The sequence below is a fragment of the Tasmannia lanceolata genome, unplaced genomic scaffold (assembly GCF_043159265.1).
Source record: "Tasmannia lanceolata isolate RefF3 unplaced genomic scaffold, GAP_Taslan_0.1 ptg000023l, whole genome shotgun sequence".
In the NCBI taxonomy this organism is placed as follows: Eukaryota; Viridiplantae; Streptophyta; class Magnoliopsida; order Canellales; family Winteraceae; genus Tasmannia; species Tasmannia lanceolata.
In genome coordinates this window covers 19,340,691-19,482,050 of record NW_027518700.1, presented here as the reverse complement: position 1 = coordinate 19,482,050, position 141,360 = coordinate 19,340,691, and the positions used below count along the sequence as shown (strand labels likewise).

At 38.1% G+C, this 141,360-nt stretch overlaps 3 protein-coding genes across 6 annotated transcripts; all 3 read left to right on the top strand.

Annotated features, from left to right (window-relative positions):
* The first annotated feature begins 55,469 nt into the window (after positions 1-55,469).
* Positions 55,470-72,435, top strand: LOC143856251 (glucan endo-1,3-beta-glucosidase 6-like). Its single transcript, XM_077366414.1, has 2 exons — positions 55,470-56,765; positions 71,182-72,435. Exons 1-2 carry the CDS (start codon positions 56,437-56,439, stop codon positions 72,293-72,295), a joined length of 1,443 nt encoding a protein of 480 aa, XP_077222529.1. The 5' UTR covers positions 55,470-56,436; the 3' UTR covers positions 72,296-72,435.
* Positions 72,436-80,867: 8,432 nt separating this feature from the next.
* On the top strand, positions 80,868-93,085 carry ACOS5 (acyl-CoA synthetase 5). The gene is made up of 7 exons (XM_077366614.1): positions 80,868-81,313; positions 81,476-81,715; positions 87,207-87,788; positions 90,063-90,261; positions 91,386-91,531; positions 92,479-92,546; positions 92,652-93,085. Exons 1-7 carry the CDS (start codon positions 81,128-81,130, stop codon positions 92,911-92,913), a joined length of 1,683 nt encoding a protein of 560 aa, XP_077222729.1. The 5' UTR covers positions 80,868-81,127; the 3' UTR covers positions 92,914-93,085.
* A 2,992-nt stretch (positions 93,086-96,077) lies between these two features.
* LOC143856348 (squamosa promoter-binding-like protein 3) lies at positions 96,078-132,937 on the top strand. 4 transcript variants are annotated; one of them, XM_077366546.1, is made up of 6 exons: positions 96,078-96,232; positions 97,531-98,420; positions 98,515-99,485; positions 99,917-100,053; positions 116,745-117,138; positions 132,734-132,937. In XM_077366546.1, exons 3-5 carry the CDS (start codon positions 98,812-98,814, stop codon positions 117,086-117,088), a joined length of 1,155 nt encoding a protein of 384 aa, XP_077222661.1. In that variant the 5' UTR covers positions 96,078-96,232; positions 97,531-98,420; positions 98,515-98,811; the 3' UTR covers positions 117,089-117,138; positions 132,734-132,937. The 4 variants fall into 4 exon arrangements, with proteins under 4 accessions (XP_077222661.1, XP_077222662.1, XP_077222659.1 ...); XM_077366547.1 differs by having other exon boundaries at positions 96,081-96,232; positions 97,193-98,420; positions 98,767-99,485; XM_077366544.1 differs by having other exon boundaries at positions 96,082-96,232; positions 97,193-98,420.
* The last annotated feature ends 8,423 nt before the right edge of the window (positions 132,938-141,360 follow it).

Below are 141,360 nucleotides of genomic sequence, written 5' to 3'. Positions count from 1 at the left end.
AGATCCGAATTCCACGGGAAAAGAGAGGTTTTCAGATTCACCACTTAGGTTAGGGCCCAGGACCCATGATCTGTATTTCTAGTGAATTTGGGATAAGAATCCGAATTTCAAGAGAAAGGTAATAATTGACGTTGTCGTCTAGTTTGAGACCTTAGCCCTTGATTAACTCTGTTTTCAGCATGGTCTTGTCAGAAATCTGGGTAAGGGATATGTTTACATGAGGGGAAGGTGTTACGCACCCCTCATGCCCGGAAAACCCGGTCTCTTGACTTGAATTGGTGGATGTTATGAAAACTTTAACAAAATTGATTTTAAAATCTTTTTATGACTAAGCTTATTCTTGAGTTGGATTTCAAACATAATAAAGGGTAAAAATAGTAAGAAAAATGGGGTCATGTGCTTATTGTTGAATATAAATGCGTAAAGCAGTAAGGAAAGCAAGTAAAATGAAAGAAAGCTCTTTTGGATTTATTTTATACAGAAAAGTAAAGGGTTTTCTTTAATTCAATCTTCGACGAACGATAATGCCCGCAAGATTGAGATTGCCCCTAAATCTACTTCTTAAACGTAAATCCTCTTGAACAAGTCAAAGGAGCACCTAGAAGTGGAGGCGATCTCAAGCTAGTCAATTACGGAAGCCGAAGAGTGAGAATTAAAGAAAAGTCTTTATGAAGGATGAAAAGGGTTAATTTATTAAACAGTGAAGGGGCTTCTTTAATCTAGTGTGTTTATAAACAACAATACAAAAATGATTGAGATAAATGTCACTTCGGATTCCGGACATCGGGGGGATCGAGGCCCATGCATCCCCGTATCACTAACGAATACTGAGAAGAACGGTCTATCGTTAATCAGCTTGTTACGAACAAATAACCGGATTTAAGGAAGTGGCCTTTATTTAGACTTTATAGACATTAAAGGGGACTCCCTTAATCTAGTGTACTCATAGCCAACAATACTAAAAATGATTGAGAGGGTCATGCACCACTTCACTCTAACCATCATTAGGCTCCTAGATGCATGCATCTCCTCTAATCATTTTGATTGCTGAGAACAAATAACCAAAATTAAGGAAACATCCTTTGTTTAGACTTTACAGACATTAATGGAAACTTCTTTACTCTAGTGTGTTTGTAGACAACAACAATAAAATTATTGAGATAGACGCCATTGTGGATTCCAGGCATCAGGGGGATCGAGGTCCATCCTTCCCTGTATCACTGACGAATACTGAGAAGAATTGTCTATCTTTAATTAGATTTTTTGTTGCATACAAATAACCTTATTTAAGGAAGTGGCCTCTATTTAGACTTTATAGACATTAGAGGGGACTCCCTTAATCTAGTGTACTCGTAACCAACAATCCTAAAAATGATTGAGAGAGACCATGCACCGCTTCGTTCTAATCACCGTTAGGCTCCTAGATGAATTGATCTCCTCTAATCATTTTGATTGCCGAGAAAAAATAACCAGAATTAAGGAAATGGCCTTTGTTTAGACTTTACCAACATTAAATGAAACTTCTTTAATCTAGTGTGTTTGTACACAACAACATTAAAATGATTGAGACAGAAGTCGTCGCGGATTTCGGACATCAGAGGGGATCGAGGCCCATGCTTCCCTGTATCACTTACGAATACCGAGAAGAACGGTCTATGTTTAATCAGATTGCTTATTGTGTATAAATAACCGAATTTAAGGAAATGGCCTTTACTTAGAAAGGAGGAGAAGGAGGGGATGTATACTAAGGGTTTAGAGCCAGAGGACCCCAAACCCTATAGCTACCCACAACCTATTTTTGTGAAAGAAAGTGCAAAGAGCTATAAAAAGTACCTATTTTAGGGTTGGTACTGCTTTAAATCTTCAGAAAAATCGGCAGAACTCCGACGTCTGGTGGTATATCAGAGGGAATTTCGGCAGAACTCCGATACCCAGTGACACAACATAAGATATTTCAGCATAAACTAGTTCTGGAAATATCTTCAAGTTTCTCTCACTTTCTCTCTTTTTCTCTCTTTCCCTCTCAGAGTTTTCTAAAACCAAAGGAGAAAGGGGGTGTGAATACCAAAGAGAGAGGTGTGCTAAATCTAAAAAAGGGGTCTACTAACCAAAAAGGGGGTACTAATGTTAAATGGGTGTGCTAACCAAAAGATAGGTGTAAAAACCATAGGAAAAGCAAATTGAGTGAATAAGGGATGACAAATGAGAGCGGGGAAGTCCCCTTTTATAGATTTTTTTCACGAAAAATCACAAGAGAGAGTCCCCTTCGATTTTAGAGTCCCCAGGGAATCATCCTGGGGACTCTATAATCGCAGGGACTCTCCCTTGTGATTTTGGGGGTGGGTCCCAGCTCCTGATTTGGCTCCTAGTTTGTGCATATTGGGTTTCGGGGATTCGGAATGTGGTTCTGGGCTTCCAAGAGTGGATTTTTAGGTGCGAGTGTAGACACCCCATTTTTAACCGAACCCCTATTCACTTTGTTTGACCAAAAATCCAAGTAAATCAATGATCTAGTGTCCCAAGTTTGTCCCTAGGCTAGCTTAGGGTCCCACCAAGGTCCCTGCAAAATTTCGTCGAAATCCGAGCACGTTTGCCTAGCGAACGAGCCGAGATAACTGTTACGGTGCAAGTGCAGAAGTGGGGTGCATTATCCTGTACAGTGCAAATCCGGGGTCAAATAGGACACGATTTATCCGCGTGCCTTATCAAAATCTGCGCAACCGTGCGCTCATCAAAACCAGTAGTGTCTATATCAATAGCCCGTTAAGCCTATAAATATTCATTTAACCTTTCATTTTGAGGGATTGGAGATCTCTCTCTTTGGACTTTAGCCAAAGAGAGAGAGAGATTCTAGCCTTCTTCTCCGGCGATCTCGCCGGAGATCCAACCGCCATCGCCCTTACCTCCATCTCTTGCTTCTATTGCAGCCAAGACGGGCTATCATTTTCTGATTAGCTCCATCTCCACCTCATTTAAAACATATTTCTACCCTCAAAACCCTATATTCGGCCAAAACCCATTTTCTCCTGCGAGCTTCCATGGATTCCAGCAAACCTTGCTGACCTCAGACCTCCAACAGATCTTTACCCTCAGCCACTCCGTTCTTTGCCTCACTGATTTCTCCCCAATTTTTCATTTTTTTAGATAAAAGGGCTGATTTGTTAGGCTTTGAATTGTGTAAAAGAAAAGGAAAGCAGAAGAAGAAGGAGGCTTGAGATCAATCTCTATCTTTTGGATTTGAGAAAGAGGGATCAATATCTCATTTGAGGAATTTCAAAATTTTTTTATTAGGGTCTTGATTTCCAAAGACAAAGAGAAGAATCAGAAGCTTTCTTCTATCCCATCTATTCTCCCTGCGAATCCCTATAGAGTATCATCTTCTTGTGCTGTGGAGATCGTCTCCGGATCGGCAATTTTGCGTGGCATTGGCAAAGGGCTTTTTCGGAATTGGCTTTGATTCTACCTTGGTTGGCGCTTTAGGTAACTTTTGTTCTTCTTAATTCATGTTTAAAACATAAATCTATGTGATTTGGATTGATGAATTCATCTTTTGCAATTTCTCTTTGTATACTAGTAGTTTGGGGTATCTGTGCTTGTCATGTTCTCATATAATCTTGTATATTGGCTTCTTAGTTTTTTTTTAAGAATTGCAATGACTAATGATTGCTGTTAGTAATAAGGGATGTAATGGTTTAGTGCGATTATCGAGAACATGGGTCTCGTGATGTCATTTCCCTAAGCTAACTATAAAGGACCGATATCTGTACTATCCTTGTTTACTGATGGCATGCCTTTCACCATTTTTCCTTCATTTGATCAGTCTATAATGAATATTTTAAGCACAGCCTTCAATGGAGAAATGTCCCACTGATTTAGTATTTCCATGAGTAAAATGTTGTAGTATGGGTATCCGTTGTTGGATTCTTAACACTGACATCAATAAATTCTGATAATCGCATGTAACCAACTAAGTCTCTGTTATTCCAATTGATCCTGCGTGATTTGCAACTAGCAGCCATATTAGATAGCTATGCGAACTTTGCTTGTTTTGCTCATAGTTACTTTCTTTCTCTACATTCGTTCACTCCGTCTCGTTGCTTGGTTTGTGGTCCTATGGCTATGTTATCTGTAAACGTTAGAATATCAAGTTGTCTTGTAAGCTGAGGTTTAGGTCGTGAAGATGCTTCAAGAAACATGATTAGATCATTTAACAGGTTTTGTCTTAATCAAGATCGTTCAGCGGTTGTTTAACTAATGTTTGACTTCTCTCTTTTATACTTTGTCTTTTGCACACTAATTTTACCCAGTTCATGGTGACTTCATATAGCTTTTTCTTTTCATTGCTGATATCTAGGTAATAGGTGAATTGGGTCAATTTTCTGTGAAATAGTATACTCAAAGGGGATAATGTTCATACCTTTCTGTGTAAAAGTTCAAGACAAGTAAGGGTGATTTATTTACACATAGGGTAGTATACATTCCTGAAGCCGTGCTACCACCTTTAGATAGTGCCACTTAACTGATTTGGTTGCCATGTGTAATCATGACAATAATCGGTTCGATTGAATGATTCACAATGTAAAATGTTTAGTGTGGCATTGAATTTCTGTTGGATGTATAGGTGTACTGATGATAGTTCAAAGCTTTATTGTCTGAAACCTTAACATGTTGTTTCATAGTAGTTGCTTCTTGAATGGAACATAATTTGATAGCATTCTAGTTATCTGTAGAGTATCGTTCATCATGTATGCTGATTATGTGGTTTCTATGGTAATCATTACGTGGATGAGTGCAACCTGATCATTTTAAAATATTCTTGAGCATGACTAGACAAGTTCTGTTTCTTCATATCTTCCTTAAGGTTTAGTAGAATAATACTCGAATTTGATTCCAGGCTTCTAAAGTTTTCCTTTTGTAGTCAAGAACCGTTTTAGAATCTAAGATTGTCGTGAGCATTTGATCTTTCTATCATTCTTAGGGGACTTGCTCGATCCTAGTAGCACTCCTCTCTTTTATTTAGTAGACTTTCCAAGTCTTTTAGATACCTTTAAATATTTGTTTCCCTCATTGGAAGGGCAATGAAAGAGTCATCTAGAGCCCCACTAGGAGACACACTATGTCTCATTAAGGTGATTCTCCTTTGGAGACAAGCCTTGTCGTTTAGAGCTTATCCCTTAGGGAGTTTACGTTGGCCACATTAGAAAGCTACTTATAGGAGGCATGCTTGGCCTCATTTATAGAACCTTTTCTAAGTTGTACCCCAACTTATGCCCCCTACTAGTTGGAGACCAACTTGGTCTGTTAGTCATATGTATCCTTATTTATCATTGCAAGGGCGATGATAGGGATACTTGGAGCCCACCTCTGTGTCTAGGAGACTCACCCAGTCTCACTAGCACCCTTGTATATCTTTTATATGTTTATCTGACATGTTTTAACCTAATAGCACGCTTTCATAGAGTATTTAGAGAGTCTTTGACTTATTTACCCATTTATTTTGGTAGCGTTATTAGCGAGTCTTTGACTTGTTTGCCTCCTCTTTAGTAATGTTTGATTAGGAGTCTATCCTATAGGCTAGGAGTTTATTTTTTTCTTAGCCAGAATGTCTATCTTTTAGATTGGAGCTTGTCCTTTAGTATTGTTGTCACTCCTTTTATCTTAGAGACTTGTTTGGTCTTATTAGAATCTTACCTGCTTGGGATCTTAGATCATTTTTCATATTCTTGGGACACTAGTTTACTCGTTTTGAAATCATTTCAGTTTTAGTGAGTTTGTTTGTTTCAGGTTTTCCCCTTTAGCCCTAGGGTTTGGCCCTAGTGTGCTGTTTGTGTGTTCCCTTTTTAAGGGTTTAAAACATTTTAAAATCCCAAAAACACTTGAAATCATTTTAAAATCCAAAAATATTAGAAAACCTTTTAAAGTTCAAAAACATTTAAAAATTGGAACATTCTGAAATGTCAAAAATTTAGGAGTGTAGTTAGGAAAGCTTGTTTCCGAACTACGTTGGCTTGATCCTCTTCCACGAGTACCTAGGCAGCTTGGGAACCACATCCCAAGTCTAGTCAAATTCTATAAATAAACTATTTAACTCTTTTTAAAAATACAAAAATCTTTCATACAAAATATTTTTGAAAAGATTTTCTTCTAGAGTTAGGAGTTTGTCCTAGATAGAGTGTTTTGGTTGTTGTGTGTTTGTTATAGAGTTACGAGATTGTCCTAGCTAGAAACGCCTCCGTCCGGTCAGTTGGTGATCCATATCACCGACTGATGACTAGATTTAGGGTGCGTTAGATAGCCCATTATTTTCCTTAGGACACACAGCCTAGTTGCACATAGGATGTAGGGCCCACCTACATTAGTTTAAGGCTAACCTGCATTAAGTTAAGGCATATAGGGAGTCATAAAATTCACAATCCATTTAAATTTAAATATCGCTCAAGAATCTTTAAAAACCAATCCGGTCTTATAGGATTGAGTCTAGTTTAGTAGTCTAGATGTCTTAGGCATCATAGTTTAGAATAGGCGCGAAGAACTACGTTGCTTTGATTCTCGTGGAGGCGGGGATACGTAGGCAGTTTTGGATGAATACCAGACTATCCAAAGAATCGGGTGAAAAGTTTAGAGTTTTAGGGTTTGTTATTAGTGTTTTAGGATTTGTGTTTGTTGTTATCATTATTTTTAACTTATAATTATGATTATGTGTTTTATTTCAGATTGTGATCATCTCTTCATTTGTTTTACAAACATGCTTAGATGTACCTCTCACATGTTTAGCTATAGTTCTTTACTGCTTATTTGTATACTGTTTACTGCTCATATGCTTAGCTTTAGCTATTTATTATTGTTAATTATTGCTATCATTTTCTGACGTTTGTTCCTTGCGCAGGTACATCGTGTTTAGTTTTTATAGATATGCATGTGTTTGTTTACTACTTACTAGATGTGTTGGTTAGGATTAGATGTATAACTAGAGGCAGATATCTGAATTATCTGATATTAGAGTAGCATTAGTCTTCGACGCCTCTCTACGAGAGACGACGGATTCTAATGTGTGTTCTAATAACAGATGAAACTGATGTTAGCTCTCTTTAGGTATGAACGTTAGATGGATGTGCTGAGATAGATAACAGGGTCATTTGTTATGGAATTAACTCTAGTTTTCTCCATCTCTTTAAGAGATGATGGATTCTAGTGTCTATTCCCATGTCAGGTGCTACTGGTATCACTTCTCTTTTGGATTTGGATGTTTTATTTTCTTTTGCCCATCCCTGGGTCATGCATGTTTAGGTAGATGTTTGCTCGTGGATGTCCGTTCCCATTTCACATGATTTTTGCCCAAAATTCTTCGAAGTTAAAAAATAAATGGCATAAGAGACTAAGTGCTCGCACTCGGACGGATTGAGATGCTCTTCGGACCTTCCTCATCCGTAATCAAGCAAGGACCCACATATATTTCTGGTTATCCATTGCACAGAGGATTTGTTTTTTATGGGTTCCAGGGCTGACTTCCCTGGATGGCGACTCTGAGTTATTTTAGGTACGTCTTAGTTTCGAGCTTTGGCTCTGGATCAAGAGGTATCCGAGCTCTCATTTATGTGGAGATCTAAAAGGACCAACGGGAGACTCGTTCCTCGCCACCTCCTCAGGATCGGGGTCCACAGCGGGAAGGATGGTGTACCTCAAAACAGTTGTTTCGGTGACCCAAACTGGTCTCCAGTTTTCAAAAAATGGTCCTGGGCAGTGAAAAAGTAACTTTTGGTAGTTACTTTATGGTTTTTGGTGACCGAAACGAGTTAATTTGCTCTGGGTTGCTAGTAAGTGGTTTCTGGTTTCCAATTAAATATCTTTGGTAGTCAATGTGATCTTTGGTTCCCGAGGAGTATTTCTTGGTAACCAAGGGTGGTTTCCGGTTCCCAAAAAGTGGTTTTTGGTGACCAAAAGTGGTTTCTGGGTCTTGGAAATGGGTTCTGGTTCCTTGGAAGTTGGTACTGGGTTCTTGAATTATGGCTTGGATTTTTGGGTCGCTTGACATGTGGCCTTTGGCTCTATGAAGGTTGCTCCTGGTAGCCAAAGTGGTTTACTGTTCCCAAAAAGTGGTTTTCGGGTACGGGAAATGGGTTCCAGGTCCTTGGAAGCTGGTACCGGGTTCCAAGTCTTTAGTGTTGGTTTGTGAGTTGTTTGAGAAGTGATCTTTGGCTTTAGGAAGGTTGTTCGTGGTAGCCAAAGTGGTTTCTGGTTTCCAAAAGGTGGTTTCTAATGACCTATAGGTGGTTTTGGTTCCTAGAGATGGCTTCCGATAGAGCTTTTGCGGAGTTTTGGTGTTTGGATCTTCAGGATATTGTGTTTGCTGTAAAAGCGGGTGCCGAGCTATCAGGATTTATCCTTGGGATCTTTGTTTGACCATTTCAAGGCTCTTTCAAAAGGTTTTGGTAAACTAGGAAGGTTCTGGATGCAAGCTTGGTTGCAGGTGATCTTGGGTATTGGGTATCTGGGATGTTTGGATGGTTTGTGTAACTTTGTGTCTTGGAAAAACCTAGAGAAATACTAAGAGAGATGTCGAGAGAAAGACAAGAAAAGCTTCCAGACTCATCATAGGATCCATCATCGCATCAACCTATCATTAGTCCTGTCTTGACAAAATGGGGTGTCTACAATATTACAATTTGTAAAATCGCAACTCATATAAATTACAATTTGAAAATCGTATTATAATTGGGTTCGGAACTTTTAGATTGTAAAGTGCGAGAATCGAAACTAGTTAACATCCTAAATGGAGGGATTTTCTTCTAAAATCCCATTTGTTTTAGGTTTTTCTTCATTCCAGCTTCTCCACCGTTAGATCCTTGGTTTCCTTCAATTTTTGGTGTTCTTTGCATTGCTTTGATCTTAAAACATGACACAACGACGAAGAGGTTGAGAAGTCGAACAAGAAGAGTAGATTTCCTTGTTGGATGACTAAAGAGGAGGTGAACAAGAAAGGAAAGAGGTGTCACCCATTCCCTTACTCGGATGGTATCATGGACATCTACTGGAGCTAACCAATCAACACTTGTTGAACCAATTTCCCATAGGAATGGTAAGTTTCAACAAAAAATCCTCTTTTGATTTTTTTCTTTTATTTGGTTGCATCTCATTTTTATTGTTTTCATTTCATTAAGAATGTTAGATTTAACATTAGGAGTGATTTTCCCTTGGATTTGTATGATTTTTTGTATTTTTTAGGACCAAAAAATTATTTATTAAAAATCAAAGTTCGATACTCTTTCATTGTAAATTATGACCGTAGCTTTCTGAAAGTTAAGATGGAATTACAAATCTTATGATATGTCCTGTCGTAACATTTGAAAGCTATGATCCTAAATCATCTGAGTGCTACGATGCTTTATAATCGTAAATAATAAATGTTACGATATTCAAATCATAACATTTGACATTTACGATTTTTCCAATCATAAATTATACTCATTTTTCATTCCTTTCGATTTTGAGGGGCTAAAGATGGTGCGTTACCAGAGGATCAGCCTTTGTGGCACAGACTTTATGGAGCCGGCTTCCACAGCCGGTAAGAGTGCTGATGAGACATTCAAGGCTGCATGTTTTGGTTGACTTAGACCCCCGCCACTACAAGGGTTCATCCTGGCTTTCGTTGAGCGATGGTGGGACGTCACATATACCTTCCATCTCCCACAGGGTGAGGTAGGAATGACTCCTCTCACATTCTCTGCACTTTCTGGTCTTTAGATGTGAGGGAGGCCGGTTGTCTTCGAGACCGTTACTAGAGAGAAGGCTCTACAGATTATGTGTTTATGGTGTCTGTAGGTCCTTTCTAAAACAGAATAACCTAGTTTGCATTCTGCAATACAAGAATATAGTGATGTAATTGTAAAGTATGTGTAGACACCCATTTTGATCGAACCCTAAATCTTTGTGTTTGAATAAAAATCCCTTAAACTAGGAAATTAGTGTCCCAAGTTTCGTCCTAGAGTAGGTTAGAGTCCCAGGTAGGTCCCTGTGAAATTTCATCAACATTAGACAAGAATTGCCTAATAAGACAAGCTGAGTTTGTAGTGTAGTGTAGTGCAATAGGGGAGTGAAATGTCCAAACTGGGTGTGTCAATACCAACTTTGCATCCCATAATAATAAGAGCCAAGTGTCCTCCCTTATCTATTTCCCAGACCACCCCTTTGTTTAAAAAGGGTAACCAAGTATCACAATGAAGGGTTGTCCAAGGTAATGAGAGGGGTGCAAATTTGATACCTATCTATAAAAACCCATCGATTAGGGCATTTTGAGGGGCTCTCATTTTCGTCAAACAGAGAACGAAAGAGAAAAAAATATGGTTTCTTCTTCATTCGTCTAGCTTTTCCGGCAAATTTTTGCAGGAATCAGGCTAAACTCCTTCCGATCTCAAGCTATTTTCTTTTCCGCTTTGATGATTTCAGCACTATTGTCTTCCTGTCTTACTTTATCAACCTTAGATCTCTACTCAAACCCTAGGTCAAACCCTAGAACTTTTTAGATCCAACTTTCGAATTCAAGATCCGATTGTCTTTACCTTAATCAAAGCTATCTCTACCATAGATCCGATTCATTGAGCCTTAGATACAACCTTGAAAGAATCAAATTAGGTATGTAACATCATCAGATCCGAAGTTTTTGCTTGAAGAAGAAAAGAGAGGGTTTCTTCATTTCTTCCGACAAAGATTCCGGCTGAATTGTCAGAACTCCGCTCATCTTCCAGTCATCCAAGCTTCAATTTTACTTTCGTTTGAAAATTTTTAGAGGAATTATAGAGATCAGAAAGTAGAGAGTTGCAGCGAGCTTGAAAGAATAGAGAAAGTGAGAGCAGGTTATCTTCTTCCTTCAATAAGGTAATAAAAGCTTTGGCCAGCATTCATCTTTAGCATTTCAGGTAATTTGTTTCTATTTCTCTTAAATTCTTGTTTAATGATCAGTTCATGTTAGTCTGGATAGCATATGTTTGTATACTGTTTGATCTTAACCCTTGTTGATAGTATGAATCATCTGGTTTATCAAATTTAATATTTGCCTAATTTCACAAAATCAATAGGAACAGGTTTCACATTAGATCCCACCTTTTTAAGGTTCAAAGTTAATGTTAAAGCCTTATTTTAGAGATTAATATCAGTATAATTGTGCTTTAAGAGTTATATAAATTCAATTCATGTTCTCTGCTCTCATTGCTCTTTCTTTAGTTCAGTTTGGGGAGTTATGATGGCAATAGTTAATTCTTTTGTTGAAATCAGTTCATACGAGTCTGTTTGATAGCAAGAAAATATGTTAATAATGTTCAAAAGAGGATTTATTTTCATGGCTTGTGGTTGGTCTTATTAAGGAAAGGATTCACCAAGTTGTACGTGTTGTTATACTTATGAAACTATGGGTTGAGGTCACATGGTTTGACTTAAGATTCATTGCTGGCGTATTTGTAATGGCATGGTTCCTTTTCGTTATGCTCATTAAATGACAGAATTCAATTAAATTAGCATAATTGTCCTTGGCTTCTTTTGGTTGCAAGTAAAAAAAATTCCGTTGAATTTTTGTGGAAAAAGGGGGGAGACAAGGCAGGGGACAAGCATTAATTAGACAGATATGGCATTATGAGTGGAGAGAGAGGGAAGAGATAGAAAGAGAGAGAGCACCATTCCCTAGAAAATTACATGGGAGACTTCTAAGGTAATGCTGATGTCACCTCCCTTTTTCGACAAAAATCCAATGGAATTTTGTTTTTTACTAACAACCAAACGAAGCATTTAGGAATTGATAGTATCCCAACCTGACAACTCTTGTTTCCACATTTTTTTAAGACTCTGTTTCTAGGATAGTTTGAATTGTCTGTGGAATCCTACTTTTGAGGTATATGATTTGTTCATTTTAGTAGTGAATCCTTGATTTTTTTTTAGGGTTTAAGATTCCTACTTGAGATAAGCTTGGACAGACATAGCGATTGATTTGTTATGTAAACCCGAATGTCACGTGATTTTGGAGGGAGGGAGGAGTGGAAGAGAGTTTTGGTTTTTAGGTTAGAAAGCGATGAGGGAGGGCAATTAATATCAACCTTACCATGTTTATAATTGTATTAGAGTACTATAGACCTTGGTTTTTAATTTAGCCTGTTGACTCATTTCTTCTACTAAAGACCTTGGTTATATTCATCATTTTTCCTTGATCTCTGTCCCTGTATATAATTAGAGATACTTTCTTTTGGTGTGGAAATTGACTTGTAGTATAAGGTTTGTGTTGAAAAGGCTTATATCAATGACCTTGTAAGAGTACTTGTTATCAATTTCTATCATATTCTATAATTTTTGAGAAGATTTATTTCTAAATCCTCAAATATATGAAGAAGAAACATCAGTCATTTCTCTATGTTTGCCTTATTGCTTTCTCTGCTCATTTATACATGGATTTGAGGTCATTTGATTCCCACATGTTACATGCTTGATGGAAACCGTAATTAGTCAGGTTAAGAGAGGGGATGGAATTAGATTAGTTAGGTCATTTTTGCCAAAATCCAAGTGGTTGCTGAGAATAGGTTATTGGAAGTTAATATTAGAACCAAAGAAGAATCAGTGAACATATTAAGTGTATGTGGGGATGCTTGTGATAGCCTTAAGTTCAACCAGGATGGAGGATGCATCCCCTGTTGTTGATGATTATTGAGAGATGGCATTCATGATGTGTATACGGAGTCACATAGTATTTTCTACGTGTGTAATTTAGTATAATAAAATAAGTAAGCCTACTCAATTTGGAAGTAGAATATCCAAATTCGACCATGCTATGAGATATTAGTCAGAACATGTTAATTCAATTTCTCATCTCTTGTCTCATTATATATTCTGTACTACTTATTGAATTGGGAATTTTGTAATGATTACAGGACTTTTCCTATGCTTGCATTAATTTTTAGTTAGGAGCACCTCTACCTTTAAAGGATCTTGGCTTGAGGATTTATCATGTCCCAAATTTTATTTACTAGTCACGTTGATCTAATATATAAATATATCTTTTTTATATAATTTACCTCAAGTTATTGAAACTTATTCTTTTATCATTGTCATACAGTCTCCAAATTTTGGTTATATGTATACATATGTAAAGCTATTTAGTTATTTAGCATGATAAGAAGTTATGCGTGTTTGGTGTGAAGACTCCTTCAGGTAGGATCATCTTAGTTATTTGTTTCAAATAATTAATTCTAGTGGCTAATTTCATTGCAGTTAAAAGTGATAGTGTAGGTAATCTTGATTTTTTTTAAAGAATGCTAATTCGTTGCTGTTAAAGGTAAGATTAATTCTTTTATAATTTAGTTATATAGTTCTGTTACTCATGAAGGATGGATGTAACTTCAAATTTATAAGACCTCTAGTGATGTTTTTTTAGGAATTTTTCATAGATCAAAGGAATGAAAAAGCATAGGAGAAAGACAACAAGACCTTTGATCATATTTTTAGGATTTTCTAATTGAAATTGACATTCAGGTTAAGTGGTTATCCTTCTAACAGTAAAAGAAGACAGATGTGATTCTCAAATCCATGAAATGCAAGACAAAATTATTTGGAATTTTTTTATTTATCTTCAGGTTTTATGATGATCAAATTTTATATTACTTCATATTTTAAGGTTAGTGGTGGTATTCAATTTGTTCTTAGCCCTTATTTTTTTTAGGGAGGCTTGCCTAGCCTCATACATCGAATATTCCTCTATTCTAATTAGGAATCAACCCAGTCATTTAGTTATCATCATTGCGAGGGCAATGAAGGAGTCATCTAGAGCCCAATCTTTAGGGGACTAGCTTAGTCCATATAGCATTTCCTTCTCCATTCTTTTCCTTTTATAGAGACTTACTTAGTCTTTTAGATGTTTTCCCTAGTCATTTGTTAGTTCTTGTTATATCAAGTGTTAGTCCAAGGGTTCCCATGGGTTAATCATTCACCTTACCTTCTTGTTTTGATGCTAGCAAACCAAATTGATTAGCATTTATGGACTAATGTGTGCTTTGAGGTGTTGTGTTCTATGCATGATTTTCATGTCATAATCGCCATTACACAACTCATTTCAACACATGACTTGTGGATCAAGAAGCAAAGGAACCAAGAGCCTGCCCCTACAGGGAAGACATCCTTATTTGAAGATATTCAAGTCAAGAATCTCGAATATGAAGATCCCACAAGTTCCTAGCAAGTGTCAAGAAGGAGCATGGAGTTGAACATGCAATGGTGACACCACATTTACCATTCAACATGCATTGAAGATTAGAGGAGAAGTCACATGAGCCATATCAAGTTGAAGATGTTCACTCAAGCCAAAGAAGTTCAAGGAAGTGCAAAGGAGCTGATACAATCTAAGAAGACTCATGGAATACATTTTTAGATTGTAATTAGAGTTCTCTTGATTTTATGTAAAATTGCACTTTCAATAGGTTTTCAAATGATTTTCATACCTAAATTTTTATATTTTTGGAAATCATCAACACACCCAAAAATGTGTTTGAAAACCTAGGACTTAAGCCCAAACACCATGGCCCAAAATCCCCTGATCTTTTAAAATTAAAATGGAATTTTACACAGGACCGGTCGATAAAGGTGTACCGGGAGACCGCGGCAAGGTAGATGGAAATCCAACACTTGCAAGTAAATAGCGAGCTGGTCGACTGGGGTGAGCCGGGGTACCGCGGAAATGGTTCTGTGGAATCAGGACCATTCCGTCATGGGTTTGGGCGGGCGACAGCCATGGGTCGGTCGACCGCGATAGGTTTTTATGCTTAAATGTTGAGCGGACAGGTAGCCCTCGCCGGGCGACTGCCATGGGCCGGTCGACCACGACGGTAAGAAATTTGAAAATAAAAAAAGGGCGCCCGATAGGGGCGGATGACCGCAGTGGCTCGGTCGACCTCTACGGTCGGGCAAACTAGCTGTTAGGGCCTGCGCAGGTTGACTTTTTCAACCCTGTTTTTTATAATTTTGCCCCCAAACGGTCATATTTTCAAATACACTATATGTACATCATAAAAACCTATCTAATCAAGCTTTTGAACATTTGAAAAAGATCAAATCCCATTTCTTTGAGCCAAAACCTTCTTATCAAAAGCGCAAACCTCTTTGAACTTGCATTTGCACATTCTATCAAGAGGAACTCCATAGGCTTTATATTTTATTCTTTCTTGGAGTGTTTGTGAGCTATAAAAGTTTGTAATCTGCCTATTAAGAGGCAAGAGAGTTCTTTTATTTTTTATTTTCTTCATTGTATTTGAAGGTCTACTCTTCGGCCCGTTAAGAAAGGTGGAGACATTGAGAGGGTCTACTCTTTGGCCTGTTAAGAAAGGTGAAGACATTGTAAGAGGGTGTGACCCCTCGCCAAGGCTTCGTGCAGAAAGGGTTTGTTCCCTTTGGAGTTGGAGGAGTTGGGTGTACGGCTTGAAGATTCACCCTATTGAAGAATCTCAATGTTTTAGTGGAGCGCCCAAGGAGATAAACTTGGAAGAGTGGAGTAGGTCTTGTGATAGACCGAACCACTATAAATCTTGTGCCTTATGGATGCTTTCTCTCCTTCTTTCCTTTGCACATTGTGGTGATTGGTAAACTCTACCATTTTCTTGTATTTATATTTTATTAAAACAAGGGTTAGAGTGTATAGGCTTAAAGTAACATCTAAACCCTAGATTTCACTATATTGATTATTTTAACAAGGGTTAGATTAATTAGTGCTTAATTAGTAAATTAACTTTAATAATCCACCAATTAAGCCTAAAAATTTTAATTAACCAATTCATCCCCCCTCTTGGATTGTCACACCTACATTTCAGCAAGGCTATGATGGCGCTATCCGGAGCCTCCCCTTTTAGGAGAAATACTTTATCTCAATGAGTTGTCACACCTTTAGGAGACTATCCAAGTCTCAAGTAGACCGCCTTATAAGTTACAGACTAACTTAGTCTTTTAGACACTTATTCCTTTTTATCATTGCAAGGCCAACGATAAGGTTACTCTGAGCCCCCATAGGAGACATGCTTTGTCTCATTAGAGTTAGTTGTTTCCTCCATAGGAGACATATATTGTCTCATTAGTAATGGTTGTGTCCTTTTTATTTGGGAGACTTGCTCACTAATACGTTTGTTTATCTCTTCTTCTTATAAGAGACATGTTTTGACTTATTTGCACCCTCTTTAAAGAGTTGTAAGACATGTTTTGACTTATTTGCACACTCTTTATAGAGTTGTGAAACATTCTTTGACTTATTTGCACCCCCTTTATTGAGTTGTAAGACATGTTTTGACTTATTTGCACTCTGTTTTAGAGTTGTTAGTTTAAGAGTTTATCTTATAGACTATTAGTTTGTCCTATAGCTAGGAGTCTGTTCTATAGAGTCTACCTTTATAGGTTAGGAGTTTGTCCTTTGCCATAGGTATTTCTCCCTTTTCCTTAGACACTAGCTCAGTCTTATTAGAGTTTTACCTACTTAGGATCTAAGCTTTCATAATGGGACACTTGTTTACTTGTTTGTGGATTATTTCATTTTCTTGGGACCCTAGTTTACTCATTTAGGGTTTCCCCTTTAGCCCTAGGGATTTTTGCCCTAGTGTGTTGTTTGTGTGTTCCCTTTGGCTAAAAGAGTAAAATCATTTTAAAACCAAAAAATAACTGAAACTTTCATAACTCAAAAACATCTTAAACCAGAAAACATCAGAAAATATTTAAAATTCAAAAACATCTGAAAATTCAAAAGATATTAGGAGCGTACTAGGAAAGTTTGTTTCCAAACTACGTTGGCTTGATCCTCTTCCACGAGGTACGTAGGCAGCTTGGGATCTTCATCCCAAGTTCAGTCAAACTTTTGTAAAAAAACATTTTAAACTTTTTAAACAAACAATTTCAAAACCTTTTCAAAAAGATCTTCCTCTAGAGTTAGGAGTTTGTCCAAGATGTATAGAGAGCTTTAGAGTTCGGAGTTTGTCCTAGAGTTACGAGAGTCTTAGAGTTAGGAGCCTCTATCTGGTCAGTTTGATTATACAGTTTGTTGCATAGTCAATTGATGGCTAGATTAGGATTGACTTAGATAGCCTATTTTTCCTTAGGATACAGCCTAGTTGTACATAGGATGTAGGAACCACCTGCATTAGTTTAAGGATAAAAACTTGCATTTAGTTAGGGCATATAGGTGTGGACCCCGATCCGAGGACGATGAGGGAACGAGTCCCTACATCCTCTGGATCATCCACGTGTGAAGGAGAGCTCTGCCAAGGAACTCTCAAAACGGATGCCACCCTCATAGCATAGCACGAGTGGCGATATAAAAAGAAAGAGATATGTCTTGATCCGGAGCCAAGGCTCGAAACCAAGACATACCTAAAATAAACTCAGAGTCGCCATCCATGGATAAGCCATGGAATCCCAAAATCAAATCCTCTGTGCAATGGATAACCAGAAATATATATGGGTTCGTGCCTGATTACGAATGGAGAAAGTTTGAAGAGCACCCCCAATTCGTCCGAGTGCAAGCACTTGGTCTCTTATGCCATTTTCATTAACTCCAAAGAAGTTTGGGTAAAAATCGTGTGAAATGGGAACAAATATCCCCGAGTGAACGTCTACCTAATCATGCATGACTCGGAGATGAAATAATATGCACACATAAAGTAAGATAAAAAATGTGTCACCTAATGACAACTAGGTTGTGAGTGACATGCCTAACCGGTGTCTAAGTTCTAGTGGACATACACATACAAGCTACAGCTAAAGGTATAGGATTAGTACAAGAAAGTAAGAAAACATAACAAAACACACAGCATAACAAATCCTGAGACTCTAAACGATTTAGCCCGAGTCCTCGGATGGTCTGGTATTCATCCAAAGAAGCCTACGTATCCCCGCCTCCACGAGAATCAAGGCAACATAGTTCTTCGCACCTAGACCTCTATCTTAGACTCGATCTAAAAGACCGGACTAGTTCTTAAAGCTTCTTGTACGATTATTTAAATTCCAGTGAATTGTAGATTTTAGGACACCCTATATGCCCTAACTAAATGCAGGTTAGCCCTAAGCTAATGCAGGTGATTCTTACAACCTAATGTGTAACTAGGCTGTGCTTCCTAAGGAAAACAAGGGGGGACTAACGTATCCTACTCTAGTCATCACTCGGCGATATGGATCGCCGACTGACCGGACGGAGGCGTTCCTATAACTCTAGAACAAACCCTTAACTCTAAAACAAATACACAACAAACAAACAAACAAACAACCTATCAAAAGAAATTTCTAACTCTAAAACTCTCTAACTAGGAGAAACTCCTAACTCTAGAGAAAGAAATTTTGAAAACAAGGTTTTAAAGGTTGCTTATTCAAAAAGGTTTTAAAATATTTTTTTAGAAAAGTTTGGCTGGACTTGAGATATAAATTCCAAGCTGCGCTACGTACCTCTTGGAAGAGGATCAAGCCAACGTAGTTCGAAACAAACTCTCCTAACTACTACTTCTAAAACACTCAACACTTCAGATTTTTTTTAAGATTTTCAAATGCTTTTTTTTATATTTTAAATTTCTAATGTTTTTGAGTTTTAAATGTATTCAATGTTTTTGGGTTTCGAATTTCTAACTGTTTTCACCCTTTTGGTCAAAGACCTAAGGAAATACACAAATCAACACCCTAGGACCCAAACCTAGGGCGAATAGGGGAAACCCCTAAACCCGGTAAACTAATACCAAAGACAAGGAAATAAAATAACATCAAGAGGCAAAGCTCTAATGAGACTGTGCTAGTCTCCAAAGAAGAGAAAAGACACCAAAACTAAGGAGAAACTCCCTCTAAAAATACTACCAAAAGCGAAGGTAAATGAGTCAAAGACTCTTGAATAATACTCCTAAAAGGACAAATGAGTCAAGGACTCTCTAATAACATCGCTAAGAAAAACAAATGAGTCAAAGACTCTCTAGCAAGACCATTAAAGACAACTGAGTCAAAGACTCTCTAATAACACTATCTAAAGGTCGAGTGAGTCAATGACTCTCTAATAAAAATCACTAAAGAAGACAAAATGAGCCAAAGGCTCTCTAATACTACAACCTAAAGGAGGAATGAGTCAAGGACTCTCTAAAAGGAGTTGCTCTGATATAAGGCTAGGTAAGCCTTTTAAAAAAGGAAACCCTCTAAATGAGACAAGGCTTGTCTCCAAATAGGAGGTCCAAAAATGAGGCAAGGCATGCCTCCTAGGGGTACACTATCTGCTAAAATCAAGGCAACCTCCCTGAGGGTAGGCTCTAAATGAGGCTTGACTCCAAAGGAGCATGGCCTAATGAGACAAAGCATGTCTCCTAATGAAACTTGCTAATGAGACCATAATGGTCCCCTAAATGAGGGGAAAAAATCTATCTAAAGGTGTCTAAAAGACTCGTAAAGTCTATTATACAAAGGAGGGGAGCTCTACTTGGACTGAGCGAGTCCCTTAAGGATGGGCTTGGGCTATCGCCTTCATCGCCCGACAATTCTCTATACATTTAATTCTCTAAACATGGTGCAATATCTGCCAGGTTTATAACACAAGCTTATCAGTCGTGATCAATAGCATACAACAGATAAAAAGGCTGCCAACTTTAGGATTCTTATAAACAATCATCTTTACAAATGAAAATTTATGAGAGGCACTTAACAGATTGACACCAAAATCATTTGCAAATGAAAGAAACCATTTATTGAATTCAAAGCACTTAGCACTTCAATGAAAATCATGATATAAAGCAACCAGTAAGTGGCCATGATGAAATCGTCTAAAGGAAATCATTGGTTTTCAATAAAAAGCATTTTACAGACTTAAAACTCATCATGCAACACAATGAAAATCATAAGGGAAATTACTTGCAGGGGGAAGAACTGGTCCATAAAAGCTATAAGGGAACAATCATACAATGCAAGTCAAAGCAACGAGAGCTGTAATTACTGAGATCAATAATCTATGATCACGGATTGGTAGCAATTCCTCTTCAACTGGAAAATAGGCATCCTCCAAAAGGTCTTGAATATAAATAGAGAGCAGATGACTTCTTGATTCCTTAGAAATCTGTTTGGCAATTTTTCAAAATACTCTCTGGTACAGGCACTAATTCAATTTGAAGAGGGATTTCCAGCATTTAAGAGCTTCAATATTTCCAAATGACTAATAAGGAAACACTCCATTTCCCATGTAATACTCACACAGCATGCACATCTGATCTATGGTATTGAATTGATAAATAGTGAGAACTAACTCCATTAAATCAAACCAATGAAGACTATTAAATGGCTGGGCCTGCTCCCATCCATTAGGATTTACGAAGAAGGATGCAAAGCAGAACTATAACCATCGGCCAGCAGCATAAGACAATGGATGAGACGATACTCAAACAAATGAAAATCATTGGGAGGTAAAAGTGCTACCTGTTTGGAGCAAGGTCTCTTCAGAGCCTTTAGATGCTAATACCAAAAATGATAGCCGAATGCTTGCAATAGCCCAAATCAATGGATATTAAACAAAATTAAGGAGGATGGGGCTAAGCACTACAAACAAAAAAAATGATCTCTTGACTAGCTTTCCTTTCTCTCGATTTGCAGACTAATGAAAAGCTCCTCATATTCATCTTCTTCTTCCACTTATTCTAATTTCCAACCACAAACTCCCTTTCTCATGATTCTTCAACTTCTAATTTTCATCCCAATCTGAAGGAGGTGGAAAATGAGGAAATAATGGTGGAGGCAGTCGAAATCAACAGCATTCCGGCAAAGCTTGCCGGAGATTGGAAAGATTGATGGTTGAAATGGCCTCAGATCTAGATTTTCTCAAATTGATTAGGGTTTGCAGGTGAAGGTAATGGTAGATCTTAGAGATGACAGATCTAGAGGGAGTTGAGATGGATCTTGGGGTTTGAAAATTTGGGGATGATGGAGATAGAGAAGAGGGTTTTGGGGTTGAGGTGATGGTGGTCGGAGGTGGAAGATGGAGGTGAAATGGGGAAATTCGAAGGTAGAGGGATGGAGGTTGTTGGATTCCGGTAGGAGCGAAGTAGGTTTGGTGGTGGCTTAGATGGTGGAGGAGATGAGGGGAAGAAGAACAATAATAAAAGGATGGTGGCTGTGATGAAGCATCGGTGGAGAAATAGAAGCAGAAAATGGTCGGAGGAAAGGGGGATTGGCCGGAGAAGAAGGAGTTAGGGAGGTTAAGCTCTCTTCCTCTCTCTGTTTATCTCTCTCTCTGATTTTCTCCTCCTCCCCTTGCTCTTCTCCTTAATTTCTGAAAATCTTAGATCCAGATCTGAGATTTCTCCTTCTTCTTCTCCCTCTCTCTCTCTCTGAAAATCTTCTAGCGAAAAAATGAGAACTCTCTCGTTTCTCATTGATTTTTGGTTTTTATAAAAAAAAAAATCAATCACTGATATCGGCACTACCCTAGTGATGGGCGCACAAAAATGATAATGCGCACGAATCGGCCGCGACAAAAACGGGCTATTTCAACCCCCATTTTGTAACAAAATGATATATTTGCTTCTCTTTCCCGCGAACAACCCCCTTGCTAGCATATTTGGTATTCCCTTTCATTCCCTGGACAGCCACCTTTAAGATGATTCACTCCCCTTGCACCACACACAATATATACACTACGACACTCGCTTGTTAGGCAAACGACCACGGATTTAGACAAAATTTTGCAGGGACCCTAGTGGGACCCTAACTAAGCTTAGGATGAAATTTAGAGTCCTAATTCATTGGTTTGGCGAGGTTTTGCCCAAGCGACGCGAACTTGGGTCCGGTCAAAATGAGGGGTCTACAATAGGGAGTCTTAAAAATTTATAATCCACTTTAACTTAAATAATTGCATTCGATAAGCTTTAAACACAAGTCAAGTCTTTTACGTCGAGTCTAGTTTAGTGGTCTAGGCATTGTAGCTTAGAATAGGCCACAGAACTACGTTAAACTTGATTCCAAAAAGAGGCTTGGATACGTAGGCAGCTTAGACGACTTGGACAGCCATTCAGGTCCAAATCATACTGTTGCACATTTTTTATTATTATTTTAGAGTTTTAGGAGTCTGTGGTTTGGTACTTGTTATTGTTTATTGCATAGGTACATGATAGTGTGTTTTTTTCTTTATTTTGATTGTTTTCATCATAATTGTATTTCTTGTATAGTTTTACATATTATTTGTTATATATTGTTTAGTTCACATGCTTAGTTATAGCATTTACCTACTTTCTTTATTTTATTTACATGCTTATGTCGTCTTCTTTACTTGTTTATTAAATACCTGCTTAGCTGGAGTTTTACATGATTAGCTGCAGTTATTTACTGTTTTTCTTGTTTATCTTATCTCATTTCATATCTGTTCATATATCTGCCATTATCTGCTTAGCTGTAGCTGTGCATGTGTATGTTTATTGCTTTCTTAGATGAAATGAGTTAGGATTAGATGTGATGTGTGGAGACAGGTAGTAGGATTATCTGTTAATGGATTAGCACTAGTTTTCTCCGCCTCTTTGAGAGATGGCGGATTCTAGTGTTCATTCTAATGTCAGGTGATACTGATATCAACCTTCCATAGAACTTGGATGTTTTATTTTTCTCTGCCCATCCCGGGGTCATGCATGCTTAGGTAGACGTCTTCTCGGGGATGTTTATTCCCATTTCACATGATTTTAGCCCAAAATTCTTCGAAAATAATAAAAATGGCATAAGAGACCGAGTGTGCTCAGGCGAGTGGGGTGCCTAACACCTTCCCTACTCGTAACTAGGCACAGACCCAATTATCTCTGGATTTATCCATTGCACATAGTATATTTTTATTGGTTCCATGGCCTTAATCCATGGATGACAACTCTTTTCATATTTTAGCACGTCTTGATTTCGAGCTTTGACTCTGAATCAAGAGGTATCTTATATATAGCCACTCATGCTGTGAGGGCACTATTTCGAGAGTTCCTTGGTAGAGCTCTCCTTCACATGTGGAGATCCAAAGGATGTGAGAGGGATCCGTCCCTCGCCATTCTCAGGATCAGGGTCCACAGGCTGGCGATTCTGCTGGGGATCTTTTGAAATATTACCTAACTCTATAAAAATGCCATTTTTACTAATTTTGAAGAAATTTGGGCCAAAATCATGAAGAAATGGAACATTATTGTTAGAATCCAAAGGCATCAAGTAGGTGCGTAATAAAACAAGAGCTCCACACTTCACTTCACTTTATGCATTTTTATTTTGGTTTTATTATTTATATATATGAGTCGGCCTCGGGGTAGATACGATCATGCATGGCAGGAGGTGATGACCTGTACGGGGCAATGGTTGAGATCTATACCCAAGCTATGCAGCCAATGAGCAATGATCCATTAACTCTGTACATTACTTAGGTATTCGTGATGTACAAGAGCATAGATCAGCATAGTTACCCATTTAGTGTATATTGAGGCCCTATTTTGACACAATTATAATATATATGTATATAGGACATACATGTGCGACTAGAACATGTGAGCTTAATTATGCCCGGTCTTGACCCATGTAGTGTAGAAGAGTAGTTCGCCTTATCCAGCTACTCGCTTTGTCTTTTAGTACTCACCAGTCAGTTATGAGTCGAGACTTTCTTGACTCCGCTAGATTAGAATTAGGGCTAATGTCCCTAGTTAGGATATATATATATATATATATATATATATATATATATATATATATATATATATATATATATATATATATATATTGATTATTAGATTAGGACCTACTCCGTAGTGAGGTTTCCTTATCTAATTCAAATCAATTATATCCATTCATTATTCATATCCGGATCTGGTCTATGGCTCTTACTTGCCATCATCATGGCCCTGGTCTATCTGATCCTCTGATTATTAGATGAGAACTTACTCTTTAGTAAGATTTCCTTATCTATCCTAATCAAATATATCCATATATTATTTTGATGAAGATTTGACAGGTGGCTTCTATTTGTCATCATCATGGCCATGGTCTATCATTTGATCCTTTGATTATATATCTTACCCATATCCTATATTGTTGAGTTATATCCTACATGTTGATTATTGGATAAGGACTTACTTTTTGATAAGATCTTCTTATCTTTATCAATCAAATATATCCATCCACCCTTCAGATTTAGATCTGGTCCGTGGCCCTTACTTGTCATCTTTATGGCCTTGATCTATTTTCTGATCCTTTGATTAAACTTGACCCATATCCTACCATTTTTTTTACCTTTTGGATCATGATTGCACTTATTGATGGAAATTTTTATTTTGCCGAGTGTATCCATACCATCATTACATGATTTATTATCGAGATTATCCCTGTATTTACCTATTTAGGGTTGACCCTTTTTCTCATCATTCTATTTTATTTGAATGTCAGGAAGATAATCATGTCGAACAACTTATTGAAGCGTTGGATCAACCAAAACCCGTGGAATGATGGACCCTTACCTCTAAACGACCCTGTTGATCAAATCAATGACATGTTCCATTACCTAGACCTCTCAAAGGTGGAATGGGAACTCCTCCATGTGGCTTCTAAATGTTGGGATTCCGCCCTACATGTTTTCTATTTTGGACCATATGAGGTTTGTCCAACTTTTGAGGTGTTGTGTGCCTTACTAGAGTTTCCCCATACTGGTCCTTTGATTCGACCTACAAATGTGAACTCTCGATATTCTGTGTTTCGTAGGTTGTTAAACAATCCTTTTCTTGATATCTCCTCTTGTTTCAAGTGTGATAAAGTGGACATTACTAAGATTATTGATATCTTTGCGAAGGGCCATAAGACTACCGATCCTCATTTCAAGAAGTGTGGGCGAAATACTCTCATACATAGTGTCTTTGCTCGTTTTCTCATTCGTTGAGATCAGAACAATGCTTCTTCAGTTCTTCTTGACCTAGTGAATCAGATTAACCAAGGAGGAAACCCCGTGCCCACAATGTTGGCAGAAACCTTCTTCGGACTAGATTGCATTGCAAACAGGGAGAGTGAAAGTGCCTATACCAGATGCATTAAGTTGTTGTCTGTGTGGCTTTGTGAAAAATTCCAAGTCTTCAAGCCACCAGCGAACAATCTAGCTTCTTTAAGAAAACTCTCCCAGCGGACACGTTTGATTGAGCCCAAAAGCGTCAAAGAGTGGTCCAATTGGCTGCAAACCATTGATGAAAATCAAATTAATTAGCCAACCCTTTACCGAGATGTCGTCACTAGTACCCATCAACACCAATATGTCCATTTTTTGGGACTAGATAAGACCTCCTACATCATCGGTAGAGTTCTTCGACAAATCACAACTCTTTAGTGTCAACCTAAAGATACACCACTCTTTCCTTGCAAAGTCCTTAAACCAGATATCATCAATTCCATAGCAGCCACATGGGAAAGGAGAACCATTGAAAGAAGGATGGCCCTGATATCAAAGGTTCGTCGAGAATTGACATCAAATCCTCAATTAAAATCTGCTGATGAACCAGAGGAGAGGGAACCTAAGAAGGCACGGATTGAAGAGGAATCTTAAAGGCCTTCTTGTAAAGAAAAATCATTTTCATGTCAATTTGATCTGTGTAAACCTGACTATGTTTAGTTGTTATCTTTACCGTTGTAATGCAAAATCAAATTCAATCAATGAAATGAGTGTTTTGATTATTCTTATCTCTATTTGTACAGAATATTATTTTATCTCAATTATCATTGTTTTCTTAATCTAATGTGTTAACTTCCATTTTAGGATTCTGAAAGAGAGCAAACATCGCTCCCAAAAAGCACATCCAAGTTAAACCTACTTGGTTTAGGCCCTTCTCTGTGTTTAGATTTATTTTTCACTTTGACTCTCCTGCTACAGCAATAGTACCCTTACTCTCTTCCTTAGAGTTACCCAACTCACCCGAGACTAATCTGATGGCTGACTCAGTTGATCCCCTGGTAGGCATACAAGAGATGCTAAAGAATATTACCCGTGAGATAACAAGCATGAAAGAAGAGATGACACATATGAAGATTCAGATTAATCACAAGGCCTCTACTTCTAGAAGACCAACACCCCAACCTCCTCGAGTTGCATCTCCTGACTTGAACATACCTATTGTTTCACCATTTGAAATCGACTTAGAGGATGAGCAATACGCTGAAGATTATTGCGCACCCATGGTCAATAAAGAGAAAGAGATGCATGACAAGTTAGAGAATGGGAGGTATGACAAGTTCGGAAAGTTGGCCCAAGATATAGAGAATATAAAATTTCAGGGGCCAAAGAAGTTCGACATTTCTGAGTTTATGATACCCCCTGAGGCTATTCTGCCACCCAACTTCAAAACCCCTGACTACGACAAGTATGATGGAACTGGGTGCCCTAGAAACCATGTGATATGGTTCATCACTCTTTCCCAACAGCACAGCCTTAACCGTGAACAAATGGCACAGCTGTTCCCAATCTCTCTAGTAGGAATTGCAAAGAATTGGTTCTTAAGGCTGAAACCAGAAGAGGTTAGAACTATGGAAGACATCTCTAACAAACTTGTCGAGTAATTTTCGATGGAGGAAGGAATAGAAGTCACAAAGAGGGATTTGAAACAGTTGAAACAAGGTCCTCAGGAGACCTTTACCTCTTTCATCAAGCGATGGAAAAGGAAGTCAGCCCAATTAAGCTGATTAAATTGGGGATCAAAAGTTTGTCTTCACCGTATTTTCATTTCATGGCACCTCAGCACTACGCTAGCTTCGACCATCTAATCAAAACCAGGACCAAAACTGAAATGCTTTAGCAAAAGGCCTGAGGGCCAAGACCTTACCTGATATCAAAGAAGGGAAAAAGCCGATGGTAGCACCCAAGGAGGTTCATGTCGTTAACTATGTTAGGCCAGCGGTTGAGACAGTAACCGAAGTGGAGGAATCAGCAGAAAAGAAAATGAGACAGTTTGATCCATTTTCGTACCCGTTATCCCTTATTCTCAGGAAATTACTCGAGGACAACAAGATCAAATTGCCAGAACCCAGAGTGCTACCTAATCCTCTGCCTAAGAATTGGAGGAAGGATATATATTCTACATATCATCAAGGATACTGATAAATGTTTTACTCTGAAAAATAAAGTGCAAGATATGATTGAGAAAGATGATCTCACTATCAAAAAGCCTAAGGTTACCCTAAAGCCTTTGAACACTCATGCAGTACCTCCACCAGTTTCAATAAATGCCATTTCCACCGAAGAGCTAATCTTGGATCCTACATCCCTCATTCATCCTATTTCTGATACACCACTTGTCCCACCAAATACCCAGCCTGTAAAGGAATCTGTTGAAAAGGACTATGCTTGTTAGAATGGAAAATTGGATAGTCAAACTCTTTGGTCAGATAGCTATGCTAACTGAGGAAGTAAGAGAAATGAAAACTCAGATGTGATACTTGTCCACCAGATGTGACTCAGCTCCCAAGCAGTTTGTTGATATGGGCACTATGACAGAAGAGGCCTCAGTTCAGAGTTTAATCCTTGAGAGATATGTTGACTTACATAGTAGGAATAAGCCTTCCATTGCTCCAAAGAAGGTTAAAATGTTGGACCTTCTCGCCAACCTCTTAAGAAGCCAGTGGTAGTGGAAGAAAAGACGAGTCAAAAAGTGAAGAGAGAATTCACTCAGATGCCATGTTCTCTTGTAGTCATCATGAAGAAATGGGTCAATAAAAGTTGTTTGAGACATCCAGATATTAAACATGTGCCTAAACCACTCCCCAAACATTGGAGGTTAGATCAGTATTGTGAGTACCATGAAATACTGTCCGTATAACGGAAGAGTGTTTATCTTTGAAACACGCAATCCAAAACCGGATAGAGAAAGACTCTTTTGCTCTTGCCAAACTCCGTGCTTTTGTGAATTAGACACTTGATAGAATCGTTCAACCCTCCAGAGATCCCATCACTTATGTCACATCCCAGCCGGGAAAGGGAAAGATGGCAGAGTTTGAATCTCCTAAGAATGTTAAGGCAGAGAAGATATTGTCATTAGCGGGTTTTCAAGAGCAGTTTGATCCAGGTCAACAAAGCTTCAAAGGATCACCTCTTCCGAGATTCCTATACCAGGGTCGAACTCATCATCAGCAACATCATGGAGAAAAGCGTACTACTCATGAACTTCAGTGCCAGTTCCTTACCTCTGTTTAAATGTCATGTTCCAAGTGTCATGTTTCAAGATTCGGTTTTTGTCAAATGTATACCAACTCCTGTGTTGAAAGTTGGTGAGTCTTGTAGTGTTGACGTCAAAAAAATGTCATGTTTGTCAGTCGTGTTCATTCAGAGTCAGTGCTTTGTCTTCTGTTAAATCAAATGTAGAGCCCATTAAGGCGTGTCCAAGAGTCATCAATGTACTTGAAGTTTCCAATTCAAAAAAGATTTAATTTCATGTGTTTGATATTCTTTTATTCACTCTTAGATCTAATGTCTAAATAAATAAAGACACTCTTCTCGGATGAGAATGCAGACGAAATTCCCCTCTGAATATGAAAGATGGTCAAACGAAGGAAGAGCGTCTAGCATGGCCACTCAAAGAATAAATCAAAGCTATCGATGGTGGTATTGAAATTCAAAACTCGAGAAAGATGGATTGGCAAAACTTTACCTCCCGAGGAACGCGAGGAATTGATAAACCTACTTAGAAGGGTTCAGGATAGTTTTGCTTGATCCTATAAGGATAACCGGGTGAATGCCTTGTTGTTATGCAAAGCGAGACTCCATCAGCTTTAGACCTTAAGTCGAAAAGCAAAATTCTAGAGAGATGAGCATCAGACATCCAGGGGGTTGATGAAAATGTTGAGAGGAGACTTTCAGACAATAAAGTTGCATTCATAGAACTTGATCCCCAAAAAGAACACTTGGGTTGTACATTTTGATGGGATTTCAAGTCATATTATTTAGGGAGAAAGGACAGTTCTTATGTCCAAAAGAGAAGGAAATCATGAGAAAGACAAAAGGAGAAGGGAATGTGTCTCTAAGACAACTCCTTCGGAATATCATAGACCCATATGATAGAGTAGATGAGATAGATTGAATATGTGAATCGCCTTCAGCATTTGGAGACTAATGAGAGTTGTAGAATCTTGAGCATAATATCAAGATCTATGAGACTAGTATAAGTTTGAGTGGAGCATCGTGGTTGAAGTCTTGCCTGCAAATACCGCCAGACTTCTCGACAAAAACATTCAAAGTCATTTAACCTCATCCATATAAAAGAGCTTGCACGTCAAAACACCTGGAGGCCATCCTTGGACGTTTGAACTTTTATAGCCAAAATCCTAACGTCATAACATCCATCTGTGAACCCTTTGAGCCAAAAGCAAAAATCAAACTTTTCTTTCAAACACATAATAAATCAGGGGCATTTTTTCACCCAAACTACGTCGGACCTGATCCCCAGCTCTTCAGAGGTACGTAGGCAACCTGATTAATACAGGTTCGGTCAACCTTTGGGATAAAAGCAAAATTATTTATTTTCAATCTTTTGAAGCTAAAAGATAAACCATTATTTATTAAACCCAAAAAGGGCAAACTACGCAGACCTGATGCTCCATTTTTGGGGTACGTAAGCAATCGGCTAGACCATATTCGGTCCAAATCCTTAGAACCATAGAAATATCCAACCCCTTTGAACCCAAGCCCACCTAGAAAGTCCTGGTGAAATAAGCAAAGGTTCGAGGCAAACAAAAGTAAAAATAGAAAGAAAAGAAAAAATAAGAGTTTGAAGACCCGCTAGGTTGAAAACCCGAAATGGCGGCCTAGATAAAGTCATGTACTTGCTAAGTCAATAACCAAATGTGCTAGCTTATGCAAAAGCAAGGTAGCAGTTGCTAGATTGAAAACTTGAGAAGGCAATCTAGACAGAGGCAAAGACTTCCCACAAAGAGTGAGTTGAATAGAAACAGAAGGAGTTCCTCAGTTATGAAAAATTTCAAAGTATGAGTAGTATGAGAATTCCAGGCAAAAGTTGAGACAAGTGGTCTGTTAGACCAGAAACCTCGAAGGCAATAGTTATGACTTCTTACAAGGAGAGTCAAGGAGATGGAGAAACAATCTCTACAGGAGGGTAGAATCCCGGAATCCGATTACTGTCAGCAGGACTTACTTTGATATCTTTCTAAACTAGAGGCATCAAAATTGAGCAATCTAAAGGGGGTAATAACCATGATGGAAGTCCGATGGAGGAGATTAGAACCTCTTGACATGGTTTTCGAGATTACTCTGAGAGCGGCTAGCCTTACCATAAAAAATAACATATTTGATCTAAGAGTGAATCAAAATTGAGTTGAGTCCTTTTAAATAATGTAAATCTTCTTTGATAGAGTCTTTGGAATTCTGTTCCTCATTCATATTCATTTTGTTTCAAAGTCCAAAGTTGTCTTGCATTGGAAGAGCGAGAGTACATCTTTCGAAATGCGAAGAAAATTCAAAGTAGATCTTGGTTTGGGAATCAAAGAAGGGTAAGAGACTTCTTATTCAAACGTGACTAGACCTGGCAAACGGGCAGGCTGGGCCGGGTTTGACCCAGCTCGTACGAGTCCGGGTGAAACGGGCCAGATCAAAATGACCCAAAAAAATTTATGGGTCACTAAGCTTGGACCAGAACCCGACCCGTACGGGCCGGGTCGACCCGCGGGTCACCAGGATTTTTGACATATTTTCTATTATTTTTTTCCTTTTTTTATGCAGACACAACCACACTATAATAGGATGATCCAAACCGTCCATGTGATGAGGAAATGGGGCGATCTAGTAGTAAAGCAATAAAAAGTGATTGATAACACCTGCAAAATGATTGATCCCATTTGTCTTTTTTATTCGTCAGTACCTGCAAAGATGAGGAAATGGGGCGATCTAGACCATCCATCTAGTGAGCCACTATGAAAAGGCCAGATGAGTTGACAAGTCCATCTGATTTACCTTTTCTCTAGTGATCTACAATTGGTGAAGTGTTTGCCACGTGACACATCATCATATGACCCACAGATGGACGATCTAGATCACCATCAGCATGTCCTTTGTCTAGTTGTATTTCTACATGTGGAACAAGTCAACAACTACCCAGAGAGAGAAAGAGAGGAATAAAGCAGTAACTTATATACCCTTACTTTATGGTCAAATTTTCAAATCAATAACATCTTAAAAACGCTATCCAGAGCTGTATTGGCTAAAAAAACCCTTTTCTATGGGCACCCACGGGTCCACCCGGTTCGGCCTAGTTTTGACGGGCCGGGTGGACCCATGGGTCACTTTTAAACGGGTCACTAATTATTGACCCGGACCCGTAATTTACAAACGGGCCTGGTGGACCCGCGGGAGAACCCATGCATACTTAAACTTTCTTACCTATCTTGGTTCTGCTCCCCTATGAATCCTGTCATGAAAGTACATCATACTAGGGGGCATCTTTTATAATTTGCGTCATAAAAGATGTCAAACAAACAAGATAATTGAGATAGATATTTTCAGCAAATAGAGATAAGAGAAGCTTGAACACATTCTTTTGAGTTAAATTCCTCAATCAAATTCATTCTCCAAAAGAGTCAAAGTTTTAGAAAAATCCAATCCCCAACGGAGTCTAAAATTCACTCAAGTAATCTTCAAACCCCAGCAGAATGCTTTTCCCTTATTTAAAAGAGTCAATTACTGAAAATCATTTCAAGTTACTCGAGTTTGGTCTTCAGCAAAGATCATGCACTCTCAATTATTCTCGGCAAGAGATAACTATTCCATCAGTGAAATCGATATAAGATCGATAAATCCATCAATCATGTAAAAAGTCTCTCTTTTTGGAGTCTAGTCGGTGAAATGCCTAGTGGTGGTCTGTCTAGTCGTCCTGGCAATTAGACAATGAAATACCAAGTAGTGATTTGTCTAATTGTCGCCCGGTGAAAAGTAGTTTCACCCCCGTATTGAATGTTTGGGTGAGAAGTAGTTTCCCCAAATATTTGAATACCCAAATGATAGACAGTGAAATGTCAAGAATTGACCTGCCTAATCATCGCCCGTGGTAATTAGGCAATGAAATGCCAAGTAGTGGCTTGTCTAATTATCGCTCTGTAATGTATCGCTACCTAATGGGTTAGGAAATCAGGTATATCTGCGTGGATTTATATGGTGCCTTTCCACAGGACTATATAAATCTGGGATGATCTGCTACCTTGAAAATAGGAGTTAGGATTATCCGGATAGCTAGTACAGATGGATTTTCAGCAATGGTCTGTATAGCCATCACCGGGTGAAAAGTAGTTTAACCGTGATCTCGAAGATTGGATGAAAAGTAGTTTCTCCTTGGATTGGAAGATTGGGCGAAAAGTAGTTTCCCTTAGATTGGAATATTGGGAGAAAAGTAGTTTCTCGTGGATATAAAGGATATGGAGAAAAGTAGTTTCTCATAAATGGAGATATGGAGAAAAGTAGTTTCTCATGGATATAAAGGATTTGGAGAAAAGTAGTTTTCCATGGATATGAAGAGACAAAAGTAGTTTCTTGTGGAATAGAAGGTTGGGTGAAAAGTAGTTTCCCTATGAACTTGAGAGTTTAATAAGAAGTAGCTTCATCAATATGATATGTTTTACCGAATTAAGAGTCGGAGAGAGGCTATCTCACCAATGCTTGCAAAGTTAGAGCCTTGTTGAAAATTCATTTTGCTATTTTACCCTTGTAAATACCGTTTCAAAATCAAAAACCCAAAATTTTAATCTTTTCAAAGCCAGGTCGGCCAAAATGTGTTGTCTTGTCAGCTTTGACATTTGTGTGACAAGCACACTCTGCCAAAGAGGGGCATTTGTAGACACCCGTTTTGACTGAACCCTAATAAAAGTGATTTCGTAGTGTAGTGTAATAGGAGAGTGAAATATCCAAACTGGGTGTGTCAATACCAACTCCGCATCCCATAATAATAAGAGCCAAATGTCCTCCCTTATCTATTTCCTAGACCACCCCTTTGTTTAAAAAGGGTAACCAAGTATCAAAAAGAAGGGTTGTCCAAGGTAATGAGAGGGGGTGCAAATTTGATACCTATCCATAAAAAACCCATCGATTAGGGCATTTTGAGGGGCTCTCATTTTCATCAAAACAGAGAACGAGAGAGAAAAAAATAGGGTTTCTTCTTCATTCGTTTAACTTTTCCGGCAAAATTCTGCAGGAATCCGGCTAAACTCCGGCCGATCTCGAGCAATTCTCTTTTCCTCTTTGATGATTTCAGCACTATTGTCTTCATGTCTTGCTTTACCAACCTTAGATCTCTGCTCAAACCCTAGTTCAAACCCTAGCATTTTTTTCGATCCAACTTTAGAATTCAAGATCAGATTGTCTTTACCTTAATCAAAGCTATATCTACCATAGATCCGATTCGTTGAGCCTTAGATACAACCTTGAAAGAATCAAATTAGGTCTTTAACATCATCAGATCTGAAGTTTTTGCTTGAAGAAGAAAAGAGAGGGTTTCTTCATTTCTTCCGGCAAAGATTTCGGCCGAATTGTCAGAACTCCTGTCATCTTCCAGTCATCCAAGCTTCAATTTTACTTTTGTCTGAAAATTTTGAGAGGAATTATAGAGATCAAAAAGTAGAGAGTTGCAGCGAGCTTGAAAGAATAGAGAAAGTGAGAACAGGTTATCTTCTTCCTTCAATAAGGTAATCAAAGCTTTGGCCAGCATTCATCTTTAACATTTCAGGTAATTTGTTTCTATTTCTCTTAACTTCATGTTTAATGATCAGTTCATGTTAGTCTGGATACCATATGTTTGTATTCTGTTTGATCTTAACCCTTGTTGATAGTATGAATCATCTGGTTTATCAAATTTAATATTGCCTAATTTCACAAAATCAATAGGAACAGGTTTCACATTAGATCCCACCTTTTTAAGGTTCAAAGTTAATGTTAAAGCCTTATTTTAGAGATTAATATCAGTATAATTGTGCTTTAAGAGTTGTATAAATTCAATTCATGTTCTCTGCTCTCATTGCTCTTTCTTTAGTTCAGTTTGGGGAGTTATGATGGCATTAGTTGATTCTTTTGTTGAAATCAGTTCATACGAGTCTGTTTGATAGCAAGAAAATATGTTAATAATGTTCAGAAGAGGATTTATTTTCATGGCTTGTGGTTCGTCTTATTAAGGTAAGGATTCACCAAGTTGTACGTGTTGTTATACTTATGAAACCATGGGTTGAGGTCACATGGTTTGACTTAAGATTCATTGCTGGGGTATTTGTAATGGCATGGTTCCTTTTCGTTATGCTCATTAAATGACAAAATTCAATTAAATTAGCATAATTGTCTTTGGCTTCGTTTGGTTGCAAGTAAAAAAATCCATTGAATTTTTCTGGAAAAAGGGGGGAGACAAGGGAGGGGACAAGCATTTATTAGACAAATGTAGCATTATGAGTGGAGAGAGAAGGAAGAGATAGAAAGAGAGAGAGTACCATTCCCTAGAAAATTACATGGGAGACTTCCAAGGTAATGCTGATGTCACCTCCCTTTTTCCACAAAAATCCAATGGATTTTTGTTTTTTACTAACAACCAAACGAAGCATTTAGGAATTGATAGTATCCCAACCTGGCAACTCTTGTTTCCACATTTTTTTAAGACTCTGTTTCTAGGATAGTTTTTTGGCCTAATTTCATAAAATCAATAGGAACAGGTTTCACATTAGATCCCACCTTTTAAGGTTCAAAGTTAATGTTAAAGCATAATTTTAAAGATGATATCAGTATAATTGTGTTTTAAGAGTTGTATAAATTTAATTCATGTTCTCCGCTCTCATTGCTCTTTCTTTAGTTCAATTTGGGGAGTTATGATGGCATTACATGATTCTTTTGTTGAAATCAGTTCATACGAGTCTGTTTGATAGCAAGAAAATATGTTAATAATGTTCAGAAGATGATTTATTTTCATGGCTTGTGGTTCATCTTATTAAGGTAAGGATTCACCAAGTTGTACTTGTTGTTATACTTATGAAACCATGGGTTGAGGTCACATGGTTCGACTTAAGATTCATTACTGGGGTATTTCTATTGGCATGGTTCCTTTTCGTTATGCTCATTAAATGACAGAATTCAATTAAATTAGCATAATTGTCTTTAGGAATTGATAGTATCCCAACCTGGCAACTCTTGTTTCCACATTTTTTTTAGGACTCTATTTCTAGGATGGTTTGAATTGTCTGTGGAATCATACTCTTGAGGTATATGATTTGTTCATTTCAGTAGTGAATCCTTGATTTTTTTTTTAGGGTTTAACATTTCTAGTTGAGATAAGCTTGGACAGACATAGCAATTGATTTGTTTTGTAAACCCGAATGTCACGTGATTTTGGAGGGAGGGGTGGAAGAGAGTTTTGGTCTTTAGGTTAGAAAGCGATGAGGGAGGGCAATTAATATCAACCTTACCATGTTTATAATTGTATTAGAGTATTATGTCTCACCTAATTTATGCTCAGTTGTGATTTTAATTTTGCCTGTTGACTCGTTTCTTCTTCTAAAGACCTTGGTTATATTCATCCTTTTTCCTTGATCTTTGTCCCTGTATATAATTAGAGATACTTTCTTTTGGTGTGGAAATGGACTTGTAGTATAAGGTTTGTGTTGAAAAGGCTTATATCAATGACCCTGTAAGAGTACTTGTTATCAATTTCTATCAGATTTTGTAATTTTTGAGAAGATTTATTTCTGAGTCCTCAAATATATGAAGAAGAAACATCAGTCATTTCTCTATGTTTGCCTTATTGCTTTCTCTGCTCATTTGTACATGGATTTGAGGTCATTTGATCCACACATGTTACATGCTTGATGGAAACCGCATTTAATCAAGTTAAGAAAGGGGATGGAATTAGATTAGTTAGGTCATTTTTGACAAAATCCAAGTGGTTGCAGAGAATAGGGTATTGGAAGTTAATACTAGAACCAAAGAAGAATCAGTGAACATATTAAGTGTTTGTGGGGATACTTGTGATAGCCTTAAGTTCAACCAGGATGGAGGGTGCATCCCCTGTTGTTGATGATTATTGAGAGATGGCATTCATGATGTGTATAGGTAGTCACATGGTATTCTCTACATGTGTAATTTGTATAAGAAAATAAGTAAGCCTACTCAATTTGGAAGTAGAATATCCAAATGCGACCATGCTATGAGATATTAGTCAGTACATGTTAATTCAATTTCTCACCTTTTGTCTCATTATATATTCTGTATTACTTGTTGAATTGGGAATTTTGTAATGATTACGAGACTTTTCCTATGCTTGCATTAATTTTTAGTTAGGAGCACCTCCGCCTTTAAGGGATCTTGGGTTGAGGATTTATCCTGTCCCAAATTATAATTACTAGTCACGTTGATCTAATATATAAATATATCTTCTTTATATAATTTACCTCAAGTTATTGAAACTTATTCTTTTATCATTATCATATAGTCTCCAAATTTTGGTTATATGTATACATATGTAAAGCTATTTAGTTATTTAGCATGATAAGAAGTTATGCGTGTTTGGTGTGAAGACTCCTTCAGGTATGATCATCTTATTTATTTTGTTCAAATAATTAATTTCAGTGGCTAATTAATCATTACGGTTAAAAGTAGTGTAGGCATTATTGATTTTTTTGAAAGAATGCTAATTCATTGCGGTTAAAGGTAAAATATTTTAAAATTATAAAACATCTGAAAATTCAAAAGATATTAGGAGCGTACTAAGCAATTTTGTTTCCGAACTACGTTGTCTTGATCCTCTTCTACGAGGTACGTAGGTAGCTTGAGATCTTCATCCCAAGTTCAGTCAAACATTTATAAAAAATATTTTAAACTTTTTAAACAAACAATTTCAAAACCTTTTCAAACAGATCTTCCTCTAGAGTTAGGAGTCTATCCTAGATGTATACAGAGCTTTAGAGTTAGGAGTTTGTCCTAGAGTTAGGAGCATCTATCTGGTCAGTTTGATTATACAGTTTGTTGCATAGTCAACTGATGGCTACATGAGGACTCACTTAGATAGCCTATCGTTTCCTTAGGATACAGCCTAATTGTACATAGGATGTAGGAACAACCTGCATTAGTTTAAGGATAAAAACTTGCATTTAGTTAGGGCATATAGGGAGTTCTAAAAATTCATAAGTCACTTTAACTTAAATAATTGCATTCAATAAGCTTTAAACACAAGTCAAGTCTTTTAGGTCGAGTCTAGTTTAGTGGTTTATCCACAAATAGGCATTGTAGCTTAGAATAGGCCACAGAACTACGTTGAACTTGATTCCAAAACGAGGCTTGGATACGTAAGCAGCTTGGACGGCCATTCAGGTCCAAATCATATTGTTGCATTATTTTTTATTATTTTAGAGTTTTAGGAGTCTGTGGTTTGGTACTTGTTATTGTTTATTGCATAGGTACATGATAGTGTGTTTTCTTCTTTATTTTGATTATTTTCATCACAGTTATATTTCTTGTATAGTTTTACATATTATTTGTTCTATATTATTTAGTTCACATGCTTAGCTGTAGCATTTACCTGCTTCCGTTATTTCATTTACATGCTTATCTTGTCTTCTTTACTTGTTTATTATATACCTGCTTAGCTGTAGTTTCACATGAATACCTGTAGTTATTTACTGTTTTTCTTGTTTATCTTATCTCATTTCTTATCTGTTCATATATCTGACATTATCTGCTTAGCTATAGTTGTGCATGTGTATGTTTATTGCTTTCTTAGATGTGATGAGTTATGATTAGATGTGTTGCGTGGAGACAGGTAGCTAGATTATATGTTATTGGATTAACACTAGTTTTCTCCACCTCTTTTAGAGACAGAGGATTCTAATGTTAATTCCAATGTTAGATGATACTGATATCAACCCTCCATAGGACATGGATGTTTTCTTTTTCTTTTGCCCATCCCAGGATCATGCATGCTTAGGTAGACGTCTTCTCGGGGATACTTATTCCCATTTCACATGATTTTAGCCTAAAATTCTTCGAAAATAATAAAAATGGCATAAGAGACCGAGTGTGCTCGGGCGAGTGGGGTGCCTAACACCTTCCCTACTCGTAGCCAGGCACAGACCCGATTATCTCTGGATTTATCCATTGCGCAGAGTCTATTTTAATGGTTTCACGGCCTTAATCCATGGATGGCGACTCTTTTCATATTTTAGTATGTCTTGGTTCCAAGCGTTGACTCTGAATCAAGAGGTATCTTATATATAGGCACTCATGCTATGAGGGCACCATTTCGAGAGTTCCTTGGTAGAGCTCTCCTTCACATGTGTAGATCCAAAGGATGAGGGGGATCCGACCCTCGCCATTCTGAAGATCGGGGTCCACAGTATGTAATTGTGAAGTGTGCTCATCCCTAATGTAGGGTGCAAAAGTATAAATTTGCAATTCCTTAGGATATTACAATGGAAGTATGTTGGTTGTTTTCAAATACTTTTATTTAAATATATAAAAGTATTTTTCAAAAGATACTTTCTTTCTAAAAGGGTATCTTTGTGGTCATAGGAGATCTAAAGCGAGTCAAGGTGCAACTTGAGGAAATCTTGATATTGCTCGAGAAGGGGGTATTATTAGAGATAATACTAGTAAGGTAAAATTTACTTTCTCTCATTTCTATGTTGTGAATATATACAAACATGTTCACTGAAGCTAAAGCTACGAGAAATGCTCTTCACTAGAATGCTGCTTTAGATATTAATAAAATCTGAATTAAATGCGATAGTCTTGTCCTTGTAAACATTATCAAAGGTAAAAAAAAGATTCCCTTGATGCATTCACTATATTATGATTGAAATAAGGAATATATTACCTACTATGGATTTTTTATTACTTACATTTTTAGGGAAGGTAATCTCATTGCGGACAACTTGGCCAATCATGCTTGTGTAGTTTTTTCGGATTGGGATACTCTCTCAAAGAACACTATAGGAATTGTTAGATGCGACCACTTGAGCATTCCTTATATTCTCCCAAAATAAATGTCGCATGTTTTTCTTTGTGAATGAGTTTTTTTCCTCTTGTATCTTGTTGGGTGATTGGCAAGTTTCTATGTCCTCTTGTCACAATTTTTCTTTATTAATAAAATTTAAGGTGTTGCCTCAGGTTCCAAGATAAATTCCGGATTGAAAATAATAAAGAAAAAGATATCTGAAAGCCTATCAAATGGACAACTTGGATTACACAAAGCTGGGACCCATATTGGGTGAGTCACATTATAATACAAATTATAATGAGGTCGTGCCCTACAAAGCACTCCTATTTGTTTATAGTTTTTTTTATATTAACATATCCTATTACTCAAGAAAGGAGAATGTATAGAGGGACGAGAAGTCCCGGAATCACAGAATTGCCTCGTATACAATTCAAATCATGTAGGGTGGCTACAACAAAGGCCCCAAAATATCAGAATAGGTTATAATAACAAACGGTAAAGATACACCCACTTTCGTAAAGCCGTCCGCCGTGGAATTCACTGATCTTCGCCTATGTACGATTTGGAGATGTAAGATATGCACCAAATCACAGATTTTGTCCAAAATATGGAAGATACACCATGGTCCTCCACAGCGATTGGATGCCCATGCTATGACGCTAGAATTGTTGGAGAATTGATGGTCCCTGTTGGTGGTGAGAGAACAAAACGGTGTTGCTTCAAGGCATGATATCACTTTCCTTAAGACAAAATTCGCCCCCACCAGAAGTGTGCAAAGGGGATCCGCGAACTGTCTCTAAGATACAATGAATCCTAGTAGGAAAATCCTACTAATGTTTGATGATGCCTCGCACAAGCAGAATCAAACCCAAAATTCCCTTCAGAAATTTCAAGCCTTAGAGAAATTTCCAGATACTGTTTCTCGAGAATAAGTGTCTAAAACAGTAAAAAGAATAAGACAGTATGTAAAAACTTGGGGAATTTTGAAAGAAAATTGAACTGTGAATTGGATCTATCAGGAAAGCACTACAAAGTTGCCAATTCGTTTCTGTGTTAAAATGACAAAGATATGCTCTTTTTATAGAGCCTCTAGTGTCTTTTCAGTGTGAAAAGCACCTCTACATGGCAACTTTCTAGATTGGTTTGAATTCTGACCGTTAGATCGCACCTATTCACGATTCAACGGTCCTGATTGATCCTGGAGTGACTGTTGGTTTGAGTAAAACCTCCCTCCAACCCCGCAATAGCTAGATCAATTCTACGATGCAGATTGCAATCCTTGGGCTCTTGACCGTTGGAAGGATGGGAGACAACCAAATGGATAGCACCCGCTGACTGTTGGAGCGCACTGGGCCCGCTGGGCCGACCGTTCGGCCTAACTAGAAGCTCAACTCGACCGAACCATTCGGCCTACCCACTTGACCAATCCACCTTGATCTAGATCCAACAGTCCAGATCTAATCTAAAAAAATTAAAGGCTCCAATCGCTCCTCGCGACGATGCGTATGTGGGAAGTGTAAAGTGCGCCTAGAAAAGCGCCACTAGCGCCCTACAGCCCACTACCCATGCCGCGCGTGCCCGAACAGTGCGTTGCACCATCTCGCAGGTCCACCCATGGCTAACCCTTGTGCAACAAAACAAATAAGAGATGTCGGTAAAGCTATACAAACATATCTCTTTCCTTTTTCACATCCGATGTGGGACTATTTTTCTCACTACACTTCTACATCCTTTGCAAAAAGCAACTTTTTTCAAGAGAACTTTTTCTTTTTCCCAAACAAGTTTGAAAAACATTTTCGAAAGTGCTATTTTTCACTAAAAACAAAGATTTTAAAAATCAAAAATCTCTAACAATCCCCCACCATTTTCAAAATCAAGAAAAAATCTTTCTCATCAGGCTGGAAACTTTATGCATAAATGAAGGTATCTTTCGATTTGAACCTTCACTTAGTGATAACACATTTAAGTTAACCAGAATTGCATAGTAGACGTATCTTTGAACTAGCGATTGTATTTGGTTAATCGGGCATATTTCACACATAAGATTTCACCTCTTTGAGCAATTTCTAAAAACTGACACGTGTACTGGCCTTGTGTCTATATCTTGGTTTCATGAGCGCTCTATAGAGTAGCCAAGTCTCATAGGAAGCGGCACCACTCTTACACTCACATAGGTAGGCTTATCAAGAGTGTCCCTATAACTAAAACACTCCAACACTATGTTATAAGCCTATTAAGAGTTTAAATACTCAATCTTCTACTTTTAAACATTGCAGGTACCAAGCACTTTACCTTGGGATGGCAATTAAAACATATTATAGTGCTTGCAATCACTCCATATGATATACTTGGACTCATTGAACTCAAGACTTGATGTTTATTCAAGCATTGAGTTGAGGTTCCATCATTGGTTACTATAGGTTAATGGCCTCAACCCCATCCCTAATGATGTTTTACGCATTAGATTTCTTGCTCGATCTCACATAATCAATAGTTACTACTCCATTAGTAAGTAACTCTCCCACAGTACTGTGCCTAAGTCCTATATGTCTGGACTTAACATTATAAACATAATTATATGCCCTTGATAGTATGGCCTGACTATCACAGTGGACATAAATCGATGGCATTGGTTTAGGCCATAATGAATTTTTCAATAATAAATTCCAAAGCCATTCAACCTCTTTACAACAAGCAGCCAATGCAATGAATTCTGCTTCCATGGTAGAAGTTGTTATGCATGTTTGCTTCTTAGACGCCCAAGAGACTGCTCCCTAACTAAGGGTGAAAATCCACCCACTGGTTGATGTATGATATATACACTCAGTTATCCAACTGGTGTCAGTGTATCCCTTCTATTATATTTGGATACCCACTATGACATAAACATAGTCTGTAGTTTTCTTTAAGTATTTTAATACTCTATAGACTATATTCTAATGAGAAAAATTAGGATTACTGTTAAACCTACTAAATTTACCTACAACAAATGTTATGTCTGGCCTAGTACAAGTCATAACATATATAAGGCTACCAATCACACTAGCATATCCTAGTTGTGAAATAGTCCTACCAGAATTAGGATATAATTTCACATTTGGGTCAAAAAGTGTTGAAATGGGTGAACAATCAAAATGGTTAAACTTTTTGAGGACTTTCTCTATATAATGTGATTGGGTTAGAATAAAACAATTATCTTGACTTATGATTTTTATACCCAAAATCACATCAGCTTCACCCATGTCTTTCATATTAAAGTTTTGGGATAAAAATGATTTAGTACTTTGAATGCTTTCAATATTGGTACTAAATATTAACATGTTATCAACATATAAGCATATAACAACACCTTTATCACCCCTAAAGTTACTATATACATATTTATCTGACTCATGTATCCTATAACCATTTGACACTAAAACTTTATCAAATCTTTCATGCCATTGCTTAGGGGCTTGCGTAAGGCCACATAAAGATTTGACTAATTTACATACTGTATGCTTTTAGCCTTGCAGAATAAATCCTTCAGGTTGTTCCATTTACACTTCTTCATTAAGTTCACTCTATAAGAATGCGGTTTTAACATCCATCTGATGAATGTGAAGTTTGTATATGGAAGCAAGAGCAATAAATAAACTAATAGTAGAAATCCTAGCAACTAGTGCATATGTGTCAAATTAATCAATACCGGATTTTTGAGTAAATCCTTTGGCAACTAACCTTGCTTTAAAACTTTTTCTATGGTTCCATCTACCGTGATCTTCTTCTTGAAGATCCATTTACATCCTATAGGTTTAAGCCCAGGTGGTAGGTCAACCAAAATCCAAGTCTTATGACCCATGATAGAATTCATTTCGTCATTAATGACTTCTTTCCAAAAAGCAACATCTTGTGACTTTATGGCTTCTTCATAGGTTTGAGGGTCACTTTCTACGCTTAAGTTTAACAAGATGGAAGTTTGGAGTTTTTCTTTTGTCCCTTCTACTAGGTTGGTTACAAAGTCAGGGCCAAAACTCCTCTCTCTTCTATCAAGACTTCTTATTTTACTAGGTTGTGCACTAGGTTCACCAATTTCTATTTGTGGTTCTAAAGGTGGTTCCATAGAAGTTGTAGGTTTAACTTCTTTAGGGATTGAAGTGAACCTATTTTTATAGAAAATGGCATCTCTAGACTCAATTACAGTATTAACTTCTATGAAATCATAGGTTCTGTACCTAAGAACCTATAGGCCTTACTGTGACTAGCATATCCCAAAAGGATACACTCAATACCCTTTTCACCTAATTTTCTTAACTTAGGTTAAGGGACTTTGACTATCGCCCTACAACCCCAAACTTCAAGGTAACCTAAGTTTGGTTTCCTTTTCTTCCACAATTCATAAGGGGTTATATTAGATTCTTACTTGGTACCCTATTCAAAATGTGACAAGCCATAAGTAAGGCTTCACTCAAAAAACTCTTATTTAAACCAGAATTAATAAGCATAGCATTAATCATTTATGTAAGAGTCCTATTCTTTCTTTCTACTACACCATTTTGTTGTGGCGTATAAGGGGCGAAAGTTTCATGGACTATGCCTACTGATTCACAGAAATGAGGAAAGTGATATTCACCACCCCTATCTAATCTAAGGCATTGAATCCTTGTTTCACATTGGTTTTCGACTTCTGTTTTATAAACTTAAACTTTTCTAAAACCTCATCTTTATGGCCAAGCAAATACACATAACAATATTTGGAATAGTAATATATAAAAGTTCCAAAATACTTATTTCCTCCCTTAGTGGGGACACTATGTATGTCACATACATCACTATGTACTAAATCTAACAAGTTTGTATTTCTATCTACTTTAGGAAATGACTTAGTGACAGTCTTAGTTTGCATGCATATTTTACATCTATCTACTAGGTCATTTCCATATTTAGGAATTAAGTCTAACTTAACCATATTAGTCATTTTCCTTGTATTTACATGCCCTAAGAGACTATGCCATAAAGATAAAGAGGAATCAAGAACATAAGCAAAGACATTCACTTTATTGATATTCATTTTGAACATTCCTTCATACATATATCCCTTCCCAACAAAAGTACCCCCCTTAGAAAGAATGAACTTGTCAGATTCAAATACAAGTATGAAGCCATTCTTATTAAGAATGCTTCCAGACAATAAGTTCTTTCTAACTTTTGGTACATGATAGACATCGGAGTGAGTCGCTTGCCAGATGTGAACTCAAGTTCCACCTTTCCTTTTCCTTTGACTTTTGCTGTCGGCGAATTTCCCATGTATAACACGCTTCCATCTTCAACCGATTCATAGGCTGAAAATAGGTTCCTGTCTTTACATACATGCCTCGTCGCACCCGAGTCAATCCACCAATCATTTTTATCTTCAAAGACATTTGCCTTGAAAATTATGGCCACAAACTTATCTTTGTCTGTTGGTGTACCCGATTCTTATCCTTAAGAAGTCAAGACTCACTCTTGTAATGGCCAGGTTTGCCACAGTTGAAACAAGCACCATTTCTTTTCTTATTAGACTTCTTTTCAAAATGATTGTTTCTCTTTCGATTGCCTTTCCATTGTTGGTTCGAATTCTTGACATTTTCCACCAAATGAATTTTCCCTTTCTTTTCCGATTCTTATTAGACTTCTTTTTAGGATGCTTGTTTCTCTTCCGATTGTCTTTCCATTGTTAGTTCGAATTCTTAACATTTTTCACCAAATGGATTTTAAAGGTAGAAGATAGAGGTTCAAGCTCTTCTTTCTTGTCTCTTATTCTTGACTCTTCCTCAATCCTGAGGCATTGAGCTAAGTCTTCAAGAGCCATTTTATCTCTCTTGTGTTTGAGACTTTTTCTCAAGTCTTTCCAAGTTGGAGGAAGTTTGTCAATTATCGAAGGGACAATGAAGGAATCATCAATAAGACAGTGAATTTCTTGCTACTACCATCTTCCACCAAGTATTTGGCTTCAAGTGCATTCCAAATTTTGCTTGTTGATCCCATGCCTTGATATATGTTGAATAGTGTATCCGACATAGCGTTGAGAATGTGCCCTTTGCAAATGTAGTCATCTTGTTCCCATTTCATCCTTGCACTAGCCTCCGCCAAAGTCTCATTCTCATTTGCTGCCAACTTTGGAGTTGTGAGACAACGAACCACCTTAGGTCATTTGACGAATCGAATAGAGCGCCATTGAAACAACATTAAGATTGTTGGACAATTGATTGTTCCTGTTGACGGTGAGAGAACAAAACAGTGTTGCTTCAAGGTGTGATATCACTTTCCTTAAGACAAAATTCGCCCCCACCAGAAGTGTGCATAGGAGACTCACGAACTACGTCCAAGATACAATGAAGCCTAGTAGGAAAATCCTACTAATGTTTGATGACGCCTCACACAAGCGGAATCAAACCCGAAATTCCCTTCAGAAATTTCAAGCCTTAGAGAAATTTCCAGATACTGTTTCTGCAGAATAGCAGTATCTAACAATAAAAATAATAAGACGGTATGTAAAAACTAAAGGAATTTTGAAAGAAAATAGAAGTGTAAATTGGATCTGTCAGAAAAGCACTACAAAGTTGCCAATTCGTATCTGCGTTGAAATGATAGAGATCTGCTCTTTTTATAGCCTATGGTGTCTTTTCAGTGTGAAAAGCACCTCTACATGGCAACTTTCCGTAGCGTACATGCAAAGTGCAAAGTGGGCCTAAAAAAGCGCCACTAATGCCCAATAGCCTACTGCCCACGTCGCACGTGCGCGTGTACGAACGGTGCATTGCACCGTCCTGCGGGTCCACCCATGGCTAACTCTTATGCAACAAAGCAAATAAGAGATGTGGGCAAAGCTATATAAACCTATCTCTTTCTTTTTTCACATCCGACGTGGGACTATTTTTTCCCACTACACCTCTACATCCTTTGCAAAAAGCAACTTTTTCCAAGAAAACTTTTTCTTTTTCCCAAACAAGTTCGAAAAACATTTTCCAAAGTACTATTTTTCACTAAAAAACAAAGATTTTAAAAATCCAAAATCTCTAACAATGAAATCCCAATAAGCAACCCAAGAGGGGGATGAATTGGGTTTATAAAAAAAAATCCCTTTTTAAGTTGAATAGTTAAGGACTTAAAATAAGATCACAAGTGTAACACTTAAAGAACAAGGAAAAATCAAATAATTCAGTTATGAAGCAAACCCTTGTTAATTTGCAAATAAGAATATAACTACCCCTTGTTAAATTAAAGATGAAAGAAAATAAGGCAAAGTAGAGAGCATACCAATAGGGAGTGAGAAAGAGTGAAGAAGATGAACACTAAGATTTTTATAGTGCTTCGGTACTAAGCACTTTGCTAAGCCCTACGTCCAATCTACCAAGACCTTCTTGGCGCTTCAACTATGTGATCCTCCTTTCTTAACGAGCCGAATTAAAGAAAACATCTTACAAGCTTGATTCACCTTTCTTAACGGGCCGAATTGAAGACCCTCTTACAAGATTGATTCACCTTGCTTAGCGGGCTGAATCGAAGACCATCTTACAAGCTTGAGTCACCTTTTTTAGTGAGCCGAATCGAAGACCCTCTTTACAATGTTGAAGAAATAAGAAGAATATATAGCCTCTATGTAGGCTTGATTACAAGTTGAAGCTCACAAAAAAATTCTCCCAAAGAAGATTACTAGTAAAGCTTAATCAACTCTCAAAAGTGTTTAATCAAGATCAAGGTACAAATGAGGTCGAGAGAGATGTTCAAGGCAAAGAGGATTTGTAAGTGTCTGTATAAGCTTAGATATATTGGAAAACCTTTTTCTTGAGTTAAAACGTAAGTTTAAACCCATATATAGCCAAAAGTTAAAACTAGCCTTACAGGGGCAAAACGGTAATTCTGTGCAACTTTTAGAACTCCAGGGGCAAAACGGTATATTTTTTAAGTTGCAGCAAGCTTCATGAAACTCCATGGGGTTCCACTAAATTCCGTACACGAAAACTCAGTGGGATCCCACAGAATTCCGTATCTGGATTCTAGATTTCAGCTCCCAACTTGTAAAATTCATATCTCCTTGTTTCTTATTGGATTTCGACGTTCCTGTATTCGATTTGAATGAAAACAATGAGATCTTTCTATTAAAAATATTTTCACAAATATTTGAAAATGTTTTGGACCATTTATGATAGGATTTATGTGTTGGATCCATTTTTCAAATGTTAATTTCATGTCTTTCTATTTTGAAACTTAACTTAGCACTCGGGCTTTGGGGCCACTTGGTTTTGGGTCCCTTTTAAAAAAAATTTGGGGTATTTTTTAGTTTGCCTTGATCAAGAATAAGTCCTAAGAGAGAGGGATATACACTCTACCATTATATGCACTCTCTTGATTGATTCTTAAACTAGCCTCCATTTAATCTTCATTTGAGTGCAAGGCTTGCTTGTGGTATCTTCAATTAGAGCTTCTTACTTTGACATCTTCCATGGATGATGGCACTATTGTGTTCAAGCTCTTTTCCCTTTGTGCATGTTGATCCTCAAGATTTGATCTCAAATGATGTTCCTTTGAATGTTCACTTGCTTGGGATGCATGAATTTGAGCTTCAAGGAATGATGGTCCGAGTCTGTTCCAGCTCCTTTGACAGTTGAGTGGTTCATCCTCAAGTATAGGCTATGTATGGTGGTGTGCTAGCATATGTCACCCTCTGAAACTTGTCTATAGCACAACACTCATGGCAACTCATCAGTTCATAAATGACTAATCAATTTTGGTTTGTTAGCCATCAAAACAAGGTGATTAGTTGAACCCATGGGGAACCCTTGGGCTAACAATCTCACCCTTTTTTATGATGATAAACCAAATTAATTAGATAGGTGGGAGGAACATCTTAAGATGACTAATATACAAGATAAACTTTATCACTCCCCCTCAACATATGCATAACTTAGATTTAACAAAATCTAGTATAAAATACATATGAAATATGGACATCTAATCAATTCTACAAATTCTCCCCCTTTTGGCATCACCAAAAAGGGCAGACTAGCCAATTAAGCACAATACATATATAAGAGATACTCAATAAGCACTCCTCCTAACTTCTTATCATAGATGCTAGATAAACAAGTTATTAGTGACATGATAAGAGCATAAGAATATAAGAAATGAGATGAACTAAGACAAAGCAATCCTATGTTGAAAAATCAAAGAGATATACCATTTTAACTTAGTTTTAGAGTGTATATGAAGATATCTAATGTTAAGTAACCCTATGACCCATTCAATTAGAATAGATATGACAAGTTAAAGTTCATTGTATACTTATCATGAGATGAAATAGTGCAAGTGTAAAGTATAGCATAATAAGGCCCCAATTTTTTTTGAATTCCTTTAAGAATCTTATCATAATGTGATGAGTAGATATCATTTGAAAACACACCATGATAAGCAAGTATAGATGATTTGTAAGTTAATAACTCCCACTTAATTACTTATCACAAATACAAAATAATCAAGTGAAATTACCATGATAAACATATTGAATCATGGGAATGGAGATGTGCAAGTGTAATGCAATCTAATGATTATAAAGATCGAATGATATATAGATGAAGTAAACTACTCCCCCTATGTACTTGTCATAGGCCTTAGATGAGACAAAAGAATAAAGGCATGACAAGCAAGATAGCTAATGATATGACAAAAACAGCTCATCTTGGACAAACTTATCATGAAGATCCATGAAGATAGCTTCAAGTGAACATGATAAGAGTGTAAACTCATAGGATATAAGATACTCAACTAAAATAATATCCTATGGAATGGAATTCTAAGAGATTTGGAGGATAAGGGTCAAAACAAGGTTCTTATCAATGGGAGAGGCGATATAGACTACGAGGTCATCCAAGATAAGTTTGAAATTTAAGAAGTATATGGAATTGAAGCACAAATTTGAGTCTTTTTCTCTATATTAAAAAATGAGAGATGTTTTCAGAATAAGTTCTCAAGACAAGCCGAAGTGAATTAATGAAACTTCAAATAAGATACTTATTATATATGAGGAGATACACATATTTAGCATTATATGCTAAGCTAAAAATGACAAATTTAACATTTAGCTCCCCCTTTGTGGTGACTCAAACATTGTATGAATCCAAAGGGTCGTCCTAACAGGGTCTCCAAGGGTTTAGAGAGTGATTGGTTGGAAAACAACCCTTGGGCTACAATTGTATGTTTGCTAATAAAATGAAATCATGGGTCGACTATGCAAGACACGCTCCCCCTGAATATGTGCATACAATATATACAAATATAGCAAAGCAAGACACATCATACTGATCATGGTTTAGATTCTAGCCATTTTTCAATGCTAATCATTTTTCAATCAAGACCAAGTTGTCTCTTTTCAATTTTTCATTTTCTTCAAACTCTTTTCTTTAATCAATAAATTATTGAATTTTTTTTCAAGTTTTCAACCTCTTTGGAAGTAGAAGCAAGTGACTTACTAAGAGTTAGATTTTTCAACATTTGTTTGTGGGATATTTGATATAAATTTTGAAATGCTTCTTGGAGTTCATTATTTACGTTTGTTCATTTGAAAAATCATTATCTTTTTCTTCTAATGCCATTAAGCAAATGTCTTTGTTGAAAGAATTTTCAATTAAGGTCCAAATTTCTTTGGCATTTTTACAAGATGATATGTTATCATGTGTATTAGGTGGTAAAGAACAACACATAGCAATTATAGATTTTCAGTTTAATAAAAATAATTTATTATCAATTTTAGTCCAATTTTTGGAAGGTAAGGTAAACCCCTTTTCCACTACTTTCCAAAGCTCAAAATCTAAAGCCTTAAGATAGACTTTCATACAGGTCTTCCAAGAACCGTAATTCGATCCATCAAAAGATGGAAGACTAGATATTTAGCGGCCTTGCTCAAATCCCATTTTTCTTAGGTTGCCAAAAGATGATCTTTGAACTCTAAACCAGTTAGGGTTGCAAATCTAGAGCCCAAGCTCTGATACCAAATGAAATCCCAATAGGCAACCCAAGAGGGGGTGAATTGGGTTTATAAAAAAAATCCCCTTCTTAAGTTGAATAGTTAAGGACTTAAAATAAGATTCCAAGTATAACACTTAAAGAACAAGAGAAAATCAAATAATTGAGTTATGAAGCAAACCTTTGTTAATTTGTAAATAAGAATACAACTACCCCTTGTTAATTTAAAGATGAAAGAAAATAAGGCAAAGTAAAGAGCATACCAATCAAGTGTGAAGGAGGGAGTGAGAAAGAGTGAAGAAGATGAACACCATGAAGAAGATGAACACCGTGATTTTTATAGTGGTTCGACACTTAGCATCTTGGTAAGCCGTACATCCACTCTGCCAAGACCTTCTTGGCGCTTCGACTATGTGATCCTCCTTTCTTAACGGGTCGGATCAAAGAAACCTTCTTACAAGCTTGATTCACCTTTCTTAGCGGACCGAATCAAAGACCCTCTTACAAGTTTGATTCACCTTTCTTAGCGGGCCGAATCGAAGACCCTCTTATAAGCTTGATTCACCTTTTTTTAGTGGGCCGAATCGAATACCCTCTTTACAATGTTGAAGAAATAAGAAGAATATATAGCCTCTATGTAGGCTTGATTACAAGTTGAAGTTCACACAAAAATTCTCCTAAAGAAGATTACATGTAAAGCTTAATCAACTCTTAAAAGGGTTTAATTAAGATCAAGGCACAAATGAGGTCGAGAGAGATGTTCAAGGCAAAGAGGGTTTGTAAATGTTTGTGTAGGCCTTAGATATGTTGAAAAACCTTTTTCTTGAGTTAAAATGCAAGTTTAAACTCTTATATATATATATATATAGCCAAAAGTCAACACTAGCCGTTACAGAGGCAAAATGGTAATTCTGTGCAACTTTTAGAACTCCAATGACTATATTTTTTAAGTTCCAGCACGCTTCACCGAACTCCATGGGGTTCCATGGAATTCCGTGCATGGAACTCCGTGGGATCTCATGAAATTCCGTACATGGATTGCCGATTTCAGCTCCAAACTTGTAAAATTCATATTTCCCTCGTTTCTTATCGGATTTTGATGTTCTTATACTCGATTTGAATGGAAATGATGAGATATTTATGTTAAAAATATTTTCACAAATATTTGAAAAAATTTTGGACCATGTATGATAGGATTTATGTGCTGGATCCATTTTTCAAGTGCTAATTTAATGTCTTTCCATTTTGAAACTTAACTTAGCACTTGGGCTTTGGGGTCACTTTTGAAAATATTTTGGGGTATTTTTTAGTGTGCCTTGATCAAGAATAAGTCCTAAGAGAGAGGGATATACATTCTACCATTCTATGCACTCTCTTGAATGATTCTTAAAGTAGCCTTCATTTGATCTTAATTTGAGTGCAATGCTTGCTTGTGGGATCTTCAATTAGAGCTTCTTACTTTGACATGTTCCATGGATGGTGCCACTATTGTGTTCAAGCTCTTTTCCCTTTGTGCATGTTCCTTTGAATGTTCACTTGCTTGGGATGCTTGAATTTGAGCTCCACCTTGATTGTACCTTCAAAGAATGATGATCTGAGTTTGTTCCAGCTCCTTGGACAGTTGAATGGTTCATCCTTAAGTATAGGCCATGTATGGTGGTGTGCTAACATATCTCAGCCTCTGAAACCTGTCTATAACACAACACTAAAGGCAGCTCATTAGTCCATAAAGGACTAATCAATTTTGGTTTGTTAGCCATCAAAACAAGGTGATTAGTTGAACCCATGGGGAACCCTTGGGCTAACAAATAAGAAGAATCCTCTTCAATGATCAAAGGACCAATGTTGTGCTAAACATACCATTTTAGCATGAACACCCCCCCCCCCCCCACATCCTCGCGTGTCTGCTTCATTTGCGTCTTAGGTACCAGCCGTACCCAAATATGACAAAATCATGCAACCTTCCGACTGACGGATTATGCCCCCAAAGCTGGCCATCCCAGGATTTCTCATCGAACTGCCACAAAAGTTAAGCTTGCACCAACCTTCTGAGGGAGGACACCAATGTGGTGAAATGATTTCTTGTACCTTTCTTTCTGCCGTAATCGATTTTTGATATCGGAGCGCGGTTCCTGTGGAATATGGTAGCACACCCTTAACTCTCGACCATGCGATTATGTCTAGTTTGGTTTGTAAAGCAATAAGATTCCAAGGTTTCTTAGGAAAATATCATATTACTATGTTCCTTCCGCGTGTGCCAAATGATGGCATACAGTAACGACGTCCATGGGCATTGTCCCAAACAACCATGGTATGCTCCTCTCCAATTCAGCATGTAGGGAATTTAACCGGAAAGAACTCACCCGTAAAAGCTAGCCATTAAAGGGAGGGTGCATATTCCCTTATAACCCATCCACATCCTTTTTAATTTACCGATGCGAGATAATTTGCTTTTGCGTGGAACCCCAACAATCTTTCCCTCCATGCGGAAGCAACGTGGATAATCTCTCTCCTTCTCACGGCAACAACGTGGACACCACGAGATAACTACACCGGGATTTCCGAGATCTTCCTCGAGGGACATTTTCGCCTTCGAAGGCAAATTGGGGTTACCACGCCTTGAACTCTGGTATCATTTATAGGGAATTTAACTGGGTAAAACTCATCCCAAAAAGCTAGCCATTAAGAGGTGTCATTCCCTCATAACCCATCCACATCCTTCTCAATTTACCGATGTGGGATAATTTGCTTTTGCGTGGAACCCCCAACACTTTAGATATGCTCATTTGAGTGAACCATGTCATTCCGAAGAAACGCATCATTTTAGACGTGCTCTTTGTTTATAGTTCCATCATGGTTGGGCGAACAGGGCCTTAACTTTGATGACAAGGAAAGGAAGTAGGTAAGGACAGCTCCCAACAAAATTCATTTGGCTTAGATTAGAGAAGAATGCTGACTTTTGTGAAAGGGAGCATTAATAAAACAAAACGCCTCCCCTAAAACGTCCATTTTTTATTTTCAACGGATCCGTTGGTGCATCCCATAGCACTTTCCATAACGTTTACGTGATCTAGTTGAAGATAGATGACTTCTTGAAAGGAACTTAAAAATGAAATTTCATAAATTCAGCCCCCTAAAAGTCCCCATTGCCCCTGTCGTTTTGGATTTTGAGTTCAAAACTGACTATTTGACTGAAATGTACGTTTAATTTTGAGTCCAAAATTCTGTCTTGGACTCAAATTCGATTTATCAAAGTCCAAAACGAACAGGGCCTTTTGGGTGTCATCCATGCATGCTATTATTATTTAATCTCAATCCTTCGAGAAAAAGTTAGAGGCTGATTTTAGTACAACAGATCTACCTTGCGTAGGAGCTTATATTACTTTTCTAAACTATTCACGTTGGCCCTTTTAATATATGACAATCTGGCAAATAACGTTTGATGGTCCGGACATATACTAAGTTTTGGTAAAGGGGGACCGACCGACCACACCCTTTTGCTAAGAAATAAATGGAATGAAAAATTTGCCCCCTTTTCTTCCCTGGACCAGCTCCTTGTAGTGTAAAAAAGAGGATCATAAATACACAGGAGGGGGCTGGCCCGGGGAAGAAAAGGGGATGAATTTATCACCTCCCTAAATAAATAAGAAAGCACCACCAAATTTTAATTGACCAAAATGCCCTCAAAGATTACTTCAAGACCATCACTTGCAACATTGGGCCTTTTAAGAAATATACCAGCGGCATCTTAGTCATTACAAGTGAGTGTGTCAAATTGCTTGATAAATAACAAAGTTAAAAATGATGCCTTTAGATTAAAGTGGAATTAACATTTGCTGATTGTACCTAAAGCTTCAATGCTTTTTATTGCGTGATTAAAGTATGCTCCTAAAAGTTTATGAAAAAGTAAAAACAACCTCGAGAGATGGTGTGTGAAATCTCTACACTATCGGAAAGAAATTTACACATCCACCTTCCTCACAGCCACTTTTAGGGCCACATATTTGCCATGTGGACTTGATCGGGTCCATTGGTCCGACCTGTGAACACAAGTCTAGTCATTGCCATTGATCACATCATGATCGGATGATCCTAGCCCTTTGATACATCAAGCATTGTTAGGTTACTGTGAAGAAAATCTAAACCATTGATTTTTCTGATCTTATGGATGAGGTGGTATCAAGACTGTGGTTGCCTCATGATGGTATACAAGTCTAGTCCATTTTTAAAAATTCATGTCATGGTGTTAAATGGACATCACATGTCTGAAATTCGTATGGAAAACTGTATTGGTCAATGGGTGGTGCTATCGAGCAAAAGGTGGGGACCTTATTTTTAACTCCCCGTGCTTTTCATTTGGTGTTTTCTCAAAAGAAGACTTCTGCTTTGCTTTATTTGCAAAAAGAGTTCTAATTTGAAAATTTGCATACGGAGTCGTCCTGTTTGAGTGAATTTTGCAAATCAGGTCATGTGACCAAAATACCCATAATAGATTTTTTTTCTCATTTAAAAAGACCAATATGTCCTTACATTGAAAAGAAAAAAAGTTACCTTATAAAAAGACAAAAATTTCCATGACAACCAATGATAAGTTTTGAATCAAGGGTGTGGGAATATCATTTCTACATATACCAGCTTTCTTATTCATGTTTGTTAAAAAAAAAAAACGGACCCACCCCATCAAGCACACGTGTAAAATTGCGGTTCCCATCATACAATGGCTCTAGTGGAGATTGTGGGACATACACCATCAAATCATGGGGCAAAATGGTGGGCTCCACCCAATGTTTGGGTTCGAATTGAGTTGGTGGGGCCCACCCAATCAAAACATATCAATGTGAATCATGGATATTTTGGTCTTTTACAAGTAATTTTCATCTTTTCACATATAAGGACATTTTAAACTCTTTAAACCCTTTAAATACTACACGACAAACAAGTGGAGCGCATGTTTATCGAAACACTTGGCGCAAATATCATTCCCCTAAGGCTCTGTTCACTTACCTTCTTGAGAAAGGAAAGGAGAAGAAAGTGAGCCAAATTTTCCTGTGATTGGACATGATTTGACATTTTTCGCCGTTCACTTGTTTTCTCGGGAAAGCGGAATTACACAGGTGGAAAATATAAATAATGACGTGGAAAACCAACTTTCTTACACTTTCCTTCTAAATTTTCTCACCAAAAGGATGGGAAAATCACTTTCCTGAGAAAACCACTTTGCCTGCATACTTTCTTTTCCTTTTCTTGGCCAAGTGAACAACAGAATTTTCTCACAAAAAGAATTTTCTCACAGTTTCTTTTCCTTTCTTTTCCAGTGTTCCACGTCAGATTCTTTTCCTTTATTTTCTTTTCCTGCAGCCAGAAAACAAGTGAATAGAGTTAATGTTTTTTGTGAGGAAAAAAAAAAAAAAAAAAACTAACATGGGTATTTTGGCCATAAATTGATGGCATGACCTGACTTGAAAATTTCTTTCAAAGGTGATGACGCTATTTGAAAAGTGTCAAATAGAATACTGTTTTTACAAATAGAACAAAGAAGAAGTCACAAAGAAGAGGACTTCTTCTGTAGAAAACCTTTTCATTTTAACATGTTATTATATGTTATGTTGAACCTTTTGGTTTTGTTTTTGTTATTATTCATTTTTTTTTTCTCTGCTTGTTTTTGTGCTGATTCTTGAGCTCTCTGTCCACTCCACAACAAGATCCTTAACTTCATTGCTTCGTCATTTCACTTCCGTTTTTCTTACCCCCTTTACTCATTTTCTACCTTTTTTGATCCCCTTTACTCATTTTCTACCTTTTTTGAAAGATCCCTTTTTAAATCTATAATCCAGCTTGGTATTTGCAGGCTTCACCTGGTACTTGGTCCACCTCTACAGCTTGAAAAATAAAACCAAGTTTTGTTGTCCTTTTTTGATCTGTTTCTGGTTTTAAAAACAGTTTTAGGGATTTAGAGCATGCTCAGAGTGATTTTTTCGACTGCCTTGTCTCAATTTTAAGTCTTATTTTCTTTATTTTTTCCCACAACCTTAGCAGTTCCTTTCATTTTTCGTCTTTTATTCTGTTTTTTGTACTGTCCAAGCTCCTTTTTTTTAATCTTTCTATATATTTTCCAGCATCATCTAAGCTATGATTATAAACCCATTTTATTTTTGACTTGGGTTTTCTAATCTACAAACCATTTTGGGATTTCAGAGGAGAATCAAAGTGGGTTTGCATTTGCTTTCATGGGTTGATTACATTTTTTTCATAATCTCTTACTCCTTTTAAGCCCATGTCATTCAATCCAAGCACTAGTTTTGAACCCATTTCAGTTTTTGGTTAGGGTTTCAAATTTGTTTTAAGCCCATATCATTCAATCCAAGCACTAGTTTTGAACCCATTTCAGTTTTTAGTTAGGGTTTCAAATTTGTTTTAAGCTCATGTCATTCAATCCAAGCACTAGATTTGAACCTATTCCAGTTTTTGGTTAGGGTTTCGAATTTATAATCTGTTTTGGAGTTAACAAGTCATGGGGTGTTTTTCTATAATTTTTGCGGTGGTTTGTTGCTTTTATTTAGTAGTTTCAGTGAGTGGTATTGGGGCTAATTTGGGGACTCAGACAAGCCACCCTCTACCACCTGATGTAATAGTTCAAATGCTACAGGATAATAGGTTTCAAAAGGTTAAACTTTTTGATGCAGATTCAGGAATTTTAGATACCCTTAGCAACTCTCCAATTGAGGTGATGGTGGGGATCCCAAATGATATGCTTGCCACTCTTGCAAGCAGTGTGAACGCAGCACAAACATGGGTATCTAAGAATGTCTCTTCACATATTAAGAAAGGTGTGAATGTCAGGTGGGGGTATCTCTCCTTACTCCCTTATATCTTTTAATAGATTGAAAAAGTTACAGATTGTTTTAAGGGTTTTGCTAACTCGTTAAGGTGCATTGGAAACTTGATTTTACTCATGTTTTGAGACTTTTTTTAAAATCAAAACATCTGTAAAAGTCACAAAACATCTGCAAAATAAAGTTTCCAATGCACCTTAACAGGTGCGTTAGGGTACTAGTTAGCAAAAGCCTTGCTTTAATAATGGTTGGATTTCTAAAATATGTTATAAATTGTTCTGTATGCTTATGTATTTCATTACTGCTCAGAATGGCGTGGAATGTGATAAATTGAATAGTATTTTATTTGGAATGCTAGAGTTTGATGACATTAATTTACACATCGTTTTAATGGTAGCTGGATTTCTAGAATATGTTGGATTTAGGGTTTAATTTGCTGTACTAAAAGTTGGTTTCTGTTGTTAGAATCCGTAGGACTTATTATTTGATTAATTTGGTTCAACTTCCCTTAAAAACATTTTCCGATTGCAATCGGGTACTATTTTAGATGGAACATGAATCATAAAATTCACCCATATATGGAAAGATTTAAGCTTTTCTCATTCTTAGTGCTTTTAAGTTTACTTTTTATCTCGTGGATTGATGAGAATTAAAAAGATGGACTTATTTCAATAGATTGTTCTGTATGCTAATCCAGTTCATTACTGTGCAGAATGGTGTGGAATGTAATAAATTGAATAGTATTTTATTTGGAATGCTAGGATTGTTGTGGGGTCCAGCCCATGTAGGCCCCATGCTCACCCACCGAATCCTATTTAGAATAGAAAGTATACTTTCCTAGTTGAAAAAGGAAAGAGAGAGAAACGGTGAGTTAGTGTTGACATTTTTGTAAAACGTTTAAAGAAAAGGAAAACCCAATCGTGGGTTGTGTGCCGTGGAGTGCAAATAGAAAGAAAGAAAGAAGGAAAAAGAGAGAGAGAAAAAGAAGAAGAAGAAGAAGAAAAAGAAAACAAGGGTTTTTCTTGAGTGCTCTTTTTGGGGGTTTTGATTGGGATCAAAACCTAAGTTTTGGAGCGTTCTTCTTGGAGATTTTCACCACGCCGTTGGATCCTCTTGTTGCACAGAGACTTCGTGAGGATTTGGCTTTCTTTGACTTGAAGATCGAAGTGGGTATTTTTTTGTGAAAAAGTGGATTTTGTTGTTCGCAACGAGGTAACCCTTTTATCTCTCTTATTTCTTGTATGGTCTCAAGTTTTGGGTGAAAAACTTGAGAGAAAGACGTTGTATTACTTATTTGATTAGTGGATATTTCGTCGAATTCGCCCCGTGGTTTTCCTTCTTCGTTGGAGGGTTTTCCACGTAAATCTCGGTGTTCTTTTCGGCGAAAGACCCAACAAGTGGTATCAGAGCTGTGGTTGTTTAGAAGCATAGTTGTTTCCGTGGATTGAGATGGAGAGTTCTTTAGGAACCATGATCAAGTTGATTGGATCAAATTGGATGATTTGGAAACCAAATATGGAAGATATTCCTTATTGCAAGGATTTGTACATTGAAGGTGATAAAGCTAAGCCGACTAGCATGTCTGATAAGGATTGACAAAATTGAATAGAAAGGCTATCGGACATAAGGCAATGGTTGGATGACAGTGTGTTCCACCGTGTGTCTAATGAAACATCCGCACGTTCTCTTTGGACAAAGTTGGAGGGTCTTTATGAGAGAACGACTGCTGGGAACAAAGCTTTCTTAATTCGAAAGCTTGTAAACCTAAAGTTCAGAGAAGGTGGTTCAATTGCAGAGCATTTGAATGAAGTTCAGAGCATACTGAACCAATTATCTCCAATGAAGATGGTGCTAGATGATGAGTTGCAGGCATTGTTACTTTTGAGCTCGTTACCTGACAGTTGGGAAGCTTTGGTTGTGTCACTTAGTAACTCTGCTCCAGAGGTGTACTTAGTATGAGCCAAGTTACTAGTAGCTTGCTTAATGAAGAAACTAGAAGGAAATCAACGGGTACAGATCATGCACATGCTCTTGTCACAGAGAACAGGGGTAGAAGTAAAAGCAGAGGGTCAAAAAAATTATGACAAATTCAGAGAAATGTCGAATTCAAGAGAGAATAAAATATGCTTCCACTGTGGCAAAGAGGGCCATATAAGGAAGAATTGTTGGGTTTATAAAAGAGAACAAAAAAAGGTAAAAATAAAAAAAATGTTGATGATAAAGGCAATACGGCTATCGTGTCTGATGAAGAAGTGATAATACTTCCTTTTGGAGAAGAAGAGTGTTTGCATGTTGCAGATCAGAGTATAGAGCGGGTTGTTGATACAGGTTCTTCTCACCACGCTACTCATAACAGGGAGTTCTTCACTTCATATAAAGCAGGGGACTTTGGTATGATGAAGATGGGGAACACTAGTCTCTCAAAGATTGTTGGAATTGGTGATGTGTGCATAGATGGGTTGGTTCTAAGAGCCCAATGGCTTGGCCCTTTCCACCTTATCTTTTTGGCTTATGAAGCATCTCATAACATAATCTTCAAGATCATCCCCTATCCTGTGCCAATAATTGCCCTATTCCAACAGGGCAAGTGCACAGTGAATCCTAGGGTGCCTCACACATAGGGTGTCATTGCACTATTTGAGTCTTAGAAATTTCTTCCTTAAGTCCCCTACTTGTGGAATATCTAGACGGCTCCACTTGGTTACCAAGAAGCCCTCATGAACACAAAAAACGTGTCTTTTTTTCTAACGCTTCACGAATGTGATCATGCAGTATGCTCTTAAGTTGGCTCACGGAATTTCATTCCTCCAACAACAAGGCATCTAACTTGGCCTTCTGAATTAGTGCATCTGCCACTTGATTTGATTAGCCCTCTTTGTGTGTGAGCACCATATCAAATTCTGCAGGACGTCTTACCAACAAGCTTGCTACATAGATAACTTCGTTTGTGTTTGCAAATAACCTGTGGCCAATTTGTCCGTCAACGAACTTTGGAGCCAAGAGATAGTGTCTCCACACCCTCAAGTATTTATTATCACAGTCATTTCCTTTTTCTTACACTGTATACCTCTATTAAGTGCCATTCAATTTACGACTCTCATAAGCAATGATGTGCCCTTCATGCATGATCACACCATCAATGGCATAGACCAAGGCGTCCTCCTGAACCTCAATGGGCAGGAATGGTTCGACAACTATTGCATTGGCTCCTCCATTACAAAGTTCTTTAGGTCTTCAAATGCCTTCTCACACTTCTCTAACCACATCTGCGAGCGATCATTCTTTAGTAGATCCTCTCAAGGGATTGCTTGACTTTAGCACTTTTTTTAAATGGTGCTTGACTTGAGCACTTTGTTATGAAACGTCGATAATAGTTAACAAACCTTAGGAATGATTAGAGTTTCTCCACCTTATTTAGGCTTTGCCACTCTTGTATGACACATACTCTCTCTTTGTCCATACAAATTTCTCCCCTACCAATCTCATGTCACAATAACATGATACACTCTTGAACAAAGAGCACTTCTCCAACTTCACATAGAGCTGATTCCTCCTGAGCGCACCAAGAACTTTATTTATGTTGTGCAGATGTCTTATATTTTGGTAGTGATTTAGCTCCCTGACGGACTAATGTGCACGATGCACATTCAGGTTGAGCTGCGGGATCAACTCATTGGGCTGCGGGGGCAGTGTGCCCCTATCAGAGTTTTTGGGACAACGCCCTGAAAGGAATGTGATATTTGTTCTTCAGAGTTAGCTTGTTCAATTTCCATTAATCAATGCACAATCATACACTCCCATGATCCCATCATGCTTATTTTGAAACAACATGGAACTACCAAAAGGGGCTTTGGATGGCCTAATGAATCCTGATTCCAACAGCTCATCTAGTTGCCTCTCAAGTTCTACCAACTCAGGAGAAGCCATCACATGAGGGGGGCTCGAGCTGGGGGAACACTCTCAGTCCCAAGCTTAATCTTATGGTCCACTGCCCTTCACAATGACAACGTTCCAGGTAGCTTTTCTAGCATGACATCCTTAAAGTCAATGTAAGACATTTTGGATGTCCCGAGGAATAGGGTTCTCCCACAACAATGTTTCTGCAATCTTTAAGGTAGCCTCCTCCCCAAACACGAATAGAGAGTTGGAATTGGGCATTAGCACAACCTTGTTCGGAAACCCCATCCGCAATATGACTTGGAAGTCATCATGGGTTGCTGCCATGAATATGGCGCTCTTGGCCATGTTCCAGTCTTAATTGACATACCCCTTATTGAGCCAACAATACAACATCATGTTGAGTTCACTTCTTGCTTCAACTCCAACTGCATCGCATCATGGTCAGAGCAAGATTGTGAGTGACCCCTATGTTGATTATGGCTCAGGTTATCTCGCCACTGATGCATTGCTCAACATACATCAAACCACGCACCCCCCCCCCCCCCCCCCCCCCCCCCCACAAACCCACCCACCCACCCACAGCCCAAGCTGGGGTCTTCTTTGTTGTATGCCCCTTGATAGCATTGAGTAGTCATAGGGCTTCTGTCCTTGGTTCCTCATCTTCACCTTGTGTCTCAGGTGGAGTTGCTGTGACTTGTAGAGCACTGAGGGCTTGTTTATGAGAGCAATTGGCCATACGATACATCTCTTTGCATATGGTACCCACCCTCAGGTGCAGAGTTGGATGTCTCAATGTTCTTATTAGATCCATCCTTGGGGTGAGGCCTCTTCTCACTACCTTATCCCTTCTCTTTAAAGTTCTTGGAAGGTTTGGTTTTTGATTCCTTCTTCTTTAAGCTGTCATTCGCAGCGTAGTCAACTAGTCTTTCATCAGCAATTTGCGCCATTGCGAGTTCCTGTACTCCTCTCCACTAGAGCTCCGCCTAAGCCCAAGGTTTCAGTCCCACCATCAATTGGAAGAGCTTGTCTTCCTCGGACATGCTCTTGATATCTAGATTCAGTGAAGAGAATTACTTCACATGCTCCCTAATTGTCCTTGTGTGTTGGAGACATCTTAGATTCTTCTGAGAATGAACTCTACATTTTCAGGCAAGAATTGGGCTTTAACTCTCGCTTCAAGTCCTCCCAAGTATCGATCATTCAATGCCTTGCCTTTATATGCTCATAGCAAGTTCGCCACCACAATTTGGCATCTCCTGTCAGGTAACATGGTGCTGTAACAACTTTGGCCTCCTTCTCAAGGCATGTGACATGGAAGTATTGTTCCATGTCAATACGAAGTTCTGGAGCTCCTTGGCCTCATGAGTGCTGTGAAGCATCAAGGTTCTGGCACCCGGACCCTACTTATATGCCCCTCAACAATAACACTCATGCCATTACCGATAGTCCTCATGAGTAAAATTCGCCTTGCTGGTGAGACCGTGAGAGTTTAGATCTGGGTATGTAGGGCCTTCTGTTACCCCTAATCTCATTGCTAAGGGTCTCAAATGATTTAGAAAGACTATTGTTCATGCTCCACCACTTCCACTCCTAAAGGCTAGGAAGTCGTTCTTCTTGTTCAATTGCTGCTCTATGGTTTCCGCTAGTGTGAGCTCTCCTTGAACCGGACTGGACTCGGGGGGGGGTAGGTTGTGTTCCGCATCCACCTTTCGTCCTCCTATGACGTTAATGGTTGCTTCTTTGGTGAGGGAACTCTGGGCTCTGATACTAACTGTCATGGGACTTCAGTCTCACGACTAGGTCCGTGCGGCACACGACAAGGGAAGTCAACCAAGCAAGGCTATAGGGCTTAAACCTACAATGCAAGAATGAGAGGGAAGCTACGTTCATAAGCACATAAGAAAGTGAAGGGGGCAAAAGCAAAGCAAAGGAAAGCAAATTATATTTATTGTCGAACTCAATCAATGTACAATATACAAGTAAATAAGGCTACAAACTTCGAGGAGACCTGGTCGACCATTTACTAGAATGGAGTCCTTGCTAAAATATGTACTAGCAAGCACTACTCTATAGCCAAGCTTTTAGGTTAATAGGGAGAGGCACTTTCCTAGCGTAGGCAAGAGTGCCCACCAAAGGTGCTACATTTACATACTACTTTTTTGGTAATATGTACACACATGCCCCAAATTGATTCTGACACCCTATTATGTAAAAGTCATGGGCCATAGGCCATGCGAACAACATTGGAACAAATGACCTTGTGATACTAGGTGATGCAGGACAATAGCTAGAATAGGGAAAACTCTACACTCCTAATGGGATTAAGACTTTAGGACAATTTAGGGCTTACGTGGAAAATTAAAAGAACACTTAACAACATACCTAGGGCCAAATTAATGCCTAATTAATCTATGGGTAGTAGCAATAATGAGACTTAAATAACATAAATAATTATAAAGATCATAATAAGCATGAACTAAACCTTATACAAATCAATCAAAGCGATAATGATTCGTTAAATGAATTGATAATAGAAAGATTAGTCCGAAGATAGGCCTACGCGTGCAACCAATTAAAAGAACTAAAAAACTAATGCAAGTACCAATGAAATAGATGTCACACAAGCATGAAAATAATAATATCTAATGAAGAAAAACAAAAAAAAAGTCCAGTAGCAGTAAAAAGCTTAAAACGGTCCAATTTTGGGTTGTAGGGGTATTTTGGTAATTTGGCAGATCTGGAAGTTTGGTTTAATACTGCTGTCTAAGTCTTAGGTTAAGGTATAGAAGGTAAAAGAAATGTTAATCTAGGATTTAGGCTCTGATTTGATGGTAGGTTAAGCTATGGATCTTTAAAATGGGTTTTCGGGCTTGAAAATGGTGCAAATTTTGAAAAGGGTGCAAATTTTCAATTAGGCTCAAAAGGAATTTAAAGCTATGGTTCTTGGGTGTTTAGGCTAAGGTTTATCATAAAAATAATCCTTCAAAGTCTCGAAACGAGATCTTAAAGAATGAGAGAGATCTATGGATTTTGGGTTTTTGTATTTTAGGGTCCAAGAACAAAGAAAAAAAAAGAAAATCTGATTTACTAACCTTCTTTGTGCTGATTTGATTGAAGAAATAGAAGATAATAGAGGAGAGGAGAGGAGATGGTTCCAAACCACCAAGAGGAGAAGAGAAGAAGGAGTCCAAGCCACAATAGCTCTCACAAAAGAAAATCCCAATTCTATTCAATATTCAAAGTCCCTTACTTTGTTTTCATACGATGTATTTATAAGAAAAAGAAACCTTAGAAGATGACCTAAAGTTAAGCACTAATCTCAACCATTCATCTAATCTAAAGCAAAGCTAAATAAAGATAAAAACTTACCAAAAATAGTAATCCCGTAATTGACCTATACCCTTTCCTAAAAACACTCATAAGTTGCTCAAATCGCATCCAAATCATATGATCTTGGGCCCATTAGATAGGTAATTGAAAAACATTTCTAATAATATAAAAAACACACCAAACGGGTGAGATTTGATGCCTAAAAAGTAGGCTACAAATAAAATGACGAAAATAGAAAGTAAATAATTTTTAAAAAAAAGACGGCAATATCCGTGGCCCATGCTAGAGTGTACACCATCATTCTCGTCCACGTCTGCGCTTGTAAACTTTGAATCCACACCCGTTGTTGATGTCCCCATCACTAGGCATGGTGACTGAGAGTGACTAAACGCCAAAACATCTTTATAGACTATTGTAAACACCTCATTTTGTGCCTGACAGACCTTGCACTCACCCCGAGATCAAATCCATTATAGATGGAGCCTCTATGATGTATTGAGAATCAAACCCTATGAAACTATTCAGACCTAAGGCCAACTATATTTTGATCCATCTTTTGAAATCACCAACCCTAAGAACCTCATTGAACTATAGAAACTCTAGTGGACCTATGATTTCCCACAAAATCCTAGAAATCGACTAATAACCCCTAGAAATCTTAGGAACCCTTAAGACACCTTATAAAGACTCATGAGCCCTATAAACCACTTAAAAAACCCTTGAAAAATGACATAAAACCCAAAAAATCTAGAAAAATGAAGGTCAAGTATCTATCTAATTGATCAATGGGACTTAGACCGATAGGCTAGGGCGTGACCGATCAGTCAGAACCCCTACCAATTGGTCGACCACTTGGAGTTGGATAAGATCAAATTTAAAGTTTGAGTTCTATCCTCTTCTAGCTAGTTCAATCCGTCCTTCCTATGCCCCCTTTACCTAAAAAACTTATAAAACTCCTTTTTAATGATCCTAGCCCTTCAAAAACCTCACCACAGGATTAAAACCCTAATTTTAGTCCCACATTGGAATCCAACAAAAGCCCATCCCTGACTAAGTCTATAAAGAGGGAACCCCATTCCCAGTTCAGAGCACTAGAGTTCCCTCCAAGGAAGCCCTGAAAAAAGTTTAGAGGACTCTCTGGAAGTCAAATAGTGGAACTAGGCTCTGGTAAGACTTTCCAGCATGAAGAGTCGATCTGAGAGAGCTTAGGGTTTGAACGGACTTAAGGTTTTCTAACAACCTGCAGTAAGTCTTCTTGCTCTCTTTACCTTTCCCTCTTTCCTCCAGTCTCCACGCAGACATGAGCCCCTGCTTAAGTCTATAAAGAAGGACCCCCATTCTCAGTTCAGATCACTAGAGCTCCCTCTAAGGAAGCCCTGAAAAGAGTTTAGAGAACTCTTTGGGAGTCAAATAGTGGAACTAGGCTCTTGTAAGGCTTTCTAGCACGAAGAGTTGGTGTGAGAGAGCTTAGGGTTCGAACGGACTTAAGGTTTTGCGACAACTTGCAGTAAGTCCTCTTGCTCTCTTCACCTTTGCCTCTTTCCTCTAGTTCCCACGCAAAGGTGAGCCCATGGGTGAGTGGAAGGAGAACACTAAGGATTCCTCTCTCCGGATTGTTGGGTATACTTTCTTCCTGTCTTTTTCTTTTCTTTTCTATATTTAAGTCACAAATAGCAAGGCCACGTTAGATATGATTTCTTAGAATAGAGTTGATCTAAATTTTCTTCAGCATGCCTAATTAAGGTAATAATGGTAACATGTTTAGACAAGGTGCTTACGCTTTTTTTCTCGAGAATATACCAAGCATTGTATTGAGATTGATGTTTGATTAAAAAAATTTAGAAATTTGGATGTAATTCACCTTGAATCATTCATCTTGGCTGATCAGTTGGCATCCCGAAATCGGTTGAGCCCAAACCTATTAGTGTTACCCCCCCTCCCCAACCGATTGGCCGACCCTAGATGCAGAGACGGAGCCAAGGGGGCCTGAAATTCAGAAAATTTCCAGTCTATAGTGGTAAGAGTTTTTTCATAAAGTTGCCCCTCTTCTATGAAAATCCGGAATCTTCCCTATCTTATAGGATTTTGCCAACTAAATTAATGCCTTTTTCCACCTAGATTAACTCTATCCGGAATCTTCCATATATTATAGGATTTTGTCACCTATTAATGCCCTTTTTCCACCTAGATTAACCGTCTCTCTCTCTCTCAACATCCATCAATGCCCCCTCTTTCGTTTCAACTGATTTGCTAAGGGGAATCGCGCCTTATCTGCATGATTGTATATGTAGGCCTGTATTTGAAAAACAGTACACCACAAGACGATCCAAACCGTCCATTTGATTAAGGGAGTCACAAGATTTTACATGGTGTAAGCCCGTATTAGAAAAAATGTATTGTACGGGCTGCACCACAGGATGATCTGAACCGTCCATTTGATGGGCCAAGACGAAAACAGGTTGTGCCCAAAAATTCATTTGCCTAGTATGATCCCACCAATCTATGTGGGAACATAATATGATGTACACCTCTATATATTAGAGGGCTAGGATCATCCCATGTAAATGAATTTTTGGGAACAGCCTACTAACGTTGTGGCGCATCAAATGGACGGTTTTGATCATCCTATGGTGCCAGCCCATACAATAGTTTTTGAAAAATACTGGACTATACTGGTGCACACCATGTGAAAACTCTCTAGTCTCTACTAATTAATTATGAGATTTTATATGTTGTATGCACGTAAAGTCAAGTATTTTTTAAAAAGTAGGGCCCAATTCATAAGATGATCCAAACTGTTCATTTGTTGCGCACAATATACCGCCTGCACCCCGTAAATCATCTCCATAGGATGATCCTAACCCTCCGATCAAAGTAGAAAGTGATCCGCTTGGCGGGGTTTGGGGGGCGGAGGGAGGCGGGGTCTTGGAATTTATTAAATCACCAATATTCTTGGGCAATGCATAGTGGGCCCTACTACATCAAAATTTGAGGTGTAAATTGTGGTCTCCACCTTATGCATCAGTTAGGGGGAGATGGTGGGCCCTACCTATCAAACATCAAGTGTAGAATCGTGGGCCTCAACATGCTATAACAACCTTCTTTGCGACGCGACTTTGCCCCTCTAGAGCAAATTCCTGGCTCCGCCCCTGCGGCGAGATGGGTGTCTTCTTTGAAACTCATTCTAAGCTTCATTTTTCTTTGTTTGCCTTTTTGTATTTTTGCGTATGATAAATTAGCGTTGCCTAAATCCTTATTTGATCACACTTTAAATCATCTAAAAATATTGTCAAACGCACGAGTAGAAACCGGTTTTACCAGGCGGGTTTGGTGCCTAGCACCTTCCAAATCCCATAATTAGAGAACGTATGCTTGCTTCTCTACCAGGTAGTCTCTGGGCTCTAGATCCTATCATTCAATTCTAGTGGCAACTTTCAGAATAAACGAATGGCAAGGATTAATGGGCAAAGATGTCTGTCATCCACGTATTCTAGGATGCTCTTTGTTCTCTCAAGAAACTGTGGAGGAGAATATGTGAAAGCTAAATTTCTTCTCTTACCATGTCCTCAACCCATGCATGTGACCTGCGTTGTTCGTTCGTCTTTCTTCACTGGTCGTGGCGTCTTCAACTACAGACATAATAGAATATAATGTTAATAAGTAAAACCATCCACAATGAGGAATATAAAACTTCCTAAAACAGGCAAATTATAAAAATGTATAGAGTCATGTCCATTGTCTCAGACTTAGCTGGTTCAGGGAAATAGTTTCAGTTTCCGAATTGAGGACTGCTTTGAAAAGAAACTGTTGAGGTTACCATTTGATCTAATTCCTAGTTTGTCCTTGACTCCTTGCATTCTATTGTTTCCTTTTTTTCCGTTGAAAAAGCCATTGTAATTTCCTATTTCTAGGCTACACGATCTCATATTTCCTTTGCCCCTATTTCTAGTCTACACAAATTCCTATTTTCTAGGAAATGTTCATAGCCTCTTTGGATACCTCTAAAACTTATTTGTGTATAATCTCATATGCAAATAGTTTTGAAGTTTAAGTTTTATTTATTTCAAGTACTGCTTATAATAGTTTTGGAAATACGATATATTTAATGGCTTCCAAAGGGGCATTGATGTCCCATTTACAAATAAGATAAAATTAAGATTATCTTATTTGCAAACAAGGTGTTGCATTAGAAGAGGCCCTTATTAGACTAAGATAATCTTATTTGCAAACAAGGCATTGCATTCGAAGAGGCCCTTGAGAGGCTTGAAGATGCCGTCTAGTTTTCCTTAACATGAATTGGGACATGCTATTAGTTTTCAGCTTCTATAGATAGACAAATGATATGTTACTTTCTATTACATACCGATTCGCTTTCATTATTTAACCGTGTTTGATGCTTTTCAATGCTGCACTAACTTTGGTTTACTTTATATACCATTGAATTGAAAAGAGTTTATGAATTAGAGCTAATGAATGCGATTCGCGAGCCAAACAGTCTACAAGCGTATCAACTAGCACACACTATCTAGGTAAGGGGCCCTTCAAACGAATGGTTTGGATCACCACAAAAATGTGGACCCACTCTGTTTTGTGCACTCGAGAGCATATAAGCTTATATGAGTCGAGCGCACAAACAGCCCCCCCCACCACAACACACACATATTTATTTATGAGCTATAAGATTGTGCGCTCAAACATGCGTTATATATGAGCTTATATGCGTTATAAGCTTGAGGCATTATAATGCCTCTCATTGGTTCTGCTATGTGGGACCCAAACATTTAAACCAATGTGAGGCGTTATAACGCCTCAAGCGCACCAACACTTTTCTCTTTATATATATATATATATATATATATATATATATATGTGTGTGTGTGTGTGTGTGTGTGTGTGTGGTTTGTGAGCAGCCCCCCACCACCACCACACACACACACACACAAATGGTTTGTGAGCAGCTGCTCAGATATGCTTATCTGAGCAGAGCTCACAAACCATAGGGGGCCCACATTTGGGGGGTCATCCTAGGCATTCATTTGGAAGGCCCCATCATGGATGGGGTGTGTACCAAAATCAGCTCCATTGGATCATCTTATAGTGTCCATTTGTGGAGGAAAAAATGGACAAATATTGTTTGTCCACAAATCTGCTCATTTTCCCCCTCCACAAATGGAAGGGTTAGGATGATCCAATGGAGCTGAGTTTTGGTACACACCCATCCATGATGGGGCCTTCCAAATGAATGCTTAAGATGACCCCCAAAATGTGGGCCCTCCTATGGTTTGTGAGCTCTGCTCAGATAAGCTTATCTGAGCAGCTGCTCACAAATCATTTCCTCATATATATATATATATAGCAGAAGAGGAGAAAATGAGAGAATTATTTGAATTTCTCCCAAAATTCTATGAGAATTACACGTCACTTTTTTTTGACTTTTTTTAACAAAGGCACCCATTAAAGCTACATAATTTCAATCCTACCCCCCTCCTTGATGCTTTTTTAATTATGGAAACCTCTATAGATTGGAGAGCTAGGATCAGCCTATGGAAATGATTTTACGGGCACAACCTATTTTTTTTTTGAGAAGGTAACTATTTCATTTCATTTGTAAAAATTTACAAAATGACACACGGGACAAGCTGTCCCTGTGACTGTACAAAAAAAGGAAGACTATAATCTTATGTAATAGATATTTCCGTGTCTGATCGGAATGCACCCGCCTTTGCTAAGACGTCCGCCATTGAATTTGTTGTTCGTCTCCTATGCGTTAATGATGGGTGGATATCTCGAACAAGGTCTCTAATCTCTTCCACAGTGCTTGCTAGTCTCCATGGCCCAGCACGTCTGCCCCCAGCCCACGCAATAACATTTGTGGAGTCCCCTTCTACCATCAGAGGACCCATATTGTGTGACTTATACCATCTCAGCCCGAAGAGTAATGATTTTGCCTCAGCCTCATTTGCATCACACAACCCAACCGGCCCTGAGTAAGTCATGATGACTACCCCATTTGCGTCACGGAGCGCGCCCCCGATTCCACCCGGGCCTGGATTTCCCAATGAGCTTCCATCAAAATTTAACTGATAAAATCCGTCAGGAGGTGCGATCCACCGCATGGACGGTACGGGCACAACCTATTGATATTGTGTTCCATCACATGGACGGTTTAGATCAACCTATGATGTGGTCCGTACAGTTCTTTGTCGGCTAGTGCATCGCACGGGGTTTTTTACTAGTGTGTGTGTGTGTGCGTGTGTGTGCGTGCGCGCATGCATACACTACTTCTCTGCCAAGTAGTGAACTATGAAGTATGAACCATGGACTTACACTTGCCCGTACTGAGCGTACCAACAAACTACGTAGCTATGGTTTCATGCGTGTATGACTCATACTGACATGGTTTAAAAAACTAAGAACATTTTGTCCTTGTTACATTTATTGGAGGGATCTTCTGGTTAGTACTTCCACTTGAGAATCTTGCAATTCCTTCTTTTCCCCACAAAGGAGAAAGAATCATGCAATTCCTACTTGATTTGGGCCCCCAAAAGAATTTTCTAATTACTTTTAGTTGATGTTCCTGCTCCTGCATCTTTGAATGTTTAAATTTCAGAGGTCCATGTTTTATCCGGTTCTCTGTGAGCCAGCTCTGTAGCTCTTGCTCTAAGTCTCCATGAAACTATAAGATCGATATAATAGAACAGGACCTTTAGAGGACCTTGGCCAAGACTTCATCTGGTTCATGGGTCATTGATGCCATATGAATTTGTGTATTGCAATATTATCCTCTATCAGAACAAAATCAAATTCTTTTATGACCCATGTGTTAATTTAATCTTCATTAATCTCAAAAGCTAGAAATGAATAAGATCCATACAAGTTGGAAATATACATGCAGATTTCTAAGCACCTTGTATTTTCCTTTTGAATTGTTACGTTGAATGCTTTTGATTCTTCTGCTCACTCTTATCTTCAAAGCTATGTAGCAGTCCATGAGAAAATCTGTCTTTTTTCGTATGATAAAAAATTAGATCCTTTCACCAATGCCATGAAAGGAAGAAAACGTAAATGATCCAGATAGAATGGAAATGCAAATCCACTTGCAGATTGAGCTCTACATGATTTTTAGAATTGGAATATCTTTCATAGTTTTGACTTTTGAGTCTCTTCTCAGTCTATATTCATTCTTAAAACAGGTATGTAGCTGTTGGCAATGAACCATTCCTAGAGACCTACAATGGAAGCTTCCTTGGAACAACATTCCCAGCTCTCCAAAACATCCAAAGTGCCCTAACAAATGCTGGCTTGAACAGCAAGGTGAAGGTCACCATCCCCCTCAACGCCGATGTCTACCAATCCTCCACAGGCGTCCCATCGGGAGGTGACTTTCGCTCCGACATCCATGACCTCATGGTCGCCATCATCAAATTCCTAAGTGACAATGGCGGCCCTTTCACCGTCAACATCTACCCCTTCATAAGCCTTTACCTCAATCCCGACTTCCCAGTCGACTATGCCTTCTTTGACGGCACCGCCACCCCAGTAAACGATGGAGGAACCATATACAACAACATGTTTGACGCAAATCATGACACCCTCTTATGGGCCTTGCAGAAAAATGGCTACGGAAATCTACCCATCATCGTCGGAGAAATTGGGTGGCCTACGGATGGAGACATGAATGCTAATTTGCTTTACGCACAGCGATTTAACCAAGGTTTCATGAGACACATACTAACTGGTAATGGGACCCCAATGAGACCTGGACCCATTGATGCTTATCTATTCAGTTTGATCGACGAGGATGAGAAGAGCATTGCACCAGGGAACTTTGAACGGCATTGGGGGGTATTTTACTATGATGGATCAGCTAAGTATCAGCTTAATCTTGGGACAACAAACTCGGGGACTTTGGTTCCCGCGAAGAAAGTGAAGTATCTGAGCAGGAAGTGGTGTGTACTCTCTCAGTCGGCGAGCCTTAGTGATCCACAAGTGGCACCAAGTGTGAGTTTTGCGTGTGCGAATGCTGATTGCACTAGTCTTGGATATGGGACGTCCTGTTCAAATTTGGATACCCGAGGGAACCTTTCATATGCATTTAACAGTTACTATCAGAAGTTTGATCAGGATGATAGTGCATGCAAGTTCCCACACCTTTCTATTGTGACAACGAAAGATCCGTCCACCTCAAATTGCAGGTTTCCGATCATGATCGATCTGAGTCAATCTGGAAGCAGTCGGAAATTTTGTTTCAGAAAAGTCGTGGTTAGTTTGGCGGTTGGTCTTCTCTCTATGTTGACAGTTATTTGAATTTTGAGAAATTTTCTTTGAATTTTTATATATAGAGAGGGAGCAATGGTACTATCATTTTTGGGTCCCACATGGGGATATTTGTGTGTAATCAATACCTTTGATCTTGTCGACTATCATGAAGGACCCACATGACATAATGACCGAGAGCCTTTTGTTTTTGGTTAAAACTGTGAGGGCCTCAAGCATCCACACTGATAAAGCAAAAAGCGAATGTTATCAGGGAGCGACCGATGTCTAGAATATTAGCAAGGTGAGTCTTCTTCTATGGAGGATTTGTTCAAATTTTCAGTATCATAGTAGGACACATAACGGAGTGTATGAAGAAAAGAAAGTTTCATTGATCAAAGGAGGTTAAGGGGAGCATTGCACTAATCAAAGAAAAGTTATGTGCCGTCGTTCTTAGCATTGCCAAGTTCTGAGAAGCTCTTCACAGTAGAGTGTAATGCATCGAATGTAGGCATTAATGTTGTCATATCATAAGAGAATATGCAAGTAACCTTTTTTTTTTTGGGAAATGATATCTGCGCCAAGGTGTTTTGATAAACACAGGCTCCACTTGTTTGTCGTGTAGTAGTTAAAGGGATTTCAGAGGATATTACAGTTCTCAAAAAGCTCTTTAAACCCTTTAAATACTACACGACAAACAAGTAGAGCACATGTTTATGGAAACACTTGGCACAGATATCATTTCCGGTTTTGTTTGTGCGAAATAAAAATTACACTAGTAGAAAGTGGTCGAGCTATGAGTTAGAGCAAGCATTATATGATTCCGAAAGAGTTTGTTATTTACACTAACAAGCTTAAAATAACGATCTTTACACTATGTGTGCCTAAATCGTCTGAGGAGGAATTATTCATAAACTTTATGTTGGGCCTTTCGCGAACTCAAGGAGATGGATTCTGTTTTCGTGGTGGTTGAAGACATGAATATCTTTCTAACTTTCAATGTTTCAGACTAAATTGGATATCATCCGCTCGATGAGCCAGCCTATCTAGAGCTTAACTGGAGGTGGAGTTTTCTAAGGGTCCGTACCAATCAACATATAAGACTCGTAAAACAATCTTGTATGTTCTTTCGGATTTTTCTGTCGGTTCGTTTTGGCTTAAACTGGGTTTTACATAGTAAAAGCACTTTGAAGTACATAGTAAAAGTACTCCCCTCGAACCCAAGCCCCTAAGCAAATTTGGGCTTACATCAAGGAGCACAAGAGAAGTACATAGAACTTTTGAATTAAGCCTGTTAGAGAAATAATTATGTATCTGTTGGAAAGAAAAAAGCAGTAACTAGTTTGGTTCAAGGCGCGAAATCGCTTTCCTTAAGACAGATTTCGCCCCCACTAGAAGTGTGCAAAGGGGATCCGCGAACTGCCTCCAAGATACAATGAAGCCAGTAGGAATGTCCTACTAATTTGACGACGCTATGCACAAGCGGAGTCAAATCCGAAATGCCCTTAGAATCTTACAAGCCTGAGAGAATCAGTCTAATTTCTGTTACTGCAGTATAACAGTAATTAGATAAACAATAAGAAAATAGTTTAGTAAAACGAATTTTGGTGGGAGCAAGAAAGAGAGTATAATGCACTAGAAGTCTTAAGAATTTATCCAGAAATGGGTAAATTCGATTGTCCTTTGAAATGGTTGGGTTCTGCAACTTTTATAGAGCCTCTGGTGTCTTTTCAGTGTGAAAAGCACCCCTGTACGGCGTGCGAAGTGCAAAGTGCGCCTAAAAAAGCGCCACTATGCGCCCTATAGCCCATTGCCCACGCCGCGCGTGCGTGTGCGCGTGCGCGTGCGCGAACGGTGCGTTGCACCGTCCCGCGGGTCCAACCATGGGTTCAACCCAATGTGCAATCAAACAAGTAATAGAAAAGTGTAGTGCTTTATAAGCCCTTCTCTTTCTTTTCTCTCATCCGATTTGGGACTATCTTTTCAACTACATTACACTATTCACTTTCTCTTGCAAAAAGCAATTATTTCCAAAGAAAAGTTTTTCTTTTTCCAAAACACACTTAAAGAAAATATTTTCCAAAAATTGTTTTGACCAAAAACACTTGATTTTGAAAAATCTTTAACAATCCCCCACCATTTTCAAAATCAAAAAAGATTTTCTCATCAGGCTTGGAATTTTTATGCATAAATAAAGGTATCTTTCGATTTGAACCTTTACTTAGTGAAAACACATCAAAGTTAACCAGAATTGCATAGTAGACATGTCTTTGAACTAGCGATTCTATTTGGTTAACCGGACACATCTCACACATAAGAATTTATCTCTTTAGGCAATTTCTAAAAAACCGACACATGAATTGGCCTTGTGTCTATATCTTGGTTTCATGAGTGCTCTAGAAACTAGCGAGGTCTCATAGGAAGCGGCACCACTCCCACACTCACATAGGTAGACTTATCAAGAGTGCCCCTGTAACTATAACACTCCAACACTTTGTTATAAGTCTATTAAGAGCTCAAATGCTCAGCCTTTCCCTTTTATACATTACAGGTACCAAGCACTTTACCTTGGGATGGAAATATAATATATATTATAGTGCTTGCAATCACTCCATATGATGTACTTTGACTCATTGAACTCAAGACTTGATATTTATTCAAGTGTTGAGTCGAGGTTCCATCATTGGTGACTATTTGGTAATGGCTTTAACCCCATCCCTAATGATGTTTTACACACCATATCTCTCGCAAGAGCTTTAGTAAATGGATCAGCCAAATTTTGGCTTGATCTCACAAAATCAATAGTTATTACTCCATTAGTAAGTAACTCTCTCACAGTACTGTGTCTAAGTCCTATATGCCTGGACTTACCATTATAAACATGATTATATGCCCTTGATAGTGTGGCCTGACTATCACAGTGGACATAAATCGATGGCATAGGATTAGGCCATAACGGAATTTCCAATAACAAATTCCGAAGCCATTCCGCCTCTTTACAACATGCTGCCAGAGCTATAAACTCTGCTTCCATAGTGGATGTTGAAATGCATGTTTGTTTCTTAGAGACCCAGGAGACTGCTCCCCCACCAAGGGTGAAAATCCACCCACTGGTTGATGTATGATCTATACGCTCAGTTATCCAACTAGCGTCAGTGTATCCTTCTATTACAGTTGGATACCCACCATAACATAAACCATAGTCTATAGTTTTCTTTAAATATTTTAATACTCTATAGACTGCATTCCAATGAGAGAAATTTGGATTACTGGTAAACCTACTAAGCTTACCCACAGCAAATGCTATGTCTGGCCTAGTACAGGTCATAGCATACATAAGGCTACCAATCACACTAGCATACCCTAGTTGAGAAATAGTCCTTCCAGAATTAAGATATAACTTCCCACTAGGATCAAAAGGAGTTGAAGCAGGTGAACAATCAAAATGATTAAACTTTTTAAGAACTTTTTCAATATAATGTGACTGGGTTAGAATCAAACTACTGTTATGTCTTATGATTCTTATACCCAAGATCACATCTGCTTCACCCATATCTTTCATATCAAAGTTTTGAGATAAAAATAATTTAGTACTTTGAATACATTCAAAATCTGTACTAAATATTAACATATCATCAACATATAAACATATAATAACACCACTACCACCTTTAAAGTTACTATATACACATTTATCTGACTCATGAATTCTATAACCATTAGAGACTAACACCTTATCAAATCTTTCATGCCATTGCTTAGGAGCTTGCTTTAGGCCATATAAAGATTTGACTAATTTACAGACTTTATGCTCTTGACCAGGTAAAATGAAACCTTCAGGTTGTTCCATATACACTTCTTCATCAAGTTCACCATTTAAGAATGCTGTTTTAACATCCATTTGGTGAATGTGAAGTTTGTATATGGAAGCAAGAGCAATCAAGACTCTAATGGTAGAAATCCTAGCAACGGGTGCATAAGTATCAAAATAATCAATTCCGGGTTTTTGAGTAAACCCTTTGGCAACTAACCTAGCTTTAAACTTTTCTATAGTTCCATCTACTTTGATCTTCTTTTTGAAGATCCACTTACACCCAATAGGTTTAGATCCAGGTGGTAGATCAACTAAATACCAAGTCTTATTACCCATAATAGAATCCATTTCGTCATTAATTGCTTCTTTCCAAAAAGCGACATCCTGTGACTTTATGGCTTCCGTATAGGTTTGAGGGTCACTTTCTACATTTAAATCTAACATTATAGAAGATTTGAGTTTTTCTCTTGTCCCTTCTACTAGGTAAGTAACAAAGTCAGGACCAAAACTCTTTTCACTTCTATCTCTTTTACTTCTTCTTATTTCACTAGGTTCACCATCTTTTGTTTGTGGTTCTAAAGAAAGTTCCACAGTATTACTAGGCTGAACTTCTTTTGGAATTGAAGTAAACCTATTCTCATAAAAGAAGGCATCTCTAGATTCAATTATTGTATTAATTTGTAGAAAATCATTAGGTTCTATAACTAGAAACCTATATGCCTTACTATGGCTAGCATATCCTAAAAAAATACACTCTATACCCTTCTCACCTAATTTTCTTAATTTAGGTTTAGGAACTTTAACAATGGCTCTACAACCCCAAACTTTAAGATAATTCAAGTTTGGTTTTCTTTTCTTCCAAAGCTCATAAGGGGTTACATTATTCTTTTTACTTGGTACCCTATTCAATATGTAACAAGCAGTAAGTAATGCTTCACCCCAAAAACTTTTATTCAAACCAGAATTAACAAGCATAGCATTAACCATTTCAGTTAAAGTTCTATTTTTTCTTTCTGCTACACCATTTTGCTGTGGTGTATAAGGGGCAGAAGTTTCATGAACTATGCCCACTGATTCACAGAAAAGAGGGAAATGGTATTCACCACCCCTATCAGATCTAAGGCATTTAATGCATGTTTCACATTGGTTTTCTACTTCTGTTTTATAAACCTTAAACTTTTCCAACACTTCATCTTTATGACTAAGTAAATATACATAGCAAAATTTAGTAAAATCATCTATAAAAGTAACAAAATACTTTTTACCTCCCTTGGTAGGAACACTATGTATATCGCATACATCGCTATGTACAAGGTCTAACAGATTAGAAGTTCTATCTACTGAGGGAAATGGTTTAGTTATTAATTTAGTTTGCATACATATTTTGCATTTATCTACTAAATCAATTTCACATTTTGGAATTAAATCTAACTTAACCATATCATGCATTTTTCTAGTATTAACATGTCCTAAACGATTATGCCATAAAGATAAAGAGTCAACAACATAAGCAAAGACATTCACTTTATTGATATTGAGTTTAAACATCCCTTCATACATATATCCTTTTCCAACAAAGGTACCCCCCTTAGAAAGAATGAATTTGTCAGATTCAAATACGAGCTTGAAGCCATTCTTGTTAAGAATGCTTCCAGAAACTAAATTCTTTCGCACTTCAGGTACATGAAAGACATCGGTAAGAGTGAGGCGCTTGCCGGATGTAAATTCCAGTTCTACTTTGCCTCTTCCTTTGACTTCTGCCGTCGACGAATTGCCCATGTAAAGGACACTTCCATCTTCAACCGTTTCATAGGTCGAAAACAGATTCCTGTCTTTGCAGACATGCCTCGTCGCACCCGAGTCAATCCACCAATCATTGCCATCTTCAAGAATATTTGCTTCTGAAATCATGGCCACAAACTTGTTGTTGTCTGTTGGTGTTCCCGACTTCTTATCTTTAAGAAGTCGACATTCACTCTTGTAGTGGCCTGGTTTGCCACAATTGAAACAAGCACCCTTCCTTTTCTTATTCTTATTATTCTTCTTGTCAGGGTGTTTGTTTCTCTTCCGATTGCCTTTCCCTTGTTGGTTTGGTTTATTGACATTTTCCACCAAGTGTATCTTAGAGGAAGAATTCTCATGATCATCTTTATGATCTCTAATCCTTGACTCTTCCTCAATCCTGAGGCATAAAGCTAAGTCATCAAGAGAAATCTCCTCTTTCTTGTGTTTAAGACTTTTTCTAAATTCTTTCCAACTTGGCGGAAGTTTGTCAATAATCGACGGAATTATAAAGGAATCATCAAGTAAAATGCCTTGCAAATGAATTTGACTCACCATGTGTTGGATTTCATGCAGTTGATCAATAACAGGTCTATCATCTACCATGCGATAATTCAGGAAACGACTCACAGAGAATTTTTTGCTGCTAGCATCCTCCGCCATGTACTTCGCTTCGAGTGCGTTCCAAATCTCACTTGCCGATCCCATTCCCTGATATATGTCGAACAAAGTATCCGACATAGCATTGAGGATGTGCCCTTTGCAGATGTAATCATCTTGTTCCCATTTCATTCTTGCACGAGCCTGCGCTAATGTCTCATTTTCAACTGTTGTCGGCCTTGGGGATGTGAGAACTCGAACTACTTTGAGCGACGTAAGGATGAAGTGCAACTTCTTCTGCCATCGCTTGAAATTCCCTTTGTCAAATCGCTCAAGTTTGACAAAGTCTTGGGACATTTGACGGATTGAGTACAACGCCATTGAAGCAAAGATAAATCTGTCTTAAGATTGTTAGAGAAATAATTATGTATCTGTTGGAAAGAAAAAAGCAGTAACTAGTTTGGTTCAAGGCGCGAAATCGCTTTCCTTAAGACAGATTTCGCCCCCACTAGAAGTGTACAAAGGGGATCCGCGAACTGCCTCCAAGATACAATGAAGCCAGTAGGAATGTCCTACTAATTTGACGACGCTATGCACAAGCGGAGTCAAATCCGAAATGCCCTTAGAATCTTACAAGCCTGAGAGAATCAGTCTAATTTCTGTTACTGCAGTATAACAGTAATTAGATAAACAATAAGAAAATAGTTTAGTAAAACGAATTTTGGTGGGAGCAAGAAAGAGAGTATAATGCACTAGAAGTCTTAAGAATTTATCCAGAAATGGGTAAATTCGATTGTCCTTTGAAATGGTTGGGTTCTGCAACTTTTATAGAGCCTCTGGTGTCTTTTCAGTGTGAAAAGCACCCCTGTATAGAGTCTTTCCAGATCGGTTTGAATTCTGGCCGTTAGATCGCGCCCATACGCGATTCAACGAACCAGATCAATCCTAGAGAGTCTGTTGGGATATTTAAATTCCCGTCCTCCCATCTAACCGTTAGATGATCCATCTATGGTACAGATCGCACCCCTTAGATCCTTGACCGTTGGGAAGGGACACAACCCAATGGATCGCACCCACTGACCGTTGGAGCACTGGGCCCGCTGGGCCGACCGTTGTGCTCGAATCAAAGCCCAACCCAATCGAACTATTCGACACTGGGCTTGGGCTTGATGGGCCTTTGAACTTTCGGCCCACCCACTAGACCGATCCACAATCGTCTAGATCCAACGGTCCAGATCAGATCTGGAAAAATTAAAGGCTCCAATCGCTCCTCGCTACGATGCGGCGTGCGAAGTGCAAAGTGCGCCTAAAAAAGCGCCACTATGCGCCCTATAGCCCATTGCCCACGCCGCGCGTGCGTGTGCGCGTGCGCGAACGGTGCGTTGCACCGTCCCGCGGGTCCAACCATGGGTTCAACCCAATGTGCAATCAAACAAGTAATAGAAAAGTGTAGTGCTTTATAAGCCCTTCTCTTTCTTTTCTCTCATCCGATTTGGGACTATCTTTTCAACTACATTACACTATTCTCTTTCTCTTGCAAAAAGCAATTATTTCCAAAGAAAAGTTTTTCTTTTTCCAAAACACACTTAAAGAAAATATTTTCCAAAAATTGTTTTGACCAAAAACACTTGATTTTGAAAAATCTTTAACAAAGCCTAGGGTTTAAGTTACAAGAGGAGGACATAGAACCTTTGACTCTACAAGCTACATGAAGAGGAAAAATAAAACCCCTTTACAAAGAAACAAGCAATACACACACTCACACACACTTTTTTTTGGTAGGGAAGCTGGGATTGAACCTCTAACCTCATGGTTGAAGAACATTGTCTTTACTAATGAGCTACAGGCTCAACCCACATATTGTAACCTAGAGCCAAATCACTTTCCCTTGACTTTAATATGAGTTATACATTGTAGATTAAAGGGCTTATTGTGGTTGGAGATATATTCTTCACTTCTTGATCTTTCTTTGAGACAGGCTATGGAAAATTCCTTCTTCATTTTATAGCAAATAACCATGTCCTTTCCCAACCTAATATTTTTTTTTCTGGATATTATTGTTTGCTACCCACTTACAATTTTCAGATAAAAACCTTCAACTTTTCTGCAGATTAATGCTCTTGCACTAGTCATACAAAACATGTCTTTTCATGGGTTAATTTTCTAGCCAATGGCATTGCCCTGAAGTGGTGGCATTTTTGTCATTTCACTCGTTTTTTTATTCCGAATGGTCCTTAAATGCCTAGATTTCTTGACCTTCTATGGATTTGGTTGCGGATTTTACGTTAGCATGCAGTGCTGAAAAACACAAGTGTTTGGAGGACTTGGTATCTAACGCCTCTTTAAGTGTATACACCATTTAATCAGTGTATACACTTTCCAGTGTATCACTCCAAATATCAACCTAAGATCTTCACCAAACCAAATATAGGAAGAATTGATGGTGATTTTTAATTAGAGAGGCATTGCACAGCCCATGACTCAACTACCTAAATTGGCAAAAGGTTCTGATACATCCCCCAAATCTCGTTTTCCACCGCTCATTTACTTAACACTGTCACTCTAAATGCATTTTCCATCTAATCTTTAATCCAACCCACTAATCCTTCTTCAAACATGAGTAGAAATTTATAATCCCTCCCCTTTAAAACCCCTCCTAAACTCTCCTTTCTCCCCACATCAAAACAATGGGAAAACATTTAGAACAAACCTTGCAAGAAGAGGAAGAACACATCTTCACAAGCCGACTTCCGGCAGTTTCGGTGCCGGAAAATGTAACGCTGCCGGAGTTTGTACTCGAAGGGGCCGAGTTATTCGCCGACAAGGTGGCAATCGTGGAAGCCTTCACCGGAAAGGAGTATACGTACGGTCAGGTAGTTTTCCATATTCGATATGAGACGATATAACATTTCTTCGTTCATTCCCATCCAATCAAAAAAAAAATATTTTTGGATAGGATGGGTTGATTTTTTTTTTATGAATCGTGAAATAAAAAAGATCTTTCTTATCAATTATTTCATAATCATTAATCCCAGATTGTTCGAGACACCCAGAGGTTCGCAAAGGCTTTGAGATCTATAGGGTTGAGGAAGGGTCAAGTAGTGGTGGTGGTGCTGCCGAACGTGGCGGAATATGCTACTGTTGCCTTAGGGATAATGACGGCCGGAGGTGTTTTCTCGGGGGCGAACCCTCAAATGCTTGGGTTGGAGATAGAAAACCAGGTGAAGGATGCAGATGCCAAGTTAATTGTCACAAATGCATCTACTTATGGGAAGGTGAGTTTGTGAGTCTGGTATATTTACTATGAGATATATAACATTAGCTCTTGTTCTCAAGTTGATGAGAGATTAAGCTTAACACCGGCTATGTTAGAATATATCAGATCAAATCTAGAAAGATCTGACCGTTTGGATTGTTTGGGTGGTAGGTTAGGGCAACAATGTGTCCCTTGCTCTCTTAGCCCCTAAAACTAAAGGCTAAGTTGCCCTATCTACCACCCTAACAATCTGACCGTTGGATTGTTTGCGTGGTAGGTTAGGGCAACAAAGTGCTCTCTTAGACCCTAATACTAAAGGCTAAGTTACCCCACCTACCACTCTAACAATCCGACGGTCAGATCTCTTTCTAGATCTGATCAGATGTATTTTAACAATCTCACCCTTTTCCTTTTTGTCCAATAGTCACAACTTAGGTTACTTGGTTGGCTCAATGCTCGTCATTCGCCGTTATTTGTACGTCCATATCCCTGCAAATTAACCACAATTATATCATTTTCCTCTAAATCATGGAAAAAGAAATTATCGTAGGAAAATAATTTCCATTTGAATTTTTTCTTGCAATCCAAACAGGACCTAAGATCGAGACACACTCCAAGTCTCTTACCTAGTTTTGGTTTTCAAACTTCTTATTTCCACATCTCGATTTGAGGGAGGTTCGATAATTCTAAGGGGCTGTTTGGTTGGATGGAAAAAATAATTCAGGAAAACTTGTCTAGAAAATAAAATTTTCCAGCATTTGGTAAAACATATTTGTCGTGGAAATATTTTCTCAGAAATAAAGATTTTCCCTATTTTTAATGAAAATTGCTAACCTACAATACCCTGAATTTCTTTTTCATGTGATATTTCTTCCTTCATTTTTTTTATACACAAACCCGCCTTACAATTATACATAAATGGCAGGGGAACCAGAATGACAAAGTTGTGAAGCAAAACGGCCCAAAACTAGACCGCATCCCCAAACCATGCAAACAATAAACCAAGTTATATAGGTCACAAGTAGGGCTGCAACTCGGGTCAGCCGGGTCGGGTTTTGGAGAACCCAACCCTACCCGAGAAATATCTCGGATCGGGTTGGGCTTTTTTTCGGAAAACCCACGATTCTCAAACCCGGCCATACCCATGATAAATCTCGGGTCGGGTTTTTTCACGTTGACGCAATTTTTTAAGGAAAATTCTTGTTTGGCAAGGCAACTCAACTCATAGAAGCAAAAATTACACTCACATTACACTTGAATCAAACAATGATGTAATTACACTCACATTACACTTGAATCAAACAATGTTGTAATCAAACAATGTTGTAATTACAATCAAACAATGCTGAATCAAACACTTGAATCAACTCAACTCATAGAAGCAGAAATTACACTCACATACAGTAACAGTGGGTGCGTGGGTTTTCACTTTTAACTTTTAACTAACAATAGAAAAAAATGTACATACTATAACTTATGTAACTCGGGTCGGGTCGGGCCCCTTCAAACCTGGCTCGACCCGAGATTCATGCGGGCTTTTGAATGCTCAACCCGGCTTGACCCGAAACCCATGAAACCTGAACCCAACCCAGGCTATTTTCGGGTTGAGTCGATGCGGGTCGGGTAAAACCCGGCTCGAGTTGCAGCCCTAGTCACAAGTCACAACTGAAGAACAAATACCCTAAAATTAAAGCTTAATTCAAGGGAAAATTCTAAAAAAAAATGTGATTTTTATCTGAAAATCTCAAAAAATTGTTGAGTTGGCTAAATTCTCAAAAAGGGGTGAAACTCATCCCAATGAATGTTTTAAGACCAAAATTCCCTTGTGTTGGTTTTCCCTCCATGAAAGGAAGCAATGGATCCCAATGCATTTCACCTAACATTTTTACCTTCTTCTTCCCCACGCCAAAATGAAACTCCATTGTCTGTTGTAAAAATCCATTGAAATTCCATTGCAGAGAGGTGAAACTCCCATCTCCTAAAATCTAGATTTTGTTGGATCTCTTTATTTTTCTTTGGCTATGAAACCTAAGCTTCTCTGGTAGGTCCATTGTGATACATTTGCATAGGTTTAACATGTTCCTTACAATGCTATGGTGTATTGTCATCATCTTGTTTATTTGTTAGAGATTTGTTATGGTTTTGTTAGGCATTTGTTATTGTCATCATCCTCTTTACAATGCTATGGTGTATTGTCATAATCTCTCTATCTCTCTAATGCCCTCTATGTTTCTATTTAGAGTAAACTCAGATGAAACTCATGTTTATACAATTACAACCACTATTTAAATGTGTAGAATCAATATTTTGTTCTCGGAACTACTGTTGATATCTGGGAACCAGTATTTAAACACTCAGAAGCACCAATTATACATAGGAATAGGGGTGTAAACGGATCAAATTCGGAGCGGATATGGCTATATCCGAATTCGATTACAGTATACACTATCCGAATTCGGATTCGGATTCGGATTAGACGGATATTTAATATATATTACCGAATTCGTATCCGCCGGATATTGTTCGAATTCGGATATTATCCGTATCCGTTTATTTGGTAAATTCGAACATTTTATTGCGGCACTTTATCTTTTTTCTCCTTCTTACTCGAATGAATTTTTCAAACCCTAAAACTAGACCTCTACATTCTCTTCACAAAATTAACTTTCAAACCCTAAAATATATGAGATCCTCTTCTTCCTTTTAAAACAAAGGCAGAGAGAGAGAGAGGGAGGCGGTGGGATGGATGATAGTGTTGATAGTGGTTTTTGGGTTTTTCCTTTTTTTTTATATGATGGAATGGGTTTGGGCCATTTTTGTTTTTTTTTTTTCTAAAAAGAAAATTCACTTTTCTTTTAGAAACAAAAGATAGTGTGTCATTACTAAAAATAAATATTAATGATATTATTCGGATCTGATATACCATTTACCAGATTCGCATCCGCTAAGAGCCGGATATCTCATAAACGGATTCGGATAATATCCGCTTGAAACGGATTCGGATAATATTCGCTTTAAATGGATTCGGATGCGGACGGTAATCGAATTTCCGAATATCCATTTACACCCCTACATAGGAACCACTATTTACCACTATGTAGTGGTTCCGAGGTATAAATAGTGGTTCCAAGGTATAAATAGTGGTTCCAGAGTATAAATATTGCTCCACACAATCTAATAGTATTTCATTGGGTGTCAAAGTTGCAATGAATTTATAAACAGTGGGTTAAATAGTTGTCTAAACAGTCAGATCTTATGGTGGTTCATAATTTAGATGGTCTAATACTTGTTCCGAGAGTTTAGATTGTGAGATTGAAATTCAAAGTTATGCAGTCAAAACTACTATAAGAAGTGACAATGACTGTATTTATAGGGTTTTAAACACTCAGAACCACTCATTATACCTACGAACCACTATTTACCACAATGTAGTGGTTCTGCGTAGGTATAAATAATGGTTCCCAGGTATAAATAGTGGTTCTAGAGTAGAAATATTGCTTCACACAAGCTAATAGTACTTCATTGGGGTGTAACCATAAGCTTCAAAAAAGCTTTCAATGCGAAGGTCCTTATACATGAAATTAAGTGTGGAAATGCCGAGGCTTCTGACCGCACCCTTCCTGCATATGCTCACTTTGGTGAGGACTTTTGGTACCTGTTTGTCAATATGGTAAAAAGGTCGACTTGCCGATCGACCCATCTAGGCTTTTCGAACCTGTTTGACCAGACGGTGAAAAGGCCGACTTGCAGGTCGACCCATGAAGGCTTTTTGGTACCTGTTTCTCTAGAAGGTGAAAAGGTCGACTTGTAGGTCGACCTATATTCGTATTTAGTACCTGTTTGAGCAGATGGTAAAAGGGTCGACTGGATACTCTTTTTTTTTGGAGGTAGATGCTGACATGATCCAATTGGGGGGCCGGAATATCCAATTGGGGGGGCCATGGCCATGACCATTACACTATCTAAGCATGCATACACAAGTGCAAGCCAATTACATGAACCTGTACAATGACAAGATATGTCATGCATGAACCGATACAATACATGAACCAACAACATAAGTAAAAGCCATCCACAACAACACAAGTAAAAGCAACATCTGCCATCCAATACAAATCAACATTTGTCATGCATCAACCATCCACAATATGTCATCCATTCTAAATGTGGAAATACAGTGATGACCCTATGTAGAATATCAAAACCACTATTTAAACACTTAGGTAATCTATTTATACGGTCCTAACCACCATGTAGACCTCTAATCTATTTATATGGTCCTAACCACCATGTAGACCTCCACTATATAGTGGTTTTGAGAGTATAAATAATGAGAATAAAAGGTTATGCAGTCAAAACCACTATAAAAAGTGAGGATCAGTGTATAAATAGGGGATTAAGCACTCAAAACCAATAATTATACCTAGGAACCACCATTTACCACTATATAGTGGTTCCGATGTATAAATAGTAGTTCTGAGGTATAAATTAAGATTCACACATTCTACTGGTATTTCATTGGGTGTCAAAGTTGCAATGAATTTATGAACAATGGGTTAAATAGTTGTCAATACACCAAGATCTTATGATGGCTTATAGTTTAGATGGCCTAATACTTGTTCCAAGAGTTTAAATTGTGAGATTGAAAATTTTATGCATTCAAAACCACTATAAAAAGTGAGAATGAATGTATTTATAGGGTTTTAAACACTCAGAACCACTAATTATACCTAGGAACCATTATTTATAACTATGCAGTGATTCTGAGGTATAAATAGTGGTTCCGGGGTATAAATATTGGTTCATACATTCTAATAGTATTTCATTGGGGCTCAAAGTTGTCATGAATTTATAAACAGTGGTTTAAACACTCAGAACCACATTTAGATGAAAGAAACAACAATTAAATCCTTCCAAGCACGAATTGTGGTTTCAAGATTCTTGGGAACCACAATTACAGTCAAAACCACTATAAAAAGTGAGAATGAGTGTATACATAGTAGTTTAAACACTCAGAACCACTAATTATACAGTGAGAACCACTATTTACCACTATGTAGTGGTTCCAAGGTATAAATAGTGGCTCATACATTCTAATAGTATTTCATTAGATCCATTATCCTTTTTGGAGTGCTTTTCGGATCTTAGTTTATGAGTCCGGGTCACAAGCTATTCTGAGTCAAGTGGGACTATCCATCAAAGTGTCGTAAGTCCTACTTATATTGTCCTATTTGCATTGTGGCCCATCTAATGGACAGTTTGGATCATCCTATGGTGTGACCAGTGCAATACTTTTTGAAAAATGCTTGAGTATATGGGTTTACACCATATAAAAACTCTTTCTCATGAAGAAACAATATGTCTTCCCTACCACCAAGTCAAAAACCGATCCATGCAAAAAATAAATAATTCCGTAAGAAATGCTTTTCTTGCAATGCAAACAGGGCCATAGGGCACCCTTCAATTTAGCATTCCTCTATTTACATAAATTTAATTTAAACTTCCAACAGGTGAAGATTCTCAACCTCCCAATCATCATTGTGGGCGAAGATCGTGTGGAAAGCGCAATTTACTGGGATGATCTATTAGTCGCAGGCGAACGTTCGGGCCCCAAGGAGGCCGAGGAGGTGGTGGGCCAGGGAGACTTGTGTGCACTACCATACTCTTCTGGGACCACAGGGATGTCCAAAGGTGTAATGCTAAGCCACAAAAACTTAGTAGCCAACCTCTGCTCAACCCTTTTCAGTGTGGGCCCTGACTTGGTAGGCAAGACCTGTACACTTGGACTAATGCCCTTCTTCCATATATATGGGATTACTGGGATTTGTTGTGCCACTCTCAAGAACAAAGGGAAGATTGTAGCGATGGGGAGGTTCGAGCTGAGGACTTTCCTAAGTGCAATGATAGTTCATGAAGTGAATTTCGCTCCGATCGTGCCGCCGATCATATTGGCGTTAGTTAAGAATCCGATTGTCGACGAGTTCGATCTTGGAAAGCTGAAGCTCAAGGCGATCATGACGGCGGCGGCTCCCCTCGCGCCCGAGCTCCAGACCGCCTTCGAGCAAAAGTTCCCTGGAGTCCAAGTTCAAGAGGTAAGGCTTCTTTTCTTTTCTAAATTGTGTTCAAATAATTTGATTTGGGTTCCTATAATTGCAAATAGAATTACTATCACAAGCTTCATATCGCACTACCTAAGTTCTTTTCAAGCATGAAAAAAAAAATGTTCTGTGCATGACAGAGAGGGAGGCTTACTTCCATATTTTAATGGTCATTTTGGTTGCAGATAGTTAATCACCTCGTAGAGTAGTGGTGTAAGTAGGTTAATAGGGAGTGGTGGAAGTGTTTGGTTGCCAACCTCGTAGAGTAGTGGCAGGGAGAGTTATTAACAATATGGATAGGAGAAGGCGTCATTCCCAAGAAAATCTTTGCTTGGATTTTGTTGGGAGTTTGACAACCAAGAGACATAATTAGTAGCCTTCCGGGATTTCAATGCTATATGGCAATCAAACAAAGGGTTTTATGACGTGGACCCAAAAACTAAGCAAAACCCCTAAGCCAACCTAACTTTCTGTACTTTTCATCTGGTCAAAGACAAGTCATATATTCACACTGCTCCTTTTCCAGTATTTAACCATTCTCATTTTACTTAAATTGATAACAAAAAGGGCCGGTCAAAATGCAGCCAATTTTAGGAAAAGAATAGCAAAAGGGGGTGGAAATATCATTTCTCTAGGCAAGGAAAAACTAATCAAGAATACTTCCGTATGTCATGAGAGAGAGGGAGAGATGAGTTTCATACTTAATTAAGAAGGCGATGGGGCTCGCAAATAAATACCAAGCATAGATGGTAATTTTTTTCTTGGAAAAGTTTTTCCTTTACACAATGTAGATGAAAATGATAAGATTATGGTCAATTTAGACGAATGTCAGTGAAAATTGAAGGTCAATCTATATAAAATTGAATAGGTTAATTTGGTTCAAATCATCTTTTTTTTGTACAGATATTTTTACCTTTCCAACCTTTTCGAAAAAAACCGTGCGATTCAAACCAAACAGGGCCTTATAAGGAATGTAAGTCAAACATTGATGGGCATTTTATGTTCACATGCTTTTGGTATATTGGTAGCTTATATGAAGAATTTTGAGGCTAAGCATGCTTGACCTAGGCAATATGACTTAGAGTGGCTTTTGTCTTTTATTAGATTTTTTTATGAAAAATTATTTGGCTTGGGTCTGTGTGTTTGGTAGGCTGACAGAAAGGGTTCACAAGATACACACCAATGAAGAAGGAAAGTTGTTGTTTGAATCTTTAGGGACACAGGCATTCCCGAATAGAAATAGCTTCTTCATACATTTTCGTTGTTTTTTTTTACTAAGTTGGTTTGATTTATTGTGCACAAAAGACTTTCAAGTTTATTATCAGAGAACCTTTTATGAAGGACGAACTACATGCAATCTTACGTATATGATGAAATTTCTTCTTTTTCCTTTCTAATGTTTAAGGCCGACGTGATTATCCAAATAGGCCTTTAATATCTTATGTATCAACTCTTTGTATTTGAATTAACACATAGTGGTTTTTCTCTTAATTTATTCTTCCTTTTTTGTTGAAGATGGCTTTTTACATTACTTTAGTATTTTCTTTTATGTTCATAGCTTGCTCTTTATGCTTTGGTCTCTCGAACAAGATGCATCTTTGCGTCTGATGCATTGTATCCCATCCACCATATCCTGATTTCTTTTAGTCAACTTCCATTCTCTCATAAGCATTGTTCACTCATATGTTTGTTCTTTATTCTACTTTCATTGTCTTGCTGTTTCTTTTTTTTTTATCAAAAATGACCTTCACCCGTGCCCAGAGCATCGCACGGGTTGTCCCACTAGTACTTTCATATGAGAAAGAGGGAAGCCAAATAGGGTTGCTTCCATATGTAATGGTGTTGTTCTTTTGTACTTCCCATATAGGGAAAGATAAATGATATTTCCACCCATTTCCAGTATTTCCACACCACCTGTTTGTGCCCGTTTTGTTCGACATAAATGGGCATAAAACAAAGTTTACAACCATTTTTCCACTTAAAAATGGGCACGAGGTTTTACGCCCGTTTTTCATGGACTGAAAATGATAACAAATATCAATCAAGAATACTTTCATATGTTTTGCAAACATTATCTCCCTTGGACAAACAAATATCAATCAAGAATACTTTCATATGTGATGAAAGAGAGAGGGCAAGGAGTACTTCCATATATATGCAAAACAAAAGGAGGCTTTTCTCTTATACATTACATTGAACACACTGGTTTACAAAGAGTGCTACTTTCAAATATAATAAACAGTTTCATATTTTTCTACCTTTCATTAGGCATATGGGTTGACTGAGCATAGCTGCATAACTCTTACACATGGTGATCCAAGTCAAGGACATTTCATTTCAAAGAAGAAGTCTGTAGGATTCATACTACCCAACTTGGAGCTCAAATTCATTGATCCTGACACTGGAAGATCTCTCCCAAAGAACACACCTGGTGAAATTTGTGTAAGAAGCAAGTGTATAATGCTAGGTATGCCCCTTTTCTCGTTTCAGCACTGAAATTTTCTTTCTCATATGTGAATTTTACCCACACACTTCCTAAATTCCCTATTGGCTGACGGGGTCATATGACCCCGCTAACCAACAAGGTTGAAGGTATCACAAAATGGGAGTGCCCTTAGCAACGCCCTTTTATTAGTTTTTTTTATTATATATAGAAGTCCCTATATAAGAATTTTATATTTTAACAAAGTTTTCATTTGATGTCTTTACCATAGTTAGCAAAACTCCGTTTTAAACGGAAAAAACGCGTTTTATTGGTGTGCCGTTTAAAACTCTTTTAGCCAACTTTCCAAGTTTAACACCTCCATATTTTGTAAATGGCATAATTCTGAACTCATTTTCCTGAATTTCTGTTTTTTTTATTATGTTTTTTTGAACTAGTACCGTATTAAACTCGAACTTTTGCCGTCCCCTTTTTTTGCCGAATCACGTTTTGCTAACTACGGTCTTTATACAGCTGCGCTATTTTATTTTATTTTAAATACAGTGGGTCCTACCTTGTTCTAAGATCCAAACCATTCATTTGTTGGGCACCAATGTAAATTGTTCGTGCACCAAAATCATCCCTATTTGATGATCTTGACCCTCCGATCTGTAGGAGGACGGTGCATATTATAGAAACCTTCAAGGACCGGAGACTTGGGATCATCATATAGTGATGATTTTTTAGGGCACAACCTATTTATGTTAGCGCCCAATGAATGAATGGTTTGGATCATCGAACAGGGGGTGAGTCCCACTGTATTTATTTTTTTAAAATACCTACATCATACTAAAACTCTATAACAACGTCCTCTTAAACTTGGAAATTATAACTAAGAATCATTTTTTTCTAGATTTAAGATAAAGTCATTTTCAAATTTATGTAAAAAGTAGAGGCTTAGTTGCAATTTCTAGGCTTAAAGAGGGTGTTGTTACTAATCTAGAGTAGAAGGTTCAATGGACTTCCTTGTAAAAAAACCTTTTTATTATGGAGAAAGAAGAAAATCATTCTTTTATCAACAATTATATCATTAATTGCCGCATTATCATACTAATAGTTGTTATCTTTGTCATTAAGTGTACTAATAGTACGGCGATCTTGTACTATAGGTTACTACAAAAACAAGGAAGAAACAGATCGGACCATTGACTCGGAAGGGTGGCTCCACACCGGCGATGTCGGTTACATAGACGATGACGGAGATGTCTTTATCGTGGACCGCATTAAGGAATTGATCAAGTACAAAGGTTTCCAGGTAATTGTCTTAGTTTACACTAATGATGTTAAAAGGGACTTATCGAGTTTCTATAGGTTCTGTTTCTCTACATTTCTTTCTACGCAAAATGGGCTTAAAACAAATTTTATGCCCATTTTTTTTTCCACTTAAAAGTGGGCATACAATTTGTTTTACAAAGAAACAGAGCCTCAATGTAAATTAGGTGTAAAACAAATTTCATGCCCATTTTAAAGTACAAATGGGCATACAATTTGTTTTACACCCATTTTAACAGTTGGGGTGTGTTGATTGTTTGAATCAGGACCCTCATGTGGGATTAGCACTTAAAAGTGTTTCTTTTTTTTTCTAAACGGCCCTCTAAAAATTTAGTCATAAAAGCATGCATTTTCCTAGTGAATAATGTTCACCCATAGCAAGTGCCATGTGTCATTTTCTTTTATGGTATAGATTTGGATTTGGATGTTTTAAATTGGGAAATGATATCAACACAACCATGTTTTGATATATGCGCTCACCTATCTTGTCTTCTAGTATTTGAAAAGCTGTCAAAAGGTCATTACGGTTCCTAAAAAACTCTTACAAGCCAATTAAAAGAGAAAAAACAAGCTAGAGCGCACCCATAACAAAAAGTTGGTGTGCTGATATCATTTTCCTAATATCTAGAGAAATTTACATTTACAAGGTTTTAATAACAACTCTGAGTCCAAAATTAAATGAAATTTAATGAAATTTTGTGTCCGGAACTGATTATTGGACTCAAAATTATATGCAAATTTGAGTCCAATAATTACTTTTGGCCTCAAAATCAATTTCTCAAAATTGAAAACGAACAGAGCCTAAACTTTGCCAAGAATTAGTTTTGAACTCAAAATCGATTCTAAAAATCCTAAACCCGGCCTAATTGTTGGTATATTTATTATGATCATTTTAAAGGAAAATCTTAATAATATTTTTTTTTCTTACAGGTGGCTCCTGCAGAGCTAGAGGCCATCCTTCTCTCTCATCCTTCAGTCGAAGATGCAGCTGTCGTCCCGTAAGTTTTCTTTCTTTTCTTTTTCCTTTTTGTTTGCATAAAATTGATTCACGAAAGAGTATTGGCCAAAATTATTTTTGAATCTAAACTGTTTCTTGATTGTAGATTACCTGATGAAGAAGCTGGACAAATCCCAGTTGCTTGTGTAGTGATGAACCCAAATGCAAAGGAGACTGAAGAAGATATCATGAATTATGTTGCTTCCAATGTAGCCACTTACAAGAGAGTGAGAGTGCTACACTTTGTTGACACAATCCACAAGTCACCGTCAGGGAAGATCATGAGGAGATTGATTAGAGATAATATGATGAAAAAGTTGGACATCAAATCACAAACTGGTGAAAAGGCTATCCCCCAAAGTGCCTGAGATTTACAAGAGCTTTGGACATGGACTGGAGACATATGCATTTAACAGCTGCATTGAAGAGTATTTCTTATCTTTCACCACATAATACTCTACCTTTTAAGACTCAAAAAATAATATGTGGGCACTTTAAGATGCATTAAGCCTCCTTTTTTAAAAAAAAACTTATCTTCTACTTGAGTGTGAAGCCTTAACATACGCACATGTTAAGGCCAATCTTCTTGGTACAAGGCCTTAAAGGTCCTACACACTTGACACTACTTGTTTGCATATATATACTGGCGATCTCTAAGCCATTCTATAGCCCATCCGTGCTACTGAGCTTGCTCTTGCTCGCATTTGGATGGACTAACATTTGGCTTGAGGGACTTGTGTTCGGATACTTATGATGAGAGCTGATGAGGACTGGGTTAAAAGTTTGATGGTACCTAATGACTATACAGTCCTGGATAAGCACACAAGAAGTTCTAGGGCCTAGCCTGTCTTGGTGGCCTATCAGTAGCCATGAAGCATGTAAGTGGCCAATTTTGGCCGATACCACATTTATTCCACATTGAGACTCGACATTGAGAAAAGGGGAAAGAACCCTGTGCGAGGAATTGCTAAGCAAAACTTAACCAATAAATTGGTATGATGGAATCCGTGCGGGCACTGTAGAAACCTCTATAGGTCGGAGGGTTAGGACCATCCTATGGAGATGATCTATGAGTACAACCTATTTAAGTTGGGCCTGACAAACGAAGGTTTGGATCATCCTACAAAGGGCCCAATATACTTTTGATAAAATATTGGATTTCACTCACACGAGGCATATAGAAACTTGAGAAATTATATGAGTGGGCGTACAAACACGTGATAGTGGTACTGCCCTTGATATTTGATCCAACATCTTCTCACTTTTTGAGAAGCTACCGTTGGATCAAATATCAAGGGCATACCACATTTACGTGTTTGTACGCCCATTCATCATATAAAATCGAGACGAGACAATGTTTGACTACACTTGTTTTGTCCCTCTTTCATCAGTTATGTCAAGGATCAGGACATTTCCTTTTTTTCCCTAGTCTCTCATGTGAGCATGTACAAACACGTAAATGTGGGTGCAACTCGGGTTGGGTTGGATCGGGTTGAGGTGAACCCTAACCAACCCGAGATAACATTCCCTCAACCCTAACCCGAGCCTCATGTTGAGGATGGTCAACCCTAATCCAAACCCGCCTCCAAAAATGGGGTTCAGGTTCATCTAGGGCCAAATACAAAAATACAAGAAAAAAACATAACCCTAAGAAAGTCATGATAAAATTAAAGGAGGGAGGTTGGGTTCGGGTCGGGTTGCCAAGGCCTCAACCCGAAATTAAATCGGGTTGGCTTTTCCCAACCCTAACTCAACCCAACCCAACTCGAAAAAATGCCTACCCAACTCGAGCAAAAATCGAGTTGAACTTGCATGGTTCAGGTTTAGTCCAACCCAAGTTGCACCCCTAGAGCATGTAAACTACCTTTTAGGTTTTTAGGGCGGGCAATTAAACAAGTGAAAACGGAGATCCACCCCTCCTTGCCCAGCGCGGGGCAAGGATTCCCTGATTTAAGCAGGATGAAGATTAAAAAAATTCCCCGAAGAGGGGACGGGGCAGGGATGGCTCTGGTCCTAGCCCGTAATCCTCTCTATAAAATTATATAAATATCCCTATCTATCTATAATATTACGAAAATACCTACATAAAGTTTTATATTTTAGTTTGCGCAGTGATAAATTAACTCCCAAATATCTTAAATCGACCCCATGTGTCTATCTCTCTCATCTTTCTCTCTCTAACCCAGAGGAGAGAGAAATACATATGGGGAGTCCATTTAAGATATATGGGGGTCGATTTATCACTCCCCTTCAGTTTGGAACTTTGGATTCTTATTTAATAATTATTTGATTAGATTGAAAAAAATAGAAATTGTTATTATAGTAAGACGGGATGGGGATTCCTTGCCCAAAGCAGAGACGGGAAAGGCGAATTCAACATCCGGCCTCTCCCCGTTGCCACCCCTAGGCTGTGTTCACTTGTCTTGCCGAGAAAACTTTTCGAAGGGGTCTTCTCTCACTGAATCACTCCCACCATCCTCGATGGCCTTGGTTTTTGCAGCTCCACCTTACCCCATTACTCTCTCTCTCTCTCTCTCTCTCTCTCTCTCTCTCTGTCATTCGTAGGATTTTTAGGGCTGCAAAAGGGACCTCGATCAGGGTTTCTTGGGTCGAAGGGGTTTTGAGGTTGGAAGGAGAGAAAGAAGAAGAAAATTGGGGTTTGCAGGAGGCTGGCCATCATCTCTGCCATTGAATATTGGGTTTTGCCATCTTCTCCCCAAGATCTACCACTATCTCCTTCATCTTAGACCACCTCCCCAACCATATTCGATCGTCATCCCATCCTCACCCCTGACCCCATTAGATCCGATAATCTTCCACAAACTCCGGCAATTGCGATGCTTTCAGGCAACTAACCCAACTCCTGCCATCTATTTCTCCATTGCAAACATCATCCGCCACCAAAATCCCCTACTTCCAACACAATTGTGCTTCAAACCCACTTCAGAGCCATCTCCATGGCCACCGCAACGCACATCTGACCTCCATTTTGCCTTGGCAATTCATTCCCCAAATCTTTTATCTCTATTTTTCTGCCTGAACCCACTTCAATTCCAACAAAACCCTTATTCTCTTCGCCACCATCATTATCCCCTTCGCAGGATTCCTTTTCTCTAGGTTTCTCAGGTTTCCTGGGCAACTAAACAACCGCAGGATCCCTTTTTCAGCAGTTTCTTTTCCTTTTTGCCACGTAAGATTCTTTTCTTTGAGCAAAAATAAAAGTGAATAGACCCTAGGGTTTTTCCTCCAAACCTCGTAGTTTTTCCAACTTCGCAGTTGGCCATAAAGTGTGATCAAGCGGTGCATTTCGTAATTAACAAAAAAAAGGTGTATACCTGTTCGGCTACGATTTCCCTCGGGCGATGATAATTTCAACCCTCCAAAGTGCACATTCGCCCCCTTGGGCAACTTTAACACTTTTGACGTCAAAATCACGTTAAAAGTGGAGCGAATGCGTACTGCAGGGTGTGAAAATATCACCTCCCTTTCCCATTTTTTTCTCTAGCCACCTCGAATCGTCTCTCGCTCTTCGTACTGCTCCCTGCCTCCCTTTAAAAGGCGAAGGAAAAGTTGCCACTCTGCCACTGCCTCACTCTCTCTCCTTTTTTGGCGGAAAACCCTCTCTCTGACATCGATGCCAGGCTACGCACGTGATTGACATCAGCCGTTTCCCCTCTTTTAATGCCTGTAAGTGTTCGTCGTTTTCCTCATTTGTAATCACTTTTTCTACTTCTAGAACAATCATTAAAGATCCTGCATATTTTTCTACCTACAACGCATTGATTTCAAATGCGGTAAAATTCCTCTTTACTAGAGATTGTGATCTGAACTCATCAAATTAGGTAAAATTTTTCTCTCCTTTCCAGTTTTTATGTGAAAACCCTAGAAATTTGCAGGCTTGCTAAAAGGCATGGATTACAGATGCGGTAAAAATCGATTGTGTTCTGAAGAACGCATCAAATTAGGTTAATTTTTTTTTGTCCTTTCGAGTTTTTTCAGCTGAAACCCTAGAAATATGCTGGCTTTCAATCAATGCCTCTAGCTAAAAGGCATGGATTTCAAATGCGGTAAAAAATCCTCTTTTCAACTACCCTAAAATTACTAGACCTAAAAGTACTAAAGATTGTGCTCTTAACGAATGAAATTAGGTAAACATTTTCTGTTCTTTTGAGTTTTTCAGCTGAAAACCCTAAAAATATGCAGGTTTTCAATTGAATGCGGGGAGAAAATCCAGATTTGTTCGGCTGATAATCCCTTCTGTAACTTCAAATTATGTAAATCCACTTTTTCAATTTTTACTGCTGAAACCCTAGAAAAACATAATAGGGAATCTACTTATGCGGTAAAATTCTGTTTTTGTTTTTGTCAGAATTCAAGTACACGGTAAAAACGTGGAGTCTGGCTTTTGGATGCTTCTGATGTTTTCTTGCTTAAATTGACTTGAATTTTCCTCAATTTTTCGTTCGATTGAGTGAAACTTATTGTAAAAATAAAGAACACGTTTTTTGAAGAAAATTTGACAGTTTGTTGGATGAATTAGGTAACAGTGTTGAAAGCGATTTGATTCTTTGTAAGGCAATAATCTTGTCTTTTTCTGTGGAAATAAGTACCATTAAGTGAATGAATGGTGGTTTATTGATGGTGTAGGTGCGTAAGTAGGCCAAACAGTGATTTTTCCCTCTTTTGGATGGTTTAGGTCAACAATCCGTGTCTTTATTGAGGAAAAGAAAGCAAAATTTTGGGATAATTGAGGATTAAGTTGAGATATGCACTAGTTTAGGTCGAAAATTGTTGTCTTCTTTCAGGAAACAGGAATGCTTTTGCAAGTAATAGATGGATTTGATTGAATGTTCTGCTTCTAGACAAGCCTTAGGAATGTTTCTGGTAAAACAGTAAAAAGTGTGTTTTCGGGTGTTTAGCGTTCTGAGATTGGGTTTTGCAGGAGAAATCATGATGATTTCTTTGAATTAGTTGGTGAATTTCAGGTCGTGGAGGTCAGATTTTCGGTGGAAACCCTAAGCACCTGAAGTATGCTTCAGTTTTTCAAAAGATTATAACAGCAGAAGATTAATATTATAACAGCAGCAGAAGTTCTATTGAATTGAAAGTGGTCCATGGAAAAAGTGATAGGTGAATTTCTGATGCTAGAAAGTAGTTCTGTGGACAAAAAGTTAGTTGAGTTTCTTAATGGTATTCGTAACTTCCCATAAAGGTCACTGTGTCAAAGAGGGAGTGGGGACGGTTCTAGAGCATTGAAGAAACTTTAGTAGCTCTTCAGTATAGGTGGGGAAAGGAAGATCTTTTTCAAGTAAGAAGAACTTGGGATGTTTGGATTGGATGCTACAGATGTAGATTACATGGAGTAATATAACCGTTCCTGGCAACTATGAGCCGTTGGTCAGTATCTCAGCGGCACAGATGGAGAGATTCATTGACCGAAGCCATTGAAGTTGGGGGAGATCTTTCGGATTCATGTGCTTTGTGTCGATGTCTCAGAAAATTTGGCAGTTAGAAAAAGCGAGATGTGGGTATCTTAGGGCTTGGATGTTGCTCTCTGTTAGGTAGAGGTTTGGGAGTATGGTTTCACCTTGGATGAGAAGGAGATAAGTTAAAATTGGGAGAGGAGTGATGGGTTGAAAGCGATGCTTTTTAGAGCCAGATTGTTCTTCTCTATCATTTGCCACCGTTCGTCTGTCTGTATCATTTGAACCAGGGGGTTTAATTTAACCTTTTAACCTGGTCTTTCCCTTAAGGCTCAGGGAACAGGGGATCTAACTTGTTCTTTCCTGAGGAACATCAGGGGGATTTGCTACCCGCCATATATGCATACTGCTGAACATGACGAGCCGTGCATTTTTATGACATGATTTTGGAGGTAAGCTTGATTTGTCCCTGCCATTGATACCGGAGTGTTTAGGTGTGTCCTTGTTTTTGGGTTTTATCTTCTGATTGGGATCTTTATTTTGCAGTTACCTGTAATTCCGAAGATTTTGCATCAATCTCTTGTTCTAGCTTTGTATTTGATTGTTTTGGGGTTGAGGTGGAGTGGAGTTCATTTAGTTATAGCTATGGATCTGTTGTTCAGTTCCCTGGGATTTTCTGAGTATAGGGTTTCCCTCTCGAGTCCCTGCTAGATTGTAATTGTTTCTTCTTATTTTCTGATTTTATGCTTGTGGAACCTAGCACTGTATGATGGAGACTGGTATATTCACTTGCTGTAGAGAAATATAATATGTGAATTCGGTGTCTGAGGGAACTTTTCTGTGATGGAGTGGAATGCAAAGACTCCCTCGCTATGGGATTGGGATAATCTGGTGGTTTTCAACGGGAAAGTTAGTGAGATTCCCAAGCAGGTACAAACAATGGACTGGGGGATTGAGGGAGAAGGAGGGATCGATAATGGATCTGTTTATTCGTCTGGTGCCGGTGGTTGTTCTGGATCTGATTTGGGTAATGGCTCTTCCTCCAAGAGCTCAATCTCAGCCTCCGTTGATTCTTCATCAAAGGCTGCAATCAAAGCATCTGAGTTTAACTTTCAAGTAATCGAAGACTTTCCTAAAGATCTTCACAAAAAGAAGGAATTTGCCAGGGTGGAAGACACGGGAATGTCTCCAGGACTGGTGCCATCAGTTGGCTCTGGGGAACCGCTGATTGGTTTGAAGCTTGGTAAGAGAACATACTTTGAAGATGTTTGTGCTGGGAACACCATTAAGACCTCATCTTTATCTGGGATTCCTACATCATCCATTAATTCTGTCAAGAAGTCTAGGGCATCATATCAGAGCATGCAGACCCCACGCTGCCAAGTCGAAGGTTGTAATGTCGACCTCACTGCAGCTAAAGAATACCATCGCAAGCACAGAGTCTGTGAAGACCATTCCAAATGTCCAAAGGTCATTGTTGCCGAGCAGGAGTGCCGGTTTTGCCAACAGTGTAGCAGGTAAATCTCCCACAATAGTCATTATTGTTTGAAGAAAGCTTTATGATGAAACTGATTTGATCTATTTAGTTTGTTACTTGCTCCAGTTTACCTCTGCTTACGTTGCTGGTGAAATTCTTTCATTTTCTTCTTTTACATGGATTATGATCTACTGGCTGAGTCATGCATCTTCTTAGTGGTAGTTTTAGATTGTTTTACTGATACTACCTGTGTTAGTTGCAAGCAAGGATTGGTCAAAATCTTATTTCCGCCGAAATTTTAAATTTCGGCCCCGGCCGAAATCCAAAATTTCGGTATTTCGGCTGAAATTTATAACCATGGTTACAAGATCTGGTTAATTGAAAATATTATTTCTGCCTTTCAACTTATGACCAGCTTGTTTTAATTGTTTTCAAGTATATCAATGTAACAGTCACTTGACCATTTTGAAGGTTCCATGATTTATTGGAGTTTGATGAGAAAAAGCGAAGCTGTCGCAGACGTCTATCTGATCATAATGCACGTCGCCGTAAGCCACAGACAGATGCAATGCCATTCAATACTGGAAGGATGTCTTCATCATTTTATGGTACTATTTTCATTTCTGAGATTTTCCTATTCTGCTTTTCCTTCCCTTGGGGTTCTTAGTTTTACTGGATGAACTGAAACATACCATATGACTGTATATCGTGCTCATGCTTGCAAATTAACAATGATAAATGATTTGTATGTCAATAGCTTCTAGTTAATGACTCCTCATCTTTCTTGTATCTTCATGCAACTAATACCATTCTTTCCACTAGCTACACACTTGCACGCATTGTCAGCTCCCCTTATATATTTTTCTGTTTGTGGGTTGCAACTGTTACCTGTGTAAATTCTGCCTAAAAGAATCAAACAATCAAATCCTATTCTAAGTTGAAGATGTAACTGGGATGAATTGAAGTTCTGCCTTAGCCTTTTCCATGAGATAACCAAGATGGACCCATTCGTGTTGATTCAAGTTGGTTGTAACAAGAAGGAATGAACAAATTGCTTTTGACACCATTGTTTGAACCTCCAAACCCTCAAGGGAGGCATTGTCAAGCCTTTGTTTTGGCAAGTTGACCATCATGTGCCATGATAGGTTGCTTTAGTTCCCAATGACTCTCTGGAGATTATATTGTACATCATTGCATGCAATACTTGAATGAGCACGGGACCAGATTGATTACTCCACTTTTGTATTCTACATGATCTTTGCTAATGTAACGACCAGGATTTTTGGATAACTCTAAACCTGAATGGTTAACAACAGACATCAATTTTTTTTTCAAAAATTTGAAACTCAATTAAAAGCTTACTAAAGGATCTAACAAGAGGATTTGACATAATTACAAAAAAAAAAAAAACAGAAACAAACTAAGAATAATACGGATAGCCGTGAAGGCCATACAACCACACCAAATACTCTATCCTCGCTCTAGCACACCCCTTTTAATTCTAGATCTCTTCGTTAGCATGTCATCCAATGCTGCAAAACTTGCAGCAAAACCTGTGTGGGATTTTTTTAAGGGGTTAGTTCAACGAACTAAGTAGACTCATTCGGTACTTAAACAAATACAATTAAACAACTCTTGAATATAAAAGCATACAAATTAATTCAATAGTGAACATGTGATAACCATTATTTCAAAATTGAAACATGAAATATTAATAAAAGAATACGTCATAATATCCATTGAATGTGAATCTACTGATCTCATAAAACATACACCATTTTGCATTTAAGAGGTTTATGTTTATTATTAATTTAATGCATGAGACGACTCCCCAAGGCAATCCAGCTCCTCATATCTTGTTATCTTGCCTCCAATACGTTCCACTACCCTTGTCTACAGGTAGTGGGTATGAAGGACTTTATACGGCGTGCTTAATAGCCACTCCGCCTCTTGACATCATGGTCTAAGAGGATGCATTTACTGTCGAGGGGTTGCGCTACTTTTAAATTTCGACCGAAATCCGAAATTTCGGACCAAAATTTTTCGAAATTTCATTTTTCGCCATTTACCAAATATCGGACTGAAATTTCTGTTCGAAATTTCGATTAAATGCCATTATTTAAAAAAAAAGTTTTACGAAATTTCAAAATTTCGGTCCGGCATTTCGAACTAAATTACGAAATGTTGGACCGAAATTTCGGTTTTCGGTGGGGTCTGAAACGGTTACTGAAACCGAAATTTTAAACCATGGCTAAAACCCGAGGCCGGCTTGGAATATCATTATTCCTGGACGACTCATACCTCCACCCAATCCACCAAATTATTTTCCCAATGCCTTTGTTTCTTACCCGTTTTTCTGGTATATATTCCATATATTTTTTTTCAATATCTTAAAGATATTTTTAGCAATTTTCTTGTTTCCTACATTTTTCTTTTTCCTTTAATAAGGAATCATAACATTCATCTTTTGTAAGCTACTGGCATAGCATCATTTTCCAATATTTGCTGCATGCTACTAATATAATCACACACGAGAGCGAGATGCATATTAATAAGAAACAATCATCTTAACTACATCATTAGCATGAACAATTCTATGTCTACTAAGAATTTTCATTGTATGCATATAAATCAATCATTGCTTAAGAGTAGAAGTTTAGGGCACCGTCACCTACCTTGAATTCAAACCTGACTTTGTGAGAGAGTCTGCGAATATCTAAGTGAGTGGGGGATGATGTTAAACATGAAAGTAAGAGACCACACACACTAAGTTTTTCACAATTTTAAGTTTCCTTCTAAGTTGAGTTATGGAAATCCTTTTATGCTTAAATGTTCTCTTTTACCCTAGACTACCTCCCAAATGAGATCACACTTCTAGGTCTATATATACATTCGTTTGTAACTAACGAAATGATAAATAAATAAAACTAATGAAATTATAGTTCTCATATGTGTAAGTAACTGACGAAATCTTGGAATTATATCCTGTATATGGTTTTGCAAAACTGATGAGAATCACGAGTTTTCATTCCCATATTCTCGCATATATGAAATTGATATGAATCATGGATTTTATACACAAACCCTTTGTACATGAGTATACTACCATTGATCTTCATTTATACAGTTCATGCCCTAAAATTATGAATCTTTTTTATACGAGGATATGCACACGAAAATTTATATACGTAAGAATATATAAATTTAAAATCAAGATTTAGGTAATTAAAACATGCACATAAACAAAAACTAATCAAATTATGATTTTGTTACAAATATGTGTACGAATAGCTGTTAAAAACATCAAAATATATGTATAATTTATTTATGCCCATGAATAACAATCAAATCTTAGAGTTATATATATTAAATAAAATTTATGATTTAACAATATAATATAACATAAAAATTTTAGATTTAAGACTACATATTTATACTCATATTTCGATATAAAATTTTAGATTTAATTAAATAATATTTCTAGATTTAATAAAACTAAGAAATTCATAGCTTTTAATAAATTAATTACTGCATCATGTTTCAAATTTATTTAATATCTGAAAATTACTTTTAAAAAAAATAAAAAATTAACTGTTATGTTTCAGATTTAATATAAAATTCGAAAATCATGTTTTTAATATATATTTATGACTATTAAAAAAAATAAAAAATCTTTTATATACACATACAACTGTTAGGTTTGGAAATTAATTTTCATTCACACAATCTTTATATATATAATTATATATATATATATATATATATATATATTATTCAATTGTTGATTTTGGTAATTATTATACATACACGAAAATCATAGTTTTATTCACATAGATCAACTGTTGAATATTTAGAGATATATATGAATACGAAAATCATGATTTCTTACACATTCAACTGTGAAATTTTAGGAATTAATGTAATTACGAAAATCATGTTTATAAAAGAAAAACATTGATTAAAACCCTAAATATTTTGGGAAATACACTTGAAAAAGAAAAAGAAAAAGAAAAAGAAACGATTAGGGCACTTACCCGGACAAGACTAAGGCCACAAAACTATTCTTCTTCTTCTTCTCTTTTTTCTTCTTTCTACTCTCTCTCCACCATTTGGGCGTGATCAACGAGAGTGGGAATAAAGTCACGTTTCGGGTTTTTATAAGAAAAGTCTTATTTTCTATGTTTCCTACTAAATCTTGATAAGTTTAGTTACTTTCCTAATTTGTTTCAATTACAAGGTGAGTTTCCTAATTCTATTAGGTCTCTTTTATTCTTATCTTATTACTTAAGTTAACTAAAAAGGAAAATACTAAATTTTAATATTGGCACTCCTAAAAAATTGCCTAATAAGACAAAACTCGTAACTATTCCTAACCCTAACAGGAAAAAGATCATAACTTACTCAAATCACGCCCGAATCACTAATCTTGGGTCCGTTGGATTGATATTCGAAAGACCCATCTACCGGGACCAAATCATGTCGAACGGATAAGATTTGATGCCCCAAAAATTGGTTATACTAAAAAATATGAAAATACACCATGATTTTTGTTCTGGGGATCTACGGTCCAGATTGAATTAAGGTTATTAATGTTCTAGGCCCGTGTGAGGCCGGGTATTTACATTCTACCCCTTTAAAGGAATTTCGTCCCCGAAATTTGACTCCTTAATTTCCTTTAACTTAGAGTTTTTTATGTATTAAAGTTACAAGACTAAGGCGATATGCAAACAACACAATCAAAGGAGTGTACCTCTCCAAACAATGTTTGAAATTTTTTAAGTTTGATACGGTTTGTGAATTTGAAGGGAAAATTTAATAATTAACAGACAACGTATTAAGGATTTCATTAGAGTGTATCTTATTCAAACGATTTATTACGGCGTTCATTAGTTCTGTGTGTCTTTAGCGAATAGTGTATCATAAAATTTACTTATGAACAAGCAACGTCTGATGATATGGCTTGGTTCATTATTCGTGTTGTCAAATGTGATTAAGTAACGTGTGCTGGTGAAGCGTTTTCTTTAAAGTGTTTTATGATAATAGCCCGCATAGTTTTTAATTAAGTCCTGTCTAACTATCCCTTTCCTATGATGTACCCATACTAGTATAGTTAACTCGCATACTAACTAGATTGCCCCTAGTCCACATGAGCCGAGCTCACTTCCTCACACAATTAACTCAATACCAGATTATCCCAGTCTATGTGAGAGAATAACATAATAATATTTTTTTTCTTTTAAACGAAACAAGCACTGTCAGCGCGTTTGAGTCCACTGTACCGTCCCATACCAGCATAGTCAACCCTCACGCAACCAAGCTCTCAATATGTTTGAGTTCACTACATTGTCCCATACCATCATAGCCAACCCTCACCTACTAAGTGTTCTTGGTTCGCCTAAATCGCCCATGGAGCTCTCACCTAAACTTTTAATCTTCCACCACACAACTTGCCCTAATGTCAACCAGGCGTCCCCGATGCACGTGAGTCCGTTAAGTGGTTTCTTACAGCACAATTAACTCATGTGCCCCATACACACAAATCTATTGTGTCGTTTCCTAATTGCTCCTTCCCTGCATCTACCTTCCTATGATGTAACCAAACTCATGGGCGCACCTCAGTTCACTAAACCTATGCTCTAATACCACCTGTAATGACCCGGATTTTTGGATAACTCTAAAGCCGAACTGTTAACAAAAGACATCAATAAAAAAATTTCAAAACTCAATTAAAAGCTTACTAAAGGATATAATAAAAGGATTTGATATAATTACAAAAAAAAAAAAACAGAAACAAACTAAGAATAAGAGGGATAGCTGTGAAGGCCATACAGCCACACCAATTACTCTATCCTCGCTCTTGCACACCCCTTTTAATTCTAGATCTCCTCGTTAGCATGTCATCCAATGTTACAAAACCTGCAGCAAAACCTGTGTGGAATTTTTTTAAGGGGTTAGTTCAATGAACTAAGTAGACTCATTTGGTACCTAAACAAATACAATTAAACAACTCTTGAATTTAAAAGCATACAAATTATTCAATGGTGAACATGTGATAATAATTATTTCAAATTGAAACATGAAATTTTAATAAAAAAACACGCCATAATATCCATTGAATGTGAATCTACTGATCTCATAAAACATACAATATTTTACATTAAAGACGTTTATGTTTATTATTAATTTAATGCATGAGACGACTCCCCAAGGCAATCCAGCTCCTCATAGCTTGTTACCTTGCCTCCAATACGTTCCACTACCCTCGTCTACAGGTAGTGGGCATGAAGGGCTTTTTACGACGTGCTTAATAGCCACTCCGCCTCTTGACATCATGGTCTAAGACGATGCATTTACCGCCAAGGGGGTGCGCTAAAATCCAACGCCGGCTTGGAATTTCACTATTCTTGGATGACTCATACCTCCGCCCAATCCCCCAAATTATTTTCCCAAGGGCAATTATTTTCCCAATGCCTTTGTTTCTTACCTGTTTTTTTCTGGCATATCATACATATCTTTTTTTTCTCAATATCTTAAAGATATTTTTAGCAATTTTCTTGCTTCCCACATTTTTCTTTTTCCTTTAATAAGGAATCATAACATTCATCTTTTGTAAGCTACTGGCATAGCATCATTTTCAATATTTGCTGCATGCTACTAATATAACCAAACACGAGAGCGAGATGCATATTAATAAGAAACAATCATCTTAACTGCATCATTAGCATGAACAATTCTATGTATTCTAAGAATTTTCATTGCATGCATATAAATCAAACATTGCTTAAGAGTACAAGTTTAGGACACCGTCACCTACCTTCAATTCAAAGCTGACTTTGTGAGAGAGTGCAAATTTCTAAGTGAGTGGAGGATGATGATAAACCTGAAAGTAAGAGACCACACACACTAAGTTTTCCGCAATTTTAAGTTTCCTTCTAAGTTGAGTTATGGAAATCCTTTTATGCTTAAATGTTCTCTTTTACCCTAGACTACCTCCCAAATGAGGTCACACTTCTAGGTCCATATATACATTCGTTTGTAACTAATGAAATCATAAATAAATATAACTAATGAAATTATAGTTCTCATATGTGTAAGTAACTGACGAAATTTTGGAATTATATCCTATATATGGTTCTGCAAAACTGATGAGAATCACGAGTTTTCATTCCCATATTCTCGTATATATGAAATTGATATAAATCATGGATTTTATACACAAACCCTTTGTACATGAGTATACTAAGAATTTCATGGATCTTTATTTATACAGTTCATGCCCTAAAATTATGAATCTTTTATATGTGAGGATATGCACACGAAAATTTATATACGTACGAATATATAAATTTAAAATCAAGATTAAGGTAATTAAAACATGCACAGAAACAAAAACTAATCAAATTATGATTTTGTTACAAATATGTGTACGAATAGCTGTTAAAAACATCAAAATATATGTATAATTTATTTATGGCCCTGAATAACAGTCAAATCTTAGAGTTATATATATTAAATAAAATTTCAGATTTAACAATATACTTAAACATAAAAATTTCAGATTTAAGACTATATATTTATACGCATATTTCGATATAAAAATTTCGGATTTCATTAAATAATATTTCCAGATTTAATAAAACTAAGAAATTCGCAGCTTTTAATAAATTAATTAACTGCATAATTTTTCGGATTTATTATATGAAAATTACTCTTTTTAAAAAAAAATAATTAACTTTTATATTTCAGATTTAGTATAAAATTCGAAAATCATATTTTTAATATATATTTATGACTTAAAAAAAATAAAAATCTTTTATATACAGATACAACTGCTAGGTTTGGAAATTAATTTTCATTCACAAAATCTTTATTTATATATTATTCAATTCTTGATTTTGGTAATTATTATACATACACGAAAATCATAGTTTTATTCACATAGATCAACTGTTGAATTTTTAGGGATATATATCACTACGAAAATCATGATTTCTTACACATTCAACTGTGAAATTTTAGGAATTAATGTAATCACGAAAATCATTTTTATAAAAGAAAAACATAGATTAAAACCCTAAATATTTTGGAAAATACACTTGAGAAAGAAAAAGAAACGATTAGGGCACTTACCCGGACAAAACTAAGGCCACAAAACTCTTCTTCTTCTTCTTCTTCTTTTTTCTTTCTACTCTCTCTCTCTCTCTCTCTCTCCACGATTTGGGCGTGATCAACAAGAGTGGGTAGGGGTGTAAACGAGCCGAGCCGAGCTTGGCCAGGGTCGGCTCGGCTCGTTAAACTCACTAGTGAGGCTCGGCTCGGTCAGGCTCGCGAGCGGCTCGCGAGCCTTACCGAGCTCGGGTTATATTATGTTCACACCCCTCATCTTCCCTGGACAGCCCTACTAGTGTAATTTGACTACTTTTTTTACACTATGGGGGGTGGTCCTAGTAACAAATGGGGTTCCAAAAATGAAGTGACATATTTTGCCCCCCCCTTTCACTCCATGGACAACCCTTTTAATGTATATATTAATAAATAATATATATATTAAATTCTTAACGAGCCTTAACGAGCCGAGCCGAGCCTGGCCTAACTCGGGCTCGGCTCGTTAAGGATTCGAGCCGAGCTCGAGCGAGCTTCCGAGCCCGAGCCAAAATTGACACCCTTAAGAGTGGGAATAAAGTCACATTTCGAATTTTTATAAGAAAAGTCCTATTTTCTATGTTTCCTACTAAATCTTGATAAGTTTAGCCACTTTCCTAATTTGTTTCAATTAAAAGGTGAGTTTCCTAACTCTATTATGTTTTTTTTATTCTTATCCTATTACTTAAGTTAACTAAAAAGTAAAATACTAAATTTTAATATTGGCACTCCTAAAAAATTGCCTAATAAGACAAAACTCGTAACTATCCCTAACCCTAACAGAAAAAAGGTCATAACTTACTCAAATCGCGCCCGAATCGCTAAATCGTAGGTCCGCTAAAATACCCATCTATCGGGACCAAAATCATGTCGAACGAACAAGATTTGATATCCCAAAAATTGGTTAGGAGCTCTCACCTAAACTTTTAATCTTCCACCACACAACTCGCTCACATGTCAACCAGGCATCTCTGATGCACGTGAGTCCGTTAAGTGGTTTCTTACAACACAATTAACTCATGTGCCCGGTACACACAAATCTATTGTGTCCTTTCCTCATTTTGCCTGCATCTACCCTTCCTATGATGTACCCAAACACACAGGTGCACCACAGATCACTAAACCTATGCTCTGATACCGCCTGTAACGACCCGGGTTTTTGCATAACTCTAAACCCCGAACCGTTATCAAAAGACATCAATTTTTTTTTCAAAAAATTTGAAAACTCAATTAAAAGCTTACTAAAGGATCTAACAAGAGGATTTGACATAATTACAAAAAAAAAAGCAGAAACAAACTAAGAATAAGACGGATAGCCATGAAGGCCATACTGCCACACCAATTACTCTATCCTCGTTCTAGCACACCCCTTTTAATTCTAGATCTCCTCATTAGCATGTCATCCAATGTTGCAAAACCTGCAGCAAAACCTGTGTGGGATTTTTTTAGGGGGTTAGTTCAACGAACTAAGTAGAGTCATTAGGTACCTAAGCAAATACAATTAAACAACTCTTGAATTTAGAAGCATACAAATTAATTCAATAATGAACATGTGATAACAATTATTTCAAATTGAAACACGAAATATTAATAAAAGAACACGCCAGAATATCCATTGAATGTGGTGAATCTACTGATCTCATAAAACCCACAACATTTTATAGTAAAGAGGTTTATGTTTATTATTAATTTAATGCATGAGATGACTCCCTAAGGCAATCCAGCTCCTCATAGCTTGTTACCTTGCCTCCAATACGTTCCACTACCCTCGTTTGCAGGTAGTGGGCATGAAGGACCTTTTACGACGTGCTTAATAACCATTCCGCCTTTTGACGTCATGGTTCAAGGGGATGCATTTACCGCCAAGGGGGTGCGCTAAAACCCAAGGCCGGCTTGGAATTTCATTATTCCTGGACGACTCATACCTCCGCCCAATCCACCAAATTATTTTCCCAGTGCCTTTGTTTCTTATCCATTTTTCTGGCATATCATCCATATCTTTTTTTTTCCAATGTTTTAAAGATATTGGGGTCGGTGAACAGGGCTACTGTCAAGAGTTTGGGAGGAAAAGCAAATTGGGATTTTATTTCTTTGGACGCTTTGGGGCAGCAGGGGGTATCTTAACTACTTTGGATCAATCGAAATGGGAGATTCGAGACTCTTGGGTAGGTAAGTACTTGCTGTCGATTGTTCTCAGAAAGGTGGGGGAACTGGTAAAAGTGACTTTCTCAGTTATCTGTGGTCCTTCAGTCAGGGAGGAGAAAAGATATTTATGGGAGAAACTTATAGAAATTAGGGGGAATTGGACTCATCCTTGGTGTATTGGGGTGACTGTAATCAGATGCATTGAAGAGAGACATGGGTGTAGAAGATTGAATCAAAATATGGTCGCTTTCGCGGACTTCATCGCAGATAATGAGTTGATTGACATTCCTTTGATGGGGGCACAATTCACTTGGGCTAGAACTTCTAGTAAGAGTCGTATCGACCGATTCTTGTTTCGCCCAGAGTGGGTTTCCCTTTTCCCTAATCTTTGTCAGAAGGTGCTTTTCCATTCAGTCTCAGATCATTGCCCACTAGGCCACTATTGCTTGACCTGAGATTGGATTCGTGGGGCCCTTTTCCCTTTAGGTTTGATTTGGCTTGGCTTGAAACTCCGAAGTTAGAAGAGATGAGGGGGGAATGGTGGGTTTCGTATAGGGTTGACGGGTCGGTAGACTCAAATTTATGAAGAAGAGACTAAAAGAATTGAATTCAAACAGGTTAGTGGCAAATTCAGAAAGAAAGTGATGGTTGCAAAGGAGAATCAAGGAAATCTCTTTGGCTGACGAGGGCGGTTTAGCTTCAGAGGAGGATCTGAATGAGTTGGGGAGAGTCAAAGAAGAACACAAATGTTTTTTGGTACAGGAAGAAATCCCGTGGAGGCAAAAAGCTAGAGCCAATTGGTTAAAGGAGGGGGATAAAAACACAGCTTACTTTCATGGCACCAGGAGGAGAAATAACAGAATTGAGGCTTTGGAGATTAATGGGACTATCTCTTACAGCCTAAGTTATAAATTCCATTTCGTTCGCCGTTTCGTTTTGGCTACCGGAACGGAATGTTTCAGTGTTTCGTTCGTTTCGTTCGGCGTTTCGTTTGAAACTTTTCGTTCCACTACGATGAGGGAATTTTTTTTAATAGTTAAAAATATGAAAAAAAATCCAAAAAAAAATCAGAAATTGTGAGAAAAATAGAAGAAACAATTAATTGAACAAAATATGTGGAAGATCCAACATTTACTTAGAGGAAAATCACTATCAGCTGAAATGCCTGTGTTGACCAGTCTGTTGACCAGTGCGTTGACCAGTGCTTGACAAGATGAAAAATTTTTAGAGACCAAATTATGAAACTTTTTTTACCTGACTTTTGGGATTTAATAATGTTTGGACATGATAGATTTTATGAATTTTTAAAATTAGAAAAATACCCCATCGTTTGGAATTCAGGATTTTGACCCGACCCATTTTTTCGCATTTTGTACTAGAACTGGAAAGTTGACTTTTTATCCTTTTAGATTTGGGTCTTGAAACTATTTTTAATAGATCCAAATGGGGGGTATTCCCTTCTTTACATGTAAATCTTAAGTAAATGGACAATAAAATAATAAAGACATCTACGAATTCCGGACGAAATAGCACATTCCGCCTGTTTCGTCCGAAATTCCGGCCGGAATGGACCGGAATTCAGACCGGAACGGCATATATGGCTGTTCCGTTCCGGATTCCGGCCAGGAACTGGAATTCCTGTCCATTCCTGCCGGAACGGAATGGAATTTATAACTATGCTAATAGCAAATAAGCTATTTCCATGGAAGTCTTAGAATTTTATAGGTCGCTATACGCTTTGGAAGGGATAGTGGGGCAGTGCACCCCATGTTAGAAGAGGTGGCTTTTAAAGTCCTAGAAGAGACAATGGGGTGGCGTTGGAAAGGCCTTTCTAGGAAGAGGAGGTGGAGAAAGGGGTTTTCTCTATGGGCCGTGATAAAGACCTGGGCCCTGATGGTTTTTGTGTTGCATTCTTCGAGTCTTGTTGGGGCTATGTGAAGGAGGATATATTGAAATTCTTTCGAGAATTGGGATGGAGTTGGATATAGGTACCAACACGACTTTTATTGCCTTATTACCAAAGTAAAGGGTGCAGTGAAGGTTTCTGATTTCAGGCCTATCATTTTGGTGGGCTGCCTCTATAAAGTTTTGGCAAAGGTCGTAGCTGAGAGATTAAAGGTGGTGCTCCCTCTTATTATTTTTGAAAATCAATATGCGTTTTGTTATTCAGAGGCAGATCTTGAATAGCTCTTTGGTGGCGAATGGAACAGTGGATTGGATGGCAAAAACAGGAATGGGAGGTGTGATATGCAAGTTAGATATGGAAAAAGCATATGACAGAGTTGAATGGCAGTGCTTGGATTATTTACTTGGGAAGATGGGTTTCAGAGATAGATGGCAGGGATGATTAGGAGTTGTCTATCCTCTGCTTGGTTCTCCATTCTCATTAACGGCTCCCCAAAAGGCTTCTTTAAGTCCTCGAGGGGTTTACTTTAAGGGGATCCCTTATCTCCTTTTCTCTTCGTTCTTGTGGCAGAATCTTTGAGTTTGTTAATGGAGAAATGCAGATCCTTGGGGCTTGTAAATGGTGTAAAATGCGGCCAGAATGGAGTAGAGGTTTCACATTTACAGTTTGCGGATGATACTTTATTATTCAGCTCCCCTCAAATCTCAAAGATCATGAATCTTAAGGCGGTTCTAAGGTGCTACAAACTTATTACAGGGCAAAGATCAAAATTTTCAAAATCTAGGATGTATGCTGTGAACGTAGCAGAGGCATAAGCGATTGGTTTAGCCAACCTTATGGGCTGTCCCTTGGAGAGCCTCCCATCAACGTAACTTGGCCTTCCTTTGGGGATAGGGAGACCTAATAAATTTGCATGGGATCCCATTGTGGAAAGGATAAAAAGAAAGCTAGATACTTGGAAAAGGAACTTGGTCTCTAGGGGAGGTAGGATAACATTAATAAAGGCGTTGTTAGCGAATATACCTATTTATCAGTTATCTTTATTTAAATGTCCTGTGAGTGTTGTTAATTGTATTAAACAGATTCAGACGAGATTCTTATGGGGAGGATCAGATGAGAAGAGGGGCCCCCTGCTTTAGTAAAGTTGGGAAGACGTGTGCGAACCGGTAAAAGGAGGGGGTTTAGGAATTAGGAAGATAAAGCAGGTTAATCTTTCACTCTTGGGGAAGTGGTTGTGGAGGTTTGGTGAGGAGCAGTCGCAGCTTTAGGCCAAAGTAGTTGTTGATAAATATGGTTCTGAACCAGGTAATTGCAAAGCTATGAATTGCTATAGTAAACCCGGAGTTACAGTGTGGAGGGACATTATGTGCATGAGTTACAGTTTCGATCGAGGCATAACTAAATATAGAAAGTAAAATGCCTTCCAAGTGGGATTCTTGATAAAATTTAAATAAGCAATTCGGGTTGTCGGGTTTCCCACGAGTGAACCCGAAGCCAACTTGATTTCATTTCGGGTTATCTATTCTTAACCCTAACCCGACTTGACGTTAGCAATATCAAACCCAACCCGAGCAAAAATTGGGTTGAACCTGCCAGTTTCGGGTGTAGCCCGGCCCAAGTTGCACTGCTATTTAGTACTTCAGCAGTGGCAACCTTCCCCTGTAGGGTTTTCGAAGCTAAACTTTGATGGTTCAAGTTTTGGTAACCCTGGGCCCGTGGGGATTGGGGGCGTTCTAAAGGATTCTTCTGGAGAGGTTATTAGTTCTTTCTCGGGTCCTATTGGTTTAGCTGATGCGAGCGAAGCTGAAGTTAGAGCAGCTCATCGAGGCCTTCTGCTCGTGGAAAGAGATAGGTTGAACCACACTATAGTGGAGGGCGATTTGCTTAATGTCATAAGGTGGCTCAAAGGCTCTTTGGTTCCCCCTTGGAGATTTCTGCGCTTCTTTGATGAGATTAAGGATAAAACGGTAGGCTATGCTATCACTTTTCAGCATGTGAGAAGAATTGCTAATGAGATTGTAGACAAACTAGCAAGGGATGGAGTTCACAAGCAAGCTTTGGAGCTTTTTGATTTTTTGCCATCTTGACTTGAGATGTCAGAGTGCTTGTATTTCTTTTCGTTTTTCTTGTTAGTTTTCTCTCTGTATGTTTTGGGCGGACCTTCTCAGTCTTCCCCTTTTTAATGAAATTTGTTGCCATTCAAAAAAAAATGATGTTATTTAGTCCGGTTTTCCCTCCTTGATTTGTACCATAATATCACGGCGCATTTGGAAATAAATAAATGAATCAGCCATGAACATGAGTTTGATATTTTTGAATAGTAAAAGAACAGTACTGTTAACAACAACAATAGTAATTATAATAATAGTGTGCGGCTCTAGCGAAGCGAAGGTTAGAGCGGCTTATCAGGGTATCAAACACTTAGACAAGAACCTTTATGATAAGGTGATTATGGAAGGTGATTCTTCAAATGTAATTAGTTGGCTTTCGGGGGCAGCTGACCCTCCATGGAGGTTTTTATCCTTTTTTGAGGAGATTTCAGATTTAACTCTTGGCTCCTCGATTATCTTTAATCATGTAAGGAGAACTGCTAATGGTGAGGCAGATTCTTTAGCAGCTCAGGTGTTAGTGGAGCGGATGTAGAGTGGTTTGATTTCCTCCCTCCATGAGTTTATTGTATTTCTTTGTAATCTTTGAGGACCTCCTCGGTTCTCTGTTCATCAATATACTTTATACCATTTCAAAAAAAAAAGGTAATTATAATAATAGTGTGCGACCGTAAAATCCCTACCAAGTTGAAGGGAAAGTTTTATAAGACAGCTGTAGGCTAGGCATGCTGTACGACTCAGAATGTTGGGCCACCAAGAAGCACCATGTGCATAAGATGTGTGTAGCGGAGATGCGAATGCTTAGATTGGTGTGCGGCCACACAAGGTTAGATAGAATTAAAAATGAAGACATTCGTAAAAAGGTGGGGGTGGCACCAATTGAGGAGAAGATGAGAGAGCATCGCTTAAGATGGTTTGGATATATCCAACGTAGGCCTTTGGATGCTCCAGTGAGAAGAGGCGACTCGTGCCAAGTTGATGGAGTAAAAAGAGGTAGGGGTAGACCGAAAACAACTTGGGTAGAAACAGTGAGGAAAGACTTGATAGCTAGGAACATAACAGAGAACATGACCTTGGATATGAGAGAATGGAAGAAAATGATCCATGTAGATGAACCCAACTAGTGTCAGGATTAGACGTAGTCATTTTGAGCCGGGTAGATTCGTTCACCTTCATCATGAAAATTTTCTATAGGATTCATTAGCCGACCCCAATGGTTTGGGACAAAGGCTTAGTTGAGTTGAGTTGAGTATAATAATAGTGGTGGTCAAGTTTTCTCAGTTATTTCCTTAAAAAGAAAATAAAAATAGGTGCCTCATTAGTTTGATATAAGTCTGGATCTAGTCAGTTATCTTGGAGAGTTTCTTGTGCACTCATTTGAGTTTTTAAAAACCATGCATCAAAGCATCCATGAGGATTCCATGTTGAATATTTGCCCAAGTCCTTGAACTGAAAGAAAGCTATTTATTCACTATATCCATGAGGCTTCCAAGTTGAAGGCTTGCCCAAGTCTTTGAAGTGAAGGCAAGCTAGCCTTGGAAATCAATCACCGACTAATTTCTTTGTAAACCATCTTCATTTCTAGGTACTCTTTGTTAGATTTGGGTTTTCAAAAAACCTTTTTCTTGTGGTAATATGCTTGAGTTTATGGTTCTTGCCACCTCAATATGAGGTTATTTAGTCTGGTTTTCCATCTTTGATTTGAATACCACGTCTCATTATAAATAAATCAGCCACGAACATGAGTACGATATTTTTGAATAGTAAAAGAATAGTAGTACTGTTAACAGCAACAATAGTAATTATAATAATAGTCGTGTTAGGCCTGCAACTTATATTGGTTCAGCTTGCCATACACTCAACCTTGATTGTGAAGCATATCTTTTGGTCTGGTCTATATCCAAGTGGATATTTAAATCATGGGCCATTAGAAGCCATGGTTCTAATAATGAGATTTGAGAAATGACCACTTTACCTCTGCCCTTATTTTCATCATACTTTTTCGTTCATTCCAACAGATTGTAACTATTTTATGTTCTGAGTTTATTTCAAATATTTTGATCTCCTATGTCATGGCTGTCATTCAAAATTCTTGAATTTGAATCATGCTATCTAGGCTATATACAGGAAAACATTAATACATTGTTTGAATTTTGAATGCCGAGACTTAACTACATATAAGGGCCTTTGGGTCCTTTCCCCTTTTGAATATCACTACCATGTTTTGATAGTGGGGCGAGCTCACCTTGTCTTTTATTATTTAATTGGCTTCTTAGAGTTTTTTGGGAATTGTAATAGCCTTTGACGGCTGGTTAAATAATAAAAGACAAGATGAGTTCGCCCCATTTTCAAAACATGGTAGTGCAAATAGCATATATAGGTGCCTTTGGTCTTTTTTTTTTTTCTTTTAGGAAATTTGAATCTTACATGCATTAACTCCGGGACAAAAAATGGTTGCAGGGAAGAGTTACAAGCCCTTATTTTTTGGTTAGTAATGGCCCTTTACTTGGGCAGTGAATATTAGAATTGCAAAGGTGTTCTAGTCTTATATCATGGTGCAAAAACTTGCTAATCAACTTGGAACTCCTCCAAGTCAAGTTGGTTTTCGCAGGTTCTAGCTATCAAATCTTTACTCGAACTTTTTGTAACTTCAGTGGATTTTCAATTGAAGTCTGAGTTGAACTCTTAAATCGAATGGCCCATTCCCTTAGTGATGCCCAACTTTGAAAGTTATTTTGCAGTATGCTTGCAGTTAGACCCTCAGTGCACAGTGTTTAGGTAGAATATTTTCACAGGTTGAATAGTCTTTGCTTCTGGGGAAATAATGCAGATACTGTACTAATGTTTGATTTTTAATGGCAAAAGATCACCATTGTTATTGGAACCTGTCAAATGCTAAGTATTTGATTGATTTTTTGTTTTGCTTATTTTCTACATGTATTCCATTTGAAGATTGCTCTATGCCACGTTACTATTATAATAAAATCACTCACTGCAGGTCTGGAGGCACCTATGATTACTTCTAACTTGGATGCATCCATGGACGTTCGGCGTGCTCTCTCTCTTCTGTCAACTAATTCCTGGGGATCATCTAACCCCGAATCTGCATCTCTTGACCGGATCGTACATGTGACCCACACAAGTGCAACTCAGACGGCAATGAATGCAGTGCATCAAGGCTTTCCACTTGCTAGTATGGAGTATTGGTCTGCTGAGCGGCACCCGTATGAATCCCTGGTGGCACCATTGGCCTTGCAGAGCAATGGAAGCCAGTTTCAAGAGTTTCAGCTATTCAAAGCGCCGTATGAATCTGCTTTTCTTGACAACCATAATATGGACTGATTAATGGAGGCCAGTCATCTTATTTCTGGCCGAAAGAGGCGTATACCGAGGTCAGTGGGTTTTCTTTCATTTGAATTGTTTTTCTTTATTTTATAGGTGCTATGCGTACTCGCTTTGGTAAAATGATGTTTTGGACTAAATAAATGATATAAACCTTCTTTCTCGGATAATGGAGAATATATCAATACGTGCTTCTGACACCGAGATTACCATTTAGGAAGATACCAAAGTGTCAAATTTAGGCAGATACACACCTGACATGGGAAGAGTACCCTTTTCGTCTTCATAACAGATGATCGAATTAAACCTTCCATCTGAAGGCCAGTGACCTCAGTATGCCTGGACGGTCATATTTGCCTTTATACTCAATGGAAGAAGCAAAAATTTCCTTTATCAGCAAAAGAGATCTTGGACTGTTCATTTAACTGCCAAATTTCTAAACTTGAGAAGGGAATGTGAAGCACCTCCATCTTCCTATGATTGGAGCAGTATATGGGTTTTCACTCAAAAAATAGCAACATGTGTTCCCAAATCAGCATAAACAAATTATAAAAAAAGGGCGGCCCACTGCATGAGGCTCCCGCCATTGCGGGGTCTGGAGAGGGCTGGATGTACGTAGCCTTACCTCTACTTTGTAGAGAGGCTGTTTCCGTGACTTGAACCTATGACCACCAGGTCACAATGGAGCAACCTTACCGTTGCGCCAAGGCTCACCCTCTAGCATAAACAAATTATAAATGATCAAATAAACAATGATTTTAAAAGCACTGCTAAGCTTAAGAGTTTAACGAATACTCAACTCAACTCAACTCAACAAAGCCTTCGTCCCAAACTAGTTGGGGTCGGCTAAATGAATCCTTTAGAAAAATTTCATGAAGAAGTTGAAAGGAATCTACCCGGCTCTAATCCTGTCTATAGTTGGGTTGTTCTACATGGATTAAGAGTTTAACGAATAAAGAAATTAAATTCATTCAAATCATGTTCCATAAAATAATTCCTAAAAGAAAAACAACTATCTGGTGGATAAAAATCAGATCTTAGTCAAATTTGTCCTAGAAAGTCAGATTTGTAATGAAAATACCGAAAGCCAATACAATTCTAATAGGGTAAGGATATAAGAGGGTGATGAAAGGATTACGGTAGGGTGTGTGGGTGACAAGGGTAGGGCTGATTGGATTAAGTCGGAGTGGAAAAGAAATGGGAAAAGGGTTGACTATGTACAAAAGAAAGGGGAAGGTTCATAGGGTGTGATTATGGGGAAAATAGTTTATAAAAAGTAAAGAGGAAATGAAATTTGTACCTAAGAAGGTGTGCCGGACTTTGTGGCTTGATCATTTGTTGCCGGCAATGTCCGAGAGGGGGGAGATTGCATGCCAGAGGGGTGATATAGATGGGTTGTTCATGGCCAAGATAAAGAGAGAAATGAATAAAGAATAAAGAATCAAGATCAAGAATAGAGAAATATAGGGTCGAAGGGGATGGCTTATGAACCCAACCGTGTGGTGGTGGGGGTGAAAGGGGAGATGAGAAGTAAAATGGATATGAGAAGGGAGAAAGATGAGGAGAGACAGGGGAGGGGAGAAAATAGAGCTGAATATGAGGAAAAAGAGACCAAAGTCAGGGTCGATATTTGCTAGCCATTCAGGATACTTAACAACCTTTAAGAACCCCGCATCCAATTGCTTTGTTACCTCTTCTTTGATCTTGAGAATTCATTCAGGTTTCATTCTCCTTAGCTATGATTGGGGGGGGGGGTTGGCGGTGAGTGCGCGCGCGGGGGCGTGCGTGTGCATGAGCGTGCGTTTGTGTGTTGGGACGGGGGGTTGATTTTCAAAACTTGAGTTTTGAGAGGGGGTTGGAAGGTTAAGTGAGATCAATGGTGGGCTCAAGGGGCTTGCCAATAGGAATAAAGAAGGTTTAAAACGGTTTTAAGTGGTGGTTAGCCTTGAGGAAAAAAGTGATAAAGGTGGGCCGAGGGGGTTTGATTTTCTTGGTTTGTATCTGTGTCCTTGTACTTGAAGGGGGACCTTCTCAGTCTTCTTTTTAATGCATTCTGTTACCATTCAAAAAAAAAAGAAAAAAGATGTCCCTTTACAAAAGCACAGGGCTTTAGTAATATGTGCCTAAAGAGAACCCATAGGGTCAATACAAAATAAAGTTGTTCCCGTTCCCGTTGACGAGACACCCTCTTTCACTAGAGCATCCGCCAAAGCATTAGCAGATCTTCTCCGGTGTACAAGCTGAGGGTGAAGACTACGGACCATATCCCGAATTTCGTCAAGAATATGATATAACCTCCATGGACCACCTCTTTGATTTCCCGCCCAAGCAATGACATTGGAAGAATCACCCTCCACTATTAGTGGTCCTAAATTGTGTGTAGCGTACCACCTGAGATGGAATAGAAGCCCCCTCACCTCAGCTTCATTATCGTCGCAGGTTCCCTTTGGCCCGGAATAGGACATTATTGTCCGGCCGGTGGAATCCCCATTGTCAAGAGTGCTACATTGATATTCATGTTAGCGGTGGCCAGCCTATTTGAGTGCCCTCTTAATCAGATGGATGTGTTGAATGTGCTTCTTCACTAGTTCATCAAGGAGGAGGTTTACATGGAACAACCGGAAGTCAAGGTTCTGAAAATGGGAATTGAATCGTAAACTGTAACAAGGTTCGAATCGTAAATCAGATCATAAATTGTAAGATTTTTTCATTTACATATAAAAATGAGAAAATATATTAAATAATATGAAAAGGTCAAAAATTAGAATGAAATGAGTAATTATCTATCTTTCATTTTAAACTATAAAATTAAATTAAATATAAAATAAGGAGGAGAAGGGGTTTATAGGTTATAAGGTGGTAAAAAGTAGGAAGGATGAGGAGGAGGAGAATGAAAGAAGAGAAAAAGAAGGAAGGAGGAGAATAGAGTTAGGGCTTTCTTTACTTGTTTTTAGGTTATAAGTTGGGTCGAGAGTTTTATATGCGATTTATTTCTAATCGCAAAGTGTCCACCACAGAAAAATAAGCAAAAGAAGAAGAAGAAGAAGAAGAAGAAGAAGAATCGGAAAAATCATAAAAAGAATCGAAAAAATCGTGCTAATTTTACATAAAATGATTCTTCCGTTTTGAATCGTTTTACCCATGATTTGATTTGAATCGTATGATTCAAATCGTGAATCATATGATTTTAACAACTATGACCGGAATGCTTCATAGTTGCGTACATATAAAACTACACATGCAGACTCAAGGAGGCAATCTATGGGCTTAAGCAGGTGCTCAGAGCATAGTTTGAGATCTCAAACTTCATCAGGCTTTTTGAGTCACTAGTACAAGAGAACCAAATCTGGTAATTCCTTGCTTGTAATGCATTATCAGTCTAGAATAGTTTTGGTTCTAGTGTATGTTGATGACATGATCATTACCAGAACTGATAATGCTGCCATTCATAGACTCAAACAGTTAAGAGAATCCTTTAATATGAAGGTTTTGGGACATTTGTGTTATTTGTTTGGAGTGGAAGTTGAGTGATCCATGTATGTAATGTGATTGTCCTAAAGAAAGTGTGCATAAGATTTGCTCTACAGGTTTTGCAAGATGAAATGCAGACATGTTGATACACTGATTGTTTACAACAAGAAGTTCAACTGAAAGGAAGGTAATAAGGTCAAAGATTCCACACTTATCCTATCTTCTCAAAAATGTTAGCTTTAGGGGAGAGTGTTAAAAGTGGTTGCTTATGTGCAAGGGGTATATTTTGACCAATCCCCATATAAATATGACCTGTCGAAGGTATTAAATTACATAGGGCCCACTGTGTTTATTATATGTTCTTTGCCTTGGTTATTTTTGTTTTTATTTGATAGGGGCCCATGTTTGTATAGCCCCAATAGCTGTCGTACTTTTAATTCTCATAATAGGAATGTAATTAAATCCATGACCAATTTTCTGTTGATGTCTCTAAGGCCTCTAACATTTCACAAGGTGATCTTCATGGGTTAACAGAGGACCCGAGAACAACTGGGGATAAATGAATTTGGCTCTTGATCTAGAACTTTTGATGGAGACAATATTGACTAGTTCCCTCATACTTCTTCTCGAAGGTTTTGAATATTTCTTAACCGCACCAGTGATAAATATTTTGCTAGGGCTACTTTTAGGAAACACTATTTTCAGTTAAGATGCTCACACACTAAAGTCAACTCATCTCAACTCAACAATGCCTTTGTCCCAAACTAGTTGGAGTCGGCTAAATGAATCCTTTAGAAAAAAATCATTAAGAGGGTAAAAGGAATCTACCCGGCTCTAATCCTAGTTCTAGTTGGGTTCTTCTACGTGGATCATTTTCTTCCATTCTATCCTATCCAAGGTCATGTTCTCTGTTATGGTCACACACTTACAACCCACATAATGTAGAGACACTACACCCCTCAGAAAAAAAATGTGATTTTGGTGGGCTTCCAAGAAGGCCAAGCAACAAGGCAATATAGGCTCCCCTAGTAAGTGATTGAAATTTGCTTCTTCCCCTTCACCTTTCCATGTGAGAGTCCCGAGTGCTTGAAGCTAAAGAATTACTAACAGGGGATTGTACCTGAGGTTTCATAGAATCAGCAGATTTTTATACTGAAAGAAATACCCTTACGGCATGTTTGACAACCATGAAATTTTTTTCGTAATTTTTAATTTTTGTTGAATAGACTTAGTCAATTTGAGCCAGGTAGATTCTTTCACCTTCTTCATAAATTTTTTCTAAAGGATTCATTAGCCGACCCCAACTAGTTTGGGACAAAGGCTTAGTTGAGTTGAGTTGAGCTGAGTAGAGTTTTAATTTTTGTTGAAATTTTTTCCAAGGTTTTTTATACTTTTTTAAGGTAATAATTAATTTAAATAAAATTTTTAAAGGTTTTCTACTAGAAAAGTTTTAGATGAAATATGTTCAGAAAAAAGTTTTATTTCAATATTTTTTAGCTAAAGGAAAAATTATAAATTTTTTTATGATAATTTTAAGTTTTAGATGAACTATTATTTTAAGCTAAAAAGGCATCGACAAACCTTTAAAATTTTGTTTTTCAAGGAAAATCATCTATTATTAGGATAATTTTTTTCATGATTACCAAACATGCCCTTATGGATCTTTTTACCTTGATGGGATGGTGCATGCTACTTTTTTGCTTTCTTCCACTAGACATATGACCCTATATCCCAACTATTAGCTGCCAAGATGTGAAAGGCTGAGGGAGCTCTTATTAGTTGTGCAAGCAGTGGAAGAAACCAGCCTCTTCCACCAGCCGGTCCTCTAGGTGAACACCAACGCCTTCTGAGCATTTAGATGGTGCACCAGCTGGGAAACTTTATTGAGGGTCCCATGGAAAAAGATTAGGGGGTCCCATGCTCTCAGTGTATTTCGAGGGAGAGAAGGCCAGCGGATGAGAAGTCTTGCACATTGACGAGTGATTGGGACTGTCGCAAGATCCGTCCTAACCAATCTAAGGGTGCATTTGGCTTGCAGGAATCAAGAATTGGAATTGTCTTCAAATTCCATTCCTATTCTATTCTCCTGGTAAACGGTATTGGGATTCCGATTCCAATGTTTTGGTAAGCATTAGGAAGCTGGGCATCATCATCCTCTTCTCATCATCTTCTTCCCTGGTTCATGAAAATCTGCAAAACAAAAAATTGATTATCCCCTGCAAGACCGACCAATCTACTGTTTTTGCTATACCTATTATCCCTTGGAAAAGCCGTTAATTCTCATATTTGTAGGGCTTTCTGAAATATCTAGAATTTTCTCATATCTGAAAACCCAATTATTCCGCTGTTCTTGCTTAAGGGGTTTCTGAAATCCATAGATTTTTTTGAATCCTTATTATTCTGCTAGCTATTAGGGTCCATTATCAAATAAACGAAAGGCCTCTCTCTCTCTCTCTCTCACTCTCTCTCACACACACACACACACACACACACACACACACCAGCCATGGCCATTGCTTCTATCAGATTCCAAGCCTCACTTCTCTCCCATTGAGGAGATGGGGTTGCAGAAACCAGAACAATGACACGAATTAGAGGAAGGAAAGAAATGGGAGGCGATGAGAAAGTCCCGTGTGTTGGTTCTTGTTCTCCTGTCTTTTTCTCTTGTTTTTTGTTTCAACAAGAGAGGGAGAGGGAGGGAGGAGCGGAATCATCAAGTACCACCTCTTCGGCGGGTATGATTTTCCGCCTCTTATCTCCATCAAAGATGCCGCTTGGAATCTCGCCTTCCGCTCGATGTTTACACCCAAATGCCAGAATTATCTGAAAAGTAAGGGATGCCGATTCTTATTACTCATTCCGGCTTACCAAACATGCCCCAAGGGTTTGAAGCAGAAGAATATGGGCCAAGTTAATCCTTGAAACGACCGATCAAAAAAAAAGTTCTTGAAAGCTCGACCTATAAGCCCCAGCCCATACATAAGGCACTTCTTCATCACTATAATCTCGCATGTTATTAGTCCTTATTTCCATAGCCTTTTAAGTGGTTGTAGGAAGTCTCTAAAATCCATGAGAAGTCTTGCTCTTTCACCATGAGGTCGGAGGGTCAATCTCAGCTTACCTATCAAAAAAGAAAAAAAAATCCATGAGAAGTATACATATATTGGAAGCCATAGGGTCATTGACATGTGATATGATTAATGAAGGAAAACCTCTTTGCCTTGTGCATTGTGCAACCTTGGATGTGAAATCCTTTTTGTCTTGTTATGATGCCTTCATTGACAACCCTACATTGTGATTCCTATTTTTTTTTATTTGAAAAATGACAATTTCATTAATAATCAAAGTAGGGACAAGGTGTCCCATGCCCAGTACATAGAAAAGGAATTGAAAACAATTACAAAACATGTCATGGTAGGTAATTTTAAGAAACAACAATCAACATACTCTCCACGAGTACTCCTTCCTTAGCTAAGGTATCTACTGCCTCATTAGCTGATCTCCTTTGGTGTTCAATCCTGGGCTCCAATAAACGTATTAGGTCCAAAATTTCAGCAATTAAACCTTGATCCTCCAAGGACCCCTTGAAGCATTTGACGCCTAACTGATTGCATTTGCTCAGTCCCCTTCCGCAATGACGTGCCTCATGTCATGTTCAAAGGCCCATCGAAGTCAAAACAGGAGGGCTCTTCCTTCTACATCATTTGCATCACATTCCTCTGCTGGCCCTGAGTAGGAAATGATGGTTGCTTCCCTTTCATCCCTTATCAGATCCCCAATCCCTGCCTTATCCGGATTTCCTAAGGAACTCTCATCAAAGTGCAGTTTCACCCAACCCGAGGGAGGCAGCTTCCACTTCGGCATTGGTTTAGTCCTAATAGTTATGTCCCATACGATCGCCCTCCAGTTACGCAGGATATCAGTCAAACCAAATGGGATTCTCTTTTTTGCTTTTGCCCAGGAGATGATTTCCACTCTTATGTCTATTGTAACTCAAGGTGCAAATGGGCTGTGTCGTGTCGACACGGCACGAAAAATCACAGCCTACACAGCCCGCGGGCCAGGCATTGCGCGGCACGAATGCTTCATGGGCCGTGCCGGTACTAAATGGTTTGGGTTTAGGCACGGCCCGGCCCGCAGCCTTGTCGTGTCGGGCCATGCCGACTCACTGTCATTGGAGAAAGTTTTTAACTTTAAAACCTCACCCCTATTTCTTACTTGGGACAACTCCTTCCTGAGTAAAGCAGTAGCTATAAATACATTAGAGGGGGTTGCCCAAAGTAAGAAAAGGGGGTGGATATCACTTATGTAAAAATGTTGTAAAAAATATTTTTAATACCTAGAATATGAAAGGGATTTGGTGAATAATTATGGAAACAGGGTATCTAATTGGTAATTGACTATAGGAAAAAAGAAAATAATATATTTTAGTGAATAAAACATGAAAAATATTTTATTTTGGAAAAAAATTCCTTAGAAAATGTGTGCACCGAACACTAGAAAATTCATTTTTCTCAGTTTAAAATTGAGAATTCAATGTGCCCGGAATATTTATTCAGGAACTCAGGCGGCACCTTAAAATTTTTATTAATATAAAATATTATTACAACACATGAAACCTTGCCTGTAACCAACCAAGATGCAATAGAAAAAAAATTAAGTACAATTACATTTTGAAGTACAAATTGGAAAGGGCGATGACATTTTCACCCCCCGTTATTACACATGCGCCCCCCTTATAACGTGATTTGACGTAAAAAAGCGTTAAGTTGCCCAGTTTTCACGTTAAATCATGCTATAAGGGGAGCGCATGTGTAATGCGGGGGGAGCGAAAATATCATCTCCCATTGGAAATTACAATTTAAAAATTCAAAGTCTTCATCAATCTTCAAGTGACTCGGTTGAGTCATCTTCTTCTTTTCCGTCTCGCGCTCTATCATCTGCATCCAACCAGTCCTTAAGGCACACGCATACCTCTAATGTTTTTTATGCCATTCAGCTCTGTTTTTCATTTGAGACCCTGTTACCTACATTAAAAGCTGACTCCGATGCTACTGGGGACACCGAGAGTGTTAGTAGATCGCGTGCCATTGCGAATAGTACTGGATATTTTTTTCATGTTATTTCCACCTTGTCAAAACAACAAAACTTTACTATTCTTCTAAATTAAGGAAGCTTGAATAATCATTTCCCAAATATAAAGATTATTCGTTACAAGATGTACCACTACTATGTTTTGGTCTTTTTTGGTTTAGTAATGTCCAAAGTGGGTTATTTCTAGGTTGATAGTTCCTTGAAGAACTTGGTCTTTTATGTCCATGTTCTGTCTCATATAAAGCATAATAGTATTTGATATTCATCTAATTTCATCTGTATTATATCAAGATTTAATACCCATTTTTTTATTGCACGCCTCTAAACTGGCCTATAAACCTTGTAACTTAAACCGAGGGTCCATTATTGTACTTAAACAATATAGAAGTGGAATTTCTTGAAAATATTTTTTAAATTTATTTCCATTCTATCAATTATACTATCATATTCTAATCTCGGTCATTGGGTTTTAAAACACTCAGTAATTTTATATATTTGACCTAAAATTAATTGTGAAGTTTGATAGTAAACACCTGAAAGAAGATTAGTTGCGGTGTAAAATACTGCTAATAAATCTACAACAGCTTCCGAGGGTTTCAAGATTATAGAGATAGATTGTAATTTGAAGGTGCATGCATATGTTCATGACAAAATGATGTAACTATATATTTGAACTTAAATGATGTTTTCAACATTTTATATGTTGAATTCCACCTAGTTTTGATATCTAAGGGGAATTTTTTATAAAATTTTTCATAGTTTTTACACAGAGTATTAAATTCTTTTCTTCTGTGTATTGAAGACTGAATAAAATGAAGACAATCCTTAACAGTCTCTATCTGTGGTACAATAGTCGATAAACTATCATGTACACTTAAATTTAAAATATGACATGCACATCAAACATGAAATAGTTTTCCATCTAAAATAGGTCTCAATTGACATTTTAATAACTCTATTCTTGCAGTATTATTACTAGCATTATCAAAACTAAAATGCTAGTAAGAATACTGCAACAATAGAATTGTTAAAATGTCAATTGAGACCTATGTTAGATGGAAAACTATTTCGTGTTAAATGTGCATGCCATATTTTAAATTTAACTGTACAAGATGGTTTATCGGCTATTGCACCACAAATAGAGACTGTTAAGAATTGTCTTCATTTTATTCAGTCTTTTTTTTTGAATGGTAACAGAATTCATTAAAAAGAAGACTGAGAAGGTCCCCCCTCAAGTACAAATACACAGATACAAACCAAGAAAACAGAAACAACCCTGCAACCCTACAATTATACAATTAGGGTGGTAAAAAATTGAAAAGGTCTAAAACCTGCTTAGAAACTCCTTCTTTTGCCAACTTATCTGCAATAGTATTAGCAGATCTTCTCGCATGTTGATATAAGATCGAAAGTCCTTCCGATATGTCTTTTATCTCATCAAAGAAACGAAGAAATCTCCACGGCGGAACCGAAGAGCCCCTGAGCGACCTTATAACATTAAGCGAATCACCCTCTACAATACACCTGCTCAACCTGTTCCTTTCCACACAAAAGATAAGAATTTAAAACTTTGTCTAAAAACTATGAAAATTTTTATAAGAAATTCCCCTTAGATATCAAAACTAAGTGGAATTCAAAATATAAAATGTTAAAAACATCATTTTAGTTCAAAAATATAATTACATCATTGTGCCATGAGCATATGCATGCACCTTCCAATTACAATCTATGTCTACAATCTTGGAACGCCTCGGAAGCTGTTGTAGATTTATTAGAAGTAGTTTACACTGCAACTAATCTTCTTTCAAGTGTTTACTATTTAGAACCATATAATTGATAAAATAGAGGTTAAATTTAAAAAATAGTTTAAAGAAATTCCACTTCTATATTGTTTAAGTACAATAATGAACCATAGGTTTAAGTTACAAATTTAAGAGGCATGTTTAGAGGCGTATAATGAAAACTTGAGTAATGAATCTGGGTATAATACAGATGAAATTAAAACAATATTAATTTTTCTGTATGCTTTATATGAGACAGATCATGGACATAGAAGTTCGAGTTCTTCAGGGAACTGTCATCCTAGAAATAACCAACTTTGGACACTACTAAACAAAAATAGACCAAAAATAGTGGTGGTATATCTTCTGATGAGCTATCTTTATATTTGGGAAATGATTATTCAAGCTTCCTTAATTAAGAAGAATAGGAGAGTTTTGATGTTTTGACAAGGTGGAAAGAACATGAAAAAAAAAAAAATCTCGTACTATTCGCCATGGCACGTGATCTACTAACCCCTTCCTAATAAATTTTTATATTAATAAAATTTTAAGGTGTCGCCCGAGTTCCTGGATAAATATTCCGGAACATTGAATTATCAATTTTGAACATTTTTCTCTTGTAAAATGAATTTTCTAGTATTCAGTGTACTCATTTTCTATGGAATTTTTTTTTCCAAAATTCATATTTTATTCACCAAAATGCATTATTTTTTTTCCTATAGTCAATTAAAATTAGACACCCTGTTTCCATATTTATTTACCAAATCCCTTTCATATTCTAGGCATTAAAAATATTTTTTATAACATTTTTTACATAAGTGATATCCGCCCCTTTTTCTTACTTAAAACAACCCATCCAGTGTATTTATAGCTATTGTTTTACTTAGGAAGGGGTGTTTAGGGGTGTAAATGGATCGAATTCGGATTCAGATTCGGATTTGACGGATATTTAATATCTGTTACCGAATTCGTATCCGCCGGATATTGTTCGAATTCGGATATTATCCGTATCCGTTTATCCGGTAAATTTGAACATTTTATTGCAGCACTTTATCTTTTTTCTCCTTCTTACTCCTCGAATGAATTTTCCAAACCCTAAAACTAGACCTCTACATTCTCTTCACAAAATTAACTCTCAAACCTTAAAATATATGAGATCCTCTTCTTCCTTTTAAAACAAAGTCAGAGAGAGAGAGAGGCGGTGGGGATGGATGATGGTGTTGGTAGTAGTCATTGATCTTTGGAGTGTCCTTATATGATGGAATGGGTTTGGGCTATTTTGAACAAGAGAAGTGGGAGTGCTGATGGTGAAAGATGAAGAGAAATGGGGATGGAGATGGGGATTGGGTTAGAGATGGAGGTGACTAGCGGTGATGGAGGTGGCCGTGAAAAGGTGGAGAGGGGCGGTGGTGGATTTTGGTGGGGTTGGAGGCACCAAGGAATGCCGAAGAGGTGTCTCAGCCTCCTTTCTTCTCTCTCTTGCTTGCTTCTCTTTGCAAACCTTAGAAGTCCCCTATTTTAATTGCATTTTGGGTTTTTTTATAACCCTAAGTTGGAAAATTGATCTGAGCCGTCCATTTACCATTAATGACCTAGATTGGCTTTTTGCTTTAGAATTCTCTAGAAGCTATGCCATCTTCTTTCAATCACCATCATCTATTTGTCTCTTTCATCCTACAACCCACATTTGTTGCTTCATAAAGAAGCCATGTCAAACTCCAAGAATTCCCTTAAAATGAGAGATTACTTCATTTCCTACCAAAAACACTTTGTTTTGTTTTTTTTTTCTAAAAAGAAAATTCACTTTTCTTTTAGAAACAAAAGATAGTGGGTCATTACTAAAAATAAATATTAATGATATTATTAATAATAAATAAAAATGATTTACTTCTCGGATTCGGATGTTAAACGGATCGGATATACCATTTACCAGATTCGCATCCGCTAAGAGCCGGATATCTCATAAACGGATTCGGATAATATTCACTTTAAACGGATTCGGATGCGGACGGTAATCGAATTTCCGAATATCCATTTACACCCCTAGGGGTGTTCGACGTAAGAAATAGGTGTGAGGTTTTAAAGTTAAAAACTTTCTCCAATGACAGTGGGCTGGCACGGCCTGGCACGACAAGTCACGGCACGAGTGGGCCGTGGGCTGTGCCGTGCCTAACCCCAAACCATTTTGTGCCGGCACGGCACGACCCATGAAGTATTCGTGTGGTGCCGTGCGTGGCCTGTGGGCCGTGTGGGATGTGATTTTTCGTGCTGTGCCAGCACGGCACGGTACGGTACGGTCCATTTGCCACCTTGAGTCTAAGGTCTCTTCTGCCTCCAAACACAAGACACATCTACTACCCAGGTGGAATCTTTTTTTTTTAAGCCGATCACAAGTGTGAATGCTTATGGACCACCGTCCATGCAAAAACCATCACTCTTGGTGGAGCCATGGACTTCCATACTCTGCTACTTGAAGAGGCCCGACCACTGTTAATAGAGGCAAAAAATGACTTAGCAGAGAATTCCCCGTCCGGTTCTGGGGTCCATATTCTCTCATCTTTGAAATTCAAGCAGTACATGCCAAGGGGTGCAAGTTTGGCCCTGTGAACCTTGACCCGCCCCGAGCCCGAACAGGGTAAGGGTTGGAAAATCCGACCTTGAGGGCGGGTTTGGGTGCATTTTTTAGGCCCTGACTCAGGGTCGGGTCGGGTCGGGCTCAGGGTTGATACCCCCGGCCAACCCGACCCGGCCCTGTTTGCACTTTACCCCTGAGCCGCCCTGACCCAATCCGGCCCTGTTTACACTTTACACCTGACCCGTCCTGACCCGACCCGGCCCTGATTCTGTTTTACACTTTTCCCCTAACCCGGAAATGAATATTTGATGATCTGGGAAATGAATATTGAACACAGCTATGAGAAAAACATGATGAATCACTTTGAGGGAAAAGAGCTTGACCTTGCAAAGCCACTGCATTTCATGATAGAACAAAAACATCAAATTGAAACTCCCAAACCTGTACTGCACATCAGCACATAAGCTCAAAGACACAACTAGATGAAGGATGCAAGATGAATAAAATAACACTAAAAGAAATGGGCATAAAATGTTCCATTGATAGTATTTAATTCAAATGGAATCATTCATAGGCACTTGTACTACTGCAGCACTGCTCCTCATATTTTTTTCTTAGATAATTATTATAGTGAGAATAAGATCATGCACCATATAACTACACCATATTATATAATATAAGATTTTGGGATGTGGTATTTGTCTGACTCTTAGGTGGGATTAAGAAGAATTGATATTTTATACGTTGTGTGGCTGTTTTGTCTAGCATTTTTCAAAAAAAAAAATTGTATGCCTGTTACTGTTTGGGGCACAACCATTAAATGGACGGTAAGAATTGATATTTTATATGCTGTGTGGCAGTGTAGTCCAGCATTTTTCAAAAAAGAATTGTATGCCCATTACTGTTTGGGGCACAACCATCAAATGGATGGTTTGGATCATCCTATGGTGTGGGCTGTAGTCCCTAATGTTTCCAAAAGAGGGTATTTGCACTAGCGTCAATCAGGGCCGGCCCGGCCCAATCAGGGCCAATCAGGGCGGGTCAGAGCTGCGCCAAGCCCTGCAGGGTGGGCATTGGGTTGAGGATTCTTAGGCCCTGATCAGGGTCAGGGCGGGTGAGGGCCAAGAAATTAGGATCCAGGGTTGGGCTAGGGTTTTGAAAAACTCGACCCAGCCCAACCCTGTTGCAGCCCTAGTACATGGAATTTTATTGAGTGAGAAGCAACTGGATATTCGCATTTCTTCATCTTCAGATCCCTTCGGAGTCTTAAATCCCAAAAACCTCTACCCATGTCATTGTCTCTTATCAAATAATCTGCCACCATACATTGTGGTTCCTATTGGAAGACCATCGATGTGATGCCCTTCGTATTTATCTTTCTTTTATCAAAGGTAGTTCTATTGTTTTATTTGTTGTTTTATCTTTCTCTCTAGTTCTTGCTTTCATATATTTGTTTTAGTTTGTTTCCATCATGGATCTCTTTTCCTCTGGTTGTTTTCCACCCACCGCATAATTTATTTCATAGATTTATTATCTTTAATCTCACATATAAACTAGGGTCGAGTGTTTCGTCTCCAAACCCCCGATCAAGTTGATGTGTTGTTTGTCCATCTGATTGCATTCGAATATCACAAAGTAGCCATAGTTTCTCGTTGTTTTAACCTAAAACTATTATTTCGAACCCTAGTTCTTCATGTCATATTGCATCCATGAACTTCACATCAAATCCTAGATCTCCTGTTGTCTTTCTTTCATTTTGGTCCTTCATTACCTACCCCCTACAACGTTCTGACGTCTAAATGATCCAATTCCTTTCATTTACCTGAACAGGAGCTTTTGTATACCGAAAAAGAAAGCAATCACAAAGTGACGTTCTGACCTCACCTATGTAATGGCGGTAGTGGTGTTGGGAATTTAACCGGGTGGAACTCACCCCTAAAAGCTATAGCCGTTAGAGGAGGGTGCCCATTCCCTTATAACCCATCCCCATCTATATCATTCATCCGATGTGGGACTATTTGCTTTTGCGTGGAACTCCAACAATTTCCCCCTCCATGCAGAAGCAACGTGGACAATCTCGCCCCTCCATGCGGCCGCAACGTGGGAACTACGACATAATTACACCGGGTTTCCTTGATCCTCCCCAAGGGACATTCCTGCCGTCGGAGGAAAACCGGGGTTACCACGCCCCTAGCTTTGATACCATTTGTTGAGAAAATCCACCGGGCAAATCAATACGATCGTGCACCAATTAAATGGAAAGTAAAATAAACAAACCACAAGATGAACTCCAAGATTTGTGTGGTTCGGCCAACAAGTGGAATTAACTAAAGCAGTCACAGTAGTGATAACAATTGACACGGTCTGGGCACTGGCAAATATTTTCGGTGGCCCTAGGAAGAAAAGGGAATGAATATATCACTTCCCCATTTTTAAATGTAAAATTGGGTATAAAATTTGTTTTACAGTCATTTTAGGTCGAAAGAAACGAAGTTTTACTGAACTAAACTATTTGAATATTTTCATCCAAAAAATGCTCTAGTACTCTTAGATTTTGTTTCATGGCATTACTTTTTCTACCATGACCAATTAGCGGCACTCATATTTGCACAAGTTATTGCACTTGCATTCCTTAAGCTGTTTGAGATTGCATTTTGCTTGAATGTCTTCATTACTTTCTAAATCACGTTACTTCCATCCTGACAAATGATGGCCACTTTTCAGGAATCTCCGCGACTTTGGCCAAATCTTCAAACTGTGGGACTCCGAAGGCTGGTTCGGTGTATTGTTTCTTATTTCTTTGCTAATGATTCTGTGAAATGGTACGTTAGCCGGCTGTTTCAAGCTCTTTTAAATCATGTTTTTTGCCTTAGACTACAATAAAGAAGGCTGTTTTTTTCTAAAAGGGAAAGAAGACGTTCAATCTTACTTTCCTGCAGTGTAATGCAGTGCTTGGTAGGTTTTAATTAGGTAAAATGGCTAGAAATTACCAATAATATTGGAAAACTTAAGGTATGTTTGTCTGTCATAAACGGAGAGAATTGAGATTGCATGACTAAGGAGATGGTAAGAAATGGCTAAAAAGTAGGAAAAATATATTGTATTTCAATTGGAGTTTTTCTTTTCCTTGTTTTTCAGCCTTTTCTCACCCTCTCCTCACTCACGACTTCTCTAGGTCCTTATATCTCCCACCCTCCCTAGCCCTCTCTCACCACTTAATAAACTAGAATTCCATGGAAAAAATCTTCATGGCAGCCAAACATGGCCCCAATGGCGAGGGACGGTAGGAGAGTGATTTATTTTACCACCTCATCCGTACCCCCTTACTTCCATGCAAAATTTGATTTATTTTTTAGCCTGAAAAAAAATTCATCGTTGCCAAACATGGCCTTAGTATAGTATAATAGACTTTCAGAGGTAGAATTTGCGATGAAATCAGCTGTCTCTTTACAGTATCAGCAATCAAATCAATAAAAAGATTTCCTAGAATTCAATGTAACAGTACAGATGGACGGCCATCGTGGCAACCAATAGTGGCTTGATCACTCCAATTAGCCGTTGAATCCAACCTATGGGACCAGATGCGAACCAAACAGCTGTGTTAGATCTATAAAAAATTCCAATAAATGGTGCTGTTTCTCTTCCAATGACACGTGAAACAGCGAATCAGAGAGTATGATGGACTCAAAATGATGCTATTATTTCACCTAGCCTTTGGATCTACTGAAATCAAGCAATAAAATCATTTAAAATTAGGAAAACAAGATCGGGCTGGGTAGCAATAATATGACGATAAAATTAGGGAGACATATTATTCATAGGGGTGCAACTTGGGTCGGGCTCAACTCAAACCTGTCGGGTTCAACCCGATTTTGGCTCGGGTTGGGTTGGGTTGGCTCGTTAGGAAAAGCCAACCCGATTTAATTTCGGGTTGGGTTAGGGTTGAGGCCTTGGCAACCGAACCCGACCTCCGTCCTCCAAATTGTCATGATTTTTGTAGGGTTATGTTTCTTTTTCTTGTATTTTTCTGTTTGGCCCTAGGTGAATCCGAGCCAACCCGACTCAACCCAGCCCAATTTCGGTGGTTAGATGGGTTGGGTTAGGGTTGAGAGATTTAGAGGCGGGTTGGGTTAGCGTAGGGGGTTGAGAGATTTCTATCTCAGGTTGGGTTAGGGTTGGCCTCAACCTGACCCAACCCGACCTGAGTTGCACCCCTACACATGATCTGGTTGAGCTGGGTTACCCGAAGCCGCAAACCTAATCCTGCCGAAATTAATTTGGGTTGGCTATTCCCAACTTGACCCAAGGAAAGGTCGGCCCAACCCGAGCGGAAATTGTGTTAAACCGGTCGTGTTCGGGTTGGGCCCACAGTTAGCCAAATGAGATTTGGCAAAAAAGTAAAATAAAATAAAAAACGTAGGCTGGGCCCATACTTACCAAAAATGTGATATGGCAAAAAAAAATAAAAATTTCGGGTTCATTGCCGTATTGGTTCGAAAAATCAGACTAAAAAAATGATAGAAATGATATCAGCACAACTATATTTTGATATTTTCGCTAACCCATCTTGTTTTCTAGAGAGATGTTAAAAGGTTATTACATTTTCCAAAAAAAGGGAAATGATTTCTGCACTCCAATGGTTTGATAACAGGCATTCCAACTTTTACCGTGTAGTATTTAAAGGGCTGCAGAGGAATATTACGGTTTTCAAAAAGCTCATAAAGACCTTTAAATGCTACGTGACAAAAAAGTGGAGCGCATGTTTAACAAAACAATGGAGTGCTGAAACCATTTTCCTTCCCAAAAAGCTCTCACAGTCAATTGAAAAAGAAAAGACAGCTGGGCTTGTGAAAATATCAACATATGGTTGTGCTGATATATGCCTTTCAAACTTCTAGTTTGAAGACATGCTGCCTCAGAGTAGAACCGGACAAATCCCTACAAGCCATGTGGTACAAGAGTGTAGTATTGCCATGTTAAAGTAAAACAAAAAAAAAAGCAACAAGAGGATTTTTTATAAACGTGTGGGGAGACTATTTGTCTGATTTCAATCTCGGTACCCAACCCAACTCGGTTACTATCAGCCCCTCAAATCGATGACCCGAACATTGGCTTGTGGTGGCACCTTGCACCTTTGCCAGTGACACTTGGAACATCAAGGTGGGAAGAAAGGCATGGGCTAAGGCTGTGGCACGGCTATGCATGGGTTGCATAGACTGACAGGGAAGCATTAGTGGGAACCCCACTAACACTAGTGTGGACGCAATGCACCGATGCCTGGGCATTGCTGAGAAGCAATGGCTAGGCGCAAAGGCACCATGGCAAGAACTACTAGCCAGGCGAATAGGCCAAAAGCGGAAAACAACAAACTCGAAGTGCAATGAGAAATAGGCAAGCGCGGGAAGCAATAGGCCAATCCGCTTGAGACAATTGGCCAATCGTGTGAGGCAATGAGCCGGTGGGCTTGACGCTCAGCAGTTACAAATTGGCACAAGGCATGCTTGGACGTGGTGGCAATGCTTGAGAACATGGAAGGCAACATTAGGGCAGTTGGGAGGTTGGGCACACTTTGCAGCAAGACATTTGGCCAAGAGGATACTGCACATGAACACTTTGAAGCACCAAGCTTCTGGTTGTTGCACTCTCAACATGGCTTGCCGGTTTTAGGCAGTTATGCCACTTGGTGGCTCGTTATTCGTAAGTGCTCATGCACATGGATTATGTTGGCCCACACCCAATGTAACAAAGGCATTGAGGGTGAGAGTTCCCTTTGATTGTACTATGGTAATAGTGAATCCATGATGTAGGCAATTGTTAGGCCGGACCAAGTTAAAAAGTCCCATGTGTTGGGTGTTCTTTGTGTGTGCATACTTGTGTGGCTGACCAGCAGAGTGCTAAGCCCTCACACCCAGTGACCCGGCCCCTTCGAAGAAATTTTCGTTTTGGTGAGTTGCCTTGTGACGGTTACCATTTCATTATTCTTTACAAAATATAACAGGATATTATTCTTTACCTTACATTATGGGGCATGCTCGTGTAAGGGGGAACTGCCCTTGATATTTGTTCCAACAGCAGCCCCTTAAAAAAGATGTAGAAAGAATCTTCTGTTGGATCAAATATCAACGGCCATGCCTCTTGCACGAGCAAGCCATATAAAAATCTCGCTCTGACTACTCCTACTACTGCCATTTGATAGGTAGGGTCCCTTTCTCTCTTTCTCTCTCTCATCAATATTTTTTTTTTAGCTTCAGGTATCTTGTTCTTCTTTTATCTTTTAATTGTTCATGTATTGCTCATGGTCTTGTTCTTCGTTTTATCTTTTTTTTTTTTTTTGATGACGTAGGATGCCTCACCCCCTCGGGAGTAGGACTAGTCCCTACGGATACACGCAACGACACACACACCACGTGTATCAGGTAAGTCGGAGGCCGGATTCGTTTTATCTTTTAGTCATTCATGTATTGCTAAAACCATGAACGATAAAACCCTAAAATACTAAAACCTTAAAACCCTAAACCCAAACCTTAAAACCCTAAATCTATAAAACCTAAAACCTCAAACCCTAAAATCCTAAACCCTAGACCCGAGACCCCAAACCATAAAACCTAAAAGACCATACCATAAAGCCTACAACACCACAGACCATAAAACCCTAAACCATAAAACTTAAAACACCACAGACCATAAAACCCTAAACTCCAGAACCCCAAAACCATAAATCTAGAGTTTTATTTTCCTTTCACCTCCCTCTTATCGCATATGTGTCCTTGTTCAATCTATAGTTCTCCTAGAGACACGATCATGTTCTTTTTTTGATTTTTTTAGCGAGTTTTTCCCACTATCCTAATGATCTGTAAGTTATTTAACCATAACTCGTGGTCACTCTCATCATTTTTCATCATCTATTTACCCCTTTAGGGCCCGTTTGGATGCTGCAAAGATTTTGATTTTGATTTCTCACATTTGCAGCCCTTTTTGTGTTCTGATTTGGATCCAGATCAAATCCTTGGATTTCCAAATCAGCGACTGACAGTGAAAAAAATCAGATTTCCAAATATGCTGTGGAAATAAGTAATTAGAAATCCACAGATCTGGCAATTTCCTTCACCAACCTCTCCCTGCAGTAGGAAGTACCCCTTTCCCTCTCTCTGTCTCCCTCAACATGACCTGGCCTATCTATTCATTTTGTTTTCAAAACTCACTTCCAAATCCAAATACAAAATCTGAGATATCCAAAGGGGCCCTTATAGATATGAAATTTCCTCGAATCCTTTATTATCTTCTAAATATTGGTTTTGTTTTCTGTTTGATCAGATCCAATTCATTTCTATTTCTTTTTTCAATGGTTCTATCTTCTAAACGACTCAAATCCCACTGTTATGGCAATTATAATAATCTCTGTTTATTTCGTTTGTTGAATTAACATCAACCTTTCAGATCTGTAATCCTCTTTATTTTTCTGGTTTTTTCTTTGGGTGATTTTTCTAGTATTTGTGCAGGATGTACAACGGCATTGGGTTACAAACCATTCGAGGGTCAGCAACGAATGGATACATTCAGAGCAACAAATTCTTTTTGAAGCCAAAACATTTAAAAGCCCAAACAAAGGAAATGGAGGTCAAGGATATTATTGAACATGAGAAAAAGCGCCAAATGCTGCTCAAAGTAATGAAGGAGGGCTGCTACACGGACGAAGAAATTGCGTTGAAGCTCGAGGAAGCAATGCAGCATAGAGACTGAGAAGAGGTATTGAGTATTTCTTGTCCATATATTCTTGTCCTTGGAATTGATATTCATTCTCTTCTACTTTGATCCTCTTCAGCATCCTTGTTTTATGAGCTTTTATATATTTATTTTCTTTTAATCTCAGATTCACAGTTTGGAGATGGAAATGGTGTCCCAGTTGTGGGTTCTGATGCATTTATTGTGGGCTTGAATTAGAAGATAATGGTCCAATGTAAAGCTGGCCGGATATAGTATAGGTTTAGATTCATGACCTCTATTCTTTCATTCATTCTGATTAATTAGATGCAAATTTGTATAGGGGTTTTTATTTTTTCCTCTTCTTATATCTTGTTTGGTTAGAGGCAAGGTTCTAGGTCCTCCTCTTGTAACTATTCTTCTTATCAATAAAATTCAAGGTGCCACCCCGTGTTCAAAGATAAATTCTGGGTTAAAAAAATAGAAGCAAATTTGTACTGTATGTTCAATATATGAGTAAAATTTCATTTCATTAGAGTTGAGTTTGTTTTGATATTTGTGCCCAAGAGAGATTTATGTAATAGTTACCTATTAGTGGAGCATTAGTTAGGACGGTATTCATTTTAAAATTTAACCCACAAAGAAAGGATTTGTCATTATTCACCATCGGAGTCCTGTTTTGAATGTTTTTTCCTTTTTCTAGTACTGTGAAAGGAAATGATATATTCACTTATTTTCTTCCTTTGGGCCACCCCCTGTGATTAGGGGTGGCAAAATTGGCCGAACTGAACCCGAACCGAGCCAAAACCGAATTGAAAATTTGGTTTCGGTTTGCCAAACCGATTCAAATTTCAGTTTGGTTCGGTTTGGGGATCAAACCGAACCGAAACCGAATATTTCCAATTATTATGAGTAAGGGATGGTAAAATTGGTGGAACTGAACCGAAACTGAACCGAAAATTCGGTTTCGGTTCGGTTTTACCAAACCAATTCAAATTTCGGTTTGGGGGTCGAACCGAACCGAAACCGAACCATTGCCACCCCTACCTGTGATGTAACAGCAGTCATCATAAATACATTAGAGGAGGTGGCCAAGGGAAGAAATGGGGGGCAAGTAAATCACTTCCTACTACTGGTAAGAAGGGCAGAGCCCAGTGACCAAAACAGTCAAGTACAGAGTTGTAATGAAAAAGGCAAAAAAGACCAGTTACAAAACATCCAAAGACATTGCTTGGAACTTGCCTGTGATAATAGTGATTAATAGTGTTTGGTTGTCGACCTCGTAGAGTAATGGCTCGTTCCAGAGTTAAGGAAAAACAGTCTATTAAATCGATAGGAAAGTGGTACTATTAGTACTATTATTTTTTGATGTAATGGCATGTATTTCTGAAGGCTACTACTCTCTTTATGATTCAGAAGTATCCCCTTGAACAGATTTTGTTAATGTAAGATGGGACCCTTGGTCCCCACTGTAACTCTTACACATACATAAATAAAATTTTATTGTCATCTTAAAAAAAAAAGATATTATAGAGATGGGACATGGGTGATTAAGCAGTAGATTTCCTTGGGAGTCTCCAGGGATTTTCATGGTATATTGTCAACCAAACAAGGAGTTTTGAATGGACACCCAAATGCCAAGCAAAACCCCTAAGCCATCCCAACTTTTGTGCGGCAAAACACACCCTAAATGAGATTCACAGTTAAGCCGTCTAGTCGAATATTTGGTTCAACTCTCTAAACATTCCTGACTGAGCAAGAGCATTTAGTTTCCCAATTAGGCCATGTTTCTGTTAGATTTTTTAGTCGAAAACATATTATTGGACTCAAAATTGACTTTCAGTCCAATAATAGGTTTTGGACTCACAATCGGTTGTTAAAATCTAAAACGTTGTTGACCCACAGACGTGTGTTAGCTCAACGTCATGACTCTCCAGACCATATAATGGGTAAGACTCAGTTGATGGAAGCGAACTCGGCAGCAGACTACTTTTCTAAATATGATTTGCCCTTTTAAAGGATCAATATCTCATCTCCCACTCTTCTTATCATTGTTCATCATGATAGTGTGGGTAAAGAGTATCTAAGATTGTAACTCTCACTTCATCTTTAATATATTTGGCAGGGGTTCGCCAAAACCCAGGTTACGTGGTTTTCAATTTGGAATATTTAAAGTATTTCTTTCTTACATATAAATTTACATTTTTTTGGAAAGAACTTTTTAAACAGCTGAACCTTCAAAACTAATAAGGGCATTACATGCCATATGCTTCCTTGCTTGTGAATGAACTTCCAATGACTGCCAATGACCTTCCAATGAATGCTGATTCCATATATCTTTGCTCAAATGCTAGGCATTCATTGGAATTTCAAATGCCAATGAACTTCCAATGAATGCCGATTCCATGTTTGGTTGCCAATATTGCATTGAAACTCCATTTGACTCCCTGACTTGTTTGGAACATCATCATTGCTTTTTTTTATTTTTCCCTACGTAGCGTCCATGTGGCACTGATGTTCTCACCTCTCATATTCCAACTAAATTTTACCAAAATAGTGTTTTTTTGGGTAGAAGAAGAGTGGAAAAGGTCTTGTCTTATTCTCTTTCTCTCTTTCTTTCTCTTCCCTATCTCTCTCTACCGAACTTTATATCTATAATGACACCCCTACCTTTTCTACTACTCTTTGAGAGGAATCCCGTGCAACCAAACACTACTTACCACTCTTCCAATACTCTCTGAGTGGAAATTCTAGACATCTTCCATGATTGTCAACTCCCTTTTAATTTCTTATTCCTCTACTCTCCAAGCCACCTCCGAGCAACCAAACAGGGTGTAGAACCGGGGAAGACCTTACTTTCTCTTATAGTTATGCCTTAAGTTTAAATTAATGTATAGGATTTGCTAGGCAATTTAGAGGAAAGCCATTTCGCCCCTCTAAGTGTGCTGCCGTTTAGGAAAGAAGCTGTTTCACCTCCTCCCCTACTGTGTTGCCCAAAAGCCCCATTTACTTTTTGGTGAATGGCTGATATTGAAATAGCTGAAAAATAGGTTTATCAATCTCAGCATTTCACCAAAAAGTGAGGGCTGATTGCACTTGTAAGTTGATATCATAAAGTGAAAGCGTGTTTTTCGCCGTAGGATTGCAACGGTTGATATGAGCGTTGATTAGCATTTATGAACTAATGTGTTGCTTTGAGGTGTTATGTTATATACATGAACTTCATGTCATAATCGCTATTACACAACCCTTCTCAACACATGGCTTGTGGATCAAAGATCAAAGGAACCAAGAGCTAGTACCTACATTGGAGACATCATCATTTGAAGATGTTCAAGTCAAGAAGCTCAATATGAAGATTCCACAAGCTCCTAGCAAGTGTCAAGAAGGAGCTTGGAGTTGAACCAATGGTGGTGACACCTCATGTACCATTCAACATTTATTGAAGATTGGAGAAGAAGTCACAAGAGCCAAGTAAGGTCAAGAAGTTCACTCGGGGGGGGGGGGGGGGGTTAGTGGGGGCGGATTTAGGTGGTATTTGGTGGATTCTTGAAATCCGCAGTTAGTCGTAGGCGCTTTTTTTGGGGAACTATGAAATGCATTGTTAGTGGAAATTTCGTGATGTCACGACCTTTCCCCGGGCGCGCGAA

What these genes read in the sequence shown, in the direction of transcription:
- LOC143856348 (XM_077366546.1), top strand. Translation starts at nt 98,812, where the DNA reads ATGGAGTGGAATGCAAAGACTCCCTCGCTATGGGATTGGGATAATCTG. An exon ending in TTTTGCCAACAGTGTAGCAG is followed by an intron (nt 99,486 to 99,916) that starts GTAAATCTCCCA and finishes ACCATTTTGAAG; the next exon opens with GTTCCATGATTTATTGGAGT. An exon ending in GATGTCTTCATCATTTTATG is followed by an intron (nt 100,054 to 116,744) that starts GTACTATTTTCA and finishes CACTCACTGCAG; the next exon opens with GTCTGGAGGCACCTATGATT.
- LOC143856251 (XM_077366414.1), top strand. Translation starts at nt 56,437, where the DNA reads ATGGGGTGTTTTTCTATAATTTTTGCGGTGGTTTGTTGCTTTTATTTA. An exon ending in AAGAAAGGTGTGAATGTCAG is followed by an intron (nt 56,766 to 71,181) that starts GTGGGGGTATCT and finishes TTCTTAAAACAG; the next exon opens with GTATGTAGCTGTTGGCAATG.
- ACOS5 (XM_077366614.1), top strand. Translation starts at nt 81,128, where the DNA reads ATGGGAAAACATTTAGAACAAACCTTGCAAGAAGAGGAAGAACACATC. An exon ending in AAGCAAGTGTATAATGCTAG is followed by an intron (nt 90,262 to 91,385) that starts GTATGCCCCTTT and finishes CTTGTACTATAG; the next exon opens with GTTACTACAAAAACAAGGAA. An exon ending in TCAAGTACAAAGGTTTCCAG is followed by an intron (nt 91,532 to 92,478) that starts GTAATTGTCTTA and finishes TTTTTCTTACAG; the next exon opens with GTGGCTCCTGCAGAGCTAGA.